Source organism: Ranitomeya variabilis, chromosome 2 (genome assembly GCF_051348905.1).
Source record: "Ranitomeya variabilis isolate aRanVar5 chromosome 2, aRanVar5.hap1, whole genome shotgun sequence".
In the NCBI taxonomy this organism is placed as follows: domain Eukaryota; kingdom Metazoa; phylum Chordata; class Amphibia; order Anura; family Dendrobatidae; genus Ranitomeya; species Ranitomeya variabilis.
In genome coordinates, this window is record NC_135233.1 from 488860745 (window position 1) to 488982640 (window position 121896).

The 121896-nt window shown below is 46.4% G+C and overlaps 1 protein-coding gene across 2 annotated transcripts; it reads left to right on the forward strand.

Annotated features, from left to right (window-relative positions):
- Positions 1-69994: 69994 nt before the first annotated feature.
- On the forward strand, positions 69995-121439 carry MOB2 (MOB kinase activator 2). 2 transcript variants are annotated; one of them, XM_077287888.1, is made up of 5 exons: positions 69995-70212; positions 117588-117748; positions 118549-118642; positions 119285-119409; positions 120407-121439. In XM_077287888.1, the coding sequence occupies exons 1-5, from the start codon at positions 70196-70198 to the stop codon at positions 120697-120699; spliced, it is 690 nt and encodes a 229-aa protein (XP_077144003.1). In that variant the 5' UTR covers positions 69995-70195; the 3' UTR covers positions 120700-121439. The 2 variants fall into 2 exon arrangements, with proteins under 2 accessions (XP_077144003.1, XP_077144002.1); XM_077287887.1 differs by lacking the exon at positions 69995-70212 and adding an exon at positions 100451-100613.
- Positions 121440-121896: the final 457 nt, after the last annotated feature.

Consider the following 121896-nt stretch of genomic DNA (forward strand, 5'->3'; position numbering starts at 1 on the left):
CCTTATCACTCCCTCTCGTCCTCCCTCATCAAGCATTACTTCTCCTTCATTGTTTTTATTTATTACCCTTGTGACCTGCAGGTGATCCTAACAATGGCCGGTTACTGCGGACCTCTGAAAAATGGCCGCCAGTGTGAACATGCGCACTGAGCCTGATCGCTGCCTCGCTCCGTCCAGTCATTGATTGGGCGATGCGTGCCTGTTGATGACATCACATGGCCATTTGACCTTCACATGCAGGTGTCACTGTGATGGCTGCAGGCAATAGTGTTACTGATGGCATTGGCGCCCATTATACAGGCACCTGTGGGCTTCCTATAAATATTGGATGGGACACTTTTCATCTACACCTCCCCTTGAGAAAGCTACACACAAAACGTGCGTCGGGGCCGTGCTCATCCTCCCCTATTATAGGTAAGCAATATTATACATAACCTCTCTGCTCTGTCAAATATTTATGGATATGATAACTTGGGCTTAACCATATGGGTACATAGCTTGTCACATGTTCCTTTACTTGCTGGCTCTATCTTTTGCCCTCCATTAGTTTTTCCTCCTTATGTTGACATATTTGTGATATTGGTGGCATCCTTTATTTTTGTAATCTTTTTCAATAACTGTTTCTCCTTCGCCTCATTGGGGGACACAGACCATGGGTGTATGCTGCTGCCACCAGGAGGCTGACACTAAGTATTACAAAGAAAGTTAGCTCCTCCCCTGCAGTATACACCCCTCTGCTGGCTCCCAGCTAACCAGTTCTTGCTTAGTGTCCGTAGGAGGCACACGGACGGGTCTGCTATTCAGACCCAAAGAATCTTTTTACTTTTACCTTTTACCGGACGAAGGGGGCGACGGATTCTTTCATGTTCCGATCTCCCCCGAACCAACAACAGGCGAGCACGGGAGTTTTACCTCTCCGTATCCTCTCCTGCGACGTGGGAAGCCATGCCTGAGCTGATTCTAGGGGCGACGGGCCCTTTCATGGGACCGATCTCCCCCCTCCCTTATCAGACGAGCACTGGAGTGGCACCTTCAGTATCCTCTTCTGCAGCCAGGCCTATTGCCGGACATTCAGCCCTGCCCACCAGGTTTTACCCTCGGCTGTTCAGAGGCACAATCCAGTGTGGCGTCCGAGCAGCCCCCACTGCATCACCACTATTAAGAGCGGATGGTACAAGGAGGCGGACGGTTCCTCTCCTCCTCCCTAACAAACGGATGATGGATTGAGGTTTATCCCTACACCGTCCACGCTGCACAGAACAGCGCTGAAACCCACATCCGCGGCGGCTCCATGCCGGGACGCGCAACGATGGTGAGTGGATCCATCTTCAGAGGGATATCCATAAAGGCGCAGGCAGCCTTAGCCACTTTCCTGTGGCCCACCTCTCTGAGGTAACGCTCTGGCCGGCTACAAAAATTTAGCCCCTGGCTTCGGCCGATGTGTAGGCCGCATCCCGGAAGTCTCCTGAAACGCCCCGCTGGTGTCGCCCGCCTGCTACAGAAATTTAGGCCCCGGCTTGGGCCTATTCAGCATCGTGTCCGTGGCTCCGCCCCCCGAGTTGGCGCTTCTCGCTCTCTGCGAGATTTTATCTACTCTGCAGCTCACAGTGGCCATCTTGGTCCACCCAGCCGGCTCACACTGAGGCAACGATTTTTAGCATTAAGGGGGCACAGCCACTCTACATCAAGGCATTAAACGCGCAAGTATTCTCCCTTCTTAAAGGCACATGTAGTATTGTCTGGTTTTAAAGGCGCATGTCCAGTATTGTCTGTTCTTAAAGGCGCAGGTCCAGTATTGTCTGGTCTTAAAGGCGCATGACCAGTATTCTCTGTTCTTAAAGGCGCATGTCCAGTATTCTCTGTTCTTAAAGGCGCATGTCCAGTATTGTCTGGTCTTAAAGGCACATGTCCTGTTTTGGCTGGTCTTAAAGGCGCATGTCCAGTTTTCTCTGTTCTTAAAGGCGCATGTCCAGTATTGGCTGGTCGTAAAGGCGCAGGTCCAATATTGTCTGTTCTTAAGGGCGCATGTCCAGTATTGTCTGGTCTTAAAGGAGCATGTCCAGTATTGTCTGGTCTTAAAGGCGCATGTCTAGTATTGTCTGGTCTTAAAGGCACGTGACCAGTTTTCCCTGGTCTTAAAGGCGCATGGCCAGCATACCCTGGTCTTACGCACATGGCCAGTATGCCCTTGTCTTAAAGGCGCATGACCAGTATTCCTGGTCTTAAAGGCACGTGACCAGTATTCCCTGGTCTTAAAGGCGCATGACCAGTATTCCTGGTCTTAACAACACGTAACCAGTATTCCCTGGTCTTAAAGACGCATGACCAGTACTTCTTGGTCTTAAGGGCACATGTCCAGTATTACCTGGTCTTAAAGGCACATGACCAGTATGTCCTGGTCTTAAAGGCACGTGACCAGTATGCCCTGGTCTTAAAGGCACATGACCAGTACGACCTGGTTTTTAAAGGCACATGACCAGTATGCCCTGGTTTTTAAAGGCACTTGGCCAGTATGCCCTGGTCTTAAGGGCACATGACCAGTATGACCTGGTTTTAAAGACACATGACCAGTATGCCCTGGTCTTAAAGGAACATGACCAGTATGCCCTGGTCTTAAAGGCACGTGACCAATATGCCCTGGACTTAAAGGCACATGACCAGTATGCCCTGGTCTTAAAGGCACGTGTTCAATATGCCCTGGACTTAAAGACACATAACCAGTATGCCCTGGTCTTCAAAGCATATGACAAGTATGTCCTGGTTCTTAAAGGCACATGACCAGCATGCCCTCCTCCTAAAGGCACAAGACCAGTATACCCTGGTCTTAAAGACGCACGACCAGTATTCCCTAGTCTTAAAGGCGCATGACCAGTATTTACTGGTCTTAAGGGCACATCATCAATCCGAAGCTGGTCACCCTAACTGAGCTCTGGAGCCTTCGCCACTCATCCCCTAACCGCAACCCATGGTTTTCTTGGACCAAGAGATTGAATCCCTCTGTGAACCCTCTGTGGCTCGGAGTGCTCGCAGGACCGAGATACATGGTCCCTCTCCTACATGGGAGCGTCCGCTAGCAGGGGCCGCAAGTGTTCTAGAAAAACGTACAGGCGTCTGCAAAACGGAAGTTTTTCATTTCCTAATCTCTCCCCCATGATTTGTTGAGAACAACGCTGAATATGGATCGCATATTGCCTTGGATTGCAAGAGCTTCAGAAAAGGAGGGACTCTCCTATTTATACCATCAACAAATCGACGAGCAATTCACTGGACAGAAGCCGCTAAGTTGGTTGCCATACCTGGTCTGATTTTTATGGGCGACGGGTCCTTTTAAGGGCACCGATTGCCCCCACATCTTCAACAGACGAACACATGCAATGTCGCCTCCATGTATCCTCTTCTGCATCCAGGCCTAATGCCAAACAACCTGCCCTGTCCACCCGGGGACCTCAACTCTGGGGATGTACAGAGGCACACATCTTTGGCGTCCGAGCACCCCCCTTTGTATCAATTTAGGGGATGATGCAAGAAAGAGGACGATTCCTCTCCACGTCCCTGTTAACAGAATGGTGGATCGAAGGTTCCTAATTTTCTACTCTGCACGAAGATGGCAAGAGGCCTGCTGGTTGCAGCCCCGCATTCTGCCACTTGGCAGTCTAACCGGGTGGAATTTCTTGTGGTATACCTACCAGTATCCCTGCCCGATGTATCATCAATTAAAAAACCACAGACGGTCGGATAGCAAATCTGGTTCGTTCCGTCTTGTGGCTTCGGGTTCAGCGCTCTACCCTTCTTTAGCGCCACATGATGTTGCTTGACCAATAGTCTCCTGGTCAGAGACCTTATCTACTTCAATTCAAATCAAATCTTCTGAGCGGGAGACTAACAAGGGATCGTATTTTTTCTACAGACCCATCCAGCAGTAGAAGCATTGTCCTGGACAGTCTAGATCTAAGAGATCTTGGTTTCACGAAGGAGAAAATGAAAAGTATGATCATTCCTGGACCTCAAACTTCTAACAACCTTTGACAAGGCCCTCCTTTTTCAGATGCAGTTCCTCCGCTCAGCCATTACTTAAAAAAAAAAAAAAAAAGTGGAGTTTTCTGGCATCCATCAACATTCGGTTTTCTTACCCTCACATGCCTACTTTTTTCCCCTCTACAATTATCTCTTCTCCTTTCCATTCGCGAACAGCATTTTCAAGTCACGACCTTGCCCTTCAGCCTGGCTACCGCACCAGAGTGGTCGCAACGCTCATAGCAGTTGTCATGTGCTTCTTGCACCCTAGAAACATGGTCGTCCTGCCCTACTCGGTCGACTTTCTAGCCGCTCTACAAGGACTACGCTAAGTCATCTATATCACTTGCAATACCCTCTCACTTGGGCTGGCAGCTAAACTTAGACAAGTTTTTTCCTCATTCCCAGCCCAGCAGATCCTCTTTGACGATGATCCTGCACAAGAAGGATGGTAATTCTCTCTCTCGAGTCAAGGTCGTGGCCCTTCAACACGGAGCTTGTGCACTTGATCACTCATTCCCTCGGTTCATTCAATTAGCTAGGAGGGTTCTGAGCAATAAGACGAAAACGGAAGTAGTTTTCTTTTGCTCCGCTCGTTTTCAGCAAGTCAATCAGGCTTTCAAAAGGTAGTCTCTAAGCTCCTTCCTCATCCAGAGCTTTCTTCTGGTCCAATGGTTATTAGGGATACCAATGCCCGTCTTCTTCTCCCGATCATTTCTCTGGGGATCCGAACAGTACGGCTAATCCTACAGCAGGTCCACTGCCCTTAAGCGGGTCAACCATCTGTCTTCAATTTGGATAATGCCACGGCTGTGCCATACGTCAATCATCTCGCAGGTACCCACAGTCAAGCGCCATGGCCGAGGTACCTCGCACTCTCTGATGGGCCGAGATCTATCATTCGGTGATCTCAACAGTACATGTCCCTGGAGTAGAACACTGGGCGGCTGACATATTCAGCCGTCAGGGTTTTCTCCTCAAGTGAGTGGGAACTTCACTCGGAAGTCTTCCTTCACATCTGCCTTCACTGGAGTACTCCAGATGTAGGTCGGATGGCGTCCAAGCTGAACGCCTATGTACTACAGTTCATGGTTTGGCTTCAAGATCCAAGTCCATCGCAGTGCATGCTCCGTTTCTTCCACGGTACCAATTTCCATAACTCCTCTTCCACTACGTCTTGAGATCTTTTTGGAAGCAGAAAAGGCCCCCAGTGATCCCGGGAGACCCGCACTGACCATGTCAGGTTTTCTCGCTTGCGGTACTAGTTTTTCTCCGTCTTATTTCGTCAAAACTGGAAATATGGACCTTCTCGCAGGGAGCCTTCACCTGTAGTTCTTCCCTACCGCGTACCGTTAGATCTGGGGGACCTTAATGGTCCTGGGGATCTTACAGTAGACTCCTTTTTCAATCCAGAAAGACTTTACTATCAGGGAACGTCACTCCCCTTTTTTCTCTGCGTTCTTGTCATCCTGATGAGTCTTCAGAGCTTGCCACTCTGTTCCTTTCAGTCTTTTTTCCTTATTACCATCAGTGCATCGTTGCCCTCAAGCCATCCCCTTCCCTCGTTGCCAGGGTGGTTTTGTATTCCCACTGTTGCAGGGGCATCGTCCTCTCATCTCTTTCGGCTCCAGTCCACACAACGGAATGGGTTCTCCATAATCTGGAAGAAGTGAGTGCTCCAAGTGGGTACGTATCGAGGACGGCGTCCTTCCGAAGGTTGGACACTTTGCTTGGGCTTCTCGATGGTAAGTAGGCTTCCCGACGGTCACAGGAAGGGTTTAGCCGTGTTCATCGGCCACGTTAGCCTGGTGGATTCTTTTCACCATCCAGGAGTCCTTCCGTGCTAGATGTCAGCCTATCTCCCTGTCTCAGGGCTCTAGGCACCAGGCGTCGGCAAGCACGACCGCAAGCTTGCGAATTCCTCCAGTCCGCATGCATTCTTGAAGCACTATAATTCACACACTTCCACAGATGTGAGTCTGGGCAGGCGGACTTTGCAGGCCGCCTTGGCGCACTTGTAAGTAGCGGTTACACGGCCTGATCTGATGTTGTCCCCACCCAGGGACTGCTTTGGGACGTCCCATGGTCTGTGTCCCCCAATGAGGCAAAGGAGAAATAGGGATTTTTGTGTACTCACCGTAAAATCCTTTTCTCCGAGCCATTCATTGGGGGACACAGCTCCCTCCCTATTATTAGTTGTATTTGTTTTTATCATTTGATATGTTATACTCTCATATATAATGTGACATGCTATACGCTTATATGTTGTTATTGATCTCCTACTGCTTTTGCACCGAACTGGTTAGCTGGGAGCCAGCAGAGGGGTGTATACTGCAGGGGAGGAGCTAACTTTCTTTGTAATACTTAGTGTCAGCCTCCTGGTGGCAGCAGCATACACCCATGGTCTGTGTCCCCCAATGAATGGCTCGGAGAAAAGGATTTTACGGTGAGTACACAAAAATCCCTATTTTTAACTCATTGGTGGTTTGTGGCTACTCCATTTTTTTGTTTGATCAGGGCAAGTTTATGTAATAAGTCTAACCACAAGTGGGATTGATTTTCTATCTTAGTAACCTATTATACAGAATTCTCTTGACTCATTCCAGCACTTCGGTACCTGCCCTTAGGGTATGTGCACACGTTGCGGATTTTGCTGCGGATCCGCAGCCGATTTGACGCTGTGGATACGCAGCAGTTTTCCATGAGTTTACAGTACCATGTAAACATATGGAAAGCAAAATCCGCAGTTCACATGATGCGGAAAAAAATGCGTGGAAACGTAGCGGTGTATTTTCCACAGCATATTCATTCTTTGTGCGTATTCCGCAGCGGTTTACACCTGCTCCATAATAGGAATATGCAGATGTAAAACCGCAGGTGGAATCCGCACAAAAACCGTAGTAAATCCGCGGGTAATCCGCAGTGCGGTTTACCTGCAGATTTTGCAAAAACAGTGCGGAGAAATCCGCACACCAATCCGCAACGTGTGCACATAGCCTTACAGTGATTTGGACCCGGTGTCCTAGAAACCAATAGAAGTGACCAATTGCTACAGAGATTTATCGCATAACTGGAGAGAGCCTAATATTCCAATTTAGTTAGCAGAAGAGTACCCCAGTACATATAATGGGGTCTCATACAAGGGTACATTCACATGGTGGATTCCTCATTTCCGAAAATTGGACGTTACTTTGCGGTTTCAGAAATCTGAGGCTAAACCTTTGATTTCAGGGGCAGGTTAGTCCTACTCTGCTGCCCAAATTCACTGCTAGTAATGAGCCATGTTTTCTACTTCAAAAAGTGACATGTTTTTTAAACCTGCATCCTGTTTGTTGGGCTCCCCATGCATGTGCCGTGACTGTCACACAGCCGTGACATGCAGCTGCGGAGCCGATCAGCCGGCACGATCCAGGAAGCCGGGTTCCCTCTGCAGCTTATTTGGTAAGCTATAGCTTGCCAAATAAGAGGGAACCCGAACATATTCGCTCAACTGTAGTTATGTGCGCGGATGAGGCGTTATCTGAGCATGCTTGTGTGCTAACTGAGTGTCATTGGCTGGCTCGAAAAATATGTTTTAGGCCCCGGGGCTGCATGTCTCGCGGATGTTTGACAGCCGCAACACATGTAGGGATTGTCTAACACGAACATACATTGAGCACACGTAAGACACTCAGTTACCACCGAGCATGCTCAGATAACACCTCATCGGCGCACGTTCACTCATCACCAGTGCTAATCTTTATGGCAAGTGATAGAACCCAAACTCTCGGGGTCAGTTCACACTGAGTGTAAGACCAAAGTAACCCAAAACTGCAGTTTTTGCTTGTTAAATGAATCACTTGATTTTGCTGGTGCAACTGCTTTTTCCCTGCAAAATCAAGATTTTTCCAAGCCACTAAAAGATCACGGTAGCTCATCGCTCCTGTTTTTCTTTCTTGTCATGTTACAGCTGTTACATTTGTCCTTACCCTGACATTTGAATAAAGTTCTTCACATTACAAAATCAATTCCTGCAGGCTTCTCTTTGCAGATGTTCACCCCTAGCTTGTCGTACTGGTTCCTTCTTTGTTCAATTTACAAAATTTAAGCTAATATTTTCTTCAAATTTAGTATGCATAGAAATTCTCCAATGTTGTTAATTTTTTTGTTACAGGATTTTTTTTCTGTACATAGGCTGAAGAACGTATCGGCTTGTGCTAGGTTACAAAAACAAAAATCTGTTTCTCTTGGCTGCTCCAGCGTTGCCTTTCCTGCTTCTCCCGTCTTTGTATGAAAGATGCAACAGAGAGCTCATACTTACAGTGAACATCACCACTGAACATCACCACTGCAGCCAATCACTGAGCTCAGACGCTCTGTAGATGTAGACAGCATAAGCTGCTGCTTTCAGTGATTGGCTGTAGATGTGATGTAACTATTGCATCATGAAAACAAAAATGGGAGTAGTAGTGGAGAGGCAATACTGGAGCAGCCAAGACCGAGTAACAACACTTTTTATTATTTTAATTTGGCGGAAGTTAATTGTGCTTAAAAAATGTATTCCTGGAAAAAAAAAACCTTTAAAAAGAACCTGACAATTTTCCTAAGACCCCTAAACTGCTACCAATAGGATCATACAAAGCTAAATGATTGCATTTGAATCAAGTGTCTGGTGTGCGAAAACACTGGAGCTGATATTGGCAAAAAAAACCCTGTTTTGTTTCGCTACTTGTGATTTGCAGCCAGAACCAGTCCAGCAAGGTGTCTCTTCCCCCAAACTAGTCCTGGCCTCAGGTGCTGTAATCAGACCAAAGCAGTGTGATTGACATCTTCACTGTGCCCAGTCCTAACTCCAGTGTAGGATGTTGTGCGCGTACAGGAGAGCACCTCTGCTGAAGCAATGACTGAGCAGTGTATGTGTGATTACAGCACCTGAGGCTGGGACTGATCTGGGAGGATAGATGCCTCGCTTGACTAGTCCTGGCTGCATATCATGAGGGCTTGTTTTACCAGAATTTTTTCACATCAGACACTTAATTAGAATGCAGGGATAGGGCTCTTTATGACATTGGTGGCAGTTCAGGATCCCTAGCGAACCTGATAGGTTCCGTTTAAAAGGGGTTATGCAGGACTTAGTTCTTAGGCACTTTGTTTAAAAAAATAAAATAAAAACAGGCAGGTAGTTGTTCCCTGCTTGTTGTGCCCGGCTCTGATGTCTGCTGCCACAGAGCAGTCATAGAACGCTCCTACCCGCGATTCAGTGGCTCATGCTGAAATCACATTTACAGTCCAACAGTTTCTTTTCCGTCCTGCTCTGTTGACGGGGCGTGACTGCCGGTTTTCCACTGCGCAAACTTGCCAAGAGAGGGCAGTCCACTAAAACTCTCAACATGCAAGGAAGACAGTAATCAGACAGGCAGCACAGAGACCAAAGGTAGCCCTGAAGGAGCTACAGACACTGTAGAATCTGTCCATGCAACCACAATAAGACGTACACTCCATAGAGGTGGCCTTTATGGAAAGTGGCCCAAAAAAACCTTTTACTCATAAGGCTCATTTTGAGTTTTCCAAAAAGACATGTGGGAGACTCCCCATATGTCTACAAGAAGGTTCTGTGGTCAGACGAGACAAAAATTTAACTTTTTGTCCACCAAGTTAAATGCTGTGTCTGGCGCCAAACCAACACAGCTCATCAACCCAAGAACACCATCCCCACAGTGAAACATGGTGGTGGCCGCATCATTTTGTGGGGGTGTTCACAGTTGTATTCATGTTCTTTATATGAACTAATACAAACCCTCAAAAAAAAAAAAAACAGTGAAATTCGAGGTTGTGAGGTAGCGAAACATGAAAAATGCCAAGCATTGATAATACTTTCACAAGCTAATATGTATAAAGCATTTATTAATTAATGAAAACCTTTCAGGAGCAGCACTTTTGCCTCTTCATGAAATTGCAGTTGCTCCTACATGGTCCAGTCGAATCCTCCCTACACTCCGGAGCCTGAATATCCAGTTTGGTGAGCTGACATTATCCATACATTTGTATCATGGAGATATAATGGCATTATTATTATTTATTCATATAGCACCATTAATTCCATGGTGCTGTACATGAGAAAAGGGGTTACGTACAAGGTTATAGATATCTTTTACAGTAAACATATTTACAATGACAGACTGGTACAGAGGGGAGAGGACTCTGACCTTGCAGACTTACATTCCACAGGATAATGGGGAAGAGACAGAAGGTCGGGGGTGCGGCAGCGGTGGTGGTGGTGGTGAGACGGCAGCTCTGGTGGTGGTGAGACGGCAGCTCTGGTGGTGGTGACTCGGCAGCTCTGGCGGTGGTGAAGCGGCAGCTCTGGCGGTGGTGACGCGGCAGCTCTAGCGGTGGTGACGCGGCAGCTCAGGTGGTTGGTGACGCGACAGCTCTGGCAGTGGTGACGTGGCAGCGTGGGTGGTGGTGACGCGGCAGCTCAGGTGGTTGGTGAGGTGGCAGCTCGAGTGGTGGTGAAGCGGCAGAATGGTTATTGCAAGCTGTAGGCTTTCCTGAAGAGATGGGTTTTCAGGTTCCGTCTGAAGGATCCAAGGGTGGTGGATAATCGGACGTGTTGAGGCGTGGAATTCCAGAGGATGGGGGATATTTGGGAGAAATTTTGGAGGCGGTTGTGTGAGGAACGAATAAGTGTGGCGGAAAGTAGAAGGTCTTGGGAGGATCGAAGATTATGTGAGAGAAGATAGTGGGAGATTAGTTCAGAGATATAGGGAGGGGACAGGTTGTGGATGGCTTTGTAGATCAGTATTAGTAGTTTGAACTGAATTCGTTGGGGAATTGGGAGCCAGTGGAGGGATTTGCAGAGGGGAGAAACGGGAGTTGCGAGGAGAGAGGTCGATTAGCCGGGCAGCAGAGATGAGGACAAACGAGCAGTACAAGAGAGTTAGCGGGGAGGCCACAGAGGAGGGTGTTGCAGTAATCAAGGCGGGAGATGATGAGGGCATGCACAAGAGTTTTAGTAGATTGTGGGCTGAGGAAGGGATGGATTCTGGCACTATTTCTGAGTTGGAGGCGACAGGAGGTGGCAAGAGTTTGTACGTGCGGTTTGAAGGACAGGGCAGAGTCGAGAGTTACCCCGAGGCAGCGGATTTCAGGTGCGGGAGAGAGTGTGATGCCGTTTACCGTAATAGATAGATCAGGTAGGGGGGATACGCGAGATGGGGGAAAGATTATGAGTTCGGTTTTGTCTACATTGAGTTTTAGGAAGCGAGAGTTGAAGAAGGAGGATATGGCTGATAGACACTCCGGGATTCTGGACAGCAGAGAGGTGACATCTGGGCCAGAGAGGTAGATCTGAGTATTGTCCGCATACAGGTGGTACTGGAAGCCATGGGACTTTATGAGTTGTCCTAGGCCAAGGATATACAGTGGGGCAAAAAAGTATTTAGTCAGTCAGCAATAGTGCAAGTTCCACCACTTAAAAAGATGAGAGGCGTCTGTAATTTACATCATAGGTAGACCTCAACTATGGGAGACAAACTGAGAAAAAAAAATCCAGAAAATCACATTGTCTGTTTTTTATCATTTTATTTGCATATTATGGTGGAAAATAAGTATTTGGTCAGAAACAAACCATCAAGATTTCTGGCTCTCACAGACCTGTAACTTCTTCTTTAAGAGTCTCCTCTTTCCTCCACTCATTACCTGTAGTAATGGCACCTGTTTAAACTTGTTATCAGTATAAAAAGACACCTGTGCACACCCTCAAACAGTCTGACTCCAAACTCCACTATGGTGAAGACCAAAGAGCTGTCAAAGGACACCAGAAACAAAATTGTAGCCCTGCACCAAGCTGGGAAGACTGAATCAGCAATAGCCAACCAGCTTGGAGTGAAGAAATCAACAGTGGGAGCAATAATTAGAAAATGGAAGACATTCAAGACCAGTGATAATCTCCCTCGATCTGGGGCTCCACGCAAAATCCCACCCCATGGGGTCAGAATGATCACAAGAACGGTGAGCAAAAATCCCAGAACCACGCGGGGGGACCTAGTGAATGAACTGCAGAGAGCTGGGACCAATGTAACAAGGCCTACCATAAGTAACACACTACGCCACCATGGACTCAGATCCTGCAGTGCCAGACGTGTCCCACTGCTTAAGCCAGTACATGTCCGGGCCCATCTGAAGTTTGCTAGAGAGCATTTGGATGATCCAGAGGAGTTTTGGGAGAATGTCCTATGGTCTGATGAAACCAAACTGGAACTGTTTGGTAGAAACACAACTTGTCGTGTTTGGAGGAAAAAGAATACTGAGTGGCATCCATCAAACACCATACCTACTGTAAAGCATGGTGGTGGAAACATCATGCTTTGGGGCTGTTTCTCTGCAAAGGGGCCAGGACGACTGATCCGGGTACATGAAAGAATGAATGGGGCCATGTATCGTGAGATTTTGAGTGCAAACCTCCTTCCATCAGCAAGGGCATTGAAGATGAAACGTGGCTGGGTCTTTCAACATGACAATGATCCAAAGCACACCACCAGGGCAACGAAGGAGTGGCTTCGTAAGAAGCATTTCAAGGTCCTGGAGTGGCCTAGCCAGTCTCCAGATCTCAACCCTATAGAAAACCTTTGGAGGGAGTTGAAAGTCCGTGTTGCCAAGCGAAAAGCCAAAAACATCACTGCTCTAAAGGAGATCTGCATGGAGGAATGGGCCAACATACCAACAACAGTGTGTGGCAACCTTGTGAAGACTTACAGAAAACGTTTGACCTCTGTCATTGCCAACAAAGGATATATTACAAAGTATTGAGATGAAATTTTGTTTCTGACCAAATACTTATTTTCCACCATAATATGCAAATAAAATGATAAAAAAACAGACAATGTGATTTTCTGGATTTTTTTTTCTCAGTTTGTCTCCCATAGTTGAGGTCTACCTATGATGTAAATTACAGAAGCCTCTCATCTTTTTAAGTGGTGGAACTTGCACTATTGCTGACTGACTAAATACTTTTTTGCCCCACTGTAGATGGAAAAAAGTATGGGCCCTAGGAGAGAGCCTTGAGTGACTCCAACAGAGAGAGGGTGGGATGAGGAGGTAGTGTGGGAGTGGGAAATGCTAAATGTGTAGTCGGAAAGGTATGAGGCAATCCAGGGCAGGTCAAGACCTTTGATGCCAAGGGAAGAAAGAATCTGTAGCAGTAGGCAGTGGTCGACTGTGTCGAAAGCAGAGGACAGGTTGAGAAGGAGAAGGATGGAGAACAGTCTGTTAGCTTTGGCTGTAAGTCATTAGTAATTTTGGACAGAGCAGTTTTGGTGGAGTGGTGGGAGCGGAAGCCAGATTGGAGGTTGTCAAGGAGAGAGTTAGATGAGAGGTGGGAGGAAAGTTGAGCATGGACATGCTGCTCAAGGAGTTTGGAAGCAAACGGGAGCAGTGATATGGGGCAATAGCTGGGCATAGCAGTTGGGTCGAGTTTAGCTTTTTTGAGGATGGGTGTGATGGTGGCATGTTTGAAGGCAGGAAGGAAGGTACCAGAAGATAGCGATAGGTTTAAGAGATGGGTTAGGGCTGGGATGAACATGTTAGTGAGGTTGGGGAGCAGGTGGGAAGGGATGGGGTCAAGTGCACAGGTGGTGAGGTGTGATTTGGAAAGGAGGTAAGTTCTCCTTCAGTGATGTTGGAGAGGGAAGTTATTAGGGAAGGGCAGAGGTCTGGTATATGGAGTGGTTGGGGTGGTGGAAGAGTAAAGGTGTGCCTTGTTTGGTCGATCTTGTTTTTGAAGTAGGTGACAAAGTCCTCAGAAGAGATGAGGGGAGTTGGAGGTGGCAGTGGTGTGCGGAGGAGAGAGTTAAATGCACTGAACAGTTGTTTTGGGTTGTATGATAATGAAGATACAAGGTTAGTGAAATAGGTCTGTTTAGCAGAAGTGAGGGCTAGTTTGAAGGCAAGTGTAGCTTGTTTGAAAGCAGTGATGTCGTCTGGCAGGCATGTTTTTTTCCAATGCCGCTCCGCGACCCTGCATGCTTGTCGGAGTTTTTTGGTGAGGTTGTTATACCAGGGTTGCCTATTGATTTGTCGCACTTTGCCATGCATGAGAGGGGCGACTGAATCTATGGCTGATGTGAGGGTGGAGTTATAGAAAGCGGTGGCGCTGTCCGTGTCGTGGAGTGAAGATATAGAGGACAGAGGTAGCAGACAGTCTGAGAATGTCTAGGTGTGCAAGGTTTCTGCGAGGATGTGGTAGTGGCTGAACATGGGGGGGCAGGTGAGGAGGACAAGGATGAGAGGGTGAGTAGATGGTGGTCAGATAGGGGGAAGGGAGAGGATGTGAGATTAGATAAGGAACAGAGGTGGGTGAAGATGAGGTCTAGTGTATGTCCGTCTGCGTGGGTGGCTGTGGAGGACCACTGAGTAAGGGTACTGTCACACTCTGCAACTTTCCAACGATCACGACCAGTGATACTGTTGAGGGAGGATTTAAATTGATCCTTCACGGTTAACCCAGTGATTTCCAAATTAATATACAAGGTGTTGCCGGCAACTGAAAATGACCAGACGGAGACGTGTGTCTCTGTATGGGGGATCGAGCAGATCTCTGGCCCCCGTTTATTCTGTATGACTTTATCATAGTCATAGAAATTACACTTCAACCAATCAGCATAAGAACATGCTCACGGTTCTTAGCCTATAAGAATGCAGGACTTCAACCAATCAGCATAAGAACATGCTCACAGTTCTTAGCCTATAAGAATGCAGGAACAATCTGTGCGTCAAAGCTTCATAGAACAATACACTCTCAGTCTCATATTCTGTTTAGATTGCAACAATCAAGGTCTCATCAAGGTCTCATAACAGCTGTAAATTTTAGCCTACTAACAAAATTTATATCAAAACAACAAAATGGAGTCGAAAAGCACAAAATGGAGAACCTTTCTTAATTTCTTCCTTCACATTCCCCCCTAGATAAATTTTGTTAATTAATGTCCAGCATCAGAGGTACTATCCCAAGCTCTAAGCTTGAGGGGTACTGGTCTTCACATGACTGGTGCCATGTTACCAGCCATGGCTGTTGCGGCGTACCCGTCCCCCCTGTATACTAGAATTTACGAATAACAAATATTAATAACAACAGTAGTGGGGATCTTTTGAAGATAGCCATGCACTTGGCTTCAACATCTTCATCAGGTAACTTTGTGAAATCGGTGTAGAGAAGAGCAGAGGTGGCAACGCTTTTGGTTTCATCATTAGTTATCCTAGTACAGAATTTCCTAATACACACAGAAATACACCAAAAAACAAGTTTTAGTATTACATACATGACAAGGATAAAGGTGAATACTGGCAGCCATTTTAAATACAGTTATATCTGCAAGCATAGGAAAAACTTATTGTTTCACAGTATAAGTATAGCAGTACAAAAAGGTATAATGATATATATATATATTTTCACCTTGACAATTCCCCCTAAATACTAAGTTTTTCCCCTAAAGAAAGATCCTTCGAGACTGTCCATGTGATGGGAAAGGGGAGGTGGATTTCTTCATCCAGACACCTCAGAAACTCTCCCCTAGCGAAAGGTCTCCAGGCAGCTGAGCCCTTCACTAACCTCACATGGAGTTCTCCCACTGTCCCTAAACTAAATCTCTTAACATCATTTGAGAATGGGGGGGTTTTGTTTACTCTCTTGAGGGGGACATACTTAGGGATCTCCCTTGGATCAGTACCATCGTACTCTGGTGGGTCTACTTCTTGATTGAGGAAGGTGCCAGTCGGGATTGCTTTCACTAACTACCTAGGCCTGCCCAGGTGCACTTATACGTCCATCATATTATCATTATTTGTTTGTAAAATAAGAAAGGTTGGTTCTCAGGGTCAGCCAATTGTTTTAGCGTAGCTAATTAGTCAGAGGGCCTCCAGGGATAATACTCCTGTATCTGTCTTAAGGCCCCGTCTCACTAAGCGATTTACCAACGATCACGACCAGCGATACGACCTGGCCGTGATCGTTGGTAAGTCGCTGTGTGGTCGCTGGGGAGCTGTCACACAGACCGCTCTCCAGCGACCAACGATCAGGGGAACGACTTCGGCATCGTTGAAACTGTCTTCAACGATGCCGAAGTCCCCCTGCAGCACCCGGGTAACCAGGGTAAACATCGGGTTACTAAGCGCAGGGCCGCGCTTAGTAACCCGATGTTTACCCTGGTTACCAGCGTAAATGTAAAAAAAAACAAACAGTACATGCTCACCATCTGATGTCCGTCAGGTCCCTTGCCGTCTGCTTCCTGCTCTGACTGAGCCGCCGTACAGCGAGAGCGCAGCGGTGACGTCACTGCTGTGCTCTCACTGTACGGCCGGATCTCAGTCAGAGCAGGAAGCAGACGGCAAGGGACCTGACGGACATCAGATGGTGAGCATGTACTGTTTGTTTTTTTTTACATTTACGCTGGTAACCAGGGTAAACATCGGGTTACTAAGCGCGGCCCTGCGCTTAGTAACCCGATGTTTACCCTGGTTACCAGTGAAGACATCGCTGGATCGGTGTCACACACACCGATTCAGCGATGTCAGCGGGACCTCAACGACCAAAAAAAGGTCCAGGCCATTCCGACACGACCAGCGATCTCGCAGCAGGGGCCTGATCGCTGGTACGTGTCACACATAGCGAGATCGCTACTGAGGTCGCTGTTGCGTCACAAAACTTGTGACTCAGCAGCGATCTCGCTAGCGATCTCGCTATGTGAGACGGGGCCTTTACCCTACCTGATGTGGTTGGTTCTCTGGTGGTGGGGGTGACATGACATGCTGGTCTACAGCTCCTTCTCAAAAGGATTACTGTCAGCCTACTCCCAAAAGTTAATGTCCCCACTATCCACCAACCACAATCCTGTGTCAGCTGTTTATATCACTGCATGTGATCTTGTCTGGACAGGATTCAGTGTAATTCTCTTAGGTCGGGTTGCAGCACGGGTCATAAAAGTGTTAGGGCCCAAATCCTCAACTATACCCTGGAAGGCATCACAGCTATAATTGACAAATCTTTGTTCACTGTAATATATATATTTGATCCATTCAACATTTTTATTAATCTGCACCTGTGGGATTATAGAAGCAAAGCCGGCATAAATCTGGTTCTGGGCTTTAAACTGGTCAGGCACCCCCCCTTGGCACTCCAATGGTATCAATATATATTAGTGGATCTTCTTCATAACTCATGTGGCGCTGATCAAAACTTCTCCTCTTTCTGGTAGGTTCATCAGGTGTCTTTGGATCTCAAGGTAAAATCTTGAACTGCATAGCTAGTTTAACAGGGGTGCATTGGCCTATCCAGGCATTAGGCAACCTAGGACGGAGCTTACCATCTCCACATAACCAATAAATATCATACATATATTCTGTATGTTAGATTAGCAAGTCAGTATCTAGAGAACTGTTCCCTTTGCAGAAACCTGTCTCGAAGATCCCTACTGGTGTACCTGTGGTGTCGTGGGAATTACAGCAGGTGTAATTGTCAGCTAATACGGTTACTTCTCCTGGAACCTTTAGTTTGGGTTTCTCATGAATTAGTAGGACATAATCTGGGCAATCAGTGGGCTTCAGACCTTTCAACAGATTCATGACACAGGCAATGGTGTTGTCATCAGGAAAGGCAATGCATGTGTGTATAGATGCGTATTCGCAGCAGCACAAGCAATACATCCTACAGAGATATTCTGGACTCTTACATTGTATCTCACCCATTCCAACCACAGGTTTTTCCTTGGGGCTGTTTGTGTTTCTATGGAGAAAACCTCTTGCTAACTGAGACCTGGAATGGGGATCACTTCATTAACTACATTTTGCAAACGCTCACCTGGGCCTGTTTTAGCTGTACTGGTAACAGGGGCCTTGGTTGGTCTGAAACTAATATCCTGGAGCTGTATATGGCCTAAATTCCCATAGTATCCACTACTAAATACATAATTATAATGCCTTCCCAGTACAAATGTCTGCAGGTCAGCAGATTGGGAGCTTTCGAGATTTAGGAGGAGGGGGTGACAACTTTTACCCCATTTACAGCCCCTAAGTGGTTGCAGAAGGGCTGTTAGATGCATTCTCTCACGGAGACTCCTACCCGTTCTATCCTTAGGGAACATGGCTTCGCTAGGTTTATATCCCCAATCATCTCCCATATTACAGGCAGCATCTGTCCAATAATAACAGTTATTGTTGTCATTTCTGGTAACACACATATAAAACTGGATGGTCCCCTCTACCACCCGTTCAGTCTCGGGGCACTTGACTACATCACAGAAATCAAATCGCCAGATATTCACCGGGGCTGTCAGGTTTACCCAGAATATAGTGGGACCAGAATTCTTATTTACAATAGGGGCCGAAGAGGTAGGGGCAAGGATGGCCCTCAGTTCCAGGATCAAAAACAACAGCAACATTTCCCTTCAGTCACTACTGTGACTAAACACTAGTTTGGTCTCTTTTACAGTGTGAAGCGTGGATCCAGGTGCTCTTTCCTTCAAGTTTTACTGCAGTGGGGGTAACCAGGATCACCGTGTGAGGTCCTTCAAATCTCGGCTGGAGACAATCTCTGCGCACAAACTTTTTCACATACACCAGGTCTCCTGGCACAAAATCATGGTGTCCAGGAACCTTGTCTGAGTCTGGAAAAGAACTGAAAACGGTTAAATGCACTTTGGCAAGGTGTCCATGTAAGGCCTGCACATAGCTAGTCAAGTCCTGGTACTTGATCTGCAACTGTTGTGGAAAGAAACATTCAAGATTGGGGCCCCTGCCAAACAGAATCTCATACGGTGACAGTCCTGTCTTCCTGTTTGGGGTAAATCTTACTGAAAACAAAACTAGAGGAAGGCATTCTGTCCATGGTTTACCAGTCTCTGCCATTGCCTTCTGGATTTTAAGCTTAAGAGTTCCATTTAGTCTTTCCACTTTTCCACTACTCTGTGGATGGAGTATGCAATGCTTGACTTACCCCCAGTGCTGCCATTACCTCTGACATGATCTCTCCAGTAAAATGGGAACCCCGATCGCTTTTGATGACTTCAGGAACTCCATACCTGCATATGATCTCAGCCATCAGTTTCTTCGCCGTTGTCTTAGCCGTAGCTTTGGCAACTGGGTAGGCTTCTGGCCAACCTGAAAATAAATCAATGCAGACCAACACATACTCATACGTCCCTACCCTGGGTAACTGAATTTAATCAATCTGCAGTCTCTGGAATGGGTAAAGGGGCCGGGAAGTGTGTTTGGATGGGGTTTTCACTGTCCTACCCTGATTATGTGTGGCACATATCATGCAGCTCTGTACCTGCCTTTCTGCGCAGGTGGAAAACCCGGGGGCAATCCATTGTTTCTGTAGGGTGTCACACATGGCCGTCTTCGAGTGGTGCACATTCTCGTGCAGAACCTGTGCCATCATTGGGTACAGTACCTGTGGCAGGCAGACTTTTTCACCCCTCCCCCATAGTCCAGTGACGGTATCAGAGCAAGCCCCTATCTTTTGCCACCTATTTTTCTCCTCCTTACTTGCCTGTTCTTGTAACCGGGCTAAGATGTCTTTCAACACAAGTGGAGATGGTGGGGTGTCTAGGTGATGTACTTGAGAGGCTACAGGAGTGCTTGCTGCTTTCTTGGCAGCCTGGTCTGCCAGTGCGTTACCCTTTGTCCGTCCATCAGTGCCTTTGGTATGTGCCTTTACCTTTATGATGCCTGCTTGGGTGGGAAGTGTTATGACCCCAATGGCGAGGGTCTCAGAGAAATAGGTAAGTCTGCGAAGTACAAAAATCCAGCTCATAGGGCAGTGGTAACTGGGTTGACCATATATCTACTCCTAACGCCAACACTAGAAGTAGCCGGGGAACATGCCTACGTTGGTCGCTAGATGTCTCGCGCCAGCCGGAGAACTAACTACCCCTAGAAGAGGAAAACAAAGACCTCTCTTGCCTCCAGAGAAAGGACCCCAAAAGTAGGATACAAGCCCCCCACAAATAATAACGGTGAGGTAAGAGGAAATGACAAACATAGCAATGAACTAGGTTTAGCAAAGAGAGGCCCGCTTACTAATAGCAGAATGTAGTAAGATAACTTATATGGTCAACAAAAACCCTATCAAACATCCACGCTGGAAATTCAAGAACCCCCGAACCGTCTAACGGCCCGGGGGGAGAACACCAGCTCCCTAGAGCTTCCAGCAAGGACAGGATACAGATTAAGTACAAGCTGGACAAAAATGCAAACAAAAACAAATAACAAAAAGCAAGAAAGCAGACTTAGCTTAATCTAGCAGGAACCAGGATCAGTAGACAAGAGCACAACAGATTAGCTCTGATTACAACGTTGCCAGGCATTGAACTGAAGGTCCAGGGAGCTTATATAGCAACACCCCCTGAACTAACGGCCCAGGTGAGCATACAAGGGATGACTGACATATCCAGAGTCAAATCACTAGTAACCACTAGAGGGAGCCAAAAAGCAAATTCACAACAGTACCCCCTCCTTAGTGAGGGGTCACCGAACCCTCACCAAGACCACCAGGGCGATCAGGATGAGCGGCGTGAAAGGCCCGAACTAAATCGGCCGCATGCACATCAGAGGCGACCACCCAGGAATTATCCTCCTGACCATAGCCCTTCCACTTGACCAGGTACTGAAGCCTCCGCCTGGAGAGACGAGAATCTAAGATCTTCTCCACCACGTACTCCAACTCGCCCTCAACCAACACCGGAGCAGGAGGCTCAGCAGAAGGAACCACAGGCACAACGTACCGCCGCAACAAGGACCTATGAAATACGTTGTGAATGGCAAACGACACCGGAAGATCCAGGCGAAAGGACACAGGATTAAGGATTTCCAATATCTTGTACGGACCAATGAAGCGAGGCTTAAATTTGGGAGAGGAGACCTTCATAGGGACAAATCGAGAAGACAGCCATACCAAATCCCCAACACGAAGTCGGGGACCCACACCGCGGCGGCGGTTGGCAAAACGCTGAGCCTTCTCCTGTGACAACTTCAAGTTGTCCACCACATGATTCCAGATCTGCTGCAACCTATCTACCACAGAATCCACCCCAGGACAGTCAGAAGGCTCCACATGTCCCGAGGAAAAACGAGGATGGAAACCAGAGTTGCAGAAAAATGGCGAAACCAAGGTGGCGGAACTAGCCCGATTATTAAGGGCAAATTCAGCCAACGGCAAGAAGGTCACCCAATCATCCTGATCAGAAGAGACAAAACACCTCAAATAAGCCTCCAGAGTCTGATTAGTTCGCTCCATTTGTCCATTAGTCTGTGGATGAAAAGCGGACGAAAACGACAAATCAATGCCCATCCTACCACAAAAGGATCGCCAGAACCTGGAAACAAACTGGGATCCTCTGTTCGACACAATATTCTAAGGAATGCCGTGTAAACGGACCATGTTCTGGAAGAACACAGGAACCAGATCGGAAGAGGAAGGCAGCTTAGGCAAAGGAACCAAATGGACCATCTTGGAGAAACGATCACATATCACCCAGATGACAGACATGCCCCGAGACACCGGAAGATCAGAAATGAAATCCATAGAGATGTGTGTCCAAGGTCTCTTCGGGACAGGCAAGGGCAAGAGCAACCCGCTGGCACGAGAACAGCAAGGCTTAGCTCGAGCACAAGTCCCACAGGACTGCACAAAAGACCGCACATCCCTAGACAAGGACGGCCACCAAAAGGACCTGGCCACCAGATCCCTGGTGCCAAAAATTCCCGGGTGCCCTGCCAACACCGAGGAATGAACCTCGGAAATGACTCTACTGGTCCACCTAGCAGGCACAAACAATCTGTCAGGTGGACAGGAGTCAGGCCTACCAGCCTGAAATCTCTGCAACACACGTCGCAGATCCGGAGAAATAGCTGACAAGATAACTCCTTCCTTAAGAATACCCACAGGTTCAGCGACTCCAGGAGCATCAGGCACAAAGCTCCTAGACAGAGCATCGGCCTTCACATTCTTCGAACCTGGTAAATACGAGACCACAAAGTCAAAACGGGAGAAAAACAATGACCAGCGGGCCTGTCTAGGATTCAGGCGTTTAGCAGACTCGAGATACATCAGATTTTTGTGATCAGTCAAAACCACCACACGATGCTTAGCACCCTCGAGCCAATGACGCCACTCCTCAAATGCCCACTTCATGGCCAACAACTCCCGATTGCCCACATCATAATTTCGCTCTGCAGGCGAAAACTTCCTAGAGAAAAAGGCACAAGGTCTCATAGTAGAGCAACCAGGACCTCTCTGAGACAAAACGGCCCCTGCCCCAATCTCCGAAGCATCCACCTCAACCTGAAAGGGCAGTGAGACATCAGGCTGGCACAAAACAGGCGCCGAAGTAAACCGGCGTTTCAACTCCTGGAAAGCCTCCACGGCAGCAGGAGCCCAGTTAGCTACATCAGAGCCTTTCTTGGTCATATCCGTCAAAGGTTTAACAACGCTAGAAAAATTAGCGATAAAACGACGGTAAAAGTTAGCAAAACCCAAGAACTTCTGAAGACTCTTAACTGACGAGGGCTGAGTCCAATCATGAATAGCTCGGACCTTGACTGGGTCCATCTCCACAGCAGAAGGGGAAAAAATGAACCCTAAAAAGGGAACCTTCTGTACACCAAAGAGACACTTTGAGCCTTTAACAAACAAAGAATTTTCACGCAAAATCTTGAAAACCATCCTGACCTGTTCTACATGCGAGTCCCAATCATCAGAAAAAACCAGAATATCGTCCAGATAAACGATCAAAAATTTATCCAGATACTTCCGGAAAATGTCATGCATAAAGGACTGAAAAACTGAAGGCGCATTAGAGAGCCCAAAAGGCATCACCAAGTACTCAAAATGACCTTCGGGCGTATTGAATGCGGTTTTCCATTCATCTCCTTGCTTAATGCGCACAAGCTTGTACGCACCACGAAGATCTATCTTGGTGAACCACTTGGCACCTTTAATCCGGGCAAACAAGTCTGACAACAGCGGCAAAGTATACTGAAATTTGACAGTGATCTTATTTAAGAGCCGATAGTCAATACAAGGCCTCAAAGATCCGTCCTTTTTGGCCACAAAAAAGAATCCCGCACCAAGAGGGGAAGAAGAAGGACGGATATGCCCCTTCTCCAGAGACTCTCTAATATATGAACGCATAGCGGTATGTTCAGGTACCGACAGGTTAAATAATCTTCCCTTAGGAAACTTACTGCCTGGAATCAACTCTATTGCGCAGTCACACTCCCTATGAGGAGGCAGTGCACTGGACCTGGACTCGCTGAAAACATCCTGATAATCAGACAAATACTCCGGGAACTTCCGAAGGCGTAGAAGAAGCAATAGACACGGGCAGGGAATCCCCATGATTTCCACGGCATCCCCAACTTGACACTGACATGGCCTTCCAATCCAAGACTGGATTATGGGTCTGCAACCATGGCAACCCCAAAACAACGAAATCATGCATTTTATGCAAAACAAGAAAACGTATAACCTCCCGATGTTCAGGAGTCATACACATGGTAACCTGTGTCCAAAACTGCGGTTTATTTTCTGCCAACGGCGTAGCATCAATACCCCTAAGAGGGATTGGATTTTCTAATGGCTCAAGAACAAAACCACAGCGCTTGGCAAATGACAGATCCATAAGACTCAGGGCAGCACCTGAATCTACAAACGCCATGGCAGGATAAGATGACAGTGAACAAATCAAAGTTACAGATAGAATAAATTTAGGTTGCAAATTACCAACGGTGACAGGACTAACAACCTTAGTTAGACGTTTAGAGCATGCTGAGATAACATGTGTAGAATCACCACAGTAGTAACACAAGCCATTCTGGCGTCTGAATTTTCCGCTCATTTCTAGTCAGGATTCTATCACATTGCATTAAATCAGGTGTTTGTTCAGACAGCACCATAGGTGAATTTGCGGTTTTTCTATCACATTGCCTTAAATCAGGTGCCTGTTCAGACAACACCATAAGGGAATTTGCGGTCTTGCGCTCCCGCAACCGCCGGTCAATTTGAATAGCCAGGGCCATGGAATCATTTAGACCTGTGGGAATAGGGAAACCCACCATCACATTCTTAATGGCTTCAGAAAGGCCATTTCTAAAATTTGCGGCCAGTGCACACTCGTTCCACTGAGTCAGCACGGACCATTTCCGAAATTTTTGGCAATACACTTCAGCCTCGTCCTGGCCCTGAGACATAGCCAGCAAGGCTTTTTCTGCCTGAATCTCAAGATTGGGTTCCTCATAAAGTAAACCGAGCGCCAGAAAAAAACGCATCAATATCCGCCAATGCCGGATCTCCTGGCGCCAGCGAGAAGGCCCAATCCTGAGGGTCGCCCCATAAAAAAGACATAACAATTTTCACTTGCTGAGCGGAGTCTCCAGATGAACAGGGTCTCAGGGACAAAAATAATTTACAATTATTCCTGAAATTTCTAAACTTAAATCGGTCTCCGAAAAACAATTCAGGAATCGGTATCTTAGGTTCTGACATAGGATTTCTGGTAACATAATCTTGTATGCCCTGCACACGAGCAGCAAGCTGGTCCACACTTGTAATCAAGGTCTGGACATTCATGTCTGCAGCAAGCTTGAGCCACTCAGAGGTAAAGGGGAAAAGAAAAAAAAAATGAGAGAAAAAAAAAAAACAAACTCAGAATTTTCTTTCTTATAATCCCGCTTCTGCAATGCATTTAACATTTAATACTGGCCTGGCAAACTGTTGTGACCCCAATGGCGAGGGTCTCAGAGAAATAGGTAAGTCTGCGAAGTACAAAAATCCAGCTCATAGGGCAGTGGTAACTGGGTTGACCATATACTGTTATGACCCCAATGGCGAGGGTCTCAGAGAAATAGGTAAGTCTGCGAAGTACAAAAATCCAGCTCATAGGGCAGTGGTAACTGGGTTGACCATATATCTACTCCTAACGCCAACACTAGAAGTAGCCGGGGAACATGCCTACGTTGGTCGCTAGATGTCTCGCGCCAGTCGGAGAACTAACTACCCCTAGAAGAGGAAAACAAAGACCTCTCTTGCCTCCAGAGAAAGGACCCCAAAAGTAGGATACAAGCCCCCCACAAATAATAACGGTGAGGTAAGAGGAAATGACAAACATAGAAATGAACTAGGTTTAGCAAAGAGAGGCCCGCTTACTAATAGCAGAATGTAGTAAGATAACTTATATGGTCAACAAAAACCCTATCAAACATCCACGCTGGAAATTCAAGAACCCCCGAACCGTCTAACGGCCCGGGGGGAGAACACCAGCTCCCTAGAGCTTCCAGCAAGGACAGGATACAGATTAAGTACAAGCTGGACAAAAATGCAAACAAAAACAAATAACAAAAAGCAAGAAAGCAGACTTAGCTTAATCTAGCAGGAACCAGGATCAGTAGACAAGAGCACAACAGATTAGCTCTGATTACAACGTTGCCAGGCATTGAACTGAAGGTCCAGGGAGCTTATATAGCAACACCCCTGAACTAACGGCCCAGGTGAGCATACAAGGGATGACTGACATATCCAGAGTCAAATCACTAGTAACCACTAGAGGGAGCCAAAAAGCAAATTCACAACAGTACCCCCTCCTTAGTGAGGGGTCACCGAACCCTCACCAAGACCACCAGGGCGATCAGGATGAGCGGCGTGAAAGGCCCGAACTAAATCGGCCGCATGCACATCAGAGGCGACCACCCAGGAATTATCCTCCTGACCATAGCCCTTCCACTTGACCAGGTACTGAAGCCTCCGCCTGGAGAGACGAGAATCTAAGATCTTCTCCACCACGTACTCCAACTCGCCCTCAACCAACACCGGAGCAGGAGGCTCAGCAGAAGGAACCACAGGCACAACGTACCGCCGCAACAAGGACCTATGAAATACGTTGTGAATGGCAAACGACACCGGAAGATCCAGGCGAAAGGACACAGGATTAAGGATTTCCAATATCTTGTACGGACCAATGAAGCGAGGCTTAAATTTGGGAGAGGAGACCTTCATAGGGACAAATCGAGAAGACAGCCATACCAAATCCCCAACACGAAGTCGGGGACCCACACCGCGGCGGCGGTTGGCAAAACGCTGAGCCTTCTCCTGTGACAACTTCAAGTTGTCCACCACATGATTCCAGATCTGCTGCAACCTATCTACCACAGAATCCACCCCAGGACAGTCAGAAGGCTCCACATGTCCCGAGGAAAAACGAGGATGGAAACCAGAGTTGCAGAAAAATGGCGAAACCAAGGTGGCGGAACTAGCCCGATTATTAAGGGCAAATTCAGCCAACGGCAAGAAGGTCACCCAATCATCCTGATCAGAAGAGACAAAACACCTCAAATAAGCCTCCAGAGTCTGATTAGTTCGCTCCATTTGTCCATTAGTCTGTGGATGAAAAGCGGACGAAAACGACAAATCAATGCCCATCCTACCACAAAAGGATCGCCAGAACCTGGAAACAAACTGGGATCCTCTGTTCGACACAATATTCTAAGGAATGCCGTGTAAACGGACCATGTTCTGGAAGAACACAGGAACCAGATCGGAAGAGGAAGGCAGCTTAGGCAAAGGAACCAAATGGACCATCTTGGAGAAACGATCACATATCACCCAGATGACAGACATGCCCCGAGACACCGGAAGATCAGAAATGAAATCCATAGAGATGTGTGTCCAAGGTCTCTTCGGGACAGGCAAGGGCAAGAGCAACCCGCTGGCACGAGAACAGCAAGGCTTAGCTCGAGCACAAGTCCCACAGGACTGCACAAAAGACCGCACATCCCTAGACAAGGACGGCCACCAAAAGGACCTGGCCACCAGATCCCTGGTGCCAAAAATTCCCGGGTGCCCTGCCAACACCGAGGAATGAACCTCGGAAATGACTCTACTGGTCCACCTAGCAGGCACAAACAATCTGTCAGGTGGACAGGAGTCAGGCCTACCAGCCTGAAATCTCTGCAACACACGTCGCAGATCCGGAGAAATAGCTGACAAGATAACTCCTTCCTTAAGAATACCCACAGGTTCAGCGACTCCAGGAGCATCAGGCACAAAGCTCCTAGACAGAGCATCGGCCTTCACATTCTTCGAACCTGGTAAATACGAGACCACAAAGTCAAAACGGGAGAAAAACAATGACCAGCGGGCCTGTCTAGGATTCAGGCGTTTAGCAGACTCGAGATACATCAGATTTTTGTGATCAGTCAAAACCACCACACGATGCTTAGCACCCTCGAGCCAATGACGCCACTCCTCAAATGCCCACTTCATGGCCAACAACTCCCGATTGCCCACATCATAATTTCGCTCTGCAGGCGAAAACTTCCTAGAGAAAAAGGCACAAGGTCTCATAGTAGAGCAACCAGGACCTCTCTGAGACAAAACGGCCCCTGCCCCAATCTCCGAAGCATCCACCTCAACCTGAAAGGGCAGTGAGACATCAGGCTGGCACAAAACAGGCGCCGAAGTAAACCGGCGTTTCAACTCCTGGAAAGCCTCCACGGCAGCAGGAGCCCAGTTAGCTACATCAGAGCCTTTCTTGGTCATATCCGTCAAAGGTTTAACAACGCTAGAAAAATTAGCGATAAAACGACGGTAAAAGTTAGCAAAACCCAAGAACTTCTGAAGACTCTTAACTGACGAGGGCTGAGTCCAATCATGAATAGCTCGGACCTTGACTGGGTCCATCTCCACAGCAGAAGGGGAAAAAATGAACCCTAAAAAGGGAACCTTCTGTACACCAAAGAGACACTTTGAGCCTTTAACAAACAAAGAATTTTCACGCAAAATCTTGAAAACCATCCTGACCTGTTCTACATGCGAGTCCCAATCATCAGAAAAAACCAGAATATCGTCCAGATAAACGATCAAAAATTTATCCAGATACTTCCGGAAAATGTCATGCATAAAGGACTGAAAAACTGAAGGCGCATTAGAGAGCCCAAAAGGCATCACCAAGTACTCAAAATGACCTTCGGGCGTATTGAATGCGGTTTTCCATTCATCTCCTTGCTTAATGCGCACAAGCTTGTACGCACCACGAAGATCTATCTTGGTGAACCACTTGGCACCTTTAATCCGGGCAAACAAGTCTGACAACAGCGGCAAAGTATACTGAAATTTGACAGTGATCTTATTTAAGAGCCGATAGTCAATACAAGGCCTCAAAGATCCGTCCTTTTTGGCCACAAAAAAGAATCCCGCACCAAGAGGGGAAGAAGAAGGACGGATATGCCCCTTCTCCAGAGACTCTCTAATATATGAACGCATAGCGGTATGTTCAGGTACCGACAGGTTAAATAATCTTCCCTTAGGAAACTTACTGCCTGGAATCAACTCTATTGCGCAGTCACACTCCCTATGAGGAGGCAGTGCACTGGACCTGGACTCGCTGAAAACATCCTGATAATCAGACAAATACTCCGGAACTTCCGAAGGCGTAGAAGAAGCAATAGACACGGGCAGGGAATCCCCATGATTTCCACGGCATCCCCAACTTGACACTGACATGGCCTTCCAATCCAAGACTGGATTATGGGTCTGCAACCATGGCAACCCCAAAACAACGAAATCATGCATTTTATGCAAAACAAGAAAACGTATAACCTCCCGATGTTCAGGAGTCATACACATGGTAACCTGTGTCCAAAACTGCGGTTTATTTTCTGCCAACGGCGTAGCATCAATACCCCTAAGAGGGATTGGATTTTCTAATGGCTCAAGAACAAAACCACAGCGCTTGGCAAATGACAGATCCATAAGACTCAGGGCAGCACCTGAATCTACAAACGCCATGGCAGGATAAGATGACAGTGAACAAATCAAAGTTACAGATAGAATAAATTTAGGTTGCAAATTACCAACGGTGACAGGACTAACAACCTTAGTTAGACGTTTAGAGCATGCTGAGATAACATGTGTAGAATCACCACAGTAGTAACACAAGCCATTCTGGCGTCTGAATTTTCCGCTCATTTCTAGTCAGGATTCTATCACATTGCATTAAATCAGGTGTTTGTTCAGACAGCACCATAGGTGAATTTGCGGTTTTTCTATCACATTGCCTTAAATCAGGTGCCTGTTCAGACAACACCATAAGGGAATTTGCGGTCTTGCGCTCCCGCAACCGCCGGTCAATTTGAATAGCCAGGGCCATGGAATCATTTAGACCTGTGGGAATAGGGAAACCCACCATCACATTCTTAATGGCTTCAGAAAGGCCATTTCTAAAATTTGCGGCCAGTGCACACTCGTTCCACTGAGTCAGCACGGACCATTTCCGAAATTTTTGGCAATACACTTCAGCCTCGTCCTGGCCCTGAGACATAGCCAGCAAGGCTTTTTCTGCCTGAATCTCAAGATTGGGTTCCTCATAAAGTAAACCGAGCGCCAGAAAAAAACGCATCAATATCCGCCAATGCCGGATCTCCTGGCGCCAGCGAGAAGGCCCAATCCTGAGGGTCGCCCCATAAAAAAGACATAACAATTTTCACTTGCTGAGCGGAGTCTCCAGATGAACAGGGTCTCAGGGACAAAAATAATTTACAATTATTCCTGAAATTTCTAAACTTAAATCGGTCTCCGAAAAACAATTCAGGAATCGGTATCTTAGGTTCTGACATAGGATTTCTGGTAACATAATCTTGTATGCCCTGCACACGAGCAGCAAGCTGGTCCACACTTGTAATCAAGGTCTGGACATTCATGTCTGCAGCAAGCTTGAGCCACTCAGAGGTAAAGGGGAAAAGAAAAAAAAAATGAGAGAAAAAAAAAAAAAAACTCAGAATTTTCTTTCTTATAATCCCGCTTCTGCAATGCATTTAACATTTAATACTGGCCTGGCAAACTGTTGTGACCCCAATGGCGAGGGTCTCAGAGAAATAGGTAAGTCTGCGAAGTACAAAAATCCAGCTCATAGGGCAGTGGTAACTGGGTTGACCATATACTGTTATGACCCCAATGGCGAGGGTCTCAGAGAAATAGGTAAGTCTGCGAAGTACAAAAATCCAGCTCATAGGGCAGTGGTAACTGGGTTGACCATATATCTACTCCTAACGCCAACACTAGAAGTAGCCGGGGAACATGCCTACGTTGGTCGCTAGATGTCTCGCGCCAGCCGGAGAACTAACTACCCCTAGAAGAGGAAAACAAAGACCTCTCTTGCCTCCAGAGAAAGGACCCCAAAAGTAGGATACAAGCCCCCCACAAATAATAACGGTGAGGTAAGAGGAAATGACAAACATAGAAATGAACTAGGTTTAGCAAAGAGAGGCCCGCTTACTAATAGCAGAATGTAGTAAGATAACTTATATGGTCAACAAAAACCCTATCAAACATCCACGCTGGAAATTCAAGAACCCCCGAACCGTCTAACGGCCCGGGGGGAGAACACCAGCTCCCTAGAGCTTCCAGCAAGGACAGGATACAGATTAAGTACAAGCTGGACAAAAATGCAAACAAAAACAAATAACAAAAAGCAAGAAAGCAGACTTAGCTTAATCTAGCAGGAACCAGGATCAGTAGACAAGAGCACAACAGGTTAGCTCTGATTACAACGTTGCCAGGCATTGAACTGAAGGTCCAGGGAGCTTATATAGCAACACCCCTGAACTAACGGCCCAGGTGAGCATACAAGGGATGACTGACATATCCAGAGTCAAATCACTAGTAACCACTAGAGGGAGCCAAAAAGCAAATTCACAACAGGGAAGCTGTAGTGCATTCATAAGTTGCTGGACTGCCTCAGCATGTTTAATGGGGTGGCCATTTGCTGTCAGGAAAGCCCTGGCTCTCCAGATAGGCCCATAACCGTGTGTAATGCCAAAAGCATACCTGGAATCAGTGTAGATATTTACAGTCTTACCTTCTGCTAGTTTGCACGTTTCTATGAGCTCTGCTTCTTGTGCAGACATATGAGCTGGCATTGACTCTGCCTTGATTACCTCATGTTCTGAGACCACAGCATATCTGGTACAGGAGCGTCCTTGGTCATCTTGGTGACGGGATCCATCTACAAAAAGCTCAAAATCAGCATTAGAATAGGCACACTAGAGACCAGCCGTTTCCTGAGACATCAATTCTAGACAATCATGTGGTTTGGAAACCTAATCTTGTTCCTCTGGATCCATTCTAGAAAGAAAAAGAGTGTCCTTTTTCATGTCACCTACTCCTCCCCCTTTGGATCCAGTGCACCTTTTCAAGATCACATTGGTAGGCATGAGAATAGCACACCGAAGTCACAGCTGTCTAGTCATGGACATATGGCTAGATTTTACTTGGTTAAGGATACTATATACATCGTGTGGGGTATGGACCGTCAGTGGGTGATCCAAAACAATCTCTGAAGACTTGTGTAGCAACAGCTGGACAGACAACACGGCCCGAACACATAAAGGATTTCCTCTTGCCACCTTAAGCAACAGGTCACTGTTTGTCTCCATGAAGCTGAATCAGCACACCTATAACATATCCTGCATAGATGAGCTCTGTCTGCAAGGCAGTCTGCAGACATAGGGTTAAAAGAAATATTTGAGTAGGGGACTGAATTCATATAAGGTGGGAGGACTGGAGTTAGAGTTTGCTGCTGGGCAGGCCACTGATAAGGAGCCAGCTGCATTCTTGTACCTGGGGTGGGGGCTGGAATTGGAGCAGAGACTGCTGCAGCTACAGTTTTAACCCTTGATTTTCCTGTTGATGCAGAACGTGCTAAATTCTTTTGAAAACTTTTAATTACTTTTAATGCATCATCCGGAGTGGAAGTCTCAATATCGGGTCTGACCGACATTATTGCCTCTTTCAATTCAGATTTAAGGCCGGACATTAAAGCTGCCACAAAAAGGTGTGAATGGGCTTTATTATACAATGAGAATCCCAAATCTTTAAACACTACCATTAGACGCCCATAAAACTTCTCGGCAGTCTCCCCCTTGTCCTGTTTCTACCTGGCCATAAGTTTGTATATATGAATTAGATTCTTCCTGTATCATGGGTCCACCTTTCTGTGAAATCACTGCAGCCAGTCCTCCAGCATGGCGGAGCTGGTTATCTGCGGCATTTACTATGGCCCCAACATATTATTTTGTGAGATCCCCTGTCCCTATCCTAAAGAGCACATTATGACGGTGGGGTCCAGGAATAACATTAGAATACATTTCCTGAAAATCTATCTCCTCTGTATATCCTGTCTCTGACTGAGTGACTAAGATAAGTGGGGGCGGATACTCATAATCACTAGCAATACTAGGCATAACAGGCGCTTGTGCTGGCGGTGGCTGATAATAGATGCCGTCAGCGTTTAGCAAGGGAAAGGTGGGGGCTCACTAAGTTTTTGCAACGCAGTATATATTGGCGCTCTGGGATTGAGGGGCACAACCAGATTTCACTTTCAATTTACAATATTTCACAGATCTACCAGCGCGTACAACACTAAGAAAACACAGAGAGACTCAAGAGCGCAGCGACGCGCGCGCCCCCTCCCTTTTCAGAAACAGCGATAAGAAAAATCACAGCATTCGTCAGTGCAGAAAGGAAAAAAAACCACAGCGCAGCTGCTCAACCCCTCCCATCGGATATTCCAAAGACAAACACAGACACAAAATATAGCAGTTCTTAGACTTAATTAATTTCTATAAAATCTTCATCGCACAATTCACATGCCAGATTGAGAATATTTTCCCTGCATTCCTGACAGATTTCTTTTCCCTTCTTTGGGCTAACAATATCAAATTTTTATCACACAATTCAAAGTCTTCTTCTTCTTCCATAATGGAAACATGATTCTCCTTTAAAGCGAAATACCCCTACTTAGTCGTGTATAGATACCAGAGCGGCCACTTAGTCTATTCCACTAGGGTTTTTACCTGTCCCCCGCTGAGACAACCCAAAATCGCGGTACTCAGTGAAAGGAGGAGGGCGTCTTAGACTTAACCCTCCGGACGCCCCTGGACATACACATATATATCTATGTATTCCTGAGTTACGCATCCTACCCAATCTTCGATCACCTCACCGCGCCTGATTCTAACAATGATCAGGAATTCAGGATATTTTGACTGTAAAGAGAATTACATCACTGGTCAATCCGGGGTGTCCGTCCCTTATGAGGTACGGTTCGAGCACTGGGCTTCCAACGGAACTACACCTCTATATGATTCCACCCAAGAATCATCCCACTCCGGGGACAAACCTCAGATCCTCTTTGCAGCAACAAACACAGGAAAACCACACCAAACGGTTAGTCTGAACAGTATAACTGCCAACTTACCGTGGTTGTTGTGGGGGATGATCAGTCCCAATTTTCCAGTGCCTGCGTCCGGTCCGAGGGTCCTTTGTCTTGTTGTCCTCCGGGCGGCAGAAGCGTTCCTGCTTGGAGCCCCACGTTAACGGGCGCCAACTGTTGAGGGAGGATTTAAATTGATCCTTCACGGTTAACCCAGTGATTTCCAAATTAATATACAAGGTGTTGCCGGCAACTGAAAATGACCAGACGGAGACGTGTGTCTCTGTATGGGGGATCGAGCAGATCTCTGGCCCCCGTTTATTCTGTATGACTTTATCATAGTCATAGAAATTACACTTCAACCAATCAGCATAAGAACACGCTCACGGTTCTTAGCCTATAAGAATGCAGGAACAATCTGTGCGTCAAAGCTTCATAGAACAATACACTCTCAGTCTCATATTCTGTTTAGATTGCAACAATCAAGGTCTCATCAAGGTCTCATAACAGCTGTAAATTTTAGCCTACTAACAAAATTTATATCAAAACAACAAAATGGAGTCGAAAAGCACAAAATGGAGAACCTTTCTTAATTTCTTCCTTCACAATACGACCTGGCCGTGATCGTTGGAAAGTCCTTGTGTGGTCGCTGGGGAGCTGTCACACAGACAGCTCTCCAGCGACCAACGATGCTGAAGTCCCCGGGTAACGAGGGTAAACATCGGGTTACTAAGCGCAGGGCCGCGCTTAGTAACCCGATGTTTACCCTGGTTACCATTGTAAATGTAAAAAAAAAAAAACACATACTCACATTCCGGTGCCTGTCACGTCCCCCGACGTCCGCTTCCCTGCACTCCTCCTGCATCCTGTGTAAGCGCGGCCGTAAAGCAGAGCGGTGACGTCACCGCTGTGCTCTGATGTACGGCCGGCCGGCACTGACACAGGATGCAGAAGGAGTGCAGGAAAGCGGACGCCCGGGGACGTGACAGGCACCGGAATGTAAGTATGTAGTGTTTTTTTTTTTTTACATTTACAATGGTAACCAGGGTAAACATCGGGTTACTAAGCGCGGCCCTGCGCTTAGTAACCCGATATTTACCCTGGTTACCAGTGAAGACATCGCTGCATCGGCGTCACACACGCCGATGCAGCGATGTCAGCGGGTGATCCAGCGACGAAATAAAGTTTCAAACGATCTGCTATGACGTACGATTCTCAGCGGGGTCCCTGATCGCAGTAGCGTGTCAGACACAGCGACATCGTACGTATGTCGCTGGAACGTCACGGATCGTGCCGTCGTAGCGACCAAAGTGCCACTGTGAGACGGTACCCTAAGTCCAAAGGATGAGGTAAGGGCCAGGAGTTTGGAGGCTGCTGGCTGGCGGGTGTCAGTAGGGATATTAAAGTCACCCATTATGATGGTGGTGATGTCAGCAGAGAGACAGTGAAGAAGCCAGGTGGAGAATTGGTCAATGAAGGCAGTGGCTGAGCCCGGTGGTCGGTATATGACAACCATTTGGAGATTAGAGGGAGAGTAGATACGGACAGACTGAACCTCGAAATAAGGGAGGATAAGGGAGGGTGGGGGTTGGATAGGGTTGAAGGAGCAGTTTTTAGAAAGAAGGAAACCCACTCCTCTGCCATGTCTGTTGCCATAGCGAGGACTGTGGGTAAGGGCGGTTTCACACGTCCAGATAATTCCGGTACCGGAGAAATCGGTACCGGAGTTATACGTGTCCGTGTGCTCAAGTGTCACATCAGTGTGGCACACGTGCGGCATCCGTGTGCCGCCCGTGTGCCGCCTGAGGACCACACGGACCGTGCAGGAGAGACAGCGCTACACTAAGCGCTGTCCCCCCCGCATGTGGTGCTGAAGGCAGAATTCATCTCTTCTCCCCCAGCGTTCGTTGGAGAGAAGAGATGAAAGATCATTTTTTTTTTTTTTTTGGTGAAAAATAAAGTTTGCATGTGCCCCCCGCCTCCCCCCCCCAGTGCGCCGCCCGGCCCCTTGCTGAAGAAATACTCACCTAGCTCCCGCGATGTCTCCTCTGTCCTCTCCGCGCTGGCAGCTTCTCCTGTGTGAGCGGTCACGTGGTACCGCTTATTACAGTCAGTGAATATTCCCTCACTGTAATGAGCGGTCCCACGTGACCGCTCACACAAGAGAAGCTGCCAGCGCGGAGAGGAGAGAGGAGACATCGCGGGAGCTAGGTGAGTATTTCTTCAGCAAGGGGCCGGGCGGCGTACTGGGGGGGGGGAGGCGGGGGGCACATGCAAACTTTATTTTTCACCAAAAAAAAAAAAAAGATCTTTCATCTCTTCTCTCCAACGAACGCTGGGGGAGAAGAGATGAATTCTGCCTTCAGCACCACATGCGGGGGGGACAGCGCTTAGTGTAGCGCTGTCTCTCCTGCGGGCGGTACGTGCACACAGAGGAGAGTGCACACTGTTCTCCGTGTGCACGTGTGCAGGACGTATTGCTGTACGTGCTGCGGGAGAAAAACCAACATGTCTCCGTGTTTTGCACACGGACACACGGTCCGTGAAAACACGGAGACATGTGCATAGACCCATTAATTTGAATGGGTCTACGTGTGTCAGTGTCTCCGGTACGTGAGAAAACTGTCACTACACGTACCGGAGACACTGACGTGTGAAAGAGGCCTAAAGTGGAGGCCATCGTAACTCAGTGCAGCAGGGGAGGCCGTGTCAGGGGGCATCAGCCAGGTATCAGTGAGGGCCAGGAAGGAAAGGTTGCAGGAAGTAAAGAGATTGTGGATCACGTGGAGCTTGTTGCAAACAGAGCGGGCATTCCAAAGTGCCCCAGAGAGAGGAAGCAGGGGGGTGGGAGTCAGTGGCACAGATTTTAAGTGTGAGGGGTTGCGGTAGTTTCTCTTAGCGTGAGGAGGATAGGGGTGTATACAGGAGCCGCAAGCACATAACGTTTGGGGCTTTTTATAAAAAATTTTTGTACAAAAAGCATAGGTAGACTTGAACGCTTCCCACATTTTAAGTAAATTTTTGCCCCTATTGCTCTTACAAAGGGGATTCTTAAAATCCTAGCAGTAGATTGTAATTAATGTGACGATTGCTTGGCTTTTCTGCATTAAAACGTCTGGTAATTCCACTATTCGGTCACTGAAGATTTTCCCTTGGAAGGGACACATTAAAGCTATCACCGCCCAGCAGCCCATGACAAGGATGAGGGCGCCAGAATAAATGCATCGCTTTAATCTCGGGTTGGGGTGAAGCCAATCTCCTTTGTATTAATAGGAGCGGAGTTCTCCTACGGTGCCCCCTGATTAACAGGCAGCCGAGCACAGCAGGCGCAGACGACAATTTATGCTGCTAAACTAATTGCCGTAGTAACATTAGATTAAAATTGGATATCCTGTCGACAACAATCTACCAAGGTAATAAAGCGTGCGGCCAGGGAATGGCTTTCTATCTTTGGCACACAGCCATGATGCTCCAGGTGCTATAGAATGTCTGTTGGGACTTGTAGTTCCACTCCAGCTGCAGCGACAGTGGAGATGAATGGAGAGTATAGACGCCGCACCGATCCTGAGCCTTCTGTAATTTGGGCAGCAATATTTAGGCTATACATCACACTGGAGCATAGCAATTATCCTGTTGGCAGCGCAGGCATATTTCATTTCTGACTATTTCCACCAGGTTGCACAGCAATGAATTAAAGCTCACTGCAATGCAGGATCTCCAGTGTTTAATGGAGTGTTGTTCCAGGCTGTCACCAGGGCGCGTTCAGGCTGAGAACATCAGATTTGTCCAGGATGTGACCACAGAAGGTCAGACGGCAGCACAGTGGCATCAGCTCGCGTGGCATGTCACAGCATTAATATAATGACCGGTCATATTATATGCATCTATATTGGAAATGATCCATTTGTATTCATTGAAGTTGTGAAATGTGAGTTTGAGGCCTTTGTGGCACAGAAAACGCACATCCCGATGTAGGATCGCTAGTCGAAACCATGGGCCGGCATTCCTTCCTGATTGGGCAGGGTCAGGCTACCGTATAGTCGGTCCGAGTGCGATCCATCAAATCACACTTAGACCAATGTTATTCTATGGGCTCGTGCACATGTCCGAGTTTTCTTTTTTCCTTCGACAGACATGGTTAAAAATCTCAGCATCAGATATTTGGATCGCACTCGGCCATGCAAGTCAATGAGTCCATGGGAAAAGTCAACCGCTCTTCAGATGACATCTGAGAACAGTTCGATTTTCACGACAGAATGAAGAAGATGAGAACATTTTTTTGCCATTTTCTCATCCGACAAAGTTGGATCAAACTCCGATCAGAGTGTGATTTACATAATACGATCGTGTGCATGAGCCCTTAGTATAAGTGCGCATTCACACTGTTGCCATTAACAGACAGAACCTGTGAAGGAAGAAATTAAGAAAGATTCTCCATTTTGTGCTTTTCGACTCCATTTTGTTGTTTTGATATAAATTTTGTTAGTAGGCTAAAGTTTACAGCTGTTATGAGACCTTGATTGTTGCAATCTAAACAGAACATGAGACTGAGGGTGTATTGTTCTACAAAACTTTGACGCACAGACTGTTCCTGCATTCTTATAGGTTAAGAACTGTGAGCGTGTTCTTATGCTGATTGGTTGAAGTATAATTTCTATGACTATGATAAGTCATACAGAATAAATGGGGGCCAGAGAGATCAGCTTGATCCCCCCCATACAGAGACACACGTCTCCATTTGGTCATTTTCAGTTGCCGGCAACACCTTGTATATTAATTTGGAAATCACTGAGTTAACCGTGAAGGATCACTTTACATCCTCCCTCAACAAACCTAGAATAAAAACAATGGATAAACACCCTGTAGTAAGTAAATCAGTAGGATTGCCCAAGGTAAAGCCCCAAATACACATCAGACTAATGTCGGGCGATGATGGGTTCAGCTGGCAGTGTAAGGTGTATGTGGACCCCTACAGATGATTGTCAGGGGAGTTAAGGAATCAACATGTCTGATTTTAGACTGTCGATCCTTATATTCTTCGCTGGGTGTGACTCTCTCCTAGAGAACACAGGAGCACTTCTGTGTAAGGGAGAGCCGGCCAAGAAGGCTGTCGGCTGAATGATGGTTCGGCTGGCAGCCATCTAAAAATGTATGGGGGTCTTTAGGTGCAATGCTACATAAATTATATAAGCAAATGCTGCCTATAAGATTTATTTATTTTTTTACTTTGGATTGTCCGACTTTCCACTTCCCAAATTAATGTAGCAGATCAGGGATATTTGTAAGCAAAGTGTAAAACAACAGGGTGGTCCTGTGAGAAAAGAGGTTGTTAAGTACTTTTATATCTATGGCCTATTCTTAGGATAGGTTATCGGTACCATATCGGTGGGAGTGCGACACTTGGTACTCCGCCAATCAGCTGTTCACGATACCGGTGGCAGCCAGATGTGCGTAATTGTGGAATGGTGCAGCACAGCGCCAACAGCTACATAGTGGCCACGGCAGGGTACTGCAGATCCATGTCATTCGATTAGGGGGTGGACGTACAGTCATGGCCATTATGCTGTGCTTTTCCGCTCCACAATTAAGTACATCTGATCACAACATCATCGCCAAATTAAAACCAGTAAAAAAAATCAAGCCAGCCGGCCCCCTCCTAGCTTGTTTCATAGGCCTGGTCACCTTCAGAGGCACTGCTCCCATGAGAGATGTGCAGATTAAATTAAAGGGTAGCTGTCGTCAGAAAATGATCTATTGTTTAAATCAGGTTTTTGTGTTACATGTATTTTTAATACATTTTGTGTTGGTTTTTTTCATGTCGCCATCTTTATTTAACAAAAAAAATGAAATAAATATATTAGTTCTTCAATTTTTACACTGACCACTGGGACTATTCAGACACATATGGACCTTTCAGGAAGAGTTCACAGAGGCAGAATTACAATGACAGGTAACACTTATGTATAACACTTTCAGCTTGAGTCAGGAGACTGACCGCTGGTCTGTGCTCCTACTGAAGGAAAACCAGGGACTTTTTGTACAATGGGGCACATTTATTAATGTATAATGTAAAACGATGCAAAAAACTTGGCACTCCTTAAAGGGAATGTGTCAGTAGGCTGAACCCTCCGAAGCTGACTATATGGGCATGTAGGTCATAGAAAGCTGAAGAAAATGACACCTTGATATCTGCTATCTGATGTCTTATTCCAGAGAAATCCATTTTTATCTTAATATGTAAATGATCTGTTAAGATCTATGGGCTGGACATAGATTTCTCTGAGAATCTGCCTCCAGAGATTATTATAAATAAAAGGGGGCATTACCAGTGTGAGACATGTAATGACTGACAGTCTGCTCTCCTGATCTACATGTCTTATACTGGTAACTCCCCCTTTCATTTTAAAAGAATCTCAGATTCTCAGGGAGATCTATGTCCGGCCCCTAGATCTTAACAGCTCATTTACATATTAAGAAAAATTTGGATTTCTCTGGAACGGGACATCCGATCACAGAGATCAAGGTATCATGTTATTCAGCTTCCTGTGACCTATATGCCCAAATAGATGACCTAGGAGGGTGGATCCTACTGACAGATTCCCTTTAATGCAAATTTTATATTGCATAGATAATCCAAAGAAAATCAAATAATATTTCAGTCTATAGACAATCAGACCTTCATCAGAAATAAATATCAATAATAGTAAGAAATAGATCTAGACTTTGTATAGAAAGCATGGATAATGTACAATATTTACAATATTATGCCTAGGATAAATGCATATTTTGTGAACAGTCCAGGCTCTCCCAAGATGCCCCAAATTTATCATCGAGGACCACATTTACTCCTCTTACTAGACGTTAGACACTTTCTTCTATTTAATCCGACTCCTCATCGGCTTATTTTAGATTATTAATTTAATAATCATGCCAAAAATTTATTGCAAACCCATTTAACCACTTTTTTTAGGCAAAAAGAGAAAAAAACAAAACAATGGAAGCCCCTAGTCATGTGGTGAAAGTTCTTATTATGAAAAAGGCTTTAATACGTCAGCGATAGGGAAAGTGAACTTCAATGTGATATTACATTGGGTACATCCGAAAAAAAAAAAAATGACATTTCAATTAAGGGTTGCGAGCGTGGGTTGAAACTTGGCAGCTGACAACTATTTGTCCAATTGTCAGTGCCTCGGTGTGGAGCGGTGACATGATTTGTGATTGCTGCTGGCTCCCTCCCTGCGGCTATGCCTGCCTGGCTACTGGGGATTCTCATTGTTGCCTGCAGGAGACAGACGTTGCAGTATTGTCAAGGAGAGCCTGCCATTCTGGCACTGGCAGCAGTAATGTATACCTGCTGTCTGCTCGTCCATGCCTGGCATCACTGAGAACTGGCAGAAGCCATTAGGTGGTACAAATCTTGTAACCGGCAGAACAGTTCCCTATGAGATGTATAGAGGTCAAGTTACTTAATGTCCCCCTCCATCCCCTATATAAATCCTTCATGGATACTATGTTTCTTAAAGGGCTTGTTAAGTGTTCCCATGTATCATGTGTGGCTGACCCCCATCCTATCCCCTTCCTTACTGCTCCTCCTTCCTTTCTTTCGCTCTTTCCAGCTCCTCGGACACCCCCTTTATCCTCCTCCCTCCTCTATAGTCTGTCTGACACAGACGGTCTCTTGTTTTAAGACATGCAGCTGTTCCTATCGGCTCTCTCTCCCTGGGGGTACCCACTAGTCACGGACAGGCGGTCAGAGTGGTCCTAACAAGAGCCCTGCGAGGTGAGTAGGGACCCGGCTGATGCCCGCAACATCATAGTGCAAGACGATACCAAAGGGCAAAGACAGTGTGATGTTCTGCAGGGGTCATATTGATATCCGACGCAGGAAACCCATGAAATGCAGACTGGTGTCCTTGTAAATTGCTGCAGTGCTTTGCAATAATCATCCGGTGTTGTAGTTATTGCATTGAGTCATTTTTTATGGCGAGTCTGGGTGAAATACTTTGGCCACAGCTCGATAGTTCCAATTATATGTTAGTGGCGGTGACTATGTGATGCTCCGGGGTATTTCGCGTACCCCAGATGTCGTTCTGGTATGGGAGATGCTGTGAAAGTCTGTTGAATGCAGCGGGAGGCTGCCAGCATTGGGATCTGGTGATAGATACGGATCAATGATCTCCATTCTGTTGGGCGCAGCGCAATGAGCTGCAGGTTATTGACAAGTTAAGATTTCTCCTGCAGTGCCCAAAGCAAAACAAAGAATGGATGTGTGCTGCAGGATCATGCTGCAGAACTGGGAGATGGGGGTATAGGCGATGGGGGGAGACGAGCGATGGAGAGGAGGGTGAAGAAATAGTTAAGGCAAGAGAGAAACAAACAGGTCTATTTTTCACTCTCCAGTACAAGGCTCGGGTCTGCCAATTGCTTTGGCTACGCATCAGGTTGAAATGTGCCTTTAAGAGATTGTCGCTCCCCTCTATTATCAGGATATTAGTCATTAATGACATCTTGCTATGTGAAGCTCTCCCAGGTCATTCTACTGTTCCCCCTGTCAGTGCACTTTTCTGTATTTTCCTTGACCTTGCACGTGTCACATATCCAAACTAGACTTCCAATCTTACATTGACTACAAAAATGCGACAAATATGTAATGGGGATGTTTTTATTTCTTATTACAATTTTTATGAAAAAAAAATGAAGTCGTTTTTCAATTTTACATTAGCCACCTGTTTTGTTAGACTGTCTAATCAGGAAGTGTTTTCAGCAGTTTCCTTATCATCAGAGGAATGATTACAATGACAGGTAACTCCTCTATACACAACTGATAACACAGGATCCCCCAATCATAATACGAGATGTCACAGCTGACGCTGCTCCCTCTCCCTTCACAATGACCTGATGCTTCAATATAAAAGATAGGGTTAAGATCTGTTCATTATGGGTATGTACATGTGTTGTTTCCTGAAAAAAAACAGGAAGTTAGAGTCTAAATAAAAGTCCCAATGGCCAAAGTGAACATTGCAAGGTTTCGATTTTTTTATTTTTTTAATAAAGGTGATATAGAAAAAAATTACCTATAAATGTTTAAAAATAGATTTATCCAAGAAACCTGATTTAAATGATACATAATTTTCCCTTTAAATATGAAAGAAAATTAAAGGAGTTGTTCACTACTAGGACAACCCCTTCTTGAATTAAATGTTTGGCCCCGATAAAATAAAAAACCTATAGTCACCTCCTGTGCTGGCGCCGATCCAGCGGTGTCGGCACTCGTGGTCCTGGAGCTCTGGTCCTGTGGAATGACACATGATGACCGGGGCCCAATTAGCTCTGGGGTCACTGTCCCCGCGGCCTTTGTATGGATTGAACATGATGACCAATTCAGCTGCAGCCCGGACTTCCTCTTCATGTTCAACCCGTATAAAGGCGGGGCCAGTGACGCCAGTGCTGATTGGGCACTGGGCATCACGTGTCATTCTACCACACCAGAGCTCCGGGACCGCGAGTGCCAATAATGCTGGAACGGCGCCAGCACGGGAGGTGAGTATAGGTTTTTTTGTAATTTTATCGGGAAAAACATTTATTTCAAGAAGGGGTTGTCCTAGTAGTTGACAACTCCTTAAAATGTCCTAAATGGCTATAAGATAGCTGGTTGGGTAACTGGTAAAATTACAGAATGGTCTATCTTGCATTCATTTCAATATAGAAATATACTTATATGTTTTCTTTGTGACTTTCTTTTGTCTCTAGCCGCTTTTGCTCCTCGTGGGCGGGCTTGGGCTCTGGGCCTCTTCAGTAGAAATAGCACTCACATTGCTTGCCTTCCTTCTATGAGACATGGAAAATAAAGCGTATAAAGTTGAAGGTACGTGGCACCTACCACAATGTAAACACACCCTGGAGCGTGAGAAGAAGAAGACCAAGCCTGCGCCAGGGACAGTGTCTGTGGCCACCGGTAAAAGTGGACCTGCGGTTACAGTCATAGAGATTTCGCCTGAGACAACCGAGGTAAATGATTATTACCTGTGGTCTATCTTCAACTTTGTCTACCTGAACTTCTGCTGCCTGGGCTTCATCGCGCTGGCCTACTCTCTAAAGGTGAGCCTTTTTTTTTTTTTAAATAAACATTAGTTGAAACAAACTTAGGCCAAACCTGAAAGTAAAAACACAACAACACTGACAGATTACCATAGCTAAAAATTATAGACAAGAAACTATTTTTCTACATTAAAAAATCAATAATCAAAAAAGTATAAAAACTAAACTAAGTCTATAACTTTACACACTGATATTAACAGGTGATTTTCATCTCATAAATTAATATATATTTCACAAGCCATTACACAGTGAGGATCTGGCCTCTGAAATTCCTACTGATCCTGAAGGGAACACTATACTGATGTAGTACTGAGCCCTCTCTAATATCCTTCCCTAGACAACTGGGGGTGAAACAAATACATTGAAGGAGCTGCGGAATTAAAACAGCTCTGCAAACCCTTCATTCTCAGGATTGGTATGTGGGGCGGGGGTCTCAGAGTTCACATTAATGTAAATTCTAAAATGGCAATAGGTACGATATTAATAAAGTGCCAAGTCAAGGAATACTCCTGGGATCAATAATACTCAAAGAATAAAGTACCATATAGTAGTATAGTTTCCCTTGAAGAGTGCCATTTTTTCCTCCCTGTATTGAAGAGAACCTGTTACCAGTACAGGGTACAAGTCGAAAGTTTGGTCACACCTGTTCATACAATGATTTTCCTTGTTCTTATTGGAATGTGCACATTGTAGTTTAAGACTGAAGGCAGCAAAACCACGAAGGAACACATGGAAACAAGGAGTAAAGAAATACAAGTGACACAAAGCAGAATATGGGTCAAAATCCCCCCTTTTACTCTAATGACAACTTTACACCACCTTGGCATTCTTTGAAGCATTTTCATCAGGAATGGAATGAATGGCTTCCAATGGTCTTCAAGGAGTTGCCAGAGGTGCTGAGTACTAGTTCAATGCTTTGCCTTCACTCTTCTGTCCTGTTTGATTCAGGTTGAGTGATTTTGGAGGCCATTTCTAGCACAGCACTCTAACCCACTACTTGGTCACACTATCCTTACATAACCTGGCAGTGAGATTTTGGTCATTGTCCTGATTCAACATAAATGATGGTCCCGCTAAGTGCAAACCAGATGGAATGACATGTCGTTGCAGAATGCTGTGATAGCCATGTTGGGTAAGTGTGCAGTGAATTTGGGATAAATAGCCACTATAGTCACCAGTAACAGACCCTCACAGCATCACGCCTTCCCTCCATGCTGCACAGTGGGCACCACACATGTAGAAACCATCCGCTCACCTTTTCTGCCCCTTGCAAGGACATAGTGGTTAGTACCCCAAAATCTCTCATTTTGTCCCCAGTGTCCAGGCTTTGTGTTGCTTGACTCAAACAAGTTTTTTCTTTTATGCGGTTCTCGGAACTAACTTTTTTTTGCAGCAATTCCATCATAAAGATCAGCTTTTTCCAGTCTCCTCTGGATAGTCAATGTTGATATGTATCTGCCCTGCATCTTAATGTCTGTGCATCATTTATGAGAGGTTCTTTCAATTTCCATTTTTTTAAATTGATAATTGATAGCTGATGAACTTATCCTCGGCAGCAGAATTAATTCTTGCTCTTTCTTTCCTGGGGTGGTCCTCATGACCTCAGTTTCATAATAACGATTGACGGTTTTCATTGCTGCACTTGAAGGTGCCTTCAAGGTTTTAGCAATTTTCCCAAATGGCTGACCTTCATGCCTAAAATGAATAATGAATTATCATTTCTATTTACCTGGTTGAGTGGTTCTTGCCATATTCTGGCTTAGAATAGTTGTGTAATAGGGATCAGGCTTTATGGATGTGGACCAACACTTTCTCTGCACACCTGATGGTCACAAACACTGATTCCACAAATGTACACTTGAAGAGTCAGACCTATTCCTTAGAAGCCATTCCCTATGATTCCTGATGAAGCTGCTTGAGAGAGTGCCAAGGTGGTGGAAACCTGTCATAAGAGTAAAAGTGAGGTTCTTTGAAGACTTTAAGATTTAGCACATATTCTGGTTTCTTTCGCTCCTTTCTTTACTCCTTGTTTCTGTATTTGTTCCTTCGTGCTATTTTTACCTTCAGTCCAAATCTACAATGTACACTTTCCAATAATATCATGGAAATCCAATTTATGATCAAGTGTGTACAAGTTTTTGACTAGTTCTGTAAAATAACACACTGGCCAGCTTCTGTAGGGAAAACATAGTCCTGAAGAAAACTAGTCTAATATGTTTGAATCATCCAAAAAGTAGAAGCATACTTTTTATTCGGCACAGCATGGATATACACAGAAGTTGACCCTGAACTAGACCAATAGAAATATGTGGACTTGGAGCAATTCTTAGCCTATATTATGTGGTTCTTTGCCATCCAAACCCATGCTGACCAAGTCAAGGATTCAATGAGATGGTTCAAGAATGTTCTGGAATGCAATATCCACATCCTTACTGCCTATGTCTTCTCCAGGGCTGATCTTTGACTCTAGAGATGGCGTTGGAAAGCATGGCTTCATTATGTAGCTGTTGGCATGTATAGAGGACAGAGCAGTGCAGGACCAGTGAGGTAGAGAATTGCGGCTGGGTCATTTGTATAGGCAACTGTTGGGTTGATGCCTCTATGGCAATCTCTACACATTGGGCACTGTTATGTGGTTACAGCTGCTTTGCGAGTTCAGAGGTGGTCTTCTCAATGAGGTTATCTTGTGCAGGGAAAGTCTTCTGTGATTAGTTCTATTTGGAACAATGGATGGGTATCATTTCCATCATTATCTTAAAGCAATCAGGCGGAGAAGACAGAATTAACGTGATGTTTTTGCTGAGCGTGATTTTGGTCCTCTGGCAGAATAATTCAGGCTAGAATAGAGCATACACAGGAGAATTGGTCTGGTACGTGCATCAACAAAAGCACGACCTCTAAAATTGACTTCCTGAGGGATCACTATGCATATTAATCTCAGCGCTTATAACTATGCAGAGTCCATATTACTATGTCCTAAGAAGGAGATATGGACAACACACGGCTTAGGAAGGAGGGCGTAACTATTGGGGGTACAGAGGTAGCTTTCACGCCTGGACTCTGATGCCTTATGGGGGCAATCTGAGACACTGGCATTACCAATATCATGTTATAAGGGCCCCTATTACAGATTTTGTATTAATTAATAGCAAATAGTCAAACTGTTTGGGAAATATTGTGTATTATTTTCTCCATATTACAAATTACATATAGCCCAAACGAACAAAATGGTCTAACCTGCTGATAGCATTCAGAGTTAAAGGGGTTTGCCATAAAAACATATTGAGGGTCTAGCCATAGTATAATGTATGGTCACTTAGGGTTCAACTTCCTAAGACCTACAATGATCAACAAAAGCACCAAGCAGCCATACCATGCATAGCCACATGTATGGATGGACGCACGGATAAACCCTAGCACATCTCGGCCCTCTTAATCTTTTATAGGCACCCATTGATCACATATTGATGACCTATCTTGGTGATAGTGTGTCTTCTCATAAATCCTATTTAAAGAGGTTGTCCACTACTTTATCATTAATGATCTATCCTTAAGATGGGTCATCAATGTCTGATTGGTTGGGGTCCGACACCCGGCAACCTCACCGATCAGCTGTTTTTGACGGTGGTGGCTGTCGGCTGGAAATGCTCAATTGTGGAGCTGTTCCGTCATCTGATAGTGGCCTCGGTGGGTTACTGTGCATCTGCCTCATATTCAAATCAATAGGAGACGGATGTGCAGTACCCGGCCGCTATCAGAAGTCGGAGCAGTTCCGCAAATGACCATTTCCGGCCAGTGGCCACCGACAGCAATAACAGCTGATCAGTGGGGGTGTCAGGTGTAGGACCCTGACCGATCAGACAATGATGACCCATCCTAAGGATAGATCATCACTGATAAAGTAGCGGAAAACCTCTTTAAGATCTTTATAGTCTAAATGTTCTTTGGTTAAAATAAATTAGGAACTTACATTCTGAGGAGCCACATCCACATCCATTTATTAAATTTGGTTTTGACTGTTGATTTTCTTTTTTCTTTTTTTTTTTTTTTTTAAGGTCAGAGACAAAAAACTGTTGAACGATCTCACCGGCGCGGTGGAAGATGCAAAGACGGCACGACTGTTCAACATAACAAGCTCTGCGCTTGCGACTCTCACCATCATCATTGTGCTGTTGTACCTGCGCTCTCCGCCCGCTCACTATTAGGAGCGTGCCCCTTTGTATACAAACTGGGAGTGAGATAGCTCTTCATCTTCTACTGAGACAGTGAGTTCTGTGCAGTATGATGAGATGTAGCCGGGGCCACATTTATCTCCTTTTCCTCTAAGATTTCAACCACATCTATCTCCGGAACACACTGTGATGTCATCACGCCTTGCCGTATGGCGGCCTCCAATGGGCTGATGGCAGCTTATATGCAAAACATCATCAGCGGGAGGGATTAACACCTCAGCACCGCAGGGGGAGAAGGCTCGTTCTGTGAGATCGGACTGATTCCCGGGCCCCTTCCCTACTGTGCCTCGTCAAAACTGACCAAGCCTGTGAATTTAGAGTGTCAGCTCTTTGGGCAAGTGATCACATCCTATCAAATAAAGGACTAATGTTTTCTTAAACCGTGTTTGTCAGTGTCGGGAGGCAGGAATATGTCTGTAATAAGACATGAGGTCTTTAAATTATACAGTTTTATTTGATAAGTACCCACTATAGGTCAAAATGCCTTCAATATTCCTATGTATGGAGCAGCATGAATATAGTGGAAGGAGACTTTTCTAGTCTAATATAGCATCTGATATAAGTAGATGGTTGGCCGTGGGTCAGTAAGGGTGTAGATAAAGGTTAGTACGCTATTTGTACTAGCCTCATTAAATACGTAGTGAACTTCATTTAATTCACATTTGATTGTTCAGAAAATATGTTAACGTTCCAATGCAAAAATTGGGGACAAATTTATTTTTGGTGGTCCTCTTACCCGTGACAGTCCAAAAATCTAGAATAGTTGAATATTCAGCATCTATCAAGTTCCTTTAAGGGCAATTTTTTAAAAAAATATACAGATATATATATATATATATATATATATATATATATATAGATTGGTCTATGGAAACTTACATGATTATTTTGTAAATCCTGGAAAATAATAAAATACATGAAATGTGTCTTTATAACATGATCGCTAAGTCATTAAGTTCACCTTTATCGGTATCAAGTAGAATAGTTGTAAGGGCTCATTCACACCAAAGTATTTTTGGTCCGAGTGCTGACCGGGGGGTTAAAAAAAATTCAACAGTATTCGGACCAATTTTATTTAATGGGGTAGTGCAGGTGAAAGGTTTTTTTCGCTGACTCAATCTGGGCTTGAAATAAAATTGCAGGATGCAGGAGTTTCTTCCGTAAATTGCTCATTCAAGGTGCAAAAAAAAAACGGATGCAATATGGAGCCATAGTATAAAATCCGATATTAACGGATGAATAGATGCTGGAAAAAAACGAATTACACACAGATGACAAGTGAGGAACAAATCGTCCCACTTTTCTGGATGAAACTCTGAACGATTCTTTATACCTATCCTAACACTGATGCTGACCGATGTTGATAAAACTTTCTGACGTTTCGGTGGTTCACTTGGTATCTGCCTTACCGATTGGCCACTAACAAAACACTACATGGACCTTGATCCCTTCTTCGGAGATCCTTCCCTCACATCCCAGGATTATGCCATGATATGCCAAGACGGGAACAGCTCATTAATATCGATCTTGTTTTTTGGACTTAAAGGGTTTCTCCAGTTTAGAAAACAAATATTATATTTTTTCGATAATTCTGATTTAATAGAAAGGGTCTGTCCTCTTGGCTACAAAGAGCGTTTCTCGCTCAGGATGATCTATCCTGCTTTGCGTTACACCAACAGACCGTTGATTTGAATCGGCACATTGAAATTCTTTATTTGCCCTGAAGTGGCGCTGCAGGGAAAACAAACTTGACTGCCAAAGTCCCGGAACCTGGGGTACAGGTAGAGGGATATTCTGCATTTAACTTATTTTCTCGGGACCCTATTGTGAAAATGATTAACTTTTTATGACTGAACGCTTTATTTTTGCAGTTTTCTGCTCATGCCGGGTCACTTCAGAACTCCCACCTCCCCGACTCCGTACAGTAAATATAATATTACATGCTGACCATTGAAATAAATTGATTAAGGATATAAAGGAGATCAAGTTCAAGATGGAGTAAAAAATTCCAGACTTTAAAATACTGATAACGTCAGAAAAAATGCACCGATCAGCATGTGGCACCTATGCATTTCAGGTCCAAAAAGCACTCTTAATCATGGTGAACTCACCAGAAACATGTAGGTGCGTAGATCTCTTCAAATTAATCCATGTAGGAGTTTAATCTTCCAGGCCCAGACGTGGTCTTTTGAGTGACTCTGATAGGGCTAATAGTGGGGTGCCCATTGCAGGAATTATTGGGGTCTTATTTGTCTTATCAAGACAAGTCCCCTAAGCCGGTGACACACATGAGAATTGTCGGCCAAATGTTCTTGTGGCAGATAATATTTCTTGAATACCCAGTGCATTTCGATCTGGAGAACATGGTGTTTATTCCAGAGACAATTCTCATTATCATAGAATCATAGTGTTAGAGTAGGAAGGGACTTCAAGGGTCATCTTGTCCAACCCCTTCTAAAGGATCCAGGATCTTCTCCCCTACATCAGTCATACCGCCACTGTGCACAATGGATTTCTGTCTGATCTTGCCGTAATTGAGAATTATGGATGACCCCAATGTATGGCCAGCCTTAATAATTGTCAATAGGCAATTCAGAATACTGGAGGCTTTACAAGAAAAAAAGGGTAACATCTGAAATTTTACACCACTTGGCTAACTTGTAGTCTCCTAGATTTTTAGATTTGTTGAGATGCAAAAGGGGTAAGTAATAAAAACTACAAACTTTCAACATTTTGTAAATAGACATAAGGGAATAATAACAATGATACTTTTTTTTTACATGAACTCCATTTTCTACGTACAATCGGCAATATGAGCATATCTTGTTCTAGCAACATTCCATGATTGACATACTGGATAAAGCCTCAGTTGTGTAATAATGTGTTTTTAATAAATCATCCTAAAAATCTACGGTAAAATTGCAAATATTTTTACTTACTATTTTTTAACCAATTTTCAGCCGTTGTTTCATTTATATATAAAAAAATTTTTTAGAAACTTTCTGCTGGCTGACGTCTGCAACATGTTTGCTTCACACTGCTGCCAGTCACGTGACCTACTGTAACATCTCAACTGAGACTCTTTAATGGGAGTTCTTCAGGAATAGTAAAAAATAAATAATTAAATGACATTTCATTAGAAATAAATTCTCAAATACCTTTAACAAGCAAATCATTCTTGCTTTCTCACTATGAAATTACAATGGTCATCACCTTTTACACTGACAGAAACCTTTGTGGAATGTTAATAGGAAAGATGCCTGCAAGCATGTGCAGTAGGAAGGTCCACTGCTGTGACAAGGAGATAACCTATATGAAGTACTGTCACACTATCTAATGGTCACAATAGCTGCTCCCCGTTCAAAAAGACATGACGGACAGCAGTGTGAGCAGCCTTTTCTTTCCAGAGCACCCCATTTATTCCATTATTCGATACACAGAGTGGACAACAGTGTGAGCAGCCTCTTCTTAGCTCACCACCCCTGGTATCTCAAGTATTAGATCATAAAGACAGGGTTGACAGCAGTGTGAGCAGCCTCTTCTTACCTCAGCACCCCCTGTATCTCCAGTAATAGATCAGATAGCCAGGGTGGACAGCCTCTTCTTACCTCAGCACCCCTGGTATCCCCAGTATTAGATTAGATAGACAGGGTGGACAACAGTGTGAGAAGCCTTTTCTTACCTCACCACCCCTGGTATCTCCAGTATTAGATCAGATACACAGGGTGGACAACAGTGTGAGCAGCCTCTTCTTACCTCACCACCCCTGGTATCTCCAGTATTCGATCAGATACACAGGGTGGACAACAGTGTGAGAAGCCTCTTCTTGCCTCAGCACTCCTGGTATCTCCAGTATTAGATCAGATAGACAGGGTGGATAGCAGTGTGAGCAGCCTCTTCTTACCTGAGCACCCTGGGTATCTCCAGTATTAGATCAGATAGACAGGGTAGACAGCAGTGTAAGCAGCCTCTTCTTACCTCAGCACTCCTGGTATCTCTAGTATTAGATCAGATAGACAGGGTGGATAGCAGTGTGAGCAGCCTCTTCTTACCTCAGCACCGCTGGTATCTCCAGTAGTAGATCAGATAGACAATGTAAACAGCAGTGTGAGCAGCCTCTTCTTACCTCAGTAGCCTTGGTATCTCCAGTATTAGATCAGATAGACAGGGTGGACAGCAGTGTAAGCAGCCTCTTCTTACCTCAGTAGCCCTAGTATATCCAGTATTAGATCAGATAGACAGTGTGGACAGCAGTGTAAGCAGCCTCTTCTTACCTCAGCAGCCCTAGTATATCCAGTATTAGAGCAGATAGACAGGGTGGACAGCAGTGTGAGCAGCCTCTTCTTGCTTCAGCACCCCTGGTATCTCTAGTATTAGATCAGATAGACAGGGTGGATAGCAGTGTGAGCAGCCTCTTCTTACCTCAGCACCCCTGGTATATCCAGTAGTAGATCAGATAGACAATGTAAAAAGCAGTGTGAACAGCCTCTTCTTACCTCAGTAGCCCTGGTATATCCAGTATTAGATCAGATAGACAGGGTGGACAGCAGTGTGAGCAGCCTCTTCTTGCCCCAGCACCCCTGGTATCTCTAGTATTAGATCAGATACACAGGGTGGACAGCAGTGTGAGCAGCCTCTTCTTACCTCAGCTCCCCTGGTATCTCCAATATTAGATTCTATAGACAGGGTGGACAGCAGTGTGAGCAGCCTCTTCTTACCTCAGTAGCCCTGGTATCTCCAGTATTAGATCAGATAGACAGGTTGGACAGCAGTGTGAGCAGCCTCTTCTTACCTCAGTAGCCCTGGTATCTCCAGTATTAGATCAGATAGACAGGTTGGACAGCAGTGTGAGCAGTCTCTTCTTACCTCAGCTCCCAAGTAAATATCTCAGCACTTAAAGGGAACCTGTCACCCCCCTCAGGCGTTTGTAACTAAAAGAGCCACCTTGTGCAGCACAAATGCTGCATTCTGACAAGGTGACTCTTTTAGTTATGATGCCTGCACACGCTGAAATAATCACTTATAAAATGGGCCCCCTCTTACCCTGAATCCGCCAGGGAGGCGGGTCTTGCCTTCCTAATCAGACGCAGCACAGCCGTCACTCCGGGCCTGTGAGCCGGGCGCCGCCTCCTCTTGCTTCATTATCGTCCCCGGCGCCTGCGCATTAAGTTTTTTTTTTCGGGCATGCGCAGTTGCGCTGCCCTTTGTACTTACAGCGCAGGTGCCGGGGACCATACTGAAGCAAGAGGAGGCGGCGCCCGGCTCACAGGCACGGAGTGACGGCTGTGCTGCGTCTGATTAGGAAGGCAAGACCCGCCTCGCTGGCGGATTCAGGGTAAGAGGGGGCCCATTTTATAAGTGATTATTTCAGCTTGTGCAGGCATCATAACTAAAAGAGTCACCTTGTCAGAATGCAGCATTTGTGCTGCACAAGGTGGCTCTTTTAGTTACAAACGCCTGAGGGGGTGACAGGTTCCCCTTAAAAAGCATACACACATGAATCCTAGAAGATATTCTTCATATGCTCTTGGCCCACATGTGCATCCTGGGGACTATTAATAACAGACATTACTACTGCGTGACAGTAATGCAATAGATGCCAACAGCAGCCCTTTGCAGTTCGATTTTTTTTTTTTTTGCAAAATGTTTCTTCTCAAAAGAACTTAACAGTGTAGATGTTATTAAAACCATTTACTACCTTTTAAAGGGTTTGGTCAACATGCAATATTGCCTTGCGCTGGCGTGTACTCCGGAGGACAGAGAATGAACTTCAATCCAATATTGCGGCCAGCATGCAGCCAGCGGGTAAGGAAAGGGTGAATCAAACACCCGAAAACCCCGCCCATATGACCCAAAACTGGTCCCGCCAAATTCAGGTGACAGGTTCCCTTTAAAAATGTAACGCATTACCAAGTTTTTATCAAAGAGCACAAAAGCCATCCAACCACTCAGGGTGTACCTAAATGTAGATAGCCACTGTTACTAAAGGCCCCGTCTCACTAAGCGATTTACCAACGATCACGACCAGCGATACGACCTGGCCGTGATCGTTGGTAAGTCGCTGTGTGGTCGCTGGGGAGCTGTCACACAGACCGCTCTCTCCAGCGACCAACGATCAGGGGAACGACTTCGGCATCGTTGAAACTGTCTTCAACGATGCCGAAGTCCCCCTGCAGCACCCGGGTAACCAGGGTAAACATCGGGTTACTAAGCGCAGGGCCGCGCTTAGTAACCCGATGTTTACCCTGGTTACCAAAAAAAACAAACACTACATACTCGCCTTTCGGTGTCCAGGTCCCTTGCCGTCTGCTTCCTGCTCTGACTGACTGAGCCGCCGTACACTGAGAGCAGAGCGCAGCGGTGACGTCAGTGCTGTGCTCTCACTTCTCACTGTACGGCCGGCAGTCGGTGAGAGCAGGAAGCAGACGGCAAGGGACCTGACGGACATCAGAAGGCGAGTATGTATTCTTTGTTTTTTTTTACATTTACGCTGGTAACCAGGGTAAACATCAGGTTACTAAGCGCGGCCCTGCGCTTAGTAACCCGATGTTTACCCTGGTTACCAGTGAAGACATCGCTGGATCGGTGTCACACACACCGATTCAGCGATGTCAGCGGGGCCTCAACGACCAAAAAAAGGTCCAGGCCATTCCGACACGACCAGCGATCTCACAGCAGGGGCCTGATCGCTGGTACGTGTCACACATAGCGAGATCGCTATGGAGGTCGCTGTTGCGTCACAAAACTTGTGACTCAGCAGCGATATCGCTAGCGATCTCGCTATGTGAGACGGGGCCTTAAGGATGTACTTCTCCATGTGCCAGACCAGGCCTCATCTGATTGGGAAAGTGAAAGAACAGCAGGTACACAGCTTGTAATTAATTAATACCTTGTCTGGGAATGATGTGTAGATAAGAGTGCTGAATCCTGGAGAAGCCCACGCACACCTAAAAAATCTAAGAAATAGGGTCTGCACACCTTTAATATTTAATGAATGTACAGATGCACTAATAAGCTATGCGGTCAATGTATACTCATTAATCGCAGTATGCTGATGCATGTAAAAGTTTGGATACCCCTGGTCAAAATTGCTGTCATTGTAAGCATTTAAGCAGGTTGACGATGAAATAATCTTTAGGAGGCCTAAAGTTATAGAGTACACATTTCCTTTGTATTTTTGACAAAAAAAATTATATATTTTTTCGTCTTTTACATTTTGAAAGTTGCAAAAAGAAAAATAGGCAATGCAAAAGTTTGGGCACCCTGTATGGTTAGTACCCAGTAGCACCCCCTTTAACTAGTATCACAGCTTGTAAACACTTTATTGTAGCCAGCCAAGAGTCTTTCAATTCTTGTTTGAGGGATTTTCATCCATTCCTCCTTGGAAAATTCTTCTAGTTCTGTGAGATTCCTGGGTAGTCTTGCATCATCTGCTATTTTGAGTTCTATCCACAGATTTTCAATTACGTTCAGATCAGGGGACTGTGAGGGCCATTGTAAAACCTTCAGTTTGCGCCTTTTGAGGTCATCTATTGTGGATTCTGACATGTGTTTAGGATCATTATCCATTTGTAGATACCATCCTCTTTTCGACTTCAGCTTTTTACAGATGGTGTTATGTTTGCATCAAGAATTTGTTGAAATTTAATTGAATCCATTCTTCCCTCTACCTGTGAAATGTTCCCTGTGCCATTCGGCATCAACATAACTCTAAAGCGTGATTGATCCACCCCCATGCTTAATGGTTGGCCAGATGTTATTCTCCTGAAATTCTGTGCCCTGTTTTCTCCACATATACTGTACCTTTGATTATTTTGGCAAAAGACTTCTATTTTAAGCTCATCAATCCACAAATCTTGTTTTCAAAATGTATTAGGCTTGTTTAGATATTCTTTTGCATACTTCTGACACTGAATTTTAAGGTGAGGACACAGGAGAGGTTTTCTTCGGATGACTCTTCCATGAAGGCCATATTTGTGCAGGTGTCTCTGAACAGTAGAACAATGTATCACAACTCGAGTCTGCTAAATCTTTCTGAAGGTCTTTTGTAGTCAAGCGGGGATTCTGATTTGCCTTTTTAGCAATCCTACGAGCAGCTCTCACTGAAATTTTTTTGGTCTTCCAGACCTTATTTTGACCTCCATTGTTTCTTTTAACTGCCATCTGCTATTTCTTAATTATATTTCGAACTGAGGAAAGGGAAATTTGAAAACTCTTTGCTATCTTCTTATAGTCTTCTCCTGCTTTGTGGGCCTCCGCTATTTTCATTTTCAGGGTGCTAGGCAGCTGCTTAGAAGAATCCATGGCTGCTGTTTTTTGGCACAAGGTTAGAGAAGGCTGGGTTTTTATAAAGCTGGGAATTTTGCATCACCTGGCCTTTCCTAACGATGAACAAGTTATGACTCTGACAGGCTAATTAACATCTCAAACATTGGTCACAGTTATCTGAGCTCACAAATCAGCCCATTTTCCGTCTTGTAATTTTTAAAATGTAAAAGAGGGAAAAAAAATATAAATATATCTTCTTGCCTAAAATACAAAGAAAATGGGTCATTTTTAACTTTAAGCCTTTTAGAGATAATTTATTCTTCAACTTGCTTAATTGTAATTTTGACCTGGGGTGTCCAAGCTTTTACATGCCACTGAATTAGTGTATTTGTGCACTTGTACATTAATTTAATACTAAATGTGTGCGTGCCCTTTTTTGGGTGGGGGAGGGAGGGGTTTGTTTCATCACCATCTAGTGCTGGTAGAAAGAAATATCTATTTAGCTGTCAGAACTATATTAAAGTATGACAGGTGCCACCAGACAAGCAGCCTCCTCTATAGGGGAAGATAGAATTGCTTATGAATGTTCAGTTATGTGAATGCTGCAGTGCAATGTGTGAGCTTATTTATAAAATACATTTTTATTAATCTATATTTTATGTTTTTTTAGTCCTCCAAAATATTGTGTAAAAAATGAGATGGTATTAAACAGCAAGATTGTGAGTTTAGTCCAAGTTTCCACTAGATGGCACTACAGAGCAGGCTCATGACTTTCCTCCATGGTGGCGCTCTCCACATGGCACAGTAAATCGGAGCACTGCTCACATAGCTCCTGAGCACCACAGATGTCCAATAAAAACTAATTTAGATCATTGACCACTAACTATATTACGCCCAAACCAATTTTCCACCCCCAAACCATCTAGCTCCAGCCTCACAGGTCACCAATCACTTACCCTGTTGGTCCTACTCCTTACTCCTTGCCCACTGCAGAATATGATGGCGCTATATAAGCAAAACATAATAAATAATATAAGCCAAGAATAATAACATATTCATAGAACTTCCAAGTATTCTGATGTAACAGTACCTGGAGCTAGATCTTAGGAGAAGTGAGAGTTTTCACCTTCACAACACTGTACAAATGTCTCCTACATAGTATATAGGTAAATATCTGCTGGGAGTCATGAAAGGCAATTTAAGTGCAGAAGTGTCGGATTATCACCTATAGAATCCAAGTATTTCAGGTTTAACCACTTCTCTTCCCAGAAAGATTTTTTTTACTCTACGGACATTATTGACTTTTCAGATAAAAAAAACCTGATCATCAATTCATACATTTCCTGCCAACAGTACTGCCCTGGTGCCAGGGTTTATGAGCCCAGGGGGACCCGAAAATACCCAAACCAAGGGGGAACTAAAACTATCCAAAATCAGGAGCCTAGGGGGATCTAAACATACCCAGACTCAGGAGCCTAGGTGGACCCAAAAGTATCCACACCCAGGAGCCCAGGGGACCGAAAAGTACCCAGACCAAGGGTTCCTAAGAGTACCCAGACCCAGGAGCCTAGGGGACCCAAACGTACCCAGGCCCAGGAGCCTAAGAGGACCAAAACCTACACAGACCGAGGAGCCTAGGAGGACTCAAGAGTACCCAGACCCAGGAGTCTAGGAGGACCCAAATGTACCCAGAACTAGGAGCTTAGGGGGACTCAAAAGTACCCAGACCCAGGGGTAGCCAAAAGTACCCAGACCCAGGAGCCTATAAGGACCCAAAATTATCCAGACCCAGGGGGACCCAAAAGTAACCAGACCAAAGAGCCTAGGTGAACCCAAAAGTACCCACACCAAGGAGCAAAACAAAAGTCGCCAGATTCAGGAGCCTAGGAGGAGGACAAACAAGTTCCCAGACCCAAGAGCCCAGGGGGTACAATGCAGTCATGGCTATCCCTCTTTCACTACCTTCTCTGAGAGCAGTGGTTTCTCTCTCTCTCTTCGCTGGGTCACATGTCAGACCCGACCCTGGTGAGGGTATGCCACTCAGGACAAGACGTGCACCCAACTAAGTCTTGGTGTCAACTAACTCTACCAACATGTCATGTTGTTCCTTTTGACGAGAATACCAGGACCAATGTTTCAGCGTTAGCCACAAAATATGAGCCAATGTTCCCACATGAAGAAATGCTTGGGAATGGCTAGACTCCCTGAAAACCACCCCAGAGTCATTCCACTGAAAGAGAACCCGAGGTTAGATACTGAAACCAGCAGCCAACACTAACCCGTATCACAGGAGAACCGGCACTGACCTAAAAGAGTGGAAACTAAGCAGCACTATATCTACAATACCAGCACATTGCTTCCATAACCCTTTCCTGCTATGCTTTGCAGCTGAATGACAAATGCCAGGTGCATGAGTATGGAGCGGGCTCAGGAACTGAGCCAGCACTATACATGGAGGTGTCAGCTGTTATACAGCAAGAATGTCTCTAAGGAGTTGTCCAGTGAAGACAAGTTAAAGAGAACCTGTCACCCCCAAAATGGAAGGTGAGCTAAGCCGACCGGCATCAGGGGCTTATCTACAGCATTCTGTAATGCTGTAGATAAGCCCCCGATCTATCCTGAAAGATGAGAAAAAGAGGTTAGATTATACTCACCTGGGGGGGCACTCCGATTCGATGGGCGTCGCGGTCCGTGGCCTCCCATCTTCATAGGATGACGTCCTCTTCTTGCCTTCCCGCTGCGGCTCCGGTGCAGGCGCAATTCTCTGTCCTGGTGAGGGCAGAGCAAAGTACTGCAGTGCGCAGGCGCCGGGAAAGGTCAGAGAGGCCCAGCACCTGCGCACTGCAGGACTTTGCTCTGCCCTCAACAGGACAAACAAAGTACGCCTGCGCCAGAGCCACAGCGTGAAGACAAGAAGAGGACGTCATCGTAAGAAGATGGGAGGCCCCGGACCGGACGCCCATCGGACCGGACCGCAGCGGGACCACCCCTGGGTGAGTATAATCTAACCTCTTTTTCTCATCTTTAAGGATACATCGGGGGCTTATCTACAGCATTACAGAATGCTGTAGATAAGCCCCTGATGCCGGTGGGCTTAGCTCAACTTCGATTTTGGGGGTGACAGGTTCCCTTTAACATCTATCCACAGGATATGTGATATCTTATTGATCGTGGAGGTCCGACTGCTGGGACTCGCGCCAATTGGCAGAACAGGACACTTTCATCCCTGATAGGCCACGTTCACACGTTCAGTATTTGGTCAGGATTTCTCATCAGTATTTATAAGCCAAAACCAGGAGTGGGTGATACATACAGAAGTGGTGACGTGTTTCTATTATACTGTTCCAGTTCTGATTTTGGCTTACAAATAACGATGTGGAATACTGACCAAATACTGAACGTGTGAACATGGCCTTATATTGAAACATTAGCGTGAATGCTCGACTGCCCCTCCATTCATTCCCTGTGAGTCTGCCGAGCGCTGCACTGGTCGTTTTTCAGCAGTCTAATAGAGAATTAGGAGGATCGCATTTGGGCATCCAGCCTGCCACTCCATTTCGTAAAATGGATAAAAATTCCCCATTCTGCTGATCGGTGCAGGTCCCAGAGGTCAGACTCCTATAGGTCAGAAAATTAAGTGATACAGTTGTGGCGCCCCAGGGTCCTGGTCGTCACAGTAGCATTGCTTTCCTCACAGGGAGAGTGATGTTACACCTGGAAGCGATGAAGGATAACTCTTATCAGGTAACCACCATACACACAACATATTCACACTCCAGGCCACAAGGGGGAGCTTTTGAACCTATTTACTAGGTGACTCTCCTGCATATGCAGATATATTGTGGTTTTGGAGGAATAGTTAGAGAGTTAGTGCCGGGAAGCAGACTGGAGCAGTCTGAGGCAGGAAGGTCTAAAGGGTCCATGTGGTCTGAAGTACCACAGCTCCTGGAAAGAGACACACAGAAAGCTGAACATTGTTCAGTGAGCGTGCAGGAGAGCGAAGCACAGGAGAGTGATATCAGGGGAGACCAGCTAAGAGCAGGCTGCCTCCCTCTGAGGCGCAGATAACCGGCAGCCGGACCACCGAGGTTGTAAGGGACTCTACGACTTACAGCAGAGACTGACATGACAGCTGAACTGCAAGTTACCTGTCCGCCTTAATACCCAGGAGGCACAGTGACACCTATAAAGCCCGGGGGGTGCTAGAGTCCCTGTAAAATGGCTCAAGTCACCAGTCAAACTGGTTTATGTCCTGTCCTATATGGGGGATAGAGAAAAGAAAGCCATCTATCTGAAGCCATAGGCAGTAAGGGACTACAATACCACCACGCTAGAGGAAGGCTTTCATCTCCACCTGGTAAAGGGGACTCTGTATTCGCTTCCAAGCCGGCCGGACCCTGCCTGCCCTGTGATCTGGTGCCCTGGACTGCGGTTGCCTGAAGTCTTCAGTAAACCAGGTAAAGAGACTGCAAACCTGTGTCTTCGTTCTTTACTGCACCATTCACCATCATCTTCCATCTAAACACCGGGAGCCCTGGGGATATACTTCACCTATGGGAAGGTATACCATCTAGCTGCCATAACATCACCCCAGAGTACCCCTTAAAGCAGCGTCGGTCCCCACTGACCGAATACCACAGGTGGCGTCACGAACATAAATTCTATTCAATTACCCCTTTTACATGGACGCCCAGGGCCACGGATCAGGTCACCACCGTGACATCCCCCTGTGAACACCGGACCCGGTACCGGGTACCCCACGGCCCTAGCGGGCGACTCACAGTGACTTGTGAAAGTATTCACCCCCTTGGCTTTTTACCTATTTTGTTACAGTATATACACTTTACCTTATCAGTCAAAAATAATGAACAAGAATTTATGGCTTTCCTGAATGTCAATGACTGCAACATTCACATCACGTGATCATGATACCATCAAATTTTTGGATGTCACAATGAGGAGGGACAGGAACGATGAGGTGCAGGCCAACATATTCCATAAATCTACATCCACTAATATGTTGTCGCACTCCTCCTCCTCACATCCTATGCACATGATCCAGTCCGTCCTCATGGGACTTTTGCGACTTCGTAAATTATGTTCTACTGAAGTCGACTTCATGAAACAAGCTGGGGATCTGAAATTACAACTACCTGAGCGCGGCTATAGTAATTATATGATAAAGAAAGCATACATAGGACACTGGGAACATGAAGCAAAACCGGGGAAAAAAAGACGATGTCATCAAATGTAAAGAACATGGTACCACAACAAACCTGCCAGGAGAGGGCCGTCCACCAAATCTGTCAGCCCGGGCAAGGAGGGCATTAATCAGAGAGGTAGCACACAGACCAAAGGTAACCCTGAAGGTGCAGAGTTCCCATGCAGAGACTGGAGTATCTGTCCATATGACTACAATAAACCATACACTCCATAGAGATGGCTTTTATGGAAGAGTGGGCAGAAAAAATCCTTTCCGTACACGCAAAAATTGTAAAGGTCATGTTGAGTTTTCCAAAAGACAAGTGAGAGACTCCTCAAATGTATGGAGGAAAGTGCTATGGTCAGATGAGGAAAAAATTTTACTTTTTGGCCACTAAGGTAAATGCAATGTCTGGTGCCAAATCTACACAGCTTATCACCACAAGAACACCATCCCAACAGTGAAACATGGTGGCGGAAGCATCATGCTAGGTGATGTTTTTCAGCAGCATGGACAGGAAAAATGGTCCAAGTCGAGGGGAAGATGGATGGTGCGAAATAAAGGAATATTCTTGTGCAGAACCGGTTTCAGTCTGTCAGTGATTTGAGACTGGGATGGAGGTTCACCTTCCAACAAGACAATGACCCAAAGCATACTGCTAAAGCAACACTCAAGTGGTTTAAGGGGAAACGTGTCAATTTTTTACAGTGGCCTAGTCAAAGCCTGGACCCTACCCCAATGTAGAATCTGTGGTCAGACTTGAAGATTGCTGTTCACCAGAGGAATCCATCTAACTAGAAGGAGCTGGAGCAGTTTTGCCTTGAGGAATGGACAAAAATCCAAGTAGCAAGATGTGGAAAACTCATAGAGACTTATCCAAAACGACTTGTAGCTGTAATTACCCCAAAAGGAGGCTCTACAAAGTACTGACTTTTGAATAGTTATGCACACTGAAGTTTTGTTATTTTGTCCTAATAGTTGTTTGCTTCACAAGAAAAAGACCAAATTTTCACAGTTGTAGGAATATTCTTTACATGAACTGATGCAAACCCTAAAAAAACAGTGAAATTCCAGGTTGTGAGGTAGAAAACAAAAAAAAAGTCAAGGAGAGGGGGTGATGGGAGCGAATACTTTTGCAAGAAACTGAAACATTGCATGTAGCCTAAAATGTGATCAATGAAAGCGTCAGCTCACCAGCAAAACACGTCCCCTCACAGAAAAATAAGGAAACTATCAGGCTCTGAAAACAGCAATAAAAACACAATTTTCTTTTATAAACTTTTTCATTTTTTTAATCATTAAAACCTAAAATAAAACTTCACAAGTATGGTGTCGCTGTATTCGTACGGACCGGAGGACGACAAGAGAGTTTTACTGCATAACAAACACAATAAAAATGCAACAAAAAAAAAAAACAATGAAGGAATTTATGCTTTTTTTTCTTCACTTCGATTTTTTAAGTTTTTCAGCACATTATACAAAGAATATAAAAGAAGTGGAAGAAAAAAAAACAGAAAAGCAGGATTGTCAGCCAGTTTTCAGATTCCTGAATTGCTCTGGGAAGCCACACTGTGTCACCAGGCAGATGTGAGGCTCTGGGAAGCAGCACTGTGTAACCAGGCAGATGTGAGGATCTGGGAAGCCGCACTGCGTAACCAGGCAGATGTGAGGCTCTGGGAAGCCGCACTGTGTAACCAGGCAGATGTGAGGCTTTGGGAAGCCGCACTGTGTAACCAGGCAGATGTGAGGCTCTGGGAAGCCGAGCTGTGTAACCAGGCAGATGTGACGCTCTGGGAAGCCGCACTGAGTCACCAGGCAGATGTGAGGCTCTGGGAAGCTGCACTGTGTAACCAGGCAGATGTGAGGATCTGGGAAGCCGCACTGTGTAACCAGGCAGATGTGAGGCTCTGGGAAGCCGCACTGTGTAACCAGGCAGATGTGAGGCTCTGGGAAGCTGCACTGTGTCACCAGGCAGATGTGAGGCTCTGGGAAGCCGCACTGTGTCACCAGGCAGATGTGAGGCTCTGGGAAGCCGCACTGTGTCACCAGGCAGATGTGAGGCTCTGGGAAGCCGCACTGTGTCACCAGGCAGATGTGAGGCTCTGGGAAGCCGCACTGTGTCACCAGGCAGATGTGAGGCTCTGGGAAGCCGCACTGTGTCACAAGGCAGATGTGAGGATCTGGGAAGCCGCACTGTGTAACCAGGCAGATGTGAGGCTCTGGGAAGCCGCGCTGTGTAACCAGGCAGATGTGAGGATCTGGGAAGCGGCACTGTGTAACCAGGCAGATGTGAGGCTCTGGGAAGCCGCACTGTGTCACCAGGCAGATGTGAGGCTCTGGGAAGCCGCACTGTGTCACCAGGCAGATGTGAGGCTCTGGGAAGCTGCACTGTGTAACCAGGCAGATGTGAGGCTCTGGGAAGCCGCACTGTGTCACCAGGCAGATGTGAGGCTCTGGGATGCCGCACTGTGTAACCAGGCAGATGTGAGGATCTGGGAAGCCGCTGTGTAACCAGGCAGATGTGGGGCTCTGGGAAGCCGCGCTGTGTAACCAGGCAGATGTGAGGATCTGGGAAGCGGCACTGTGTAACCAGGCAGATGTGAGGCTCTGGGAAGCCGCACTGTGTCACCAGGCAGATGTGAGGCTCTGGGAAGCTGCAGTGTAACCAGGCAGATGTGAGGCTCTGGGAAGCCGCACTGTGTCACCAGGCAGATGTGAGGCTCTGGGATGCCGCACTGTGTAACCAGGCAGATGTGAGGATCTGGGAAGCCGCACTGTGTAACCAGGCAGATGTGAGGCTCTGGGAAGCCGAGCTGTGTAACCAGGCAGATGTGAGGATCTGGGAAGCGGCACTGTGTAACCAGGCAGATGTGAGGCTCTGGGAAGCCGCACTGTGTCACAAGGCAGATGTGAGGATCTGGGAAGCCGCACTGTGTAACCAGGCAGATGTGAGGCTCTGGGAAGCCGCGCTGTGTAACCAGGCAGATGTGAGGATCTGGGAAGCGGCACTGTGTAACCAGGCAGATGTGAGGCTCTGGGAAGCCGCACTGTGTCACCAGGCAGATGTGAGGATCTGGGAAGACGCACTGTGTCACCAGGCAGATGTGAGGATCTGGGAAGCCGCACTTTGTCACCAGGCAGATGTGAGGATCTGGGAAGACGCACTGTGTAACCAGGCAGATGTGAAGCTCTGGGAAGCCGCACTGTGTCACCAGGCAGATGTGAGGCTCTGGGAAGCCGCATTGTGTAACCAGGCAGATGTGAGGATCTGGGAAGCCGCACTGTGTAACCAGGCAGATGTGAGGCTCTGGGAAGCCGAGCTGTGTAACCAGGCAGATGTGAGGATCTGGGAAGCGGCACTGTGTAACCAGGCAGATGTGAGGCTCTGGGAAGCCGCACTGTGTCACCAGGCAGATGTGAGGCTCTGGGAAGCCGCACTGTGTCACCAGGCAGATGTGAGGATCTGGGAAAACGCACTGTGTAACCAGGCAGATGTGAAGCTCTGGGAAGCGGCACTGTGTCACCAGGCAGATGTGAGGCTCTGGGAAGCCGCACTGTGTCACCAGGCAGATGTGAGGATCTGGGAAGACGCACTGTGTCACCAGGCAGATGTGAGGATCTGGGAAGCCGCACTTTGTCACCAGGCAGATGTGAGGATCTGGGAAGACGCACTGTGTAACCAGGCAGATGTGAAGCTCTGGGAAGCCGCACTGTGTCACCAGGCAGATGTGAGGCTCTGGGAAGCCGCATTGTGTAACCAGGCAGATGTGAGGATCTGGGAAGACGCACTGTGTAACCAGGCAGATGTGAAGCTCTGGGAAGCGGCACTGTGTCACCAGGCAGATTTGAGGCTCTGGGAAGCGGCACTGTGTCACCAGGCAGATTTGAGGCTCTGGGAAGCTGCACTGTGTAACCAGGCAGATGTGAGGCTCTAGGATGCCGCACTGTGTCACCAGGCAGATGTGAGGCTCCGGGATGCCGCACTGTGTAACCAGGCAGATGTGAGGCTCTGGGAAGCCGCATTGTGTAACCAGGCAGATGTGAGGATCTGGGAAGACGCACTGTGTAACCAGGCAGATGTGAGGCTCTGGGAAGCCGCATTGTGTAACCAGGCAGATGTGAGGGCCTGGGAAGCCGCACTGTGTCACCAGGCAGATGTGAGGCTCTGGGAAGCCGCACTGTGTCACCAGGCAGATTTGAGGCTCTGGGAAGCAGCACTGTGTAACCAGGCAGATGTGAGGCTCTGGGAAGCCGCACTGTGCCACCAGGCAGATGTGAGGCTCTGGGATGCTGCACTGTGTAACCAGGCAGATGTGAGGCTCTAGGAAGCCGCATTGTGTAACCAGGCAGATGTGAGGATCTGGTAAGATGCACTGTGTAACCAGGCAGATGTGAAGCTCTGGGATGCCGCACTGTGTCACCAGGCAGATGTGAGGCTCTGGGAAGCCGCACTGTGTAACCAGGCAGATGTGAGGCTCTGGGATGCTGCACTGTGTAACCAGGCAGATGTGAGGCTCTGGGATGCTGCACTGTGTAACCAGGCCGATGTGAGGCTCTGGGAAGCCACACTGTGTAACCAGGCAGATGTGAGGCTCTGGGATGCTGCACTGTGTAACCAGGCAGATGTGAGGCTCTGGGATGCTGCACTGTGTAACCAGGCAGATGTGACGCTCTGGGAAGCCGCACTGTGTAACCAGGCAGATGTGAGGCTCTGGGATGCTGCACTGTGTAACCAGGCAGATGTGAGGCTCTGGGAAGCTACACTGTGTAACCAGGCAAATGTGAGGCTCTGGGAAGCCGCACTGTGTAACCAGGCAGATGTGAGGCTCTTGGATGCTGCACTGTGTAACCAGGCAGATGTGAGGCTCTGGGAAGCGGCACTGTGTAACCAGGCAGATGTGAGGATCTGGGAAGCCGCACTGTGTAACCAGGCAGATGGGAGGCTCTGGGATGCTGCACTGTGTAACCAGGCAGATGTGAGGATCTGGGAAGCCGCACTGTGTAACCAGGCAGATGTGAGGCTCTGGGAAGCCGCACTGTGTCACCAGGCAGATGTGAGGCTCTGGGAAGCCGCACTGTGTCACCAGGCAGATTTGAGGCTCTGGGAAGCAGCACCGTGTAACCAGGCAGATGTGAGGCTCTGGGAAGCCGCACTGTCACCAGGCAGATGTGAGGCTCTGGGATGCTGCACTGTGTAACCAGGCAGATGTGAGGCTCTGGGAAGCCGCATTGTGTAACCAGGCAGATGTGAGGATCTGGTAAGACGCATTGTGTAACCAGGCAGATGTGAGGCTCTGGGATGCTGCACTGTGTAACCAGGCAGATGTGAGGCTCTGGGAAGCTGCACTGTGTAACCAGGCAGATGTGAGGCTGTGGGAAGAAGCACTGTGTAACCAGGCAGATGTGAGGCTCTGGGAAGCCGCACTGTGTAACCAGGCAGATGTGAGGATCTGGGAAGCCGCACTGTGTAATCAGGCAGATGTGAGGCTCTGGGAAGCCGCACTGTGTAATCAGGCAGATGTGAGGCTGTGGGAAGCCGCACTGTGTAATCAGGCAGATGTGAAGCTGTGGGAAGCCGCACTGTGTAACCAGGCAGATGTGAGGCTCTGGGAAGCCGCACTGTGTAACCAGGCAGATGTGAGGCTCTGGGAAGCCGCACTGTGTAACCAGGCAGATGTGAGGATCTGGGAAGCCGCACTGTGTAATCAGGCAGATGTGAGGCTGTGGGAAGCCGCACTGTGTAATCAGGCAGATGTGAGGCTGTGGGAAGCCACACTGTGGAACCAGGCAGATGTGAGGCTCTGGGAAGCCGCACTGTGTAACCAGGCAGATGTGAGGATCTGGGAAGCCGCACTGTGTAACCAGGCAGATGTGAGGATCTGGGAAGCCGCACTGTGTAACCAGGCAGATGTGAGGCTCTGGGAAGCCGCACTGTGTAACCAGGCAGATGTGAGGATCTGGGAAGCCGCACTGTGTAACCAGGCAGATGTGAGGATCTGGGAAGCCGCACTGTGTAACCAGGCAGATGTGAGGCTCTGGGAAGCCGCACTGTGTAATCAGGCAGATGTGAGACTCTGGGAAGCCGCACTGTGTAATCAGGCAGATGTGAGACTCTGGGAAGCCGCACTGTGTAATCAGGCAGATGTGAGGCTCTGGGAAGCAGCACTGTGTAATCAGGCAGATGTGAGGCTCTGGGAAGCAGCACTGTGTAATCAGGCAGATGTGAGGCTGTGGGAAGCCGCACTGTGTCACCAGGCAGATGTGAGGCTCTGGGAAGCCGCACTGTGTAACCAGGCAGATGTGAGGCTCTGGGAAGCCGCACTGTGTAACCAGGCAGATGTGAGGATCTGGGAAGCCGCACTGTGTAATCAGGCAGATGTGAGGCTGTGGGAAGCCGCACTGTGTAATCAGGCAGATGTGAGGCTGTGGGAAGCCGCACTGTGTAACCAGGCAGGTGTGAGACTCTGGGAAGCCGCACTGTGTAATCAGGCAGATGTGAGGCTCTGGGAAGCAGCACTGTGTAATCAGGCAGATGTGAGGCTCTGGGAAGCAGCACTGTGTAATCAGGCAGATGTGAGGCTCTGGGAAGCCGCACTGTGTCACCAGGCAGATGTGAGGCTCTGGGAAGCCGCACTGTGGAACCAGGCAGATGTGAGGCTCTGGGAAGCCGCACTGTGTAATCAGGCTGGTGTGAGGATCTGGGAAGCCGCACTGTGTAACCAGGCAGATGTGAGGATCTGGGAAGCCGCACTGTGTAACCAGGCAGATGTGAGGATCTGGGAAGCCGCACTGTGTAACCAGGCAGATGTGAGGCTCTGGGAAGCCGCACTGTGTAATCAGGCAGATGTGAGACTCTGGGAAGCCGCACTGTGTAATCAGGCAGATGTGAGACTCTGGGAAGCCGCACTGTGTAATCAGGCAGATGTGAGGCTCTGGGAAGCAGCACTGTGTAATCAGGCAGATGTGAGGCTCTGGGAAGCAGCACTGTGTAATCAGGCAGATGTGAGGCTGTGGGAAGCCGCACTGTGTCACCAGGCAGATGTGAGGCTCTGGGAAGCCGCACTGTGTAACCAGGCAGATGTGAGGCTCTGGGAAGCCGCACTGTGTAACCAGGCAGATGTGAGGATCTGGGAAGCCGCACTGTGTAATCAGGCAGATGTGAGGCTGTGGGAAGCCGCACTGTGTAATCAGGCAGATGTGAGGCTCTGGGAAGCAGCACTGTGTAATCAGGCAGATGTGAGGATCTGGGAAGCCGCACTGTGTAATCAGGCAGATGTGAGGCTGTGGGAAGCCGCACTGTGTCACCAGGCAGATGTGAGGCTCTGGGAAGCCGCACTGTGTAACCAGGCAGATGTGAAGCTCTGGGAAGCCGCACTGTGTAACCAGGCAGATGTGAGGATCTGGGAAGCCGCACTGTGTAATCAGGCAGATGTGAGGCTGTGGGAAGCCGCACTGTGTAATCAGGCAGATGTGAGGCTCTGGGAAGCAGCACTGTGTAATCAGGCAGATGTGAGGCTCTGGGAAGCAGCACTGTGTAATCAGGCAGATGTGAGGCTCTGGGAAGCAGCACTGTGTAATCAGGCAGATGTGAGGCTCTGGGAAGCAGCACTGTGTAATCAGGCAGATGTGAGGCTCTGGGAAGCAGCACTGTGTAATCAGGCAGATGTGAGGCTCTGGGAAGCAGCACTGTGTAATCACGCAGATGTGAGGCTCTGGGAAGCAGCACTGTGTAATCAGGCAGATGTGAGGCTCTGGGAAGCAGCACTGTGTAACCAGGCAGATGTGAGGCTCTGGGAAGCCGCACTGTGTCACCAGGCAGATGTGAGGCTCTGGGAAGCCGCACTGTGTAACCAGGCAGATGTGAAGCTCTGGGAAGCCGCACTGTGTAACCAGGCAAATGTGAGGATCTGGGAAGCCGCACTGTGTAATCAGGCAGATGTGAGGCTGTGGGAAGCCGCACTGTGTAATCAGGCAGATGTGAGGCTCTGGGAAGCAGCACTGTGTAATCAGGCAGATGTGAGGCTCTGGGAAGCAGCACTGTGTAATCAGGCAGATGTGAGGCTCTGGGAAGCAGCACTGTGTAATCAGGCAGATGTGAGGCTCTGGGAAGCCGCACTGTGTAATCAGGCAGATGTGAGGCTCTGGGAAGCCGCACTGTGTAATCAGGCAGATGTGAGGCTCTGGGAAGCCGCACTGTGTAATCAGGCAGATGTGAGGCTCTGGGAAGCAGCACTGTGTAATCAGGCAGATGTGAGGCTCTGGGAAGCAGCACTGTGTAATCAGGCAGATGTGAGGCTCTGGGAAGCAGCACTGTGTAATCAGGCAGATGTGAGGCTCTGGGAAGCAGCACTGTGTAATCAGGCAGATGTGAGGCTCTGGGAAGCAGCACTGTGTAATCAGGCAGATGTGAGGCTCTGGGAAGCAGCACTGTGTAATCAGGCAGATGTGAGGCTCTGGGAAGCAGCACTGTGTAATCAGGCAGATGTGAGGCTCTGGGAAGCAGCACTGTGTAACCAGGCAGATGTGAGGCTCTGGGAAGCAGCACTGTGTAACCAGGCAGATGTGAGGCTCTGGGAAGCAGCACTGTGTAATCAGGCAGATGTGAGGCTCTGGGAAGCCGCACTGTGTAATCAGGCAGATGTGAGGCTCTGGGAAGCCGCACTGTGTAATCAGGCAGGTGTGAGGCTCTGGGAAGCCGCACTGTGGAACCAGGCAGATGTGAGGCTCTGGGAAGCCGCACTGTGTAATCAGGCAGATGTGAGGCTCTGGAAATGCAGCCGACAACCCGGGTGACAGCTGCAATGGCGGCACATTTAGTTGTCACTCAGTCACTCCCTGCTCCATGACTCTGCAGCTACCGCTGACTACAACTCCCAGCATGCCTGCACGCGGACGGCACAGGTCGCATCAGTGTGGAGACAGCGCACGAGACTCTGCCCACCACCCGCAGCCGTCACCGCTTTTCCAATTCCCACAATGCTCCGCGCCCGCTCTCTCCACCTCCCATGCTGCCCCGCTCGGTGACGTCGGACCCGGAAGTGTGCGTGCTGCGGGCGGTGCTGTGTTTACTTCCGCCGGAGCCGGAGCCTGAGCCGGGGAGCGGGAGGCACCGAGGATGAGCTGAGCCGGAGGGGGCAGCAGACATGGAGTGGCTTATGGGGTAAGACTGGGGAAGCGGCTCCAGAGGGGCAGCAGGAGGATGGAGCAGGTGCAGGGGGTAATATGAAGGGCATGGGGTGAGAGGGGAACCTGGGACAAGAGCTGATGAGAGCAAGTTATGGAGGACACAGGAAAACCATGGAGGGGAAGGGGTGACGGCAGTGTGGGGATGGCAGGACACTGTGGGAGACAGCGAGTGATGGGTACAGCGGGCATGGGAGGCTGCATGGAGGGCAGCAGTGTGCTGGCATTTGGGGGTCTGACCTGGAGGAGATGGCAGTGAGGTGACAGCAGTTATTGGGGTCTGACCTGGAGGAGATGGCAGTGGGGTGACAGCAGTTATTGGGGTCTGACCTGGAGGAGATGGCAGTGGGGTGACCGCAGTTATTGGGGTCTGACCTGGAGGAGATGGCAGTGGGGTGACAGCAGTTATTGGGGTCTGACCTGGAGGAGATGGCAGTGGGGTGACAGCAGTTATTGGGGTCTGACCTGGAGGAGATGGCAGTGGGGTGACAGCAGTTATTGGGGTCTGACCTGGAGGAGATGGCAGTGGGGTGACCGCAGTTATTGGGGTCTGACCTGGAGGAGATGGCAGTGGGGTGACCGCAGTTATTGGGGTCTGACCTGGCGGAGATGGCAGTGGGGTGACAGCAGTTATTGGGGTCTGACCTGGAGGAGATGGCAGTGGGGTGACCGCAGTTATTGGGGTCTGACCTGGAGGAGATGGCAGTGGGGTGACAGCAGTTATTGGGGTCTGACCTGGCGGAGATGGCAGTGGGGTGACAGCAGTTATTGGGGTCTGACCTGGAGGAGATGGCAGTGGGGTGACAGCAGTTATTGGGGTCTGACCTGGAGGAGATAGCAGTGGGGTGACAGCAGTTATTGGGGGTCTGACGTGGAGGACAGGGCAGTGGGATGGCAGCAGTTATTGGGGGTCTGACGTGGAGGACAGGGCAGTGGGATGGCAGCAGTTATTGGGGTCTGACCTGGAGGAGATGGCAGTGGGGTGACAGCAGTTATTGGGGTCTGACCTGGAGGAGATGGCAGTGGGGTGACAGCAGTTATTGGGGTCTGACCTGGCGGAGATGGCAGTGGGGTGACAGCAGTTATTGGGGTCTGACCTGGAGGAGATGGCAGTGGGGTGACAGCAGTTATTGGGGTCTGACCTGGAGGAGATGGCAGTGGGGTGACAGCAGTTTTGGGGATCTGGCCTGGAGAAGATGTCAGAGAGTGACAGCAGTTTTGGGGGTCTGAGATGGCAGTGGGGTGACAGCAGTTATTGGGGTCTGACCTGGTGGAGATGGCAGTGAGGTGACAGCAGTTATTGGGGTCTGACCTGGTGGAGATGGCAGTGAGGTGACAGCAGTTATTGGGGTCTGACCTGGTGGAGATGGCAGTGAGGTGACAGTGGTTATTGGGGGTCTGAGATGGCAGTGGGGTGACAGCAGTTAATGGGGGTCTGACCTGACAGAGTTGGCATTATCAGTAGCGCTGATAATGATAGGGCAGAATGGCTGACCAGAAATTATGCTATAAATCCTGCGGCAGAGAGCTATAATGGGGTTGACCGTGTGTGTGTATCTGTTCGGGGTAATGGGCAGCTGAAGGTGCAGAAAATGGAAGGAGATGATGGTAATGTTGGAAACAGCAAAAACAAACATGGGGAGGGATGTGGTGGTGGTTCTGAGTTACGTACGGACTCATACTGTTCTCTGTGTATGGACTGAGAATGTTATTCGGGAATGCTGTACCTTTTGGATTTGCAGTTATGGCATCATTGTTGATGCATGGTGACATCCCAGAGAACATTGGAGGTCAGAAGGACCACGGATTATGAGATTTAGTGGTGTGAGCATTTTGGATGAATGAAACCATGAAGAGTGACGTGTCTGATGCAAACATGAGCATTGCTCTGCAGCATCTTACCTGGCTTATGCAGCGCTCTGTAGTTGGGCTTCAGAGACAGCACAGACATAACCCTTTCACTTCCAGACTTGAAGAAAACTGAAAGTTGACATCTTATTTTTAGATAAATCCTATTAATAATGCATATGAAGATGAGAATGGCAAGACAGGACTGCTGCCAAGCTGCTTTTCCCTTCCTCTGCTGTCAGCACCTTGCAGGACAGCTGGGTCATTTAAGACAGACTGGTTCCTATAGATACCCAACCTGACAACCAAAAACTGCTGTCAGGTTGTATCTCGCTGGAGTCTCAGATTACTCCGGTCTTCACCTCTCTGGCACATGATTTGGTGCCCAACTGAGGACAGAGAAGGGAGCACGCTTCTTAGCATTACTGAGACCACACTATTAAAAGAGAACGATCAGAGTAAAAAAGCAAATAAATGTAAATCACCAATAACGGGTCTCCTGTGAGAAGAGCTTTTTGTGACCCTAAGATAACACTTTTTACCCCTGATATTTTTCTTTTATAGCTTACTTTTATCATTGAGCCTCATAGATCACCATAAAATGGACTCCAGCTTTTAGAGGCAACAAGAAAGTTAAAAGAAATATCTGGTTGAGAAACTCATCGCTCTGCAGTCCAATAGAGAATGAATGGAGTGATGGTCAAGCGGTCACATTCTGTGAGGTGTAAGTGCCTTGTTCTGCCTATTTGTGAGAGGCCCAGCAGTCGGACCCCATCAGTAAATGCGTAATAGCTTGTTTTCTCTAGACAACCACTTTAATGGATGGCAGTACCCTCTATTCAGGATCCTCATTTCTTGAACAGATTATAGAGTGGCTACAAAGTGTTTTTTTTTCTCTATTGAATTTCTCCTGTCCTGCACTACACAGGCAGCTCATTGATTTAAAGGGAGTCTGCCAGCACAGAATGACTGTTCAAACCATGTACAAGCACTTGGTGCTTCACGGTGGGGCCAAGTGCACCTTCCCACCTGCTTGTTTCCCTCAATCTCTGCCATCTGTGGCTCAATAAAGCTGTCAATCAAAGAAGAGGGGGATGGAGATAGAGGAAAAACAGGATGGAAGGTGCGCTTGGCCCCGCCATGATACACCGGGCACCTGTTCTTGAACAGTAATTTTGTGCTGACAGAGGTCCTTTAAATGGACCTTAATCAATGTGCTATTTCTTTTCTGATGGAACTGCAGAGGAATTGAACAGTTCCGTCATGCAGGGGCGCTCAATGCGAGCTGCTGATTGTCAAAGTATCTTTTTATATGATTAGGAATTGTCCTAAGGAGAGAGCTGCACTAAGTGTTGGTGAGAACGCAGTTTAGTGTATAGATCGTGAGGACCGTTTTTTGAGCTCCTGGTATTACTGCAGGTGACTTTTCTGCATGGTGTTCCCGTCCCTTTGTGTATTACACACAGTCTGGCAGGTTTTCAGTTCCACTTGGTTTTATTTATTGAAAATGCAGCAGATTTGCTGATGATATAGAATGTACCGGTGCCGGCAGATTACACTGGATGCTCTGAGGATATGTCACTCACACAGTTTTCGGTTCTCTTTATGCCGCTTTTAACTTGGGACATTTATTTGTGAAGGGTTTTGTCCTGGAATGAAATCTTCCATTTCCATCACACGGCTTGGCCAGATGTGACCTTGTGTGTCCTTACCACCCAGTCCAATCTAGACTGTACTGCTGAGACGATAAACTGCCTCATGTTATAGTTCTTAAAGGGAATCTCTGGTGAAAAAAAGTTATCAGATATCCACTGAATAGGTGATAACTTACAGATTGTTAGGGGTCCAACTGTTGAGATCCACCCAGGTCGGCTGAACAGGGCACTTTTATCCCTGATAGAATAGCGCTGCAGCGTTTCCTTGATGACTACTCCATTCATTCTCCAACAATCAGTCGTACACTGCACAAATCTGGCCTTTATGGAAGAGTGGCAAGAAGAAAGCCATTTCTCAAAGATATCCATAAAAAGTGTTGTTTAAAGTTTGCAACAAGCCACCTGGGAGACACACCAAACATTCATTCTCCGTAGAGACTTTCAGAAACAGCTGAGTACAGCGGTTGGCAGTCCTATAGAGAATGAACGGAGTGATGGTCAGACATGCACACTCCGGATACAGTTTAACTGGGATAGATGTATCCTGTTCCGCCAATTAGTGTGTCTCAGCGGTTGGACCCCCACTGATTTAGATGTTACCACCCCTATGGATAGGTGATTACTTCTTTTCATTGGACAACCCCTTTAAAGAGTTAGTCCTGCTCCACTTACTTCCCATTGAGAGGTGAGCATCACAGCTGCCATAATATCTGCTTGTTCAGGATATGTGCATGATCGGCAGGTACTTTGCACCTGGACTATTTATTAGAATTAAACGGGTGCCCGGTACCTGCAGATCAACTACCCTTCCGGGCAGGTATCGGTAGAGGTGACATCTCATGCCCCACACAAGGTAGAAGTGAGAGGAGCAGGACTGACCCTTTAAAATCTTCTTGTCCCCGAGCATGGAATGGACACTCTTGTGGGAGCTCAACAGTTTTACAGTCATTGTCGTTACCGCCTTTTCATCTATTTCTACTAGTTTGGGGGTGTGGGGGGGATTCAACATAATAATATTGCTCAGATTCAGTATTTTTGAAGCTGATGCCTGTCACTACTCCTGACCTTGGCACTGACACGCTCCTGAATCATCAGATTGGGAGGGGGTATGCTGCTTGTAAATGAGAAGCCCTGTCTGACATGTTGGTGCTTCCCTGCCCTGTGGAATTGATGAAAGGGTTTGAGCTTGTCTGACTGTATCATGAAGTACCTCTGATTGACATTTAGGACTCTGTATATGCTTTTTAGTGACCCGTAAATGACTCCTTAAATGTGTTGTCAACTTCTACATTTTAATTTTAAGCTTGCCTTGTTTTAAAAAAAATATACTTGGCTTTACAGAGTTCCTGCTTCTCCAGCCCTGCCTATTAATTCTGAGCGAGTGTACTCGTTGCTCGGGTGGTCTCCGAGTATTTGTTAGTGCTAGGAGATTTAGTTTTCATTGCTGCAGCTACATGATTTGCGGCTACTAGCCAGGCTGAGTACATGTGGGGGTTGCCTGGTTGCTAGGGAATCCCCACATGTACTTGTGCTGGTTAATAGCTATAAATCATTCAGCTGCCTGCGATGAAAACTAAATCTTCTAGCACCTAGCACTAACAAATACTCGGGGACCACCCGAGCATGCTCAGGAAATCTCGAGTAATGAGTACACTCGCTCATCACTACTGCCTATCCAACCCTTCCCTGATATCTACAGCACCAGTGATCAGGGCAGCAGTCTTGTGCCGTCTTCCTCGCCATCACTGTTGAGCCTAGCCATTGGCAGCAGAGCTTAGTACAGTACATGCAGACTGGTCAGCAAAGGATGGGGGAGCAGCGGGGAGGTAGCGCCACAGCAGAGGTCGAGGAGTAATGCTAATTTTGACATTCTTTAAACGGGTCATTCCTACACAGCATATAAAATTGGAAGACCTCTTTAAGGTTCACTTTTTGGGTACAATGCACCAACTAGTTCCCCAACTGGCAGTCGCTGCATGTGTCCTTATTGTTGCACACAGAAGGATCTTTTGGTGATTTCCCTTTAGCCCTGAATACTGCTCGTCCTCCCTGGTGACATATGACTTACTCCACGTTTATGAGCCTCACAACTGATAAGCTGGGAATATGCCATTTATGGCCTTTGTTCTTCAGACTGCTATTTTTCCCGTTGCCTCATGCACCTGCACGCTTGGCCCGGTTGATTGTGCTTGTGTTTTAGAATCAGGATGTAGGCTGGTGCTGACACTTGGCTTTGGCTCATCTTCCTTGAGGATAAAAGCATCGGTCTCGATGTAACAACACAATCTTCTTCTCAACATCCTTAGGGAAGAGCCAGCACACCCCAATGTATCACCTTTTTCTATTTCTGAAGTGTCCAAAATGCACTGTATTGAGCACAAGGCCTAGGGGTGCATTTAGGCTGCGTGATGCTGCCAACAAATTTACCGGGTGTTGGCCATTAAACACCCGTTTAGACAGGGCACTTCACTTCAGATGAGCATCTATCGATCAGTAATAGATTGTTCAGGCTGCCATTGTTCTTGACACCACAGGGTTTCCTGCCACAAACAATGATCTTTCAAGCAAACAAAAAGATCGTTTCACCAAACAAGTGACTGGCTCCTTGGCAGTAAACTGCAGGATAAATCCTGAAAGGAACGTTCCTAGGAAAACTTGTTCATGGTAGTCGTGCTCTTTACAAGTGCTGGGTACTACTTATTACTTTATTTTAAGGCAGACTGGGGCTATTTACATCCATATATACTACTGATGAATGATATCCAAGTATGGTTGCCTGGAGTGGCATTACAATTTATTCCATGTATGCAGATTAATGTAGTATTGAGGCTTCCAAGAATACATTTGCAGTGCAGTTTTTAGAATGGGATAGCATGCACTTTGTTTAGGTCTTAATACTGAAATGACTGTAAAACTACAAAATGTGGAGTGTCCTAGGGTATCCATAATGACTAACCGCTGTTACTCCTGCGCACTTGTCAATTTATGGTGCGACAGTAAAGCTTCTGCAGTCTAGCAGGAGACAGGTCAGAGACAGCCAGGGACCCTGGGGAAAGACAGAAAAAGCTTATTGTACCTGTCTTCTGTTTTGCTTGAAACATAGCATTCAAGGAGAGCTGTGTGCTGACTAGAAGGATCAGGACTAGTGATGAGTGAATATACTCGTTGCTCGGGTGGTCTCCGAGTATTTGTTAGTGTTCGGAGATTTAGTTTTTGTTGACGCAGCTGCATTATTTGCAGGTACTACCCAGCCTGAGTACATGTGGGGGTTGCCTGGTTGCTAGGGAATCCCCACATGTGATCAACCTGTCTATCAGCTGTAAATCATTCAGCTGAGGCAAGGAAAACAAAATCTCCGAGCAGTCACAAATACTCGGAGACCACCCAAGCAACAAGTATACTCACTCATCGCTAATCAGGACTGCTTGGCGATCGTGATTGCTGAGTATCGGTTGGGTTCTTTTTCCCCTGTAACCGGGATCCGATAAATGTCTTAGTTCTTTTCCTGGGGCAGTATTAATGAAATCCAGTTTCATCATATCAATTGATGGTTTTTAAGATTGCACTTGAGGATATCTTCCAGGTTCTGGTAGTTAGGCTAGGTTCACATTGCGTTAATGGCAATGTGCTGATGGCATCCGTTACATAGTGGCACTAACGCTATGTAACGGATGCGTTAGCGCACCCATTGACTGCCATTATGTAGCGCATCGCTAGCGCATGTCATAATCGGCATTTGTTAGCGATGTGTCGTCGTTCTGTGACAGACGCGGTCTGCAGTGTTTCGGGGTCTGTCACCGCAAGCGCAGATGGAGCATTTGCGCTAGCGCAATCACATGACGCGATCTTTAAAAGGCACTTGCGTTGCGTAGCCCATTTAACGCATGCATTGAACGGACTGCCCTAGCACAGTGTGAACCTAGCCTTATCTGGATTGACTGACCTTTATGTCTTTAACGTAATGATGGACTATCATTTATCTTTATTTACTTGAGTGCTTCTTGCCATATTCTGGCTTAGAACTGTATGGATCTCTGTGCCAAAACTACCTCTGCAGAACACATTTGATGGTCACACTTTGTGAATGCCAATGCACAAATGCGTTCTAGAAGAGGCATTCCTGTTTATTAGATGCCATTCCAGGTGATACCTGATGAAATGACTTGAGAAAAGCCAAGCTGTCATCAAAGTAAAAGCGGGGTACGTTGAGGAAACCAATATTTAAAACCTATTGTGGTTTCTTTTCTCCTTGTTTCCATGTGTTCCTTCCTTTTTTTCTGCCTACAGTCTGAATGTATAATGTGCACATTCCAATAAGGACAAGAAAAATCAATGCAAGAGTATGGGTACTGTCACACTCTGCAACTTTCCAACGATCACGACCAGCGATACGACCTGGCCGTGATCGTTGGAAAGTCGTTGTGTGGTCGCTGGGGAGCTGTCACACAGACTGCTCTCCAGCGACCAACGATGCCGAGGTCCCGGGTAACCAGGGTAAACATCGGGTTACTAAGCGCAGGGCCGCGCTTAGTAACCCGATGTTTACCCTGGTTACCATCGTAAAAGTAAAAAAAAAAAAAAAAAAAAACGTACATACTCACATTCCGGTGTCCGCCAGGTCTCTCGCAGTCTGCTTCCCGCTCTGACTGAGTGCCGCCGTAAAGTGAAAGCAGATCACAGCGGCGACGTCACCGCTGTGCTCTGCTCTCACTTTCCGGCCGGCAGTCAGTCAGAGCGGGAAGCAGACGGCAAGGGACCTGACGGGCACCGGAATGTGAGTATGTACGGTTTGTTTTTTTTTACTTTTACGCTGGTAACCACGGTAAACATCGGGTTACTAAGCGCAGCCCTGCGCTTAGTAACCCGATGTTTACCCTGGTTACAAGCGAACGCATCGCTGGATCGCTGTCACACACAACGATCCAGCAATGACAGCGGGAGATCCAGCGACGAAATAAAGTTCCAAACGATCTGCTACGACGTACGATTCTCAGCAGGGTCCCTGATCGCTGCTGCGTGTCAGACACCGCGATATCGTATGGATATCGCTGGAACGTCACAGATCGTACCGTCGTAGCGACAAAAGTGCCACTGTGTGACAGTACCCTTAGTGTGCCCAAACTTTTCAAGGGTACTGTATCTTAAGTGCTGGATTCAGCAGCAAAGATCGGTGGTACAGGTCTGTACTCACAAATCAAAGTATAGAGGGGAAGGATCAGAAAGATAAGACCTGCAATGACCTTATAGTGTCCCATATAGACAGCCATAGACCCTGCCTAACTGCAGAAATTGGCAAACTAATTGGTTTACGAAAATGGCTACGTCATCCCACCCTTTACTGTACCTGGTATACCCTTGACTATCAGTGGAGTGAGCAGTACATATCCAACACATCCAGTTAGAGAAGAAAACTACTCAACTAAAAAATAAAAGTGGTTGATAAAAATGCCAACTAATTATCAGGTTAACTCGCACAAATATATAATCAATATATCCAGATACGTATCTCTCACAACGTGCTCCCTATGTTCACATTTCTGTAGTGTCCCCTACCCCCCCCCCCCCCACCACCACGAGGTCCAGGGGTTCATCAGTGACTTTAATGTTAAGGGGGATGTCGAGGGTATCTGGTCCAGGTTGTGGCAAAATATTAAGACTAAGAGATTCAGGCCTGGCTTGGCTCTATGTATCCGTCAACACCTATGGATGAACTGGCGATTATACATATATAGAGGATACTATACACCTATTAGGTTATATATCCCTCTATTCCACCCTTCTGTGTACTTTGATTTGTGCGTCATGGTTCAGCATACAGGCCTATACTACCTATCCTCTATGGCGGCTTAATCCAACATTGACAGAGGAGCCAACATTTGATTTTTTTTTTTGCCATAAATTAATAGTACACACGGAAGTAAGAAGCTTTGTAATATTGTAACATATCTCACTAGAGAAACCTGCTTATTGGACAGGTAATGATCAAAATTCTCAATACGCAGGTAAGATCTATCTTCAGGGAGTACAGATTTTTATATTACTGAGAGAATTTGTCTCCTCCCTTCTATTCTCTACATAAGAAAGGAATAGCTGGTTGTCACTCCTCTGATCTGCATAGAATTTTGGGAGTAACAACTGTTATCTCCTATCTCAGTAATAAGTCTTTATTCACTGAATACAGGTTTTACCCTTCAGGTGAGAAGTTTGATAATGACTGATCAGTCCAGGAGGAGAAAAAAAGCAGATTCCTCTGATAACATATATTAGAAAGTTGCTTATTTTCATGTTTTCTATTGGTTTATGAAACAAAAAATAAAAATGAAGACTGTTACTCTTAAATCAGGATTGTGCTCAGTATCCTACAGACAGTGTCAGGTCGGCGCCTTTATACAGATTACAATGATACCTGGTTGATGAAATGTGTCTTGTGGTTGTTGTGTAATTTTTATTTTCAGTTAATGATATGCTCTGGGACGGCCTGTGGGGGCTTCATGTGGTGCTCTGATTAGGTATTCATAATGCAGACTGCTGACAGGTCACCGATCCCTCACTAAAGGTACCGTTACACTGAACGACTTACCAACGATCACGACCAGCGATGCGATCGTTGGTAAGTCGTTGTGTGGTCGCTGGGGACACACAGCCAGCTCTCTCCAGCGACCAACGATCAGGGGAACAACTTCGGCATCGTTGAAACTGTCTTCAACGATGCCGAAGTCCCCCTGCAGCACCCGGGTAACCAGGGTAAACATCGGGTTACTAAGCGCAGGGCCGCGCTTAGTAACCCGCTATTTACCCTGGTTACCATTGTAAAAGTAAAAAAAAAACACTACATACTCACCTTCTGATGTCTGTCACGTCCCCCGGCGTCCACAGGGTTACGCGCTGCTGCCGAGAGCTTCCTGCACTGACTAAATGTGTCAGCGCCGGCAGCAGCGGTGACGTCACCGCTGTGCTCTGCTTTACGGCCGGCCGGCGCTGACACATTCAGTGCAGGGAAGCTGCCAGGGAAGCTCAAACCATTTTCTAGTGCTTTTTGAAGTGTGTTTTGGGTCATTGTCCTGCTGGAAGACCCATGACCTCTGAGGGAGACCCAGCTTTCTCATACTGGGCCCTACATTATGCTGCAAAATTTGTTGGTAGTCTTCAGACTTCATAATGCCATGCACACGGTCAAGCAGTCCAGTGCCAGAGGCAGCAAAGAAACCCCAAAACATCAGGGAACCTCCGCCATGTTTGACTGTAGGGACCGTGCTCTTTTCTTTTAATGCCTCTTTTTTTTCTCATGTAAAATCTATGTTGATGCCTTTGCCCAAAAAGCTCTACTTTTGTCTCATCTGACCAGAGAACATTCTTCCAAAACATTTTAGGCTTTTTCAGGTAAGTTTTGGCAACCTCCAGCCAGGCTTTTTTATGTCTCGGGGTAAGAAGTGGGGTCTTCCTGGGTCTACTACCATACAGTCCCTTTTCATTCAGACGCCGACGGATAGTACGGGTTGACACTGTTGTACCCTCGGACTGCAGGGCAGCTTGAACTTGTTTGGATGTTAGTCGAGGTTCTTTATCCAACATCCGCACAATCTTGCGTTGAAATCTCTTGTCAATTTTTCTTTTCGTCCACATCTAGGGAGGTTACCCACAGTGCCATGGGCTTTAAACTTCTTGATGACACTGCGCACGGTAGACACAGGAACATTCAGGTCTTTGGAGATGGACTTGTAGCCTTAAGATTGCTCATGCTTCCTCACAATTTGGTTTCTCATGTCCTCAGACAGTTCTTTGGTCTTCTTTCTTTTCTCCATGCTCAATGTGGTACACACAAGGACACAGGACAGAGGTTGAGTCAACTTTAATCCATGTCAACTGGCTGCAAGTGTGATTTAGTTATGGCCAACACCTGTTAGGTGCCACAGGTAAGTTACAGATGCTGTTAATTACACAAATTAGAGAAGCATCACATGATTTTTCGAACAGTGCCAATACTTTTGTCCACCCCTTTTTTATGTTTGGTGTGGAATTATATCCAATTTGGCTTTTTGTGTTTTGTGTTTTTTCATTTAAGACAAATTAAATGAAGATAATAATACCAAGGAATTTGTGTTTGCAATCATTTTCAGGAAGAAACTGAGTATTATCCGACAGAATTGCAGGGGTGTCAATACTTTTGGCCATGATTGTGTGCATATGTATGTATGTATGTGCATGTGTGTGTATATATATATATATATATATATATATATATATATATATATATATATATATATATATATATATATATATATATATATACCTACACACACATGATTATAAATATATATCGTTATATTGATGTATGTGTAGCCATACGTGTATATTTGCAGATTTTTCATGTGATACACATTTTTTCCTCCATTTGCAGGCTGACTGGCTGCACATACACCCGGCGGCTGCTCTTTTTTTTAAGTGCGAGGTACTGATAAAGTTATCAGTTTTTATTGATGTGGACTTAGTAGGGAGGAGCAGGGTATATATGTGACCAGATATTAAATTCAGTTCCTTCTGGCCACAGTCTTTCAACTAATAGTCTACTCTGAAAGATCATGGGCTGTAAGGCCTTCCCTATGACGGTGGTGGAGTCCAGTACACCAATCAAATAATTATCACCTACCTAGTCCAGTGGGTACGTGCGAAGTAATGTAGAACGGAGTGGGTTTTCCTATGTAAAAAGTGTATTGTAGAAACTTATACTTTGGTAGTCTGAAAATCTCTCCCAAGCTCTTGGAGTGACTAGCGGAGAACATGGAGGAGATCTGGAAAGCGTACAACAATCTCACCTAAATCAAGTGGGGAATCGGAGAAACCATGCCAGAATGATTGAAAAGGAGGACACCGGGTAATTTAACTAGGTGTTGTGTTTGTGATTATCCATTTAGGTGAGAGCTGTACTTTCATTCATAAATCAATATTAAAGGAAATTTTAGAAAAGTTGTAATCTTAGAGTGAACTGCTTAATTGCCCACTTATGAGCCACCTTCATCCTGAACTTATCATCCAAACTGACAAAAAAAAAACAACAAAAATTAAAAATAGTTCAACTTGACGGACAGCAAGCACATTGAGATACAGGGTTACACATCCGATCCTACTCTATTAAGAGAGGGGAGAAGGAGCAGGGGTAGACACAGAAAAATTGTGCTGAGCTTTCCAACAAGTCTTGTACCTCACCTAATGGTGCTTTCACATTGCGTTTAGTTACATGTTCATGAGTTCCATCAGGGGTTGCGTCCGAACACCGCCCCCCCAATCCTGCAAAACAGGAGTTTGACGTATGTGCTGATGGGGCTGTAGACTATAATGGTCCCGACAGGTCTCACGGCAGAGCATACATTCGCTATTTTGGGGCTTGTATCCCTGCTGGAGGCAGACATTCAGACGTACTAGGTTGCTTCTGGTTGTCCACCTCCAGTATGCATATATGCTCAAAAATACGGCACAGCGCACGTTCGGCCTACCAGCACTATTATGGTCTATGGCCCCGTCAGCGCATACGTCCGAACCCTGTTTTGTTTGGGGCATTTGGACATATGCCACGGAATGTGTACCTAAACACAATGTGAAAGCACCCTTAGAGCTGGATACACAGCTCAGTATTGCCATGTGTTGTCCTCCATGCTATCGCTGCTCGTTTTATGTGCTAACTGAGAAATGACTAGCAGAAATCTCTGTGTGCTGTGTATGGGAGACCTCATACTAGCTAGCTTCCGCCCGCCAGCTGAGAGTCAATTGCAAATTAATAGATAGATCTTGCGGAAGGGAAAACTGGTGGAAATGCAGGCTACAAGTCATAATGACCAGAGATAGTGTTCTTATTAATCATGTCCACACAGGCAACTTATTCTTAAAATACTCAGAGTACATTTACCCTTTAAGACCACTTTCCAGCCAGGCGCCCAGTAGTAATGTAGAAGCAACAAATATAAGCTGATACCGAGCTCCTCTGTTAGAGGAACAACTCGTAGAACCGCTGATGGGTGTAACTGTGAAAGCAGGAGTAGCAGAACATGGGGTTCAGTCTGGTGTTAGGTTTCTGGTATCCCATCACATGTGAGTGGTGCTTCTGCTGCGCTGATCAATGACTGCTGTCATCGGTGTATTAGAAGAATCAATAAACACAAGGTTGGATGTTGCAGTAAATGGTGATAACGGACTGCAGACATTGATTAGCCCGGCAGTCTCCCTCCCGCACACCAAGAAATCTCTCCTTATTCATGGTCTTTTCTTTTAAGGTGTTTTGCTAGGTTCCTGAACAAATATTAATAATGAACAGTAATATATTTCTCCTTTATTTTGAGTCTTTCTCCTTTATTCCGTTTTGTGTTAGTACGCAGACAGGTCGTATATGTGACCACACGTATGACATCATATGGCTCGGTTGTCAGAGTAGATCCAGACCCATTGATTCTATGAGAGCGTTGTGCTTGTGTCTCGGAGATGCCATCTAGGATGGATGAAGGAGATTAATGGGAGGAGATGCTAATCTTTGGATGTTCTGCAGACCTTCCATATGTATTAGCAGACAGGGCAGAAGACCTCACACACTCACATTAGGAGATAAGTGTGGAACGTGTTGGGACAGCGCATCCTACATTTCTCTCCATATAAATATTATTTCTCTTTTAATTGAATGCATCCCACAGCCAAAGACTTTATTTACCAAGGTGCAAACATGATGGCATATGTGCCCAAGGCATCTGGAATTAATTTCTGAGTACATCATATAGCTGATGAGTATAGACATGTATTACCCAATTCCAAAAAAAAAGTCGGGACGCTGTGTAAAATGTTAGGAAAATCAGAATACAATGTTCTTAAAACCTGTTTTATTCTCAACAGAACATAGGACACAGATCAGAGGTTGAACGTTGGACATTTTACCATTTCTTTTGGAAATTGATGGTGGCAGTAACACCTCTGCAAAAAGTTGTGCCTGGGCCGTGTCTACCAGTGTGTAAATGTTTAGGAAGTGCGAACAATCACTGGAGTTTTGGGAAAGTTATGTTCATGCTTTTTTAGGACTTTTTTCAGATGGGTTTCGGAGCAGACCTGCCTCAACCCCATCTGAAAAAGACATTGTGTGCACATACCCGAATGGAAGGAACGTCTGCTAGGCTCAATTGTCCGGTGTATGTACACTGTGACTATTTCAGATTCCGCACCCTTCTGTTCGACAGTACAGTGCGCGCCCCCTTCTCACCTCCAGGTCTCCGGCAGCGGGCTCCGCCGTCTCGCGGGCTGGGAGGAAGCTTTCTATTGTTACTACACAATGCTTTGTTTTTCTTTATTTGTTTTTGTGTTTCATCGAAGCAGGAAGGGTGGTGGACATGTGAATGCTTGGTATGGCTTTGATTCTGGCCTTTTTGCAGAAGAACCATGCTGCTCAGTACGATCACGCTCTTCACATTTTTTACTTTTATCCTGCCAGATATATTTCAAACTGTACTCAGCCAATTCCACTCTGTCATACAGCTTCATACATCTTGCCATTGACATTTTTTCTTTCAATTATATACACACACAGCTCTGGCAAAAATTAAGAGACCACTGCAAAATGTTCAGTTTGTCTGATTTTTCTCATTATAGGTATATTTTTGAGTAAAATGTAAATTGTTCTTTTATTCTATAAACTACTGACAACATGTCTCTGATGTTCATTTTGTATTTCTGAAAATGAAAAATGGTCAAAATAATAAAAAAATTATTTGCTTGCAGACCTCAAATAATGCAAAAAAAACAAGTTCATAATCCTTTAGAAACAACAATACTAATGTTTTAACTCTGGAAGAGTTCAGAAATCAATATTTTGTGGAATAACCATGATTTTTAATCACAGCTTTCATGCGTCTTGGCATGCTTTCCACCAGTCTTTCACATTGCTTTTGGGTGACCTTATGCCACTCCTGGTACAAAAAGTTAAGCAGTTCTTCCTTGTTTGATGGCTTGTGACTATAGATCTTCCTCTTGATTACATTCCAGAGGTTTTCAATGGGGTTCAGGTCTGGAGATTGGGCTGGCCATGACAGGGATTTGATGTGGTGGTCCTTCATCCACACCTTGATTGACCTAGCTGTGTGGCAGGGCGCATTGTCCTGATGGAAAACCAGTCCTCCGCGTTGGGGAACGTTGCCTGAGCAGAAGGAATCTACTGTTCCAGGATAACCTTGTATGCGGCTTGATTCATACGTCATTCGCAAAGATTAACCAGCTCAATTCCAGCCTTGCTGAAGCGTCCCCAGATCATCACCGATCCTCCACCAAACTTCACAGTGGGTGCAAGACACTGTGGCTTGTACGCCTGTCCAGGTCTTCGTCTAGCCATTAAACGACCAGGTGTTGATCTGGGGATGCTTCAGCAAGGCTGGAATTGGGCAGGTTGCTCTTTGTGATGGACGTACGAATCAAGCTGCATACAAGGTTATCCTGTCCTGGAAAAACAGTTGATTCCTTCTGATCACGTGTGGATGCAGGACCACCGCATCAAATCCCTGTTATGGGCAGCCCAATCTCCTGACCTGAACCCCATTGAAAACCTCTGGAATGTAATGAAGAGGATGATGGATAGTCACAAGCCATCAAACAAAGAAGAACAGCTTAAATATTTGTACCAGGAGTGGCATAAGATCACCCAGAAGCAGTGTGAAAGACTGGTGGAAAGCATGCCAAGACGCATGAAAGCTGTGATTAAATATCATGGTTATTCCACAAAATATTGATTTCTGAACTCTTCCTGAGTTAAAACACATTACTATTGTTGTTTCTAAATGATTATGAACTTTTTTGCATTATTTGAGGTCTGCAAGCAATGCATTTTTTGTTATTTTGACCATTTCTCATTTTCAGAAAATAAATACAAAATGTATTGCTTGGAACTTGTCAGTAGTTTATAGAATAATTGAACAATTTACATTTTGCTCAAAAATATACTGAATTTTTCGGACCATTAGACACACTTTTTCCCCAAAAATTTTTTGGGGAAAATGGGGTGCGTCTAATGGTCGCAGTATACTTACAAAAGCTGTGGCGTGCGGCAGGGCTCTGTGGTGTAGTGGCGGGCTGTGCTCCGGGGCAGTGGCAGCGGCTCTCTGTGCTCCGTGGGGGGGCTCCGCCAGCATTTCGTCAGAGATGGCCGCCGGGGCTGCACATGCTCCGATTCAGATCTCATCCTGAGATCTCGGGACAAGATCTCGTTGCCGAGATTTGAATTTGAGCATGCGCCGGCCATCTTCCCAGAGGAATATGCAACATGGCAGCAATGGATGTGCGGGGGCCTCCGGACTGTGACTAAATGCCGGCGGAGCCCCCCACGGATCACAGAGAGCCGCTGCCACTGCCCCGGAGCACAGCCCGCCACCACCACACCACAGAGCCTGGCGGCCACCGTAACATGACAGCAGCGGATGTGCTGGGGCCTCCGGGCTTTGACAAAATGCTGGCGGAGCCCCTGCCCCGGAGCCCAGAGCTCCCCTGCCCCGGGGCCCAGAGCTCCCCTGCCCCGGGGCCCAGAGCGCCCCTGCCCCGGGGCCCAGAGCGCCCCTGCCCCGGGGCCCAGAGCGCCCCTGCCCCGGGGCCCAGAGCGCCCCTGCCCCGGGGCCCAGAGCGCCCCTGCCCCGGGGCCCAGAGCGCCCCTGCCCCGGGGCCCAGAGCGCCCCTGCCCCGGGGCCCAGAGCGCCCCTGCCCCGGGGCCCAGAGCGCCCCTGCCCCGGGGCCCAGAGCGCCCCTGCCCCGGGGCCCAGAGCGCCCCTGCCCCGGGGCCCAGAGCGCCCCTGCCCCGGGGCCCAGAGCGCCCCTGCCCCGGGGCCCAGAGCGCCCCTGCCCCGGGGCCCAGAGCGCCCCTGCCCCGGGGCCCAGAGCGCCCCTGCCCCGGGGCCCAGAGCGCCCCTGCCCCGGGGCCCAGAGCCACTGCACCAGCTTGGGATGGGATTTCCCGGAGGCCACCGCATGAGCCTGGACCACCGAACGACCCCTGTGACCACTCCACCTGTGCTGATCCCTTCCCTGGTAAGCTGAATTTGGACTGTAAGACGGACCCCCATTTGACACATTATTTTTTTCCCCGATTTTCCTTCTGAAAATTTGGAGTGTGTCTTATGGTCCGGTGCGTCTTATAGTCCGAAAAATACGGTACCTATAAAGAGAAAAGTCAGACAAACTGAAAATTTTGCAGTGGTCTCTTAATTTTTGCCAGAGCTGTATCTTTTGGTATATTATCTTTTGGCATTGGCTGTAGATGTAAAATGTGGTGAAAATTTGCAGCATTAATTGAGCTTCTGCTCTACGGGACAGTTTTATGCTGCAAGTTTCTTACACGGGTTGTAGATGAGTTTGCTGCAGTCCTATTCATACTGTCATTATTGTAGAATGTGAAATATAGGACATTCATTTAACATATAGGTTCACTGCTGTCATTTGATAACGTGATGCAGCAAAAAGGGTGTAGGACACCAATAATGTGGTGAGAACTGTCTCCTGAAGTTCCTGCAGGCTAAGGCTTCTTTCACACTTCAGTTTTTTGGCGTCAGTCACTTCCGACATAATGACGGATCCGTCACAATAGTTGAAAAAACGGATGTAACGGATCCGTTTTTTTGACGGAGCCGTTACTCGGGGGTTGTATATACTTTTTGGAGCATGCGCATTTGAAAAAAATGGAAAAAACGGATTGGGGTGACGGATCCGCCGAAATGACGGTCGCGACGGATTCGTCGCCCATAGGTGGCCATTCTATGAAATGACGGACGCGACGGATCCGTCGCGATCCGCCATTTCAACGCAGACAAAAAACGTTGCAATGACCGTCAATGTCTAGATGACGTCCGCCAAATTTTGACGGATCCGTCGCATGACGGATGGAACGGACGACCATCCGTCACAATCCGTCGCTAATGCAAGTCTATGGGGAAAAAAACGGATCCGTCGAAAAAAAACGGATCCGTTTTTTGAGGAAAATGGCGGACTTAGACTGACGCCAAACAACTGAAGTGTGAAAGAGAGACAGAGATCTATTAGGGTATGTTTCCATGTGGCGGATTTGCTGCGGAGATTGGATGCTGTGTATAGCATCCAGATGTTACAGCATAGTGAAGGGGATTTTATGAAAAAAAAAGTTTGACGAATCCAGCAAGAATGAAGATTAAAATTCTGTTTTTATTAATCCATATTAAGAAAATGTTTTAATTTTTGAATTACCGGCTTTTCTGCTGTCTAGCGCTGAATTTTATATATATATATATATATATATATATATATATATATATATATATATATATATATATATATATATATATATATATATATATATATATATATATATATATATATATACATACATACACATACACACTCACCGGCCACTTTATTAGGTACACCTGTCCAACTTCTTGTTAACACTTAATTTCTAATCAGCCAATCACATGGCGGCAACTCAGTGCATTTAGGCATGTAGACATGGTCAAGACAATCTCCTGCAGTTCAAACCGAGCATCAGTATGGGGAAGAAAGGTGATTTGAGTGCCTTTGAACGTGGCATGGTTGTTGGTGCCAGAAGGGCTGGTCTGAGTATTTCAGAAACTGCTGATCTACTGGGATTTTCACGCACAACCATCTCTAGGGTTTACAGAGAATGGTCCGAAAAAGAAAAACAATCCAGTGAGCGGCAGTTCTGTGGGCGGAAATGCCTTGTTGATGCCAGAGGTCAGAGGAGAATGGGCAGACTGGTTCGAGCTGATAGAAAGGCAACAGTGACTCAAATCGCCACCCGTTACAACCAAGGTAGGCCTATGAGCATCTCTGAACGCACAATGCGTCGAACTTTGAGGCAGATGGGCTACAGCAGCAGAAGACCACACCGGGTACCACTCCTTTCAGCTAAGAACAGGAAACTGAGGCTACAATTTGTACAAGCTCATCGAAATTGGACAGTAGAAGATTGGAAAAACGTTGCTTGGTCTGATGAGTCTCGATTTCTGCTGCGACATTCGGATGGTAGGGTCAGAATTTGGCGTAAACAACATGAAAGCATGGATCCATCCTGCCTTGTATGGAGCATCTTTGGGATGTGCAGCCGACAAATCTGCGGCAACTGTGTGATGCCATCATGTCAATATGGACCAAAATCTCTGAGGAATGCTTCCAGCACCTTGTTGAATCTATGCCACGAAGAATTGAGGCAGTTCTGAAGGCAAAAGGGGGTCCAACCCGTTACTAGCATGGTGTACCTAATAAAATGGCCGGTGAGTGTGTGTATATATATATATATATATATATATATATATATATATATATATATATATATATATATATATATATATATATATATATATATATATATATATATATATATATATATATATATATATATATGTATATGTGTCTCACTGATATATATATATATATATATATATATATATATATATATATACCTATTCTATGTGTACACATTTATTATACCTATTCTGTCAGTGTGATTTTACTGTACACCGCACTGAATTACCGGCTTTTCACTAACACCGCTGCGTATTTCTCGCAAGTCACACGCATGGTCCATGTGTAATCCGTAATTTTCTCGCCCCCATAGACTTTCATTGGCGGATTTTTTGCGCAATACGGTGACAAACGCAGCATGCTGCCGTACAAGACCGTATAATACGGATCCGTAAAATACGGCAGATAGGAGTAGCCCCATAGAGAATCATTGTACCGTATGCAATCCGTATTTTCTGCACCTCTCATACGTCCGTAAAACACGCCAGTGTGACGCCGGCCCTAAATCATAGCAAAGTGTGCCCACTGTAGACCTTTAAATGCTGCGCTGTATTGTGTAGATGATGGTGTTAATATGAAGGGATGCTCCTCTCCAGCACGGCCCGGGACCCCTCTCTAAAGGACTGCGGGGGCAGCTTTGTACTATTTTCAGCTTTGCTCTGCTTTATAAAGTCCTAACAGTAGCTGATCTCATGGAAAATCCTCCCTCCGTGGCGGCTGAATGGTGATTCAGAGGCGGCTGTGGAGCGCTGTTTCTGCTGAGTGTCTGTTTTCGGCCTTGCTATATTACTATATCTTACAGTTATTAGGTTCTTTAGAAGGATGGAGATCTGAGGATTTATTCTGCCGGAATATAGGCTGAACTGGATGGACAAATGTCTTTTTTGGGCCTTGCTAACTCTGTTACTGTATCTTCCAGCAGATTGTGCTCCTTTCCCCTCCAGGTCTGTGTCTGCCTCTGGCTCTGCTATATTTGCAGCCACTGTATTTATAGCAGGTGGGGTGTGCCGCTCCCTGCCTGGCACTGCCGCCCCTCCCTCCTGCTTCCTGCTCCTCCAGTTTAACTCTATCCCAGTCTGCTGCCACCATGCCATGCGGTGCCCAGTGACACACAAGTATTATTGTGCCCGCTCCCATTACCCTCCCGGATTTTATACGCTGTAGTATCATTCATGTATAACTGGGATGGACACAAAGAAGAGGGCCCCTGTGTGAGATCACTATAAGAAAGGGCCCTTTGCAGTCCAATAGATCCTAGTAATGCACTACTCCATCTTTGATAGTGACTGTGGGTCCCCTTACTGGTGTGCCCCTGTGTACATGCAGAGAGCATACATTGCTCTGGACTACCTGCCTCATCACATTGGATGAAGTGGCTGATAAAGGAGAATACATTGTCTTCATCTTCACAGAAAACAGAGAAGGCTCAATGCATTTTTTGCAAATGAGAAAAAACATATAGTTATTCTTAAGTTAAATTAGTATGTCCGTTTTTACCTGCAGTTTGGTATTTGTTTTTCTCGAATGGAAAAAAAATGTCTCCTACCCATTAATGGGAATCTGTCGCCAGGTTTCTGCCGATTGATCAGCGAGCTGCATAATGTAGAGACAGAGACCCTGATTCCAGCGGTGTGTCACTTACTGGGCTGTGTAATGTAATTTTGATAAAATCACAGTTTTATCAGCAGGAGATTATCATAAGAGGACTAGTAAACCTGCTGTGATGTAGTCCAACCACGCCCCCAACACTGATTGGCAGCTTTCTGTGCATTGTTAATGTACACGAAAGGCAGCCTATCAGAGGTGTGGGCGGGGTTATACAGAGATCAGCATTCTGAGAACTGCTAGATCTGCAGCAGAGGTAACAGGGATTTTATGAAATAGACAGCATGCGGCCCAATGAGTGATACATCACTGGAATCAGGCTCTCTGCCCCTACATCCTGCTGCTCTCAGATGGGCAGCAAAAATTTGGTGACTGATTCTCTTTAAATACTAAAAATTAAGCAGGCATGGCTCAGATGACATACCGATACCATTCTTCATGTTCCATCAGTCTTTATCTTCACAGACACAATGATTTCAATAGACGTGTTTTATTCATAACTCAGTCCAAAAGCAGATATGTCACCAAGCCCATAGACTGTAACATGTACTAATCCTATGTCAAAAACTGGATAGAACACGCACATGAAAAATGGACGTCTGAATGAGGCCTTACAGGAGGTGGTGTATTATTATTTTTGTGGGGGCACTCTGAATGGTAAAGCACACTGTATGGGCTAAAGGTGCCTGCCACTTACTGGAACCAAAGGGAGGCTTTTTTTTTTTTTTTCTACCACTGTCGGGTAAATGGATCCCTATGTATAAGTTTGATAGACACTTCAGATGCAGTGTGAACATCATTGTTTTGTAATGTGGTTTTTATAGGTGGAATCTGTTTATTTGACTTTCTTCACCTATAAAATATGTGCAGCCAAAAAATTAAAGCCACAGTTCAAAACCACTGCAACGTGTAGAAAAATTGCAGGCGTCTTTGATGCAGGTTTTTGCTATGTAATCTGAGGATTGCATGAGGTAGGTTTTAAAGCACAGAATGCAATGATATGTTACTTATCTGGCTGTGTGCTGTTTACTTACAGTGAAGGTTTAATTACCAGGAGATTATCACTGCCAGGTCTTAGGTACAGGTGACTGCTAGTCTGACTCCGCCCCTCCTGTGTTAAGCCACTTACTGTCAATAGACAATGTACATACAGGCTCTGGTGTGGGCGGGGTTAGCTTTCTCAGCTCTGCTGCATTGCTAAATCTAAACACTTGATTGTGTAAGAACAGCTGCACCCAGTAAATGAAGTGACACATAGCTGGAATCAGGGTCTCTTGGCCTACATTACGCTGTTCTTAGATAAGGTAGCAGAAATCTGCTTACTGATTCCCTTTAACCATTTGTTTCTGACCCGAACTCCAAAGTGTCCTTGGCACGTATGAGTCTCAGTAAGCCCGCGGCTAGATTCTGCAGCACGCAAATGTGTGGGTTCATATGTTGCAGATTTGGGGCAGATTTTTCCACAGCACCTCTATGTATCTTACTTGTGGACTATGCTGTGGATTTTGGTGCAGATTTCACCCTTTACTTTGCAGATGGTATAATCCACACTGATTTTGCACAAAGAATTGACATGCTGCGGGTATTAAAAAAAAAAAAAACAAAACAAAAAAAACCCCAAACTTTACCAGACACCATTTCCACACTGATTTCATGCCAAAAAAACCCCGTAGCATGTGGATGGGATTAAGATGAAACTATTTCACTTTCAAAATGCTGCAGATCTTATTTGCAAAAAATCTGCGCCAAATGGGGGGCTGGCCGTAATCCCCTGCACATGCTGTGCTTTATTTGGTGCCAAAGTTTCTTGTGTTGCCTTTTTTTTTTAATTTGCAGCTTTAAGATTTTGTGCAGAATCTGCTGAATATTTCACTTTGCAAAAGATAAGAAATCTGCAGCAGATCTGCGTGACATGTCTAGATACGGTGGATATGCAACTTGTGAACCCAAACTTAGGGTTTTGGGTTTTTTTTTTTTTTTTTTAAAGAGCCATTGTTGAATCTTTTTTCCAGTACTGTAGGTTGGGTAATGAAGCACAATTACCGCTGATGGTCTCACCTGGCGAACGCTGGGAGGACCGGACAGAGGAAGCATTCACCCTGGAGCGCAGAGACTCCTATAACGTCAGAGCCGTCCGGAGTCCTCCTAGCGCCATCATTAAGTGAAATATCTGAATGTCCGTGCTTGTGTGTGGCGTGGTAACAGGGCTTCCATTGTGAAGTAGTACTGCTCATGTCTTCTGTGTTTTTTGTTAGCACTGCAGGTAAACTAGAGCATTTATTTTATGACTGCGAGATTATCTTGTTCAGTTTTTGGTACAATTCCAGCTAGAACCTTAAACCCACAGTCAGGCATGTGTGCAGCATGTGAACAGCGCCTAAATAAATTATCAGCATCCAGATCTTATTCACTGTGTGATACTGAGATGTGGTCTTACATGCGGAGTTGCAAGTTCTGCGTCTTTTTTGTGCAAAATGAGTCACTTTCCATGCAACTACACGAAAATGCAAAGAGGAAATGCTGCCTTTACATCGCCATCCAGCTCTGCTCCTGCGTCCTGATAGAGCCAGGAGAAATGTGACTGCTGAAGATATGTATTCATACCAGACTAGAAAGTGGAAGGCACCAACAACATATCCACTGCAAGGAAGTGGTTTCTTTTTCACGAGTTCATCTGTAATAGTTTGGCGCTTTTTTTTTTTGTTTCCCGTCGGGCAGTAGTTACGCATTTTTGATGCAGGTTTAATCATGCCGACAAAAAAATCCGTGTACCCAGAGTTCTGACCATAATCTTGTTGTTTAGGATTATGGTTGTATTCTACAATTTGGCGAAAAGATGTGCAAGACCCTAGTCCAGCATTTATGCTGGTAATCTGTGGCCTGCCAGTAAAGCCCTGTAAACCTACTCCTTCTTTCAGTCTCCTCCAGTGTCTCTTCCGATTAGCAGGCCCAACAAAACATCATACGTATGCGGCATCAGACCTGCATATCATAAGAGCCGCTGGGGATCCTAGTGGGTAGGAGGAGGTAGCTGCATCAGATCTACATGTCAGAAGAAAAGATCTGAATCCTGGTGGGTAGGAGGAGGTTGCTGCATCGGACCTACATATCAGAAGAGCCGCTGGGGATCCTGGTGGGTAGGAGGAGTTGCTGCATGGGACCTACATATCAGAAGAGCCGCTGGTGATCCTGGTGGGTAGGAGGAGGTTGCTGCATGGGACCTACATATCAGAAGAGCCGCTGGTGATCCTGGTGGGTAGGAGGAGGTTGCTGCATGAGACCTACATATCAGAAGAGCCGCTGGGGATCCTGGTGGGTAGGAGGAGGTTGCTGCATGGGACCTACATATCAGAAGAGCCGCTGGGGATCCTGGTGGGTAGGAGGAGGTTGCTGCATGGGACCTACATATCAGAAGAGCCGCTGGGGATCCTGGCGGGTAGGAGGAGGTTGCTGCATGGGACCTACATATCAGAAGAGCCGCTGGGGATCCTGGTGGGTAGGAGGAGGTTGCTGCATGGGACCTACATATCAGAAGAGCTGCTGGGGATCCTGGTGGGTAGGAGGAGGTTGCTGCATGGGACCTACATATCAGAAGAGCCTCTGGGGATCCTGGTGGGTAGAAGGAGGTTGCTGCATGGGACCTACATATCAGAAGAGCCGCTGGGGATCCTAGCGGGTAGGAGGAGGTTGCTGCATGGGACCTACATATCAGAAGAGCCGCTGGGGATCCTGGTGGGTAAGAGGAGGTTGCTGCATGGGACCTACATATCAGAAGAGCCGCTGGGGATCCTGGCCGGTAGGAGGAGGTTGCTGCATGGGACCTACATATCAGAAGAGCCGCTGGGGATCCTGGTGGGTAGGAGGAGGTTGCTGCATGGGACCTACATATCATAAGAGCCGCTGGGGATCCTGGCGGGTAGGAGGAGGTTGCTGCATCAGATCTACATATCAGAAGAAAAGATGGGAATCCTGGCAAGTAGGAGGTTGCTGCATGGGACCTACATATAATAGCCACCAGGGATCCTGGCGGGTAGGAGGAGGTTGCTGCATGGGACCTACATATCAAGAGCCGCTGGGGATCCTGGCGGGTAGGAGGAGGTTGCTGCATCAGACCTACATATCAGAAGAGCCGCTGGGGATCCTGGTGGGTAGGAGGAGGTTGCTGCATGGGACCTACATATCAGAAGAGCCGCTGGGGATCCTGGCGGGTAGGAGGAGGTTGCTGCATGGGACCTACATATCAGAAGAGCCGCTGGGGATCCTGGTGGGTAGAAGGAGGTTGCTGCATGGGACCTACATATCATAAGAGCCGCTGGGGATCCTGGCGGGTAGGAGGAGGTTGCTGCATGGGACCTACATATCAGAAGAGCCGCTGGTGATCCTGGTGGGTAGGAGGAGGTTGCTGCATGGGACCTACATATCAGAAGAGCCGCTGGGGATCCTGGTGGGTAGGAGGAGGTTGCTGCATGGGACCTACATATCAGAAGAGCCGCTGGGGATCCTGGCGGGTAGGAGGAGGTTGCTGCATGGGACCTACATATCAGAAGAGCCGCTGGGGATCCTGGCGGGTAGGAGGAGGTTGCTGCATCAGACCTACATATCAGAAGAGCCGCTGGGGATCCTGGTGGGTAGGAGGAGGTTGCTGCATGGGACCTACATATCAGAAGAGCCGCTGGGGATCCTGGCAGGTAGGAGGAGGTTGCTGCATGGGACCTACATATCAGAAGAGCCGCTGGGGATCCTGGTGGGTAGAAGGAGGTTGCTGCATGGGACCTACATATCATAAGAGCCGCTGGGGATCCTGGCGGGTAGGAGGAGGTTGCTGCATGGGACCTACATATCAGAAGAGCCGCTGGGGATCCTGGTGGGTAGAAGGAGGTTGCTGCATGGGACCTACATATCATAAGAGCCGCTGGGGATCCTGGCGGGTAGGAGGAGGTTGCTGCATGGGACCTACATATCAGAAGAGCCGCTGGTGATCCTGGTGGGTAGGAGGAGGTTGCTGCATGGGACCTACATATCAGAAGAGCCGCTGGGGATCCTGGTGGGTAGGAGGAGGTTGCTGCATGGGACCTACATATCAGAAGAGCCGCTGGGGATCCTGGCGGGTAGGAGGAGGTTGCTGCATGGGACCTACATATCAGAAGAGCCGCTGGGGATCCTGGCGGGTAGGAGGAGGTTGCTGCATCAGACCTACATATCAGAAGAGCCGCTGGGGATCCTGGTGGGTAGGAGGAGGTTGCTGCATGGGACCTACATATCAGAAGAGCCGCTGGGGATCCTGGCAGGTAGGAGGAGGTTGCTGCATGGGACCTACATATCAGAAGAGCCGCTGGGGATCCTGGTGGGTAGAAGGAGGTTGCTGCATGGGACCTACATATCATAAGAGCCGCTGGGGATCGTGGCGGGTAGGAGGAGGTTGCTGCATGGGACCTACATATCAGAAGAGCCGCTGGGGATCCTGGCGGGTAGGAGGAGGTTGCTGCATGGGACCTACATATCAGAAGAGCCGCTGGGGATCCTGGTGGGTAGGGGGAGGTAGCTGCATCAGATCTACATATCCGAAGAAAAGATGGGAATCCTGGCAAGTAGGAGGTTGCTGCATGGGACCTACATATAATAGCCACCGGGGATCCTGGCGGGTAGGAGGAGGTTGCTGCATCAGACCTACATATCAGAAGAGCCGCTGGGGATCCTGGTGGGTAGGAGGAGGTTGCTGCATGGGACCTACATATCAGAAGAGCCGCTGGGGATCCTGGCGGGTAGGAGGAGGTTGCTGCATCAGACCTACATATCAGAAGAGCCGCTGGGGATCCTGGTGGGTAGGAGGAGGTTGCTGCATGGGACCTACATATCAGAAGAGCCGCTGGGGATCCTGGTGGGTAGGAGGAGGTTGCTGCATGGGACCTACATATCAGAAGAGCCGCTGGGGATCCTGGTGGGTAGGAGGAGGTTGCTCCATGGGACCTACATATCAGAAGAGCCGCTGGGGATCCTGGCGGGTAGGAGGAGGTTGCTGCATCAGACCTACATATCAGAAGAGCCGCTGGGGATCCTGGTGGGTAGGAGGAGGTTGCTGCATGGGACCTACATATCAGAAGAGCCGCTGGGGATCCTGGCGGGTAGGAGGAGGTTGCTGTATCGGACCTACATATAATAGCCACCGGGGATCCTGGCGGGTAGGGCAAGGTTTACCGACCTCTGGTCAGCTGGCATGGACTACTGAGGTGGCGTCTGGACCAGATTGAATATAGCATGGATGGTCATACATTCGTGTAGATTATTCTGCCGTTTCCCATTCATCTATGTTAGCTGTGCAGAGGACCCTATTCACATGTGGATATTCTCTCACTGCACTATCTATCTTCACGGCTGTGAATGAGCAATAATTGTATAATAAAAAACCTGTTTTCAGACTTGTTATGGACACAAGTCCCAGCCCAACTCCAGATTAAGTGGCCCGAACTGACAGTTTTATGGATACCAATGAATCTGCCAGTTTGGGTAATTAGACTGGCAGTCGGGCCGGGACTTGCGTCCACAATATGCTCCTCTGAAACAGGCCTAAGGCTTGTAACTATTTTACAGCGCTGTATAAAGGTGGGAGAAAGTTTGGATGTTGCTGTTGAATTTTTTATTTTTTTATTTTGCACTGAGGCTGCAATTTGTGACTGTAACTGAGGGCCTCATGTAAGCAGGGGAGCCATGTGCTATGATCCTTCCCAACCCCTGTACTGGTGTGTGCAGCTCTCGGAGCTATCCTCCCCTGAAAACCATATTCTAGGTACATACAGCATCAGATGGAACATGCCTTGTCAGATTCCATACACATCATCCCGTGCCTTTGTAGAAAGTCAGACTCTCCTAGAGCTGCGGCACTCCAATGGGAGACCTGTTACGGCTCCGTACAAAACTGTGCCGTGCCTTTTATGTAAGGGGCTGTTTATTTAACTTGCTACTTTTTTTGTCAATATTTTGAAAACGTTTGTTCTAAACTTCAGTCTTGCCGCAACCTATGAGCGAACCGTACAGCTGCGTCTGATACTCTCCAGCAAATACTGCTGTTATAGTGTGCTCCACTGCGTCTCATTTATTAGTATGGCGTATTTTACGCCTATGAGATTGCAGAGGCTATTTAGAGAGGATTTCGCCTATAGACTGATGCACACAGCATAATAAATCTGGTGCATTAATAATTATCCGAATTTGTGAGTGTATTTTTACATATGTGGGGAGAAATATTGGAAAGGACAAAAAGCGCAATCGGTTTTTATCTGGGTATAAAATGATTAAAGGGCATGCACAATGGTGCTCACCTGGTTGATTGTGTGCACACAACCACTGATAAGGTTGCTGCAGACCCACGGGGAGAAAATAAGGAAACCAAACGGGAAACAAATGGGTTACCCTGCGCTGCCATTGAAGAAAGATGAGAAAAACAGAATCCAAATGTATGCGGTTTATTCGTCAACCCGTTTTGAAGTTTCCAACTTCATCAGCACATACCACTGTGATGTTTGTGGTTCGTCACCATAGGTTGTCCTGATGAAGTTGTAAACTTCGAAACGCGTTGACATCCATTTTTCTTATCCTTCGACAGCAATGCAGGTTAAGCCATTTGTTTCCAGTTTTGTGTCCTTTATATTTACATATGGTCAGCTATGCATTTCCACGAATAAATAATAAATGTGGCCCAATATCTAAATGTCACCCCGTGGGGATGTCTAGTCCCAGTCCACACTACCAGGACATATGCATTAGGACTTAAAATAGCTACCCGCATGTGTGCGCCATAAAACTGCTCCTGAGAAAATGTCTGCACTATGGCGTAGATTTATTCTGTATGTCTGACATAGGGCACAAACATGGCGCAAATAGAGGCATCTGTTAATTTATGAGAAGTGGGTCAGAAATCCACTTATAGCGTCAATCTCCTGCCATCTTTTCCCTGGATAGTCATGTCCATCTTTAAAAAGAAAAGTGCAAATGAGTAAAGAACGAAGTGTATGTACATATAACTTTTTTTGTGTATGTATATATAACTTTTTTGTGTATATGTATATATATATATATATATATATATATATATATATATATATATATATATATATATATATATATATATATATATATATAATTTTTTTTTTTTTTTTCCTGTATATCAAACCATGGTAAGGTGACACATTGTCATTGCTAGTCCTTTGTTCCCGGCATGTAGGCACCTAGATAGCCAGGACATAGCGTCTCCTTATGGAGGGGGATCCATGTTTTAGGTTGGAAAAGGGCTTAGCGGCGTGACCCTGGCCTTACGTGGGTTTCCTTTGGGAATACTTGGCCCGCCTGTAGAGATGTGACGGGCAGCGTGATTGCGTCCTCCGCGTTGCTTATGTGAGCAGCTGGTAGAACAATTGCGCTCCTCCGCCTCAGACAGCAAATGTCCGCAGCCAGCACTTTCCTTTACAGAACAGTGTTGTATAAGTGAGACTTCATGTGCATCCTGTTATTATACTCCTGTGCACACACTGTAGGGGGCATCTGAGCCCCTTCACCTGAACAGAGCAGCCACCTCCAAAAAGACAAATATTAGAGCAGTCTTCCCAAACTTCTTGCATTAGTGTTGGCAATGTTGGGAGGGGGTCTTGGATGTGAGCACTCTCCTCCTCTCTATGAATAAGACCTTTCAGACTATTTGTTTTCCTCCTCGCCTCCCTCCCTTTCTCCTCCTCACTCCACCATTGGAGGAGCCTCTATTAGGGCATGGTTTTTCCCACTTTTTTTTGCTTTATGTGCTTGGAAGTTTCGGAGCAGGTCCTGTCACTGTGCTGTCTTCTCGCATACTGGAGGGGGGACCCTCTTAGGTGAGAATGCTGGGGGACCCCGCACCACTCCCTGCAGACAGGACCCTGCTTGTGGCCGGCACCAAGTCTGGATTTACTTGTAAGATGGTCCTCCAGGCGGTGGGCAGAGTGCTGAGGTACGGTGAGCTGACGGCTTGTGGTTTTCACTTGTTGATTCAGTTACATAGTCCTGCAAAGAATTCTGTGTCCTCCAGACCTGTCGAGGGTTATCCGGTTACTTTCTGCTCTGCTGTACTTTGCATACCTACTGCCTCCCCCAGGGTGTGATACGCATTGTCCCTTTTTCCTCTTTTCCATTTCTATTAGGGGAAGCGAATCGATTTCAGTCTGACCGTGTTCCCATTGTAGCATGTTTTCTTTTGCAAAACTGTTTTAACAGTTCCAAAAAAAAATGCCCTATGTGCAGATTTTTGGTGTTTTTTTTTTCCCCTATAGGCTTTCGTCAGGAGCCTGGAAAATGCTTAATAGCGTTTTCTGTGCGGAGTCGTAGCGTTTCTTCACTTAAACAGTAAGAAAAAAGATCTGCACCAAAATCCACTAGAAAGTGCAAAAATCGGCGCAGATTGCGATCTTGCAAATAATGCAACGTTTCAACACATGAGAACATGGTCCTGAATGCCATCGTCATAGGGGTAATCTGAGTATGATTTCCCCTCTGAAGACTTTAATCATGTCTTAGGCTACTTTCACACTAGCGTCGGGCTCGGCCCGTCGTTGTGCGTCGGGCCGACGTTCCCGACGCTAGCGTGGTCTCCGCCGCACAACGGGGGCAGCGGATGCATTTTTCCCACGCATCCGCTGCCCCATTGTGAGGTGCGGGGAAGTGCGGGGAGGTGGGGGCGGAGTTCCGGCCGCGCATGCGCGGTCGGAAAAAGCGGACCGTCGGGAGCAAAAAACGTTACATGCAAGGTTTTTTTCTCCCGACGGTCCGCTACCACACGTCCAAGCGTCGCAAAACGGACGCGACGTTTGGCAATGCGTCGCAAATGCGTCGCTAATGTTAGTCTATGACGAAAAAACGCATCCAGCAAGAACTTTTGCTGGATGCGTATTTTCGGCAAAACGACGCATTTGCGACGTATTGCAGTTAACGCTAGTGTGAAACTAGCCTTATGTGTTTAGAGGTTTTTGATAAGTGTTAATTCCATTTGCACAGCGATCTGGCAACTACCCAGGACCCGGGTAGACAGGTAACAATATATTTCCTATGTGCGTGCCTTCTCATCATCAGTCTGGTATTCCAGCTCCTGTGAATATGGGAAGTTGGCAGTACCAGACGCAGCCTGTGGATCAGAGCGGCGCTGTTTAAGGAGGAAGGAGCCATTTCCAGGTCTCATAGAACCTCTTTAAGAGCAGATTACAAAGCTCCAGAAGCAAGTGTGAATTTTTGTCAAACTCGGAGGATACCCTAACACAGCATCTAAAAGAAGTTGTGCGAATATCCCCTATGCGGGTATGAAGACTGAGTTATCTTAGATACTCACATGTAAAGCGCCATGGAATAAATGGCGCTATAATAATAATAATGCTGTCAAACAATAAGTTTTCTATGGGGTACCGACCCAGGCAACACTCTTTTTTTTGTTTCCTGAAGCCTCCTGTTTGCAGCCATTTGATGGGACAGTGCCTAGAGCGGAACATTTTCCTTCAGGAGATCCTGCAAGGGAACTACTGTACATCCACTTTTTCTTCCGCTGGGTGAAGTTGGGAAAAACACTTTTGAGACTGAAAATATGATAAGCAAGTTGTATTACAATAGGAATGAAGAGAGTGAGTGTTTTTAAGCCTTTTTTTTTGTTTTTGTTTTTTTTGGGGGGCATTTTTCAGAGTGGACCTACTTCAAAAACCCATTCCTGTGTGCACATCCAGGAATCCTGGTAGTAAGGCTATACTCTGGTGAGTGCTCTCCTGGGCTTTGCTCCAGGCTCTTACCTTTCTAGTTGCTGCTGATCTGACATTGTTGAGGATTCCTTCCCCAGGGTCTTTACAATCCTCTGACATGGCTGTCTTTGTGCTGCTTGCTCGTTCCTTCCTGAAGTTTCTTGGGATGCCGCGAGGTGTGGAGCAGATGTGCTGCGTACATCCACACATGTGACGCTGAAATGCTCGATTCCACAGCATTTTACCAGATTTTTATTACTGTTACAACAGGGGAGAATGATTGACATTGTACGGAGGAATAAAAATGCTTTCTTCCCTTAAATAATTTTCTAGATTCCATGTTTTTCCTGCATATAATTGTAGCTATAAGGTGATGGTGTAATGACTTACTATCGTATACATCCCGTAGTGTAGTAGAGATGGTCTTCCATGGGCCTGCTGTTTTATTCCATGTCTTGCTTTTATTTTTTAACTACTTAAAATCCCAGATTGATACTTTAAGCAGTTTGCTTAGCTTCTAAAATGGGTAAAATTGAAAAGTGATTGTAGAACCAAGGAACTTTTCATTTTACGTCTTATTAAAAGTCTTCTTCGCTCTTAAGAATGTGTATTGTATGATCTCCACACATTCCCAGGTTACAGATGCATAAAAGGGAAATGGCCTAAGATGTAATAACATATTCAAAAACTGTGGCAAAGTTTGGGCAAAAATTTATGGCATAGGCGAATTGAATATATTTTGTGTAAATTTTGATGGCTGACAGACACAAAAGGTACTGAACATAGACTGATGGTGATTGAAGCCTAAATGTATTACTTTTTTAGGGCTTATTCATATGGCTGCTATTTAGATTCAGTTGTGATTTGGATAGGTAACATCTGAAAACAGCTCCTCCTGTCATATGAATGATTATAAAAAAGCACAAACGCAGTCTACATTTGATTTAAAAAAAAAATAAAAAATCCTAGTATGGATGAAAATTGACTCCAAGTCAATTGAAACCAACTAAAGAAAAAGATCCGTTACACAGATCAAACAAAAGCTCCAATTTTTTTAATTCAAATTTTGGGTCGTATTTTAAAATAATCAGTAAGTTAGGACGGTAGAGAAGTGTATGTTTTATATAAACCTGGTAACATACAGATCCGGATGTAATAAGAGGAAAAAACTGACTTGATGAGAATGTACAGACCTAAAACGGGCATGTGTTCCTATGTGAGCGAGTACAAAACTGTCAAAACGTCCCATTTTTCAGGATAATTATGATTTTCAAATTTGGTCATGTGAATAAGCCCTTAGGCTTAAAAGGGTTGTCTGCCTTCTCAAAAAATAAAGGGAACGCTAAAATCCCACATCCTAGATATCGCTGAATGAAATATTCCGTTTGCAAATGTTCATTACATAGTGGAATGCGTTGAGGACAATAAAACATAAAAATGATCAATGTACCGTATTTTCCAGCGTATAAGATGACTTTTTAACCCCTGAAAAATCTTCACAAAAGTCGGGTGTCGTCTTTAATAGAGCCGGTGTGCAGAGCAGTCTGCGGTCGCCGTATATGGTGGGGGGAGCGGTCCCGGTGACGAAGTGAGAGGGCGCCTCACCGTGAAGGTGTAAGTGAAGCAAGCTGCAGACGCCCGGGTTATGGAAAAAAGAGAGCGGCGCTGTGCCCAGAAAAACACACCTCTTTCACCCGTCTGGCCCGCCCGTGTATCCTTTTACCTCCTTCTCTGCCTCTCAGATCTCGCACATGCGCGCTGTGCCGCTTCACTGCAGTCCTTGGGAGCGAGAGCTGAGAGGCATAGAGGGAGAGGTAATAGGATATTAGGGCAGGCCCGATGAGTGAAAGAGGTGTTTGTTTCTGGGCACAGCGCCGCTCTCTCTTTTCCATACCCCCGGGCGCCTGCAGTTTGCTTCACTTACACCTTCCCTGTGAGGCACCCCCTCACCTAGTCATCAGGACCGCTCCCCCACCATATGCGGCGACCGCAGATTGCTCCGCACCCGCCCTATAAGACAACCCCTGACTTTTGAGAAGATTTTATATTTTAACTGGAAAAGTTGGGGGTCGTCTTATATGCCGAAAAATACAGTAAATCAAAATTAATGCTAAATCAAAATTAAAGCATCAGTCAACTCCTGGACTTTTTCAAGTGAAAAGACCCAGCTTTGTTAGGTAAAATTAGGGTGCTGTATATGAATCCATTAACATAGTAACATAGCTGCCAAAGACATACTCAGCCGGGGATACCGGAGGAAGAGTGCCACATAGCGTGTTCGAAACTCGTTCCGTTCCCTATGTGGCACTCTTCCTCCGGTATCCCCGGCTGAGTATGTCTTTGGCAGCTATGTTATCATTTTAATGGATTCATATAAAGCACCCTAATTTTACCTACAGAAGATGGATCTTTTCACTTGAAATTGTTCTCCACGGTATCTGGCAGAGACGCGATCCTGTGCTTTGTCTTCTGAGTTCCATGGGAACTGACCAGGGGGGGGGTGAGCTGAATGAATTTTACACTTTTATTAACTCCGGGACAGTCTGTGGTGCAACGTGGCATTGGTGAAAAGAATGAGACATGATTTGCTCGATTGCATTCAGGTCTGGGGAATGGACGGGCCAGTTCATAGCACCCAATGCCTTCATCATGCAGAACTGCTGACACACTTCAGCCACATGAGGCCTAGCATTGTGTGACATCAGAAGGAACCCAGGGCCAACCGCACCAGCATATGGTCTCACAAGGGGTCTGAGGATCTCATCTCGGTACCTAATGGCAGTCAGGCTACCTCTGGCGAGCACGTAGAGGGCTGTGCGGCCCTCCAAAGAAATGCCACCCCACACCATTACTGACCCACTGCCAAACCACTCATGCCGGAGGATGTTTCAGGCAGTAGAACGTTTTCAATAGCTTCTCCAGACTGTCACATGTGCTCAGTGGGAATCTTCTCTCATCCGTGAATAGCACAGGGTGCCAATGTCAAATCTGCCAATTTTGGTGATCTCTGGCAAATGCCAAGCGTCCTGCACAGTGTTGGGCTGTAAGCACAACACTCACTTGTGGACGTTGGACCCTTATACTACCCTCATGGAGTCTGCTTCTGACAGTTTCAGCAATGACAAAATGCAAAAATCACCAGTACAACAGCCAAAAAGAATGAGAACAGAGAAATGGTCTGTGGTCACCCCCTGCAGAACCACTCCTTTTTATAGGGGTTATCTTGCTAATTTCCTGTCATTTCTGCCTGTTGTCTGTTCCATTTGCACAACAGCAGGAGAAATTCATTCACAAGCAGTGTTGCTTCATAACTGGACAGGTTGATTTCACAGAAGTGGGATTGACTTAGGCCATGTGCACACGCTGCGGATTCCATTGCGGTTTTTACTGCGGATTTATTGCGGTTTCCGCTGCGGGTTTTCACCTGCAGTTTCCTATTGGAGCAGGTGAAAAACCGCTGCGGATTCCGCACAAAGAATTGACATGCTGCGTAAAATAAACCGCTGCGTTTCCGCGTGGTTTTTTCCGCAGCATGTGTACTGCGGATTTCATTTCCCATAGCATTACATGGTACTGTAAATGCATGGGAAACCGCTGCGGATCCGCAGCAAAATTCGCAGCGTGTGCACATACCCTTAGAGTTACACTGTGTTGTTTAGGTGTTCCTGTTATTTTCTTTTTGGGCAATGTGTGTATGTATAAATCCCAGTTTACAGTGTCACAATCCCAAAGTCCTGGTAGCGCATTACCTGCTGCCTACTCCTGGTTTCCATTATTGACTGCAGATTAGTGAGCTTGGCGGCTCTGCCTAGTTAGACAAAACGCCCCGCTCAGAGCTTATGAGCTCACTGATTGGCGGCCATAATGCAGACATCACTATAGTGCCACAGCCCATTTCAGACATCGGGAGCACTGGCAGAGACTCTAGGCAGGACAGGGGGCTGTAAAGCACAAACTGTGCCAGTGGACATCCACTTTAAGGGTCCTATTGCTTGGAAAATAGGTGGCCTTATTGAGTGAGGTGGCAACTCTGGGTTGGCAGGATGATGTGTAAAAATGAAGACCAATAAATACACACTTTGTTGCGGCCTCACCCTTCACCCCTCCCATGACTGCTATAAGCCCGATTCCTGTGAAAGTGTTTATCCAGTGAATATTTTCTACATTTGTCATTAGGTTGGCATCTCCTAATTACGCCACACGTGAGATATTTGGCACACCCGATGCACCAGTCTGCACGCCGTTGTGTGTTTGCATTATGTCACGTTCTCGTTTTCCAGATCATGTAGGACCCTGAAACAGTGGGGGATATTTGTGCACAGGGTTTCCCCAGCATTGCTCACGTGGGTGACGAGTTTTTCATCCATGCATTTTGGCTCCATTTAAAGTGTTTACTGCAGCAGGCCGGGTCTGCTATGCACAAACCGTCTTAGGTTACATCCCCAAGATGAGATATTGCTGCTGTGTATTTTCTATGCGCAAAACAAGCAGCATCGTACAGTCCCAGCAAAGTGGATGGGCTTTGTAGACATCTCCTGCACAATTTCCTTTTTTTATATTTATTATTTGTATTTATTTATTTATTTTTAACTCTGACCTTCCGTGCGTCTTTTACATCCACAAAATGTACATTTCTCTTACGGGTACACGGAGTTTTATATGCAGATTTTCCACATAGAATTCGCTTACATCCAGAAAATCCACACGTAAAGACGCATGTAATCCGCACACGACTCTATAAGTAAAGTTTTGTCTAGGCCAAATATCTGGAAGTATAAAAAAAACAAAGCAGCTTTATAACATGACATCCAAAAAAAAACCTGCAGCAATAAAACCACCAATATCCCTATCTAATAGATGCATAAAATCCACAGCATGAAAAACTCACCAAGTACTTTTTATGGAAACGTAGGGATATGCAAAAAAAAATATATATATATATGTCAGTCGTGGCCAAGTGTTTTGAGACTGATGCAAATGTTGGTTTGCACTGTGTTTTATTCTTCAGTTTTTGTTTCCGATCTTTTAGTCGGATGTTTCTATTGTTAGTGAAATACAATTTCCAGCATCTCATAAGTTTTTAAACTTTTACTGGCAACTCCATCAAGTTTATGTAGTGACTGGATATTCAGAGTTGACCCTATCTTTTAAGACTTCTTCAGTTCGCCCTGACAGTTGAATATCAGCTGCTGGGCCAAATCCGTACTAATGACAACCCTTCTTTACCTAAGAAGAAGAAGATACAGATTAGATATTAGAAAAAAAAACTTTTTGACAGTGAGGGTGATCAATGGGGAGTACAGGCTGCCATAAGAGATGGTGAGTTCTCCTTCAATGGAAGTCGTCAGAGACTGGACAGAAATCTGTCTGAGATGATTTAGTGAATCCTGCATTGAGTAGGGGGTTGGACACTATGATCCTGGAGGTCCATTCTAGCTATACCATTCTATAATTCTATGATGTTTAGATCTCAGTTGTAATACTTGGGATTATTCTTAGGCCAAACTGTGAGCGAGTCTCATCCATGAGTAAAAAGCCCCCACACGAATGGACTCGTGGTAGATTTCACCTTTTCTTCTCTTGAGAATCATTTTTTCAGACGTCCTAAACTGTCTGAAGGGGCGTCATCAGAGAAAATAACTTTATCCCATTTCTGTGTGGTCCAGTTCCTGTACTTCCTGCAGAATGTCAGTCTGTCCTTGATGATTTTCTTGGAGAGAAGTGGCTTTTTTTGCTGCCCTTGTAGATATCGTGATCAGACTCCAAAAGCCTGCTCCTTACTGTATCTGCAGATGCACTGGCCACCTACTTGCTACCACTTCTGAGCAAATTCTGCACTTTATTTATAGCTTTGTTCTGTTTAGCAGGTTCTGCTTGCATTTGCTGAACTTTCTTGGGTGCCCTGAATCATTCTTCACAGCGATAAAACCTCTTTTCTTGATGATGCAAAACATGGATGACTGCACTTGTTTTCTTGTTCCTTTACGGTAACCATGTGTAAGAAAAACTGTATGCGTATGTATACACCTACACAAAAGGGTATTATACCGTAACACCCAAGTACTGACAGCGTTGCCAATATAGTTGGGCACTATCTAACATATATATATATATAAATATATATATAAATATCTATCTATCTATGGTATCTATCTATCTATATATATAACACACACACACACACACGCACGCACGCACACACACACACACACACACACACACACACACACACACACACACACACACACACACACACACACACACACACACACACATATTACATACATACACACACTCAACTTTGAAGTTGCAACACGAGTCAGGAAGTCGTGGAGTCTTGCAAATCAACAGATGGACAGATATGTTACTAATATGCAAATAAAAAATGGAAACACAATTTTCAAAGGATCTGTTATTCAGTATCAACTACGAGTGTCACTCGCAGAAATCCTGGCACTTACACACACGACTGTTATCAATGAGGTTATTAATGGATGTCTGAGGATTGTTCTGCCGCGCTGAATTAACGTGGACACAGAAATCATCAAGATCCTCGGCTGGCAGCTGCCTTTGTAATTGTAGACCAATTAACTGGATGTGCTCAGTGGGAGGCAAGTCTGGTGACGCTACAGGCCATGGTAGCTAATTTAGGCCATGCAGGATGCTCTCAGTAGCATGACTAACATGTGGCCAGGCGTTATCGTCTTGAAATATGGCTCATGGGACATTTTAGGCAAATGTCCTGCAGTACGCTATTAGCAGACACAGATGGTCCGCGTTCTGCCCAGGGTCCATTCCGGCTCTCCGCCTCTGATCTGGTGATTTGTTACTGGCTGCAGTGGTAACCCTGGCTAGCAATGTTAGCATAGTAGCCTCCTAAACATGGCTTCATTGTCCGTTCTCCAAATGTGGTGGAAAGATGCAAATGTTACCAATAAATAATAATAATAATAATAATTTTATTTATATAGCGCCAACATATTCCGCAGCCTTTACAACTTATAGAGGGGACTTGTACAGACAATAGACATTACAGCATAACAATAATCACAGTTCAAAATAGATACCAGTAGGAATGAGGGCCCTGCTCGCAAGCTTACAATCTATAGGAAAAGGGGAGACACGTGAGGTGGATGGTAACAATTGCTTTAGTTATTTGGACCAGCCATAGTGTAAGGCTCGGGTGTTCATGTAAAGCTGCATGAACCAGTTAACTGCCTAAGTATGTAGCAGTACAGACACAGGGCTATTAACTGCATAAAGTGTATGAGAACATGATGCGAGGAACCTGCGTATGTTTTTTTTTTTTTTTTTTTTTTTTTTAATGGGCCACACAGGGATAGTTAAGTTAATGCGTTGAGGCGGTAGGCCAATCTGAACAAATGAGTTTTTAGGGCACGCTTAAAACTGTGGGAATTAATCTTATTAACTTGGGTAGTGCATTCCAAAGAATCGGCGCAGCACGTGTAAAGTCTTGGAGACGGGAATGGGAGGTTCTGATTATTGGGGATGCTAACCTGAGGTCCTTAGCGGAGCGGAGGGCACGGGTAGGGTGGTAGACTGAGACCAGAGAGGAGATGTAGGGTGGTGCTGAGCCATGGAGTGCTTTGTGGATGAGGGTAGTAGTTTTGTACTGGATTCTGGAGTGGATGGGTAGCCAGTGTAATGACTGGCACATGGTAGAGGCATCGGTGTAACGGTTGGTGAGGAATATGATCCTGGCAGCAGCATTCAGGACAGATTGGTGCGGGGAGAGTTTGGTAAGAGGGAGGCCGATTAGTAGAGAGTAACAATAGTCCAGACGAGACTTACCAGCAATTTCCAGATCCTGGTAAGAGCGCAATACTGCCTTTGATGGAAGGTAATGGAGCATTAACCGTATTGATCTTAGGTAAATGGGGGCGGATGTGCAGCGCTTTGTTTTCTCAGCGTTTAGTCAGCTTCCTGTCCTCTGTCCATGCTTGTCTCCTGGAGGAGGGGAGCGATGGTCCTCCCGGAGGATGGAATGGTGGTCCTCCCTGAGGAGGGAGCGGTGGTCCTCCTGGAGGAGGGAGTGGTGGTCCTCCTGGAGGAGGGAGCTGTGGTCCTCCCGGAGGAGGGAGCTATGGTCCTCCCGGAGGAGGGAGCTATGGTCCTCCCGGAGGAGGGAGCTATGGTCCTCCCGGAGGAGGGAGCTATGGTCCTCCCGGAGGAGGGAGCTATGGTCCTCCCGGAGGAGGGAGCGATGGTCCTCCCGGAGGAGGGAGCGATGGTCCTCCCGGAGGAGGGAGCGATGGTCCTGCCGGAGGAGGGAGCAGTGGTCCTCCCGCAGATATAACATCATGCATTGATGTATATATGTAATCAGAACAGAAATGCTGTAAATGCTTCCCACACAGTGTGCTGCTTGTTTGGCCTCTAGGTGGCACTATTATGTCAGTCTGATAACGCTGCATTTCAGCTTTAAAATATGTAATTCCTCTGACTGTAAGGACGTCTGAGACGTGGGTGAGAAGGGACATAGACTGCGTACCCCTAGTTAACCCCTAAATAAAAGTTTTACTATAGACTGTAAAGAAATTAACAAATTAAATAAAATCTTAGCCTCACAAAAAGTGAACTTCAAACTACTGTCCCTTTTTAAAATTCCATTAATGTAGTATCATCTGAAAAAAAAAAAAACACATATTAGTAACTGCTCAGATTCAGAGATGTTATGTTTTGTACTTCAGTTTCCCATCAGTAGCTGCTTAAGGAAACTAAAGTGCAGTCTGTCTGATAGGAAAGCTTTGCCCGTAGGTGCGGGGTTGGTTCGTACTTTCCCTCACCCCTCGTAGCTTATACATGACGCATTTGGTGCAGATACATGAAGTTGCTTTGTTAGTGTTTCCCACACTAGACGGAGTCAGATAATATCTGGAGACTGGTGCAATCCCTGCAGACAGGTCTGTACATGTCGCATGGAGTCACTTTTTGGGGGAAAGTTTCCTAAATAAGGTTAGGTTTGTAACACTAGCACTTTCAAAGAGGTATGTAAAGTGTAATGAGCCTTTAAGGTATTGTTAACGGGAATTTATCTGTGTAGGGGCTCATGCAGACCAGCGTATAAATTGTAGGTCCGATTTTTTTTTTTTTTTTTTTGATCCACGTTTGTCCAGCTGTCTGTAAGATAAAAATCACTGCATGTCCTACATTCTCCCGAGTCTCACGAGACTCACTCGTTCAAGTGTATGGGTGCGTATAAAAAACAGATCCCACGCTAAAAATCAGAGTAGCCTTTGATGTTTCCAGATACATTTCTATTATGAACCTAGAAAACTGTATTTAATCATGTCTTTTAGTGTGGATGTATGAAAACAGATCGCACATGGATGTAAAAAAAAAAAAAAATGGACACGCAAGATGTCTGGCTGAAACTCAGACGATTGTTCATACTCCCGTCTGTAGCCGCCTAACTCTCATTGTTAGGATAAGAAGTCATCTCCGCACTTCTCCATCATTTTAGCTTTGGTGGCGGTGTCTGCGCCCTGATTCCCCCTTCGGCCATTATGAGTGATTGAATGAGTGAAGATCTCATGTTGATCGCTAAACCCATGCAAGCTTCCCCCCGTGGGACCCTCGCGTATTGGTAGACCAGGGCCTGTGAGAACTATGGAAAAAGCTATGTAAGCGGCACCCGGCTCATTCCATAACCACAGTAGGCTTCCTAGGTGAGGGCAGCGAGGAGGATGCGGTGGCCGCACGGACCTCTTTCTCCGGTAGGTGAAGATCCCAGTGGTGTAGCCCAAAAGATATAACATTCGGCCTAGAACAAAGTGATTGTCTTTTACTCCAAATTCACCTAAGATTGCAGCTCGACCAGTAATTTTGCTGCTTTATGGATATCTTGGGTGATCATATCATCTCTTGCTGTTGTCTTCTGTCGATTTGTAAAACATAAGAAAGGCATTTTCTATAATATTTTACCCAACCACCATTTTTCTGCTGAGCTGTCAATCAGACGTGTGCAGGGTATATCTTCAGGGAAAGGAGATTGTTGGCCAATTGTGCTGCTTGAATCAAAATGACCAAACCTATGCTGCTTAAAAAAAAAATGTAAGGGAGCGCTCAACGGGCACAGCAGATCTCTATGAATGAAAGATTCAGGTTGCTGATCCTTACTGATATATAATGTGTAATTCTTTGAGGACAAAATGATATGTTTGAGTAAACCAAGTTCATCAACCAGATGAGGGCTAGTGTTCAAATCTCTCCGAAAAATCAAAGTAAATGTTTAGAATCACAGGAAGATCCAATTTCATCATGGCAACTCGTAATGTAACTCAATAGTGTGTTTGGTCCCCACATGTCTGCATGCACTTTGAACAACATCTGAGCGTGCTCCTGATAAAATGGTGACTGTTTTTTTGGGGGAGCTCCTCCGACCCGGATTAGGACATCAGTTGGTTCTGGACAGTCATGACATTGGTTGGGTGCACTTTGATCCCGGAACTGCCTTCACACAATGACCACATGAGGCCGGGTGTTGTCCTGCCCAAGGGGGGACTCGGTGCCACTGCACCAGCACAATGGTTCTCAGGATATTGCTGGCAATTATCTGGAGGTTGCACAACCCACCAATGTTATGTCTCCCCAATAACTGAGCTACCACTAAGCTGGTCATGCTGGATGATGATGTAGGCAACAAGGTTCTCCACGGCATCTCCAGGCTTTCATGGCTTTCACATGTGCTCCGTGAGAACCTGCTGTCATCTGTGAACGGGAAGACAAGCCATTCTGATGTTCTATGACAAATGCAAGTTGAGTTTCATGGCCCTGAGCTTTGAGTACTGCTCTTACTACGGGACATTGGGCCTTCTTGACCTACCCCATCAAGTCTGCTTGACAGTTTGGCCAGAATCATTCACTCCAGTATGGCGCTGTGGCAGTTCTCCTCATGTTCCTCTTTGCATAAAGGAGCAGATACCAGTCTTGCTGCTGGGTTCGTGCTCTGCTATGGCCCTGTCCATCTCTCCTCGTGTTTGATCCCGTGTCCTGGCTTTTTTCTTCATGTTCTCAAGACTGCTGATGGACTCTCCAAACTTTCTTGTGATGGTTCGTATGGGTGTGCCATCCTGAAGGAGCTGGACTCTCTGAAACCTGAATAGGCTGCAAGTACCTTGTGCTACTAGTATTGACAAGGACATTAGAAAAACACAAAATCGGAGAAGAATCTGTCAAAAAGGATAAGGAGAGAGTATTTTTTTTTTTTTTATCAAAACCTGTGTGTCATTCCCTCCTTGGAGGTTGTCTCTCCTGTGCTCCTGTTACATAGTTGCATAGGCTGAAAAAAGACCTAGGTCCATCAGGTTCAACTGTTCTCCACCAATTGTACATGTTATTTTCTTATGCACCAAAGAAGGTGAAATTAATTTGCAATCCCTTGCGCTTCCTTACTGGACAGATTGAAGTTGTGGTGACTCGGGAGTTATCCTGTGATGTGCAAGTGATCCTGCAGTTTCTGCAGCCGTGTATTTGAGTGCTTTCTACGTATATGGTTCTATTAAACCGTTCCTTTCCGGACTACGCTGGAACTGGAGAGCCTTTTCTATAAATGGCCAATTTACCATTTCTAGTTATAATTAAAAGAACATGTCAGCATATTTATACATATGGAAGTGGTGGTATGTCTGTACAGGTGCTTGTCCCCCCAATAAAGATACCTTTCTTTGCAAAGCCCCAAATTCCTTGAGAAGTGGAGTAGGAAGCCACAAGTAAATCATGCTGGAGGTCCACTTAGCTTCCAGTCTCCCTTCCGGTCTGAGTTGCATATTTTTTCCCCGCTTGATTTCTCATGACTGGCACATTGGATCTCTACAAAGAAGGTGCCATTTTTATTCAGGGGGTAAGCACCTATACAGCCATATCACTACTTCCATATTGGGACACAAGTTGAAAGGTTTTCTTTAAATTTAGACTCTCCACCCCTTGTCTCTACATTGTTTTTGCAGCTTTCTGCTGTTTTGGAGGGGAGAGACTCTGCAATCATTGAAGACTAAACAAAACAGTTTACAAAGTTTTCAACATTCTTCCATAGCAATGTGGGCATCGTTCTCATCGCTGGTCATGCTGCTCACGTGTCATACAAGTCATATATGAGCAGCACGGTGGCTCAGTGGTTAGCACTGCAGCCTTGCAGCACTGGGGTTCTGAGTTGCAGTCACACCAAGGACAACATCTGCAAGGAGTTTGTATGTTCTCCCCGTGTTTCTGCCGGGTTCCCCGGTTTCCTCCCACAATCCAATGACAGAATGATGGGGAATTTAGACAGTGCTGTGAAAGGATGGTGTTGGTAACAATAAAGTAATAGTTTCACTTTTGTAGTCCTAGAAGCAGCCTTTATTCTGCAGGAAGGCTGGCGTCTGGCATTACTGCTCCCGTCCTGCGCTGGTCCTTGTGTTGGCACCTGACCTCGCCGTGCCCATCTGTTTCCTAGGCATGTTTTGCTCTGGCTGCGGTATGTGTAACATGCCTGGGCACTGCCCCCGTCTCCTCATCCTCCATCTCCCGGAGTCGCTGGCAGCTCTGAGATTCCTTTTAAGGCAAAAGACTTGTCTGTGAGAATAAGGGCATGGGGAGACCAGGCTGGCAAGGGATCGCGCCTTTCTTAACCCTGTCATTCCAAGGTACAACAAAAATCTGACTCCTTACCTTCTGTAGGCAGGCCAGAATTGGTAAGATGACATTTCTGCCTGTTCTCCTGCTGTTCACAGACCAGGGGTGATGATATTTTGCTTGGATATGCCATCACTTTATGATCTAAGCAGAAGCGACTGCTGGGAGCCGGCACCAATGTTTGGCATGGATAGGTGAATAAATGGGCACTGCAGCCACCTGTAAGTGCCGGGAGGCGCAACAAGGAGCCATTAAAATGAATGGACCTGATGCAGTTTCGGACACTGGGCTGCATTTACTTTACTCTCAGGATCAGTGGTGGAGGGCACAGAAATTGGACCCCCACAATCATAAAATGATGGCGTATCCTAACAATGTGCCATGACGTTTTGAGAAGACAATGCCCCTAATTATATTTTGAAAATCTGGGTGACAACCTATGAAGTTTGTTAAAGCACCTAACAGGCATGGTATCCAGTTCTTCTGGATTTCTAAATGATATACAATATATAGACAGAAGAATGAAGACCCCCGCACATTACACCTGCAGGAGCGTCTATGATATTCCATTCAATCCATAGGCATTAATATGGAGTTGCTCCCCTTCCTCCTCTTGCAGCTACATCTTCCACCCTTCTAGGGAAGGATTTCTACAAGATTTTGGAGGTGTCTGTGGGAATTTTTGCCCATTTATCCAGAAGAGCATTTGTGAGGTCAGACACTGATATTGGACGCGAGGGCTGAGCTTTCAATTCCCTTGCTAGTTACGTTCTTCTGCACCAGTTTCCCCAACCATGTATTTGTGGACCTGGTCTTATGCACTTGGCAAAGTCACGGGGATCAGAAAGGAACTTCCCCTAAGGGTATGTGCCCACGATCCAGAATTGGCAGCATTCAAAGCGCTGCCGTCTATTGAATGCAGGTGAATCCGCATGTGTTCATTGAAACATTGTACGGTTGAAATTTCTTTTGTGGAGACTCGCAAATTGGCATGCTGAAGTCTGGAGAGACGCGCCGAATGTCCATCTCCACAGGTGATCCATGGGCGTCTTTGGACGCATAGTGGGCATGGGATTTTTTTTAATCCCATCCACTATGCTGTAAACATTTGGCCACTGTGGGTTGGACACTGCACAAGTACGCAGCATCCAACCCACAGTGGTTACTGACTGCACATTGCCTGTATCCATGAAGTTGAAGCTACAATTGTCCACATTGTCTTGTGCAGAAGTATTGAAGGGAACCTGTCACCCCCAAAATTGAAGGTGAGCTAAGCCCACCAGCATCAGGGGCTTATCTACAGCATAAGCCCCCGATGTATCCTGAAAGATGAGAAAAAGAGGTTAGATTATACTCACCCAGGGGCGGTCCCCGTTCTGTTCCGGTCCGATGGGCGTCGCGGTCCGGTCCGGGGCCCTCCGGGAAAGGTCAGAGAGGCCCGGCGCCTGCGCACTGCAGTACTGTGCTCTGCCCTCAACAGGACAGACAAAGTACGCCTGTGCCAGAGCCGCAGCGTGAAGACCAGAAGAGGATGTCATCGTAAGAAGATGGGAGGCCCTGGACCGGACCGTGACGCCCATCTGACCAGAACCGGACCGCCCCTGTTTGAGTATAATCTAACCTCTTTTTCTCATCTTTCAGGATACATCGAGGGCTTATCTACAGCATTCCAGAATGCTGTAGATAAGCCCCTGATGCTGGTTGGCTTAGCTCACCTTCGATTTTGGGGGTGACAGGTTCCCTTTAAGATTTATTTTTACCCAAACAAAGGGGCCTCGATCGACCTCTGCAAAGTAACCCCATAATACTATCCGTCCTCCACTGGACTTTCCAGCTGGCACAATGCAGTCAGGCAGGTAAAGATTTCATGGCATTCGCAAAACCTAGACATACTCACCAGATGTCAGATACAGAAGCAGTCACTTCACAGAACATGTTTCCACTGCTCCAGAGTCAGGTACTTTACACCACTCCATTTGGCACTTAGCATTGTGCTTGGTGATGTAAGGCTTGCATAGTGCTGCTCAGCCATGGATATGCATGCCGTTGTGCAGGTTGGTGGAGCGCTGGAGACTTATGTGCTACACACCTTAGCGCTCAATGACCCCACTTTGTAACTTTACTTGATCTGTACTTTGGCTTCTAAATGCTTCCACTTTACAATAATGCCACTCACGGCTGATAGTGGAATTCTCTTATTTGCTTATGAATGAAAACGCTAATTACTCGTGAATGCAGCAACAGATGGAAGATATAAAGGTGTTGAGCAGTTTATTTGTCAAATACCCGCATGCCCATATATGCCGTGTGGGGGATTGATCTTACTGACAGATTTCCTTTAAGTATATGTGCTTTAATGGTTGCAGTATTGGTAGTCACTTGACTTTCTCTGCACCATTCATACAGCTCAGGCTGTTCCTCTGTATACACTAGCTGCCATGTTTGTGAAGCGGTCCATAAACCCATTCAGGTGTCTTCCAGACACTGCTGGAGTTATTGCTTTCCCTGGATTTGTGTGGGGTCCCCTTTATTGCTGTTCATAAAATGATCAACATTTCCTACTTTATTTCTTGCAGAAAATCAAAGACTAAGCCCAACGGTAAGAAGCCAGTGTCAGAAGAGAAGAAATTGTACCTGGAACCAGAATACACACGTGTCCGAGTCACAGACTTTGAATTCAAGCAACTAGTGACATTACCGCAGGAGATAGACCTGAACGAGTGGCTGGCAAGCAATAGTAAGTGGCTACTTGTAATGTGTCTGCATGTAAGACATAGGGGCAAGTGTCTCCATGACAAAGGGATAGCCCAGCCATGACCTTCTAGACCGAAACTGCTCCTCTGTGCTGTAGGTTTGGCAATCCCGGTGAGGAGACACTTAGTGGTTTCTCCCGATAGTCTTCTGATCATGGAGTCTAATGGTAGGGTCCTTCATGTCAAAGGAGAGAAAATATTACGGAACCTCTGACCCTTTATTCTCCTCTCTGATGTCGCAATGTAACAACCCATACTAGCGATATGTTACATAGTTAGAACATGGAAATACTAGAGTTGGTGCACATCAATTTGCAGGACCCGGTCCATTGGCCACGTCAGTGATTTATGGATCTCTGACGAGATCCATGAGAACCTCCCAAGATCCGTGGCTCTTCTATTAGCCGGCCTAACGCTTCATCACATGTGCGTCTGGCCATCACAAAGATGTAGCGCCGGGCTGGACAATCACAGAAAGAGCCAGCTATGCCGTCAGGTTAGGGGCAGTTCTCATGGCCTCATGGAAATGCATTTGGCCTGTTATTTACCCAAAAATGGTCTCAAAATTTCCAGCTCACAGTTCAGAAGCCGTAAACGTTTGGAGGGTCTGGCGCTGTGAAATTACTACAGCGTAAAGGGGGCTTGTGCTCCTAGAAATCACGTTTTTATTAGTCTAAAATTTGCTGCTGCCTTGTTCATTGTGCCGAATTAATGAAATTGTGCGTGAAGTCCATGGAGTGTCGGACGTCCCTTTATTCTGAGTTTTCCTGTGCGCTTCTTGCAGTTACCACTTTCTTCAACCACATCAACCTTCAGTACAGCACCATCTCAGAGTTCTGCACAGGGGAGACTTGCCAGACCATGGCTGCCTGCAACACGTGAGTCCTCTGCCATTTACGAAAGGCTTTTCCACTACATTAAGAAAATGAACTCTGAGGAGTAAATGGTGTACAATAAAGTGCCGTCTTATGGTCCGTATTATTCTCAGCGCTGCTGCTTAATCTTTGCTCACTGATTCCTGCATCGGTGATGTACTGTCCTTGTGTATGTGTGACCGCTGCAGCCAATCGCTGTTCTCAGCATTAATGCCAGCATATTTGACACGTGGCTGCGGTGGAAGAAAGTACAGGTAGTAACCAGAGTGTGGTAAAAACTTGTGCTCACAGGTTACTTTTTATTTTATTTTACACCAATTCTTCCTAAGGGTCAATTTTCGTAAAATACTCACTCCTTTTAGCACGCTCTGTTCTCATTCCCTTCTTATCTAGTCATCATCATTTTTCATCCATCGCCTATACTGGGTCTGACGTATCCCCACATAGTGTCCTTTCTCTATATCTTTCACCTGGTTATGTATTTCTACTGTAAATATAATTCCCTGTGGTGTAGAGGAGGCCATGAAGCTGCGTAGGAGCCTTGGGCGTGTATAGAGGGTCTCCCTGCCGGCTGCTCCATCGGGTTATGACCCCACCTGTACACTGATCATGCTAACCTGCACATATTACACTCTGCTTCTACAGACAGTACTACTGGTATGACGAGCGGGGAAAGAAGATAAAGTGCACAGCGCCTCAATATATTGATTTTGTCATGAGTTCTGTACAAAAATTGGTGACAGACGAGGATGTCTTTCCCACCAAATACGGTGAGCAAAAACTTTCCTACTTTTGTGATTGCATGATGAAGGGTCCTTTTTCTTCCTGCCTCAGCATAATGTGTGTGAACTGCACCGCACTCCTCACAACCCCAGTACAGAGGTATTCCTATCACAGACCTTTAGCCACACTCCTCCTGGACCCACAACTATGTTGATTTTAGGTGCTCCTGCTGGTGACAGGGTCCAGTCATCCCAGCCAGACAATGAATGGAGAGGTGACCACACCTTCACCAAGTTACTGAGGCACACTAACATGGCTGTTCCCATAGTTTCTATAAAACAGATTGTTCTATCATGCGGGACAGGGCTATACTGACAAACACCCCCCCACCCCTTTTTTTTTTTTTTTTACATGGGTTCGGGTCCGTTAGGTGAGACCTGCAAGTATCAAACTTCTTTCTCATGGCCTTAAAATATGGTGATATGGACAAACGTATGTGCAGTATGTCGGAGCAAAGACGCCATCACAAGTGGCAATGGAAGAAGAGGTTAATCCATTAAAGGGATTATTCAGTACTATAATATTGATGATTTATCCATATGATAGGTCATTGGTATCATATTGTTGGGGCCCAATATCTCCAGCGATCAGCTGTTTGCAAGTCTCACAGCTGTGGGGAGTACACAGGGGAACACCTCGACTCCATTCCCAGTGTAGTGGATGTACTCCGGAGAGGAGGGTCTCCAGTTCACTTATTGGAACCAGCAATCTTAAAAGTCAAAATCGACTTAGGCTACATTGTCAACCAGAATCTGCATTTGCAGACACGTGTTAAAGGGGTTTTGCCCCTCATCATTGCAAAGCAAGAGAAGTGGTTGTCTAGGTGAGAGGCAATTGACAAGGTTGTAAAGGGGTAAAGTTTCTGTTTGTGGAGGAGGGAGACTTATCGGCAGAAGTGGCTATTGTACAATGTGATGTCTTTCTGCATTGCTTCTATATTCACTCTCTAATCTGCTGTTAATTTGTTTTTTATTCGTTGTACAGGCAGGGAATTCCCCAGCTCTTTCGATTCCTTGGTAAAAAAGATCTCCAGATATCTATTCCATGTTACTGCTCATATTTACTCAGCTCATTTCAAGGAGATTGTCGCTTTGGAACTACACGGACACTTAAACACTCTCTTTAGTCACTTCCTCCTCTTTATTCGGGAGTTTAACCTACTGGACACCAAGGAGACGGCCATTCTGGACGACCTGTCTGAGATGCTCTTCATGGAGGACAGCCGGGAGGCAGCAGGGGCTACAGGAGGGGCACAGAACCATGTAAAGGAGAGATGAGTTGTTCTCCACATCCCTTCCCCTACATGTCCCTCTTTCTCTCCTTCCACTGCCCCCCTCCCAGCGTGCCCTGACCCCCTATAAAGAGTTGGCTGACCCTCCGGCTCAAAGCACAGGGGAAATGGGGTTCTAGGTATTGCGCTGCCGGTTTTGGAGTAGGGGAGAACCATGCCTGTACTACCCCAGCCTGATGGGGAGCAGACCTCGCTCTTATCTTTAGCAGGATGTTGCACCAAGTATCACCTTATTTTTATTTGTGTCTTGAAGTTTTTTTTTTTTCTCCTTTTTTATTTTGTTTCTTCCTTTGTTTTCTTTTTTTTTCTATCTGTTATGATCTCCTTCTTTACTCTCTTCTTTACCTTCTTTTCTTCTCCTGTTTCTTTTTATGGGTGGCACTGCCGTTTCTGGCTAATGTTTATTATCCTATTGAGAGCAAATGTTTGCAATTTTTTTTTTTTTTTTTTTGCCGTGGCTTTGGAAGAATGTTAGTGGCACCTAAGTGGGGTGAGAATAAAATGAGCTTTACTGTCAGAGCATAGAAGAGGCCACCTGCAGTCCCCCGCTGTGGAATGAATCAAGGCTCCCGCGTCACCGCCTGCCGTGGACATCTGCTCTTCCCCTCTCCCTCTTCAGGAGGAATGCTGGGTGCTCACCCATTGTTGGGGTGGAATGATAACGTTGGCTTATTTTAGTTTATCTGTTAAATAATTATAATATTAATAATAAAACAGATTCTATCAGCCTGTGGGTCAGTTTTTGTGTTGTCCAAGGTAGCACCAATAAGTAATGTCCAACCGGCCGACAACTCGCACCTGCACCTACTTGAGAACACTGAAGTAACTATACGACCCTTCATTGTATAAAGAAGACCATTGTTAATGCTTTTACCATCCAGGTTCCTTGGAATTGTTCTATACTCTTGATCAGATTCCTGTAATGACAGTGGCTATAGTATTCCCTGCATAGACATAATATAGTAATATACGGTAAGTGTCTGCAGCCACCACTAAAGGCGAATGCACTACAAAGTTACACACTATGGGTTCATTCACACAACTGATTTTCTAGGACAAGTGGTTTTCACGGATAGCACTCATACCTATGATATTTTATGGGGTTGTGCACATGTCTGATTTTTTTTTCTTTCTTTCATGGAACCGAATGGCCCACATAAAGAAATCTTAGAAATAGCCAATT

What these genes read in the sequence shown, in the direction of transcription:
- MOB2 (XM_077287887.1), top strand. Translation starts at nt 100,504, where the DNA reads ATGCTGGGGGACCCCGCACCACTCCCTGCAGACAGGACCCTGCTTGTG. An exon ending in ACCATGGCTGCCTGCAACAC is followed by an intron (nt 118,643 to 119,284) that starts GTGAGTCCTCTG and finishes CTGCTTCTACAG; the next exon opens with ACAGTACTACTGGTATGACG. An exon ending in TGTCTTTCCCACCAAATACG is followed by an intron (nt 119,410 to 120,406) that starts GTGAGCAAAAAC and finishes TTCGTTGTACAG; the next exon opens with GCAGGGAATTCCCCAGCTCT.